This window comes from Pleurodeles waltl, chromosome 6 (genome assembly GCF_031143425.1).
Source record: "Pleurodeles waltl isolate 20211129_DDA chromosome 6, aPleWal1.hap1.20221129, whole genome shotgun sequence".
NCBI classification, from domain to species: domain Eukaryota; kingdom Metazoa; phylum Chordata; class Amphibia; order Caudata; family Salamandridae; genus Pleurodeles; species Pleurodeles waltl.
The window spans coordinates 1,614,136,456-1,614,280,634 of NC_090445.1; the positions used below are offsets into that span (position 1 = coordinate 1,614,136,456).

General features: G+C 44.7%; 1 protein-coding gene across 2 annotated transcripts; it reads left to right on the forward strand.

Annotated features, from left to right (window-relative positions):
* The first annotated feature begins 49,174 nt into the window (after positions 1-49,174).
* TMEM268 (transmembrane protein 268) lies at positions 49,175-111,476 on the forward strand. Of its 2 annotated transcripts, XM_069241511.1 has the most exons (9): positions 49,175-49,537; positions 51,600-51,738; positions 69,291-69,391; positions 78,645-78,752; positions 85,043-85,192; positions 99,261-99,371; positions 100,999-101,079; positions 107,022-107,234; positions 108,331-111,476. In XM_069241511.1, exons 2-9 carry the CDS (start codon positions 51,639-51,641, stop codon positions 108,508-108,510), a joined length of 1,044 nt encoding a protein of 347 aa, XP_069097612.1. In that variant the 5' UTR covers positions 49,175-49,537; positions 51,600-51,638; the 3' UTR covers positions 108,511-111,476. The 2 variants fall into 2 exon arrangements, with proteins under 2 accessions (XP_069097612.1, XP_069097613.1); XM_069241512.1 differs by lacking the exons at positions 99,261-99,371; positions 100,999-101,079 and having other exon boundaries at positions 49,179-51,738.
* Positions 111,477-144,179: the final 32,703 nt, after the last annotated feature.

Genomic DNA, 144,179 nt, shown 5'->3' on the forward strand with positions numbered 1-144,179 from the left:
TGACAGCATTAGAATTCCTATAAGAACAAGATGGCATAAATAAAGAATATACCACCTAAAATGGCGGTCAAAGTGAAATGTGTGAGGGAAACTCCTCATGGAGTCCGTGCTACAAAGAAGAAAACCATTGAAGAGCAAATTTCTACCAAACCACAGCATACTAATTTAGTTCAATAAATAATTGAACACAAGGCATTGTGTTTTGGTTTTGGAAAAGGGAAAATAACATAGTCATGCTGTGACTGATTTGCTCAATGGATAATTACGGCATCTGAGGTCCACTACTGCTTCCCTGCTTGACCAAATTGTGTGATACTATGCAAATGACTTTACTTCAGGGTTTCTTGTATTGAGAGTCAAATCTGAGAGTATTCAAGTTCAGGAAGTCTGCTATATTAAAATCTCACTTATATAGGGTTTAATAGACAGTATTATGGGGGTCAATATGACCCTAGCTGTCTTTTGACTGCCAACTGTCACTGTCACTGCCAACCCGCCACCTCTCTACCCACACTGCCATGTTGGTATCAACCGCCAAGCTGGAGATGTTCATCTCCGAGCCGGCGGTCCACAGAGGACCGCCGGCAGTATTATGAGCCGTCCCACCACAATGGTTTCCGTGGCGGTAGCACTGCCACTAAAACCATGGCGGTAGGGCTACCGGTGACAGGGAATTCGTTCCCTGTCTCCGGTAGACTGCTCCCCTCCTAGCAAGCACCTGATCCCCCACAGCCCCTACATTCACAGCACCCCCTATAGTCAAAGCACCCCCACCCCACTCCCCGCATACATGCACATAGATACCCACATGCTACCAAGTATACACCCACTCACCTACACTTCGAGACACGCATCCACTCACACTCAACCATTCACACATTCACTCACATGCATCCATCCATGCATTCTCTTACTCATACTCACACGCGTTCAGGCACACATACCCACAAACATCCAAACATGCATCCTCACACGCACATACACTGACATGCAGACACCTACTCACTTCAACATTCATACATGCATTTACTCACATGCATACAACCATGCATACACCACAACACACACAGTCGCATTCATACATGCACACACACATGCATACACACACGCAGTACACTCAGACAAGCACACACAACACCCCCCACCCTCCCACTCCTGTCCCCTGTCGAACGAACGACGTACCTTGTCCGGCGAGGAGGTCGTCCGGCAGGGAGCGGGAAGGGGCGCTGCTACCGCTGGCAATGCCCAGCCAAAGGGACACCGCCAGGCTGTATTAATAGTCTTAGAATGGCTTGCGGCATCCTTCTGGTGGGGCAGTGCAGGTGGTAGCAATGCCAGTGCGCCACAGCCCGCCAGCATGGCTACTGCCGGATATCAGCCCAAACTGTGACAGAAATCCAGCAGTACCCATTAAAAGGCGGGTGTAAGACAGCCAGCACTGGCGGTCTTCTGGTGCCCGTGGCTTTGGCGGACTCGCTCAGAAACCACCAAAGTCATAATGAGGGACTATGAGGGTCATTCTGACCCTGGCGGCCGGTGGCCGCCAGGGCCACCGACCACGGGAGCACCGCCGACAGGCTGGCGGTGCTCCAATGAGCATTCTGACCGCGGCGGTTCAGCCGCGGTCAGAAGCGGAAAGTCAGCGGTCTCCCGCTGACTTTCCGCTGCTCATTGGAATCCTCCATGGCTGCGGAGCGCGCTCCGCAGCCATGAGGATTCTGACCCCCCCTACCGCCATCCAGTTCATGGCGGGAAAGCCGCCATGAACAGGATGGCGGTAGGGGGGGTCGCGGGGCCCCTGGGGGCCCCTGCCGTGCCCATGCCGATGGCATGGGCACGGCAGGAGCCCCCGTAAGAGGGCCCCAAAATGTATTTCACTGTCTGCCTTGCAGACAGTGAAATACGCGACGGGTGCAGTAGCACCCGTCGCACCTTCCCACTCCGCCGGCTCGATTACGAGCCGGCATCCTCGTGGGAAGGTCGTTTTCCCCTGGGCTGGCGGGCGGTTTAACTGGAACCGCCCGCCAGCCCAGGGGAAAACTCGTAATACCCGCCGCGGTCTTTTGACCGCGGCGCGGTAATTTGGAGGGCGGGATCCTGGCGGGCGGCCTCCACCGCCCGCCAGGGTCATAATGAGGCCCTATGTCTTCACATGTAATAACAGTATTGGCAATATATTTGTAGTGCACCTGATAAACTCAATTTACTACTGTCACTTATGCCAGAGAGATCCAGCCATTGTATTTATGGAACTGTTAAATGTTTCTAAGTTCATGTTTAAAACTTTGTTTCAATATAGCTTTCAATGTAATGATTTATTATAGAAGTCAATGTGCTAATGCATTATAATGAATTACAAGAATTAATGTAATAATGTTTTTATATGAAGGTGATATTATTTTTGTACATAAGATTTTAAAATTTAAGTTTCACCTTTGTAATTTGCATGATTTGGGTAATATTGTACGAAGCTTGTTACAAACAATTTGCAAAATTATGCCATTATTGATTGTGGAGTAGCGCAGTTTAGGCTTCCATCCTTTGCACGTCTTCATTGCGCAGATGAATAGTAAAACTCATTAATGTAATGTAATCACTGAAAGGTTGACGCTTTATAAACTTGCATAGTAATGTTCTTATAAAGTGCTTATATATATCCATTATTCATGTTTTGCATTTATTCTTTAAGATACATTTATTGAAGTAACATGTATTTCTTTTCTTCACGTTTATGCTTATTTGAAAGTTAAAGTGTGCATTTATAACTGTGTATTTGAAATGCTCATTAAATATTTAGTTAAAGTCAGGTTAACTTAACTGACTGAAGGCCATAATTCTAAATTGTGTTTTGCCTGGATATTGTGTTCTTTTTCTTTGCAGCTGCGTTTCTATCATTAGTAGCTAGTGAAAAGTAGTATTGTTTTAGGTGTTAGTTTTGCTGATAGTAAGGTCTGAGAGAATAGATCTTGGTAAGAGATGTGAAGATTTAATGAACAGCTGAAGCCTCCCATTCATCGTGTACCAGGAACGTGTGATGCCCAATGTTGTTTCAACTGTTCGGAATCTGTGGGATGAGAAAGTCAAGTGGTGTTGCAAATGTAGACGATGGATCCGAAGCTAATTGGTCCTTGGAGGGGAGGAAACTGATAACATTCAAGATGAAGATTTTGTTTGTTATAATTAATGCATATGGTGTTAGAAATCAAGACAGAATTCCCTTAGACTTTGATGGGTACAGACCTCTCTGCTTGTTTCTTTTCTTTTTGCAAGCGTGAAGCTTATGCTGAACACTTATCCCTTTTTCTTTGAAGGACTTCTGTTGAAGCCTTCGCTATGCTGACACCTTCTCACATTTCCAAATTCCTTTAAGATTTCACCCCAAATATCCTCATTCCGTACTTTGAACTCTGACTGATTGATTTTACAATCATTCCATGTTTAGTAAAGAGAGCAGGGACTTCTTTATGGGACACCTATTTGTGATTCTCAGTTTCTGTATTGCTGTGGTTGTTATTGCCTTGTATCTATATTTGATGAGACTGAACTGATTGCGATATTTAGACTTCCCAGCTCTAATTATGAACCTTTTCAATATTTCATGATTTGCATATACATTGGATTAATTAATGAATGGAAATAAACCACTTAACCTTAACTTCAGATTTTTTATCCTTATTGTGCGGCCAAATGGGCTTCAGAGAGATCTAAGTTGTTTAATATTGTTGATTCCCTCATTGTCTCTGTCAATGTAAAAATATCCTACCATTGAGAGATTAAAAACACACTTCATGTGCACTCCAAGTGTTGCATAACTATATGCCATTCGTAGCAGCATTTAACTACAAGTGTGCAGTGATAATGTGAATGGACAGAGCATGAGCAGCTGTTGCTAATTTTTTACAATGTGAATTGAGTCCTTGGGTCAAAAATGGATGTTAGGATATATTTTGTGCTAAAATATAGTATGAAATAATGGATTTATATATCACATAATCATGCATAATTGTGCATAATTATTGCAAAATTGTGTTCAATAATCAAAAGCAAATTACGTGAATTTCACACTTCCCCACTTTTTTGTTTTTTTTTTATGCCAAATCTTTGGATGGCTCAGCATGTGCATTGGCTCTTAGAGACAAGTCAGACTCTGTGCCACCTCTGGCTTGACTCCCTCTTTGAACTGGCTTGCTGGAAAAAATGGAACATAGCTGGATCTGGATGTGCAGTTGCGTGTGGCCATTGCTCAGTTGATTAGAAGGTTTGGTTGGAGTTCTGTGATGGATGTGATACTACGAGGAGTTGTTGTGATGTGATGCCAAGATGGAAACAAATTTGGACAACGCTGTGCATTTAGATAAAAAAATCTTTTTGTCCTTCTAACTTATTTATGGAATCTTTGACTTATTTGATTATTTGTTTGAGGCAATATAGGATTTTGATTGTGGGGTTATTCTTTTATCAATGGAATGTTCTCTTATTACTTAATGCCAGAGATACTGAATGGTTGGTAATCATGTTTGAATATTTTGATCTATCTTTGAAAGTGCGTAAATTCTTATTTCTGATGTACATAATTTCTTGCATTTTTTTATCAGTTTCTAATATTTCTCTTTGCTTTAGTTTTTTTTATAGATCCCTTCTTTATCTATTATGAATAAAGATTTTAGATTCTTTTTATCATTTATATAAATTGAACTGTTTTGATGAAGGTGGAACATGAATCAATACAGACCCACCAAAACGTGTCTTGACATTTTTAATTGCCCACTGTTGTCTGCCTTGGAGGAGGAATTTAGAACTATACTGCTGTTTTCCCCACTACTGGGACTTCTAGCTTGCAAAGAGGAGCTTGTTTTTAACACATGAAGGACTAAATTTGTTAATTTGGACAAGTATTTCTTTGGACTTCTTGGGTTAAAACATTTCTGTCTAATGTGATTTCAGTATTTTGCACTATGATTAGTCAGTAGGTCCATTTGTACCCAAATAATGAAATATTTTAACATGAAATAGTTTAATGAATCTGGTTAGAACAAAATTGATGATTATAAATTATGTTACTTATTGAATTTTGTTTTGGGGTGTACAAGAGTTGTGGTTGTGTTTTGCATTTTGAGTAGGCACTCTTGCACCCTATCTCCCTACACTTTCCCCTTGATGTTGACCTGGTGTTGTATCGAAAGAGAACTGTTGATTTGATGCAGGTGTTATCTTACGGGAGAAAACATAAAGAGAGCCAATGTGGAATATTGTGTTGGAGTAAAATATAAGAAGACTGAATGCAAACTCCACAGATACGCATAGCCCAAAACAGTGACTTGGCTATGCACAAGACATAAACTAATATCAAACAGGAATATAACTTAATCAAACAGGAATATAACTTAATATGGGTTTCCCTCACTTGATTGCCTTACGTTCAAGGTACCGAGACCCACAATGAAAGACCTACTCACTGAGAAGGACCTCTTCCCTCTTTGAAGTGCAGATGATCTGTAGCTCTATATCTTTCCCACCAGGAAACAATCAGAAATTTGATCCTGTGAAGGGCTGTAGTAAATCCTTTTATAGGGTGGTAAGGGAATTAGATGACGCCAATCTTTGTGGGGGTGAAGAAGAAGAAGAAGTTTAATCATAGGGAAAATATTCATCCAGAGGAAAAAAAGAAGAAATACAATTGTGGTATTGCTCAAAGGTGCTGCCATTTGACAATGTACAATCATAGTCTGTGTAAATAGCACTGTATATGTAAATAACAAATTTACAAAATATTCCAGGAGGATGTTTGGGAAATTGTGTCTGCCTCAGCTTTCCAGACATGGCGTTCCAAGTCATAAAACTCGTAAAAGTGTGTTCAAGTGATAGAAGAAATCTCCAAATGTGCTTTTTCAATTTTTTTGTGAATCGAGCCAAATACAATTTTTTATTTATGCTTCATACACGTACAATGACTATAAGAAAGGTGAATAAGGACAATACAATCCGGAAGTCAACAAATGAACGACCAAATAAATAAGTGACTTCACGGTTGAATGGATGAAAGAATTGATTAATGGATGACTTAAGAAACTAGGATTTGCCTTTATAGTCGAATGGATGAATAAATGAATAAAAGAATGAATGAACAGCTAATTGAATGAATTCATGACACTGGAAGGCAAGACAATATGCCCTCACCTAGACAGTTACACCAGACAGTTACACCTTGCAACGGCTCCACAATCAAAGTGCCATTTCTTCTTTCCACCAAACAACACACTAGTCACAAATACTGGCAAAGGTCCAAAAAACAGCCTCCAACCCCATCTCACCTGGATGTGTAGATACGTTCCCAGCCTTCCTTCCAACTCCTAAAGCAACCAGTGCTACTCGCTGAGAGAATCACCCATCCACATTACCTCTTGTCTCTAACACTTACCAGTAGACCAAATAGATGCCAAGAACTATGATTCCTTCCCAACCAACTTCAGCTCTTATGGATGTGGAGCAATTTGTGGCCATTCCACTGACACCGCCTCGCTTACTGTCCACAAGATCAGATCCTTCATCAAGACTCTCCCTAACTTCCCTTTGAGAAGATCTCCCGTAACCAAAGACACATCCTTCTTTTAGTCTAATCCTGTGCATTAGGTGCAGATAGCTCCACCAGAAAGGATATGTGAGATTGCACTTCAATTCATAGGCTACAAACCTCTTTAGCATCTCCCATTGAACTATCTCAGAGAGACCACCATGGTGACTACTACCTGTGCCCCCACCATTTTCCTCTGAAGTTTTGAAATTGTCAAAAAGATTGCCACAAAAGTGAAAGCAATTTCCAAGAGGCCCATCTGAGTGAATAGCAGTGGCACACTAGAGGGGAATGAGATCCAGGTAATGAAGGGAGAAAACAAAAGCCTATCAGTCTCCTACCACGATTCACCAATTGAAATTTAAGTGGCAGACTCACAGGGTACAGTTTCCAAACATTAATTGCTCGTGGCTTATGTATGTTCTCAAGTTTCAACCCAACTGCAAAAGCAGCTGACTCCAATCAACTGTGCTGCAGCAATGAACTGTGCAATGAATTTTTTAGGTCATTCTTCGACTATTGTATTGTATAGTATTGTTTGGTAATTGCCGATATAGAAAACACTACCCTTGACGAGACGTTGAATTGATGAATGGTGAGTAGAATATTACTCTGGGACCTAAGGATAGGGGTTAATCCATTGGTATTTGTTTGTTGTTGGTTATAGGGATTAGGGCCATTCAACTATGAAACAGAGGCAAATAGATCTGGAACATAAGGTGGATAAGTGTGAGAGAGTGTACAGGTAATGGAGACTCGAGAAAACAACACCAGGCCAGACTTTGATGCCTAGAGTTTGGCGCGCACACTCCCTAATTAAATTCTACAGAGAAAAACTAAGGATAGTTGCTGCTCTCATACCTTAGGTAAAACATTTCTAATTCCAGAAGCACAGTTGTCTTTCTATTTACATATACTTGTATATATATATATATATATATATATATATATATATATATATATATATATATATATATATATATATATATATTAAACTATATACATAAATATGTCTGTATCTATATCAATACATATATATATATCACGGTCACTGATCCTCACATGTGTGACCCTCCAATAGTGGTTCGCTCTCAGGCAAGTAACCCATTCAAAAACCAACTCCACTCTCCTTGCAGCAAGGATGCCGCACACTTTGGTACAGACCAGAAGTAGTCAGGCCCAGTTGAAAACGTTTATTGATGCTCACACCCAAATAGGAAGCATTGATTGTCCTACTTACTCATTGATTTAAATATGTTGTTTGTGTGTAGATTCATATTCATGTGCAGGGGTCTCCTTCATGTTCACATCGGTCATCTTTGGGGATCCATTAATGGAAGTTTAGCCCTACTATGCAGCACATTAGAATACTCCTCAGTTACTGTTTACAGTGTAGGGTGTATTTTATTTTATTTTGACCTAGAGATGCCTAGTTTAGGATTTTTTAATGTAAGAGGTGCGGCTAGAAGTGACCTCACTGCATAAACCCTGGGGTTGATGACGAGATGTATAGTTGTGTCTGATATATTAGGGTTTAGTAGTTGATTTTGTTTTGTGGAGTGTGGTTTGGGGTGTCAAGATGGCGGTATCTCATCCACCGCCATCCACCTCAATGCCCTGCCTTCTGTGAGCCAGTGAATGTCCTGTGGTGGCCCCTGCACCTTTTCTGACCCTGCGGGTGGCGAGTGTTGGATCCTTGACATGGCAGCGGCCAAAAGGGCTGAATCTCTGGTGGCAATTTAAGATAGTGGGCACATGTTGCGACCGGGCATCAGAACTCGGTCGATTAGAGGCACACTGCTCTTGGCGCCCTTGGCTGTCCCCCCCACCGGAACTCCATTGGTGCCTCCTGGTGTGCGGCCTGGTGGCTCTCTGGGTGAGCCTTCAATTGGAGGGGAGGAACACAGCAGAGGATGGGATGAGAGCCGTGATGGGGATGGAGTGGCACAAGGCATATGTGCCAGAGACTTTGCAACCCTCGCCTCACCTGATTCCAGTACTGGAGATCCCCTGGTATAGGTCTCCTTGCACTGTCCTGCTGCAGATTTGTCACCAGACGCTTTGATCCCCGTCCAGCATCTCCGCACTCTACACCCGCAAGCAGCGACTTACCTGGCTGCTTGTGCTTGTGCAGGTCATGGTAAGCGGGCCGGGCTCCAGATCCAGCTACCTATACAGTCAGTGCCAAGTATGGGGAAGGATAAGGCCACGAAACCCCACACCTCCCAGTCACAAATCAACCAGTTTAGCACCTCGGCTGAGGTGACAGTAGACAACACTTCGGATAAAAGTGTACTTCAGAAGGAGACCTTGACAAAATTCTGCAGGCCATTCATGCCTCACAGACCACGCTTGAGACAAAAATTGGGAAGTGTGAGTGGACATGGCGCTTCTCCGTCAAGACCTAAGGAATGCAACAGCTGTATAGCAGAAGTGGAGGGGCGTCTCTCTATGGTAGAATATGAGGTATTTGACCTCAAGACCAATGTCGCTCGCCTCCTCACTTGTATGAACAAGCTTCACCACTGAGTGGAAGATGCAAAGAACCGTTTGAGCCGCAATAACCTGCACTCCATAAGTTTCCCAAAGGAGGCTGGATCTAGCCTGCAGAATTCTTAGAAGATTGGCTTAAATCTTGTGTGCCGGCTGATAGACTGTCCCCCTGGTTTGCTGTGTAATGAGCTCACAGACCTCCTTCAGGCGCATCACCTCGGCCTATGATAGCACAGTTCTTTAATCAAAGACAAAGACTGTATATTGCGAGAAGCTTGGGCACATCCAGACCTCCGATACCAGAACTCAAAAATTAAAAAAATTCTTGATTACATTTGAGAGGTCCAGGTCTGATGCTGATCCTATGTGTCCGTCAAAAAGAAACTCCAGGACCTTCAGCTGTCATAAATGCTCCTGTTCCCAGCATGCCTCAAGGTGATCCATGCAAGTAAGACTCACTTCTTCGAAACTCCTGAGTCGGCATGGGAATGGTTAACAGAAGTGAAACAGCTGCAACGGCTGGCCCGCTGTTCTTCTCCTCCCCCTCCATTGACTGGCAAATCATCCAGGATCACCACAACAACAGGCGGGCACCCAAAACAAGCCTGTGCTCAATCTCGCTGTGGGAGGTGCAAGGCAGGGGCCACATTGCTCTCACCAAGCTCTGGCTCCTTGGTACCGCTGCCACTGCAACAACTAGCTCGATCTGCAAAGACCGGCAGGAACCTTGGTGCTTCACCTCAAGTGGATGAATGATTGACTCAGACACCCTCTCCCATTTAGAGATAGAATGTAGAGCTTTCTGGGTCCCGGCCTTGGCCTTAACATGGCAGTCAACTTAAAAGTCAGATCACGATTGCCTGCGTGGTGGCAGGCATCAAACTATATTAATCATACATCCTGGAGGGGTCCACCACTTTACACCTATTTAGAACAATTTGGTTCTCAGTTGGGACAAGTTTTAGAGCGACAGATGTTTCTCAGGGGGAAGAAAGGGGAGGGAGGGGAGTTGGGGGTGAGTATTTTGCCATACTTTTATTATGGATTTGTTTTGTTGCATGTCTCTTAATTGTTTTCCTTTTCAGGCTGTCACTATGTCCCATGGATACTTGGTGAGCCATGGCTTCTAGATATCCAGTCACGCACCTATCACGCTCTGTGCCCGTCCCCTCTCATGCAGTTGGTGCACCCCTAGACTTCATGCGACTCATGTCTCCAACACTCCCATGGACACTTACGCTGTGATGTCATGGAATGTAAATGGTCTCTTGGACTGGAACAAGTGTTCTGCAGTGTTGTGTTATGTGTTACGCCCAGTGCTTCCTCTCTTCCATCTTAATGCTGCAGGAGACCTTTCTGATGGGTACGTGCAGTCTATCCTAGCTCGGCAGAGATTTGTTTGATTGTATCACGCTGGGTTTGTGCGGGGGTCCTGCAGGGTGTTTACCACTTCCGTGATCTCTGGACCAGTGCTGTTTCAGAAGGTCAAACAAACCTTCCTGTGAGGAGATGTAGTGCTGAAATATGGACCCTATAACTGCTGTTCAGTGGAGTCTGACTAACCTTACTGACATAGCCCAACAAGGTAGGAATGCATCTGAGGTCACTTGTTATCACCCGTGAAGTAATCTTGGTACTGGAACAGAAAATCTAGAGAAATTATAAATGTTGCTCCAATGAAGGCAAGTAGTTTAAAATGTTGGCTCAAGTACTTTCAGAGCATCTTAATGTTTTTAAACTACAACATTTCCCTTACTGTCTGTCGCTATAGTGCAGAGATTATTATTCGGCAATGGTCAGCTTAAAAAGTAGTTCTTCATCTGTGTTTGCTCAAGGATCTTCCTTGGTAAGCTCCTTCTGAAGTACTGGCTAATGAGGATCCACACATCTGGCAGCTGAACCCACACTCCCCTAATTTTACCTTTGAATATTTTAGAGTTAAATAAAAAATATGATGTAGGGACTCTGAGTCTTATTTAGGCACTTTTGAGCTGCATTCTTCCACAAGGGCAGCAGTGGAATGTAGTCTACTGCCCTAATGGACTTAAACCTTCCATATTCAAAGATCTAGCTCTACCAAAGAGTGGTCACATGGTGGCTCTGCTGAAGGGGTACAGTAGCTTTGTTGTCTGATCCCCATGTTCAATGCACCTGAACAGCAGTGATTTTGGTCTTACAAATTCAAGTTTCCAAAGTGGGAGTTTGTTTTTGTGGAAAAGAAACCAATGTCCCTGACATGCTAGGAGCGTTCTCCAAGTGGGAGGATGCCAGTTCTTTTTTACCAACCAGGCATTTTTCTCATGGTCCCTACAGGAAATACATACATCAGACAAAAAGAGGATGGCCTGAGATACTTAGACCATCTGACCAATATCCATGTGGTGATTGAACCAAGCGTTCAACCGACAAAGTCAGAGAGGTTCTGCCAGTGGATACATGATGTTTCACCTGACTCTACATAAATTGGACGAACCAGGAAGTTGGCAGGCAGAGTACTCCATCATGTTCATGGCAGAGTATCCTGTCCACCAAATTCTAAATACGACCCTTTGTTTCTATGTATAACCTGGCCTAGTTAGGTTCATGGTAAAGAGTTTTATGCAGTACATAAGAGTTATGGTTGAGACTAGCCAACAACACACATACTGTCCCTTCTCAATCGGAAGATAAAGCTCATCACCACAAGAGCAATTTCACAGATGATGTTGTCAGAAAAACCCACATGCACACACACTATATTATTTCAGACTCATCCCTGAAACGTACTACATTCTTGATTAAAAGACATTTTCCAACAACATATTTAATACTTGATACCCACTTCCTATGAAGAGAGATAAGGGGTGTCATGAGTGTTGTGATAGATGTGTACCCCTGCCTGGATTGACCCAACTACATATGAAACTAGTATCCTGACTTTTTGTTGGACATGCTAATCTGATGTGTGCATTATTATCTAAACTTATCTATGATAATACCAATCTCCTGAACCTGTTCCGTGACAATTTGGGTACAACGCCATCAACGTACAGTCCATCTCATGGGCTGATCACAAAAGGTGATGGTGGCAGCGTGGCAAGTTTTGTTAATGATTCGACCTGACCTGCCTTTTATCCCGTGTCAGAGAGGAATGTCATCTACTCACCCCACTCGCGTAAAGTTCAATTGTAGTGTGACTACCCAGGCCCTTTCACTGACATTCCATGTGAGTGCAGAGTGTTTGTATGTAGGATGGATGTTTAGCACTTGCATGGGAACCAGTTACCGAATATATGGTGAGAGTTTGAGTGCTGGGACCATTTCAGACGGTCTCTTAGCATGGCACAAGATGAGGGGTGGATATAGCTTCCCCAGGCAGAGAAAGTGTATTGATTGTATTCCTGTGGCTGAAGGGTGAAGACTCAGGGCCTCATTAATAGGCTGGCGGGCAAACCGTCAGCCCACTGTCCTCGTGGAGAGGAGACCACTGCGAAGCTGTCAGTCTCCCTCCCAGGCCTATTATGAGGTTTCCACTGGGCTGACAGGCAGAAACCTCAGAAATCTGAGGTTTCTGCCTGTCACCCCAGTGGAAACATTGCGGCGGCATTGGCATCGGCTCCTCATGACGCCAAGGCCAATGTAGTCGCACACAGGGTGCCCTCAAGCACTGTTTCCCCAATCTTTTCATGGCAGGTCCCCGGTATGAAAAGGCTGGGGGATACTGGACTCAAGATCAGCGCCGCAGCGCTGAACTCAATGCTGCTGTGGCTGACCACAACTCCGACAGTCGTCAGCACATCGGGAACCATGTTCCGGGCCAGCACGGTGGTCCAACCACCAGGGTCATAATGTGACAGTCCCTCCACCTGGAGTGCAGCTGTCCGACCGCCACAGCGGTCCTGGGACAGCCAATGTCGTAATTAGGCCCTCAGTCACTGAAGAGAAGGAGCATAGAGGCAAGGCTCACTTAGACAGTGATGTCCTTTGAGCAGTGAGAAGGTGAGTTTGTTTTCTAGCTCTGACATTTGGTGGATGGCAGGGCTGAGGGTTGGGTCAGCAGTTTTCTGTTGTTAAAGGTGAGGATGTTTCTATGCAGGGGCTGCCCTCTGAAGTGCGCGTCCAAGGAGAGCTGCACAGACTGCATCCCCTTGTGCAGCTATAGAGGCATACTCATGAACAACTGAAACAGTGAATTGATTGAGTAGAGGTAAACCTGTTGTGAGAACACTAACTGTTGCTGGTGCGATGGCTTTTAGGAAGAACTGCTTGAACTGATCTACAATTTTCACATGGAGTAATCACTAGTAAAATGCCTAACCTATGCCTATGCCTGTACTTCAGTTTAATTAACTGTCGATACGGGGGGTGTTCCTAGTACAGAGAAAAGGGTACCTTAGTAAGTGTAATGTGCTAAATATAACTTACCTGACATCAAAACCCCTTAACTGAGCTCCTATTGAACTGAAAAGTCTTATGTTTTGCTGTGTAAAGGTCTTTCCTTTTTCCTAAAATAAGCACAAAGCTGGACAGTACATTATTGTGCCTATTGTATCCAGGGGTGTAGCTCCTGTGGGGTGGTGTTTGGGGTGTTACACCCCCCTAAAAATGTATTCTGTAGTAAATAGTTGGGGTCAAGTGCTTTCAGTTGGGTATTGTGAAGTTTCTGTTGGATTTCACCTGTGATTTTTACATGCCCGCAGTGACAAACACACACACATTCTCTATTGTCTCTGTTTTGAATGCCTTAAAAAATGTTGATTAGTTTGAAAAATATTTTGTTTTAAGTAACCCTAACAATCCACACTCCTCTCTTTCACTGCCCCCTAGGCCTCCCTCTGCTTCTCATATAATGTGTTTTAATAAGATGTCCCAACATGATTGTTTGGAGATCTTAAGCTCACCCCCTCATCAGCCCCCCCCCACCCAGTCATACTGACCAGTCTCCGCCTCAGTTGTCCACACCTGATTGTTTCAGTGTTGAGGTCTGAACTCTTGCCCTCCACATTACCTCCCTGAGAAGCCTTCGTCTACCTTCCCTCCCTGCCCTGAAAGCCAAAAGAAGACAGGGTTTGCTTGACCCAGTTTCCATGACAATTGCAGGATGGGCCCCTTGGGTTTTCTTCTAACTAAATAAAGAATCACTTTGACACCTTGTGGCATCCATCTTTACAAAGATGGTGAGAAGTAGGTCAAGGAAGCAGACATAGAAAGAATAGATGCCACAGAGACGGGGCTATTAGGGGCAAAGGGCTAGGGCACGAGCTGAGGTGGGTGGTAATACAAAAGCAGATGGTGATGAAGGAACGGAGATGGCAATTACAGAGCACCAGGGTGGTAAGTAGGACGAAGCCAAAAAGAAGTCAGGAATGGCACAGACATTTGGATTGTCCAGTGTGGGCATTGCCACTCCTTAGGAATGCCTGAAAGAGAAGATTCAGACCAATGATTAATGAGAATGTGATTATGTTTGCGTTGCTACATAGAGATATGTGAAGTAATGAAGGAACCAGAGCGACTAACATTGGAATTTTATGCTTCTTGGAGATAGTCCTACTTAAAACTTTAACAAAAAATATATCTTTGGTTCCTCCTGTTACATTTTTGTCATTTTGGTGTCATTTTGGGGTGGGCATAACTCGCCTAGTTCCATGTAATGTAATCATGTGATATTACCCAAAAGTTCTGCGAAATTACACAGAGTTACATGAGAAGAGTAATACTGCATTTAGCACTATTACCCCCTCCTATCCAAAATGTATGCAAGGGTGCATTTTGTGGTTAAATAGCACCAACATCCGCAGAACATGGATAGTGATCGAGAGCATCTGCTTGCGCTCACTAAATGTGCACTTGGGGTAAAGTTTGCCTCCAACTTACTCCTAGCATTTAGCTCGATTTTCTTGGCGCAAAATGCACTGTTCCATTCAAAATGAACTTGAGAATGTATTTTGTTCTAAGAAATAGCATTAAATGAAACATACCAAAAATAGCATGCACAAGCCACTCACTAAATGTGGTCTTGTAGTAGGATTTATCCCCCCAAATTACAGGGGTCATTATTGGTAATTCCATGTCAAAGATTAATGTGTGTGTAAGTACCAAAATGATATAACTGCATAATTGAAATTCCGCCCAGGCCTACTGTTTTGGTACTGAATAAACACCTTACACAGTTAAGCCTATATGCCGTGAGCCATAGCTACCAGATCGAGCTCACATTACTTTAGTGACTTTGATGGTTCACCCTGACAAGGCTTTTGATTATTCCTTGTGGTGGGCTGTCAACTCCCCTCACCAAATAATACAACTTCTTACATAATGGAAAATATTTTGATAGTACACCACCAGTATTAATATATCAAGAAAGTCCAGACATCATGTAAAGTCACTTTTGTTCACTTTGTTGTCTTCATTTTATTCAACTTCACTTTGGAATAGATCATAAAAATAACAGCCAACGCGTTTCGTCCTCAACATAGGACTTCTTCAGGGCTGCAATGCAATAAGAATAATATCCTAAATATAATCCATTATATATTAAATAATAGAAAAAATATTCTCTTTCTAAAATTGTAAAGAAGAAAACAACCCTAACCGTGTGAAGCAACTAACACATAATCACTAACAGTAATAAAAATACAAAAAATGAGAAAAGAAAAGGAAAAGACAGCAAGGGACAATTGCATTCAATATTCAACAAAGAAACACACATATATACAAAATAAATCTATAGTGAGGAAGACAAAATTTGAACCTTCCCCACATATCTAATTATAAATATGTACATGAATGTGTATTAAAAAAAGAACAAGAATATATAAAAAAAAAGCAGACAAACATTCTATACATACACTAGCCATAGCAGAACCATACAAGTTATATACATGCATATGACATCAACATATATAATAGCATTAAACACTGACTCCATACCTACCCATAAAAAATGCATTAGCAAAGTTATCAATTATCAGATGTGCCATAAAGTCCCAATATTCATTTCATACCTAATTTAACCCACATATTGATCCTAGTTGCATTGTATAAATTAATCAAAAAAATAATACCAACCTCACTAATATTATAAAACATCATACCTTGTATATGTGTAGTATTCATGCTTGTCATCTCTAGTAAATATCAAGATAGATGTGTAGTATACATGCTTGTCATCTCTAGTAAATATCAAGATAGATGTAATAGGTAAGGTGTAGATCAAAAATGGGCCAACCTGTCAAAAAAGTAATTGGAAAAATGAGAACTAGTGTCAAGAAGAAAAACCAAAATGGAACTTTTGTGCCATCACCGCACTCTGCTAGTGTATGCGGTTAGTATATGTCAGACGTGCTCGGAGTAACAATTGCGCATAACCATTCCCTACACAAGCGCGAACCACTAGTAAATGTAGTTAGTGTACCTGCACAAGAAGTGCAATAAAGATGCCTAATGGCCGCCCCTTTGCAATGGGTGACTATCACTCACCTATACTCCTCCGCGTCTGAAAGGAAGCACGGCGAGTTCCACGTGCCGAAATGGCAAGTGAAACCGAGCCTGCCTCCGCGACCTAATTAAACACAAGTCTTGGCGCCCTGATTGGCTCACAGAATAAGTGTATTCCCTAGAAACCAAAATGCCTCTACACACAGGAATAAAACCACAACAAATGTGGCGGCCATTTTGTAATGTCGAGTGACAACAAAAAGAGCGCCCCTCTGATGTGCATTTAAATGCAACAGAGGCGTTTGTCATTCGCACATGAGAAAAAAACAACACTAACTTATGTTGTATAAAAAACGGCTCAAAAGTATAAGGACTACCCACCACGAACTAGTTTAGACACATATCCTCGCTCCCTGATTGGTTTAAAGTGTACATATATTGTCATGGAAACCAAAATGCTTCCAAATACAGGATTAAAACCGCAACAAATGTGGGGTCCATTTTGTAATGTCAAGTGACAACAAAAAGTGCGCCCGTCTTATGTATATTTAACTACAAAAGTGGCGTTGGTCATCCGCAGATGAGGAAAAAGCGACACTAACTTTTGTTGTATAAAAAACTGCTCAAAAATATAAGGACGACCCACCACGACCTGGTTAGAGACAAATCCTCACTCCCTGATTGGTTCAAAGTGTAAGTGAGTTGTCATGGAAACCAAAATGCTTCCAAATACAGAAATAAAACCGCAACAAATGTGGCAGCCATTTGGTAATGTCAAATTACGACAAAAAAGGGGGGGTGCCTGTCTGGTGTGCACATTAAATACAAAAAAAGAGTTTGTCATTCACACATAAGGAAAATGCAACAATAGCTTTTGTTCTATGACAAACAGCTCAAAGATATAAGAGCCAGCCAACAGAAAAAGACCGCATGCATTAATGTCAAATGACGGAGAAAAAAAAGGGGGGGTGTCCGTCTGATGCACACATTAAATACAAAAATAGCGTTTGACATTCGCACATAAGGAAAAAGTGACAATAGCTTTTATTATATGACAGCCACTTATTTCACCAATGACTATAGGAAGTAGTGAAATTCATCATCAGTATTATGACCCACATCCACTCATGTAGACTGGAGTGCTTTGATTGCTGTGCCCAAGGCTCTTTACTCATGTGAACTGAAGCGCTTTGATTGATGTGCCAAGGGCGCTTTACTCATGTGGACTGAATCGCTTTGATTGTTGTGCCAAGGGGCGCGTTACTCATGTGGACTGAAGCGCTTTGATTGTTGTGCCAAGGGCGCTTTACTCATGTGGACTGAAGCGCTTTAATTACCGTGCCAAGACCGCTTTCCTCATGTGGACTGAAGCGATTTAATTACGTGCCAAGGCTGCTTTCCTCATGTTGACTGAAGCGCTTTAATTAACTTGCCAAGGACGCTTTGCTCATGTGGACTGAAGCGCTGTAATTACTGTGCCAAGGATGCTTTCCTCATATGGACTGAAGTGCTTTAATTACTGTTTCAGGGACGCTTTACTCATGTGGACTGAAGCGCTTTAATCGTTCTACTAAGAGGCGCTTTACTTCTGTGCTCTGAAGCGCTTTAATCGTTACGCTAAGGCGGCTTTACTCTGAAAACTGAAAACGCTTTGCTCGTTGTGCTAAGGGGCGCTTTACCTTTTTGAAGTACAACTCCCTTCAAGATTTGGCTCATCTAAACCTTACCGCTACGAGTACGGCCTACTTGTATCTGAATTCACCATGGAAACAAAGGTACTCCGATTTGCCGCCCATCTGCCATGCAGAAAATATGCTCTTCTTCAGAGGAACCCCCACGAGGTCTGACTGCATCGAAGTCTTCAAAATAGTGAGCAACGTGCCTGAGTGTGGCTGGGCTTTATAGGCCTGCCACACCCCAAGATGGCTGCTGCCTCTAAAAACATGGGAATTGTAGTCCCTTCATGGAATAGCACTGATAAGTGCATCTTGTCCACCAATGTCCTGAACCTGCAGTTCTATGAGCTTTGCCACAGGGCAGACGACGCTGATGGCCACCTTTGGAACAAGAGGGGATGACAAGTGGTGCGCATAAAGCGCCGCAGAGCCACGCAGTGGAGTTTCAGGCGGGACCTGGACCGCGCATGGCCTTATTCCTGACACTGTTTTATTCCTGTGTGTAGAAGCATTTTGGTTTCTAGGGCAATACACTTATTCTGTGAGCCAATAAGGGAACAAGGACTTGTGTTTGATTAGGTCGCGGAGGTAGGCTCGGTTTCACCTGCCGTTTAGGCGCATGGAACTCGGCGTGCTTCCTTTCAGACACGGAGGAGTATAGGTGAGTGATAGTCACCCGTTGCAAAGGGGCGGCCATTAGGCATCTTTATTGCACTTCTTGTGCAGGTACACAAACTACATTTACTAGCGGTTCGAGCTTGTGTAGGGAATGGTTATGCGCAATTGTTGCTCTGAGCACGTCTGACATATATTAATCGCATACACTAGCGGAGTGCGGTGATGGCACGTATAGTTTGGGGAATTCCATTTTGGTTTTTCTTCTTGACACTAGTTCTCATTTTTCCAATTACCTTTTTTGACAGGTTGGCCCATTTTTGATCTATACCTCACCTATTACATCTATCTTGATATTTACTAGAGATGACAAGCATGAATAATACACATATACGAGGTATGATGTTTTTATAATATTGGTGAGGTTGGTATTATTTTTTGGATTAACTTATACTATGCAACTAGGATCAATATGCGGGTTAAATTAGGTATGAAATGAATATTGGGCCTTTATGGCACATGTGATTATTGATAATTTTGCTAATTCATTTTTTATGGGTAGGTATGGAGTCAGTGTTTAATGCTATTATATATGTTGATGTCATAAGCATGTATATAAATTGTATGGTTGTGCTATGGCTAGTGTATGTATAGAATGTTTGTCTGCTTTTTTTTTTTTATATATTCTTGTTCTTTTTTAATACACATTCTTGTACATATTTATAATTAGATATGTGGGGAAGGTTCAAATTTTGTCTTCCTCACTATAGATTTATTTTGTATATATGTGTGTTTCTTTGTTGAATATTGAATACAATTGTCCCTTGCTGTCTTTTATTTTTCTTTTCTCATTGTTTATATTTTTATTACTGTTAGTGATTATGTCTTAGTTGCTTCACACGGTTAGGGTTGTTTTATTCTTTACAATTTTAGAAAGAGAATATTTTTTCTATTATTTAATATGTAATGGATTGTATTTAGGATATTATTCTTATTGCATTGCAGCCCTGAAGAAGTCCTATGTTGAGGGCGAAATGCGTTGGCTGTTGTTTTTATGATATATTCCAAATTTAAGTTGAATAAAATGATGACAACAAAGTGAACAAAAGTGATGTTACATGATGTCTGGACTTTTTTTTATATATTAATACTGGTGGTGCACTATCAAAATATTTTACATTTGTAATCCCTTGTGGGCTGGCACCTTGGCAGCAGGTGCTGTGATAAGTGCACACATGGAATGATAAAAACATATATTTATATTCTTTTTGAAAAATTATGATTTTACTTCTAGGATCATAGGTGATAGGGGTAGGTGCATTGTTCATTGAAGATCCGCTGCCAATAGTTCATCAGTTTTGAACTTCTTACATAATGTTAAATTGTGTGTGTCTTTTATGTTTTTCCTGGCTTCCTTCCAGTTACAACATTCAGTTAGATAGATATTCTCTTCTGGTAGCCTCGGCGAATACTGTGCAAGAAGCAGCTTCATGGTTACTGAGCTGCAATAGTTCTGTGGAAGGTTGTTGTAGGACATATCCTGTCCATATGCTATTTTTAATATGCACAACAAAAGCAAGCACAATGTGCTTTACTCTCGCGGGTATGTTATGTGTACGCAAGCCTGCATACATTGATTCCACATGTGTGACCACGACAGCGAGATTAACAATTTAAATAAAACAGGTAACTCAGCTGATAGCATTCCTATTTTGGTTCCGACTGGAGAGTTTAGGTGCTACTTAAAACAATCTATATTACTTACAAGAGTAGTTGCTACGTCATGCTGAGCCTGGGCACTGAAAGCAGCAGCTGTTGCTGCTAACTTTGAGGATCCTGTGCATCCTTCATCCAAGCTCCTTGCAGCTTCACCACTGAAAAAACACACCACAATGCTCAGGCTGGACTTGCCTATGGCTTGGAAACTATTACTACCATATTGACAGTGGCACAAGTTCACTTGCTGCGCAGAGGAAATATATTTTTCCCTTTACCAACATGAACAGCCCGAAGTGTACTTAACTTTTGCAACATTAGTCTTCCAGGATAAGGAGAGGGGGGGCTGGGCAACAGTAAACTCCGCCACGTTGTGGTTTTTGGAGTGTTTGCTGAACTCCACGCTACCACTCATCCCTTGCACCAGCCCTCTGGTCTCTCTCCTACCCCATCCTCTCCGAGCTCTATCTTATCCCATTGCATTCTGACACCAGAATTGTTGGTGTTCCAGCATGCACCCTCCAGGACTTGTGTGGTTGTTCCCCCAACCCTCCCAAGGTGGGACTCCCATGAAAAGGCATATACAGTAATGGTAAACAACTCGCTATAAGAGATGATGGCAGCAGACGGGCCAGATCATGAACTGTAACCATAAATCATTATCATGCTCACCCCAAGGTTTGGCAGGTAGTACCCTCTTCCTGGACCTAAACATCCCTTATCGTATTTTAGCCAGGCCAGACCCCTGAAGTTTATACTGGCTGTTCTAATAACATCCATATACTTCCACAGCATCACGCTACACTTCAGGTATTTCTCACATATGATACTAGTGTACTTTGTAAATACTGCTTTCCTTTTTATTTTATTTTTATTTTTTATTTTTTATTAGTACCCATAACAACCATACATACACTTATGTATAGTTACCAAAGAAAAACAAAGTCACAACAATAAATCAGCAAATCTTCTAACCACATATAGCATATCTTATATAATCATCACTTGCTGGCAAGCCATTCACCCAACACCCCCCATATTTCTTGACCTTTTTGCCTCCCCCTTCTCCCTTTTCGCTCATACAGGGCTTTTTCCAACTGGTATACTGCGAGGAGACGATCTAACCAATTCTGATAAGTAGGAGGTGTTTGATCCAGCCATATCGAAGAAATACAGAGTCGATATACTGACATAATCATAAAGAGAAATTTTCTGACAGTGAGCTTCCTTTGTTCGGTAACTCCTAATATAACCACCCCCGGTGATAGCTCAATTTCTAATCCTACAACATCTTTAACAAATTGTTTCAATTTCTCTTGAAGATTCGCTAATTTTATACAAGTCCCAAACATATGGATTATATCCACCCCGTATTGCTGACATCTTGGACAGTGTACCCCTTGGTCCCGCCCCGTTGTACTAATTTCCCAGGGGTAATATACAAATCAAATATTGTTTTATAATGTTGTGCCTGGAGAGATGCTGACAACAGGGAGGTATATCCTAATTCTAGAGACTCGTAGAAGGCTTCCTCTTCCACAATTAGCATAAAACTCCATTTTTGACTATGCTTCACCAGATCATCAGGAAGATTATCTGTCAATTCCCCATATGATAGTCTTATCGTATTCTCATCACGTGAAATCATCTTTTCTAGTAAAGAGTTCCTAACAAACCCTACTGGTCCGCCAGTCTTCCGTAAGATAAAATCTCTTACTTGTCGGTATTTGAAAAAGCTTGTTTGGGCTAGTTCAAATTTTTCCCGTAAGCTTCCAAAGGTCCTGATTGTAGAATCCTCGATAAAATCCCCAAGCCTTTGTATACCCTGTTGATTCCACTGCTCCATAATACTATCATGAAAAATCCCAGGGAGGAACATGTTCTCTTTGATCAAAGTGTAGTAATTATATCTTCCCATCCCAATTTTCTTTCGCCATAAACCCCAAATTTTAAAGGCTGCCTGAAGAACTTTGAACCGAGTTTTCTTAAAATAACTTGGTTCCAGAAACTTAACCATTGACCATTTTGCCTCCGGGCCAATTAATACCTCATAAATACTAGGGACATATTCCCTATCATTTACTAGGATTCCTCTTATAAACAATGATTGCATATACTGCATCGCAGCTGCTGCCTGATACATTTTGAAGTTGGGAAGAGACCATCCACCCTTCCCCCTTGAAAGTGTCATATATTTACTTGCCCTGCGTATCTTACCATATGACCAAACAAACCGCATGATTAAGTGATCTAATTTCCTAAACCAAGCTTTCTCAATTTCCAATGGGATTGCACGAAACAAATATAGTATTTTCGGCAAAAACGTCATCTTGATCAGATTGCACTGCCCCATGATCGTCATATGCAAATTATTCCATCTGCTAAAGTTATATCTGGCCTTTTCTATAATGGGCAAAAGGTTATACCGGACAATCTCCTGAGGTCGAATATCAATCCCTAAATACACTGCGTGTTCCACTTTCCGTGTATCTACAGTCGATCTACAACACTCGTTCATAACTATTTGCGTCTTATCTCTATTAAGAAGATAGCCAGAAGCTGCCCCAAACTTTCCTGCTGCGTCCTCAATTTCTATCAGGGCCAAATCAGGGTTTGCAGTTATAACTGCCACTTCATCTGAATAAGCCAGAATTTTTGTTGGCCACCCATAGCGAATAACCGGCTGAATATTCATATTCTTTTCCAAAAATCGTAGAAAGGGATCTAAATACAGTGCAAATAATAATGGTGAGCATGGGCATCTTTGCCTTGTACCCCGTCTGATCCTAAAAGGATGGGAGCATTCCCCCCCAATTCGTATGCTAGCGCTCGGTTCCTTATATAGCCCTTTAACGGCTGTAGTAAATCTCTCTCCTAAACCATGTACCCTTAATATGTCCCATAGATACTCCCAGTTAACTCTATCAAATGCCTTCTCTGCGTCTAATAAAATCATGGCCATAGGCTCTGCTGCCACATATGTAGCATCAAATAATGCTATAACCCTCCTTATGTGATCAGTTGTGTCCCTATCGGGAAGAAAACCATGTTGATTACTGCTAACCAGCTTTCGGATGCAGCCTGACAGTCGAGTTGCTAATATTTTGGAGTAAATTTTTGCATCACTATTCATCAGGGTAATAGGGCGGTATGAGCTTAAACTATCTGGGTTTCTCCCTTTTTTTAAAAATACCACAATATTAGCTGATCCCCAGGACGGAGGGGGATTACCTCCCATCTGCACATGAATCATCAATTCCAGCAAGACTGATGAGAGTGTCTTCTTGAAATACTTATATAACTCTAAGGGGATACCATCTGGCCCCACAGCTTTTCCACTTGGGAGTGCCTCAAGTGCATCCAACACTTCCTCAACTGTCACCTCCTGTTCCAGTTCTTTTTGCTCGTCTGCTGTAATCTGACTATATCTAGTCGGCGTCAGCCAGTAACTATCAGTGTGCGCTTGACCCATATTAACCGTGTCATATAGTTCTCTATAGTATTCACAAAAGGCTTCCCTAATAGAATCAGGTCTCGTTACTGTCAGCCCTGCCTTATTTTGTACTTGCATAATTATACCTGAGGTTGCCCTCTGACGGGTCCGCATGGCTAATATATGCCCTACTCTTTCACTACATTCATAACACTCGCTTCGTTTCATTGCTAAAAACGAGGGTATAACTTAATCTCTAATTCATCAAAAAATATTGGAGACACTAAAAAGTAGTCCAATCTGGCAAATTTCCTATGTGGTGCAGAAAAATAAGTATATCCCGGTTTAGGACCTTCCAGAGCTAGCCATGCATCTATTAATCCACCTCCCTTTGCATATTCTTAAGAGCCTGAAACACTCTAGGCTTCCACCCTGGATATTTATTCCTCCTAACATCTGTTAAGTTCTGTGCCCCATCCCATGACCCATTGAAGTTCAAATCCCCACAAATAATGTATGGTGCCGGCCATAGTGTAAGTTCTGCAGATATAAAATCAAATAATGAAGGGTCATCTTCCTCTGATCCGTATAATGAACATAACATAAATCTCACATTACCTACTACACACTCCATTATTACCCACCTATCAATTGTATCTACTTTCTGTCGATTAACAATGTAGCTAGTACTAGCCGCCATGATCGCAACACCCTTTGTTTTAGTCATCTGTTCGGTACACCCTAATAACCGCAGGCCCAAGCTTTCTAACATCTTCCTATCTGCCTTTTCAACATGTGTCTCTTGCAGGCAGTAAATATCTGCTTTTAACATTCTCAAGTCATCTGCGGTTTTTTTCCTCTTCCGGGGGGTATTTAACATACATATATTAATGGTTGCTATCCTTATAGTTGACATATGCACAATCTCGATTGGAGATTCTTAACTAGCTTGCGTGGTTTAACCTTACAGCTAACCAGTAACCATCTTACATTGGTAAATCCATACATAACATTACACATCTTTTTGGGTACAAGTTTTTCCCCCTTTTCCTCCCTGGACCCAGTCCCAGGCTGAGCTTGCCCCCACCCCCTTCCCCCATCTCACCCAAACCCCCCCTGACACCCCCATCACCCCTCCCCCACAGAAGCCCCCCACTTCCTCTCCCTCCCCCACCCCCCCTTGAGAAAGTCAGACCTCCGTTGGCCTGAATGTTGGTGTCGCCTAGTTGCCTCCTGATGCCACCACCCCCACCCCTTGGGTAACCGGCCTCTCATGCTCCCCTCAAAAATGCCAAGAACTACATGAATTCCTTACATCATATGAAATTACAACCCAAGCCAATACTCTTTAGCCTGAACTTCAGAATTAAATACTCTAGTTTTCCCGTTAACCACAGTTTTAAGACAAGCGGGAGCGAGAAAATACGCTTCTCCCCCCTTGTCTTGAAAGGGTTTAATCAGCTGCCGCAGTCTCCACCTTCGCTCCACTGTAGCATGACAGTAATCAGGTCGAGTAAAAAAAGTTGCTTCGCCACCGCTACGCAGAGCATCAGGATGTGCTTTTTCATATATAGATTGTCTCAAAAGATAGTTCCTGAAATAGACCAGAATGGCTCTGGGATGTTTAGCCTCCCCTCTGCGGCTTTCCCGGCGTATTAGTGGGTACCTATGTACCCTCTGGACTTCTGCTTCCCAATCCCATTTAGAGAGCTCTGGAAATGCTTCCTGCAGTACTTTGATCATATAGGCCCTAATATTACTGCCTTCTGCATCCTCTTTAATACCAAGAAAGTGCAGATTATTCCTCCTTTGCCTATTTTCCTGATCCTCTAGCTTCCACATTATATCAGTTAATTGCCCATCATGCATTGTAGTTTGCACTCTGAGAGTCTCAATCTCTCCTTCAACAACCGATGTCCTCTCTTCAATTGAGCTTAGTTTCCCCTCAATTTCTGTGCAGGACTTAACCACCTTACGCACTGTTCCTTGTAACTGTTTCGTAGCCAACCGTGCCCTACGGCTTTCTGCTCTTGTCTCAGTCTGCAACTCCTTTATTGAATTATATATAGACTGTAGCATTTCAGAATCTGTATGTCGATTATCCATTACATGGATTGGGCCGCATGCTGATTCATCAATCATCTTGGTTGTGTTCTGAGAGGAATGGGTCTCTACTGTGCTCATAAGATCTGTACCGGAACAGTCCCACTCAAGAGCTATCTGGGTCTGGGCTGATGATTCTGCATTATCTTTACTACTGGGGACCAACCCCTTGGTTCTCCGCCGCCGCTGTCGTACAGTGGATTCTGCAAGGGACAAAAAGCTAGCAGATTCAGAAGAGATGCTATCTCTACTCTCACTTGTCCCTAGATTGCTGTTAGAAGAGTTGGAGTCCTCTGTCAAAGAGTAGAATTTATCTCCTCCATCTTTGGATACTGCCGGCACCTTTACAACCTCCTTTGTCGTACAAATACCTTCTTGAGTAACTTGAGGTAGGACACGATTTCCCTGTTCTCTGGGTCCTAATTGAAAGCTCCCTTCCTGGGCCATATATGTCTCTGCGTCCTTTGGCATTACAGCCACCTCTCCCCCCTTGAGTGCTGCACAGTCAATGGCTTTCAAAGACATAGAAGTTTGCTCCCAGTCCAAAGGGAGGTCTTTTTCTTGACTTCCTCCCTCAGGAGGCGTTTTTACTTCATTATTCTCCCCCTGTTTCATGCCTACTGTCGATTGTGTTCCTGTTTGAAGGGGGGGGGGAGTGCGCAAGATTACCCTCTTGTATGCCTCCTTTCCAAAAGCCCGTAATTATAGGCTGTGTTTTTTTCCCCCCAAGGGGGGACATCAGAGGGGCATTTTTTACTTCTTTAACCTGTTTCCCATTCATTTTTCCGAGCGAAAAAGTTGGTCTTTTATTACCAGTGGCTATTTCCCCACTAGATTTTTTTGCCCGGGCAGCTCGTGTCCCTTCTCCTTTCTCCCAAAGGACTCAACTGGTTTTGGGTGCCATGATGATCATAAAATTGTAAATAATTAAATCACAAGTTCTCTCCAACTATACCAATCCAGTTTGTGCATTCAACAACAGTACGCCAATAGTTTTAAAGGAACAAAAATCCAAAAATTTCAAATAGGCTTGGCTGTACATATCCTAGTGTCCAATCCAGTTTAATTTCTGAGCACAATTTCTTTCCCCCTCAATCTAGGTATTTCAAAAATATATAGCTCCTATAGGTTTTAATCTGCAGTCAGTTACTTCTTTTTAGTGCTGTCCCATAGAGCCATTCATATGATATCCATATCTCATATAATGCACAAGAACCAGCGCTGAGGGCTGATCCCCCAAAGGGAAAAACCCCATATAGCGTAGTGCAGCCTCAGGAAGAAACAAAAAAGCAAGAACAATGCCACAGACCCAATACCTGGTGATTTTGTGTTGTTTCCAGCCGCTTCTGAATCCCTTCATGAAGGTTTCTTCCTTACATTCTTGCCTCCTGTTACTTCTTCTTGTATTCCAGGCATGAAGAGGCCCGCAAGAGGAAGGTTTGAGGGCCCCAACCAGTGGCCATAGTTCCAATAAAGCAGAGGAGGCCGCTTTGGGAGAGAAGAGGGGAAAAAAAGACCTCCAGTCAAAGCACACTGACCGTAAAGCGCGCCAAATGCTAAGCGCTCTGTCTCAGGAATTCCAAATACGAGCAGAGCGGCGAGGCGGCTGCATCCCTGTAGCCGCCCTAGCTTGCTCCGAGAAAAAGCCCAAGCCGCCTGACTTCGGTACGGCCTGGATGGAAAAAGGCAGCGTTTTCGCTCAGGGCTGAGGAGCGTCCTCGACCCGCTCCCCACCTTCGCTACGGGCCGGCACTGGAAGTGGGCGTGGCACAGCGTGACGAGTCTACGCTAACGCCATCTGCCTCAAATACTGCTTTCCATGTGTCAACGTTGGTCAGCATGTTAAGGCATTTGGCTGGTTCCAAGTCTTCTGCCTTGAACTCCACCTTGACTTTAATCTCCCTGTGCAGTTGTTTAAAAGTGTCCACATATTTATGTGCCCATATTTGTTTCCTTGTTTCATAAAATCTCCTTGCTTCAATAGAAATGGGGTAAGTCTCCATTTGGTCCCTCAAGGATAATGACAAATTGGCCACAACCGCACTCCGTGACCTTCCAAAGTGTGTTGCCTTCTTCATCTCTGGCTTACTCCCCATAAATAACGTAGCACCTCCCACAGCCTTCCTGATAGGCCCCCAGCACCAGGGTGTGTGCTCTCAAATGATACCTCACCTGCATTTCTTCGTTTTCGCCTGACCAGTGCTCTGTACTCCTCCATCATTTCATTGTCCACTTGGTTGAAGAATCCCTGTGGATAGCGCCTCTGGTATTGGTCCTTTCACTGTTGCACCCTTTCAAGGCCTTGCTGTCATCTATTTTGTCCCTTGATCCCCCCTATGAGGCTTCATGAGTATGCTGCCAACAGCCTTTGCTGTTCCCGGATGCAGCTCCTCAAAGGAAAGCGCTGTGTTGCTGCTCCCTCTCCTGGGGGGGATAACACTGATTACAGCCAACAGGGACATTGGCAGACTCTGGCTGCTTCAATGGTTTATACCCCTGCATCTGCAGGGGTTCCCAACACTGATGGCGGAGTGTAGCCAGAACTTCATGGCTTTGTCCACGTCCTTGTAGAAGGGCCGCTCAGGGGAATCCATTTCTACTGCTTTGGCTGTGCAGGGAAAAGGCTTGTGTGAACACCGTTGTGATGTGTTATAACTAGTGCGTTATTCTGCCACTCCATTCTACCTCACATATCTCTCAGGAGCAGAGGGTGTTTCTCAAACCTGCCTGATGCCCACATTGTAACTGTCGTGATCAGAAGAAAATTGCCATCTTTGTTTAAACACTATGGTGGTCATTCTGACCTCGGCAGTAAAAGGCGCTTACCGCCGGTCAGAAATCCTCCATAATTCCGCTGCGGTCGCGGTAATCCGCCACGGTCATTCTGACCCGCAGCAGCCAAACCTCCGAAAATCCGACAGCCACAACAGACCGCCAGACCAGCGGTCGGCGGAAAAGTGGAGGTGACCAAACCTCCACCGTCACGCCAACAGAAATACGCCCATGCCATTCTGACCCACGAATCCACGCGGCGGTCTTTCAAACGCGGTTTCCCATTGGCGGTACACACCGCCGCGGTCAGAATACACACAAACGAACAAAACTCAGCCACATTGGACGATTTGAATTCCACACACCTGATACACATACACACACCACTCCCACACACACAATACAATATAAAACACACACCCACATCACCCACAAACCCCTTCGACCAAAATCCAAAAAGAAGCACTGAGAGACACAGCAGCGATCACAGAACACCATCACACAGAGGCACACTACACCATCACCCACACAATATCCACACACAAAACAACACACACCACCACACTCAACACACTTAACTACACATACTCCACCCCACACATCATACACACCACTCCATGGCACCCCAAAGACACCCCCACTTCTCAGACGAAGAACTCAGGGTCATGGTGGAGGAAATCGTTCGGGTAGAGCCCCAGCTCTTCGGCACACAGGTCCAATACACCAGCATTGCCCGGAGGACGGAGCTATGGCAGAGGATTGTCGACAGGGTCAACGCTGTGGGACAGCACCCCAGAAATCGGGAAGACATCAGGAAGCGATGGAACGACCTACGGGGGAAGGTGCGTTCCATGGTATCCAGGCACAACATCGCCGTGCAGAAGACTGGCGGAGGACCCCCACCTCAACCCCCACAATTTACAACATGGGAGGAGGAAGTCTTGAACATCCTGCATCCTGACGGCCTCGCAGGAGTCGGCGGAGGAATGGATTCTGGTAAGTTGAAGCTTCAATACTGCTTCCCCCCCACCTGCATGCCAAATCATACCCCAACCCTCACCCCCATCCTCGAACCCCACCCTCACCCCACCCCCATCCTCACCCCCACCCTCACCCCCACCACCATCCTCACCCCCACCACCATCCTCACCCCCACCCCCAGCACACCTATTCCCTGCCAATGTCTCACCATCACAACCCACACATCCCAAAACCTAGGCCTGCATGCGTCCACTAAGCATGGACACCCATCACCAAAGCATGCCCAATGCATATACACATCCCCCCCACAAGCCACCCTCACCAAAGCCCCCACACACGAATGCCAGCACTTGGGGACACGGGAACCCACAGATACACCCATATGGCACACATTGAAACTATAACCATACCTCTATACCCCTGCAGGACCCGACCGCCAACACACCGCCACGGAGGGCCCAGAATTCTCCACACCCCCCACCCAAGAGGCCGTCAGCGATGACAGCAGCTCTGTCGACCTGGACACTGATAACCAGCCCGGACCATCGGGGACCTCTGGACAGTCGGTTCCCCTCAGACAGCCACAGGCCACTACAGACCCAAACCCCTCTGGGAACACCAGCACAGCTCCCACCCAGCGGGCCCATGCCTCTGTCTCCAGGGCGCGTCAATCAGCGGTGTGTCTACCACTACAGGGCACCCAGGATAACCCACCACCCCAACAACAACAGGGACCTGGGGGCAGTGGTAGTGGGCACACCGGCCAGGGGGCAGAGGCCCAGGGAAACAGGGGAACTGGGAGGGCAGCTGTGCGACAGGGGGGGGACGGGCCCAGGGAACCCACTCTCCACGAGGCCCTCACCACCATCATGGGAGCATACAACCGCTCCCAGGAGACGATGGCGACGGTACTGGCCAGGTTCCAGGAGATCCAGGTACTGCAGGAGGAACACTATCGGGGGTACAGGGAGGACATCAGAGCCCTCACCTCCACCCTGGTTACCATGGTAGGGCTGCTGCAGGAACTCATCAACACCAGGACGGACACTCAACAACAACAAAGGGCCCCTGCCACTAGCCTGGACCAAGAACAGCCAACCACCTCCGCCGGCGCTAGTGGACAGGAGGCCTCCGCACAACAACAGCCCACCAGACCCCCACCTCCTGCAGGAGAAGAACCACCCCGCAAGAGGGCCCTGAGATCTCGCAAGAAGACAGAGTAGGATGTCAAGACCCCCGCCAGCAAAGGATACCACCTGATGTCATCCCACTGTCCCACATTGTCACCCTGTCCATCCTTGAACTGCCCATGCTCCATCTCTCCACAGGCCTATGGACAATGCACCTGTGTGACTGTTACTCTGGACCCTGCCATGGACATTCCTTCACCATAGCCCCCACCCACTTGAAACCACCCATCCCATTTTGAGCACTGAAATAAACACCTATTTTGCACAAAACTATCTGGAGTCTGGCTGTGATTTCAAAATATTGTAATTGACATGACAGTGCAAATATGTCCTTGTACATAGTGAAGTCAACAAACCGCTGCCACAAAGCTGTAGTCCATGGGGAAACGAAGCACAGGACTCGTAGTGGGGAGCCCAGATCTGAAATAGGGAGGGAAAAGCCACAACTCAGTCATCATACACTGGGGCAAATAGACAGGCAGCAGAGATGCAGGAGAGTAGTTTACATTTACTAAATTATGTTTGAATTGTTACCTGTGTCCTATTGGAAGTACTGTGCAATGATTCTGTCCCTGTTGTCTGTTTCAGCCCCGTCGTCTTCCTCCTCGTCACTCGCCACAGGTTCCACAGCTGCCACAACACCACCGTCTCGACCATCCTCCTGCAGGAAAGGCACCTGGCGGCGCAAAGCCAGGTTGTGAAGCATGCAGCAGGCCACGATGATGTGACACACCTTCTTAGGTGAGTACATTAGGGATCCACCTGTCATATGCAGGCACCGAAACCTGGCCTTTAGGAGGCCGAAGGTGCGTTCGATCACCCTCCTAGTACGCCCATGGGCCTCATTGTACCGTTCCTCTGCCCTGGTCCGGGGATTCCTTACTGGGGTCAGTAGCCACGACAGGTTGGGGTACCCAGAGTCCCCCAATAGCCATACACGGTGTCTCTCTAGCTCTTCCATCACGTAAGGGATGCTGCTATTCCTTAGGATGTAGGCGTCATGCACTGACCCAGGGAATTTGGCATTGACATGGGAGATGTACTGGTCAGCCAAACACACCACCTGGATGTTCATAGAATGGTAACTTTTCCTGTTCCTGTACACCTGCTCACTTCCTTGGGGGGGAACCAAAGCCACATGGGTCCCATCAATGGCACCAATGACGTTGGGAATATGTCCAAGGGCATAGAAATCACCCTTCACTGTAGCCAATTCGCCCACCTCAGGGAAAAGGATGTAGCTCCTCATGTATTTCATCAGGGCAGACAACACTCTGGATAACACCTTCGAAAACATGGGCTGAGACATCCCAGAAGCAATTCCCACTGTTGTCTGAAATGACCCACTTGCCAAGAAATGGAGTACTGACAGAACCTGCACCAGAGGGGGAATCCCTGTGGGTTGGCGGATGGGGGACATCAGGTCGGGCTCCAGCTGGGCACACAGTTTATGTATAGTGGCACGGTCAAGCCGGTAGGTCAGGATAATGTGGCGTGCTTCCATTGTCGACAGGTCCAACAGCGGTCTGTACATGGGAGGATTCCTCCTTCTCCTCGCCAAACCCAGCAGACGGTGCCTAGGAAGGACAACATGGAGCACACAGTCAAGCAACCCACAGGTACGTACTCACAGCTTGCACAGTAAACGATTCTCTATGCAGTGAATGGCGTGTATGAGTGGCTATGCAAGGCCTAGGCCTGTGTGACGCAGTTGAAATTGAGCCATGTGGACCCTCGAAATGGCGGCTGCCTGACCTGTGAAGTGTGACAATGGGATGTGAGGTCAATGTGCTGGCGTGGCACACCGTGGCGGTAGGCGGTCGAAGACCGCGGCGCGAAGCCGCATTGGATAACATTGAAGCCTATGGGTATCAGGAGCCAATGGCGAAGTGCGCCGGCGGTGGCGGTACGCCCCGCCGCGGTACGCACCGCCGCGGGCGTGACCGCCATTTTCTATCTACTTATTCACTCGCGACTTGAACTTTCACAGGAGAGGACCTATACTGCAAGTGTTGCTGTGACCTCGGTCTGGAAGGGACAATGGCTGCTGCGACTGGGGAAAGGGCCCCTGCCTTCACTGGAGAAGAGTTGGAGAAACTTGTGGATGGGGTCCTCCCCCAGTATGCGCTACTCTACGGTCCTCCAGACCAACAAGTGAGTTTAATTCAATATGGATTTGGGGCCACTGGCTGGCCTGGGGGCCTGGCGGGGGGCATGTTGGGCCTGGCGGGGGCATGGCGGGGATGGGGGGCATGTTGGGCCTGGCGGGGGGCATGGCGGGGGGCCTGGCGGGGATGGGGGGCATGTTGGGCATGGCGGGGGGCATGGCGGGGATGGGGGGCATGTTGGGCCTGGCGGGGGGCATGGCGGGGGACCTGGCGGGGATGGGGGGCATGTTGGGCCTGGCGGGGGGCATGGTGGGGATGGGGGGCATGTTGGGCCTGGCGGGGGGGCATGGCGGGGGGCCTGGCGGGGATGGGGGGCATGTTGGGCCTGGCGGGGGGCATGGTGGGGATGGGGGGCATGTTGGGCCTGGCGGGGGGCATGGCGGGGGGCCTGGCGGGGATGGGGGGCATGTTGGGCCTGGTGGGGGGCCTGGCGGGGGGCCTGGCGGGGATGGGGGGCATGTTGGGCCTGGCGGGGGGCCTGGCGGGGGGCCTGGCGGGGATGGGGGGCATGTTGGGCCTGGCGGGGGCATGGCGGGGGGCCTGGCGGGGATGGGGGGCATTGGGCCACTGGCAACGAAAATGCAGACAAACTTGAACGTGGTATTTCTCCCTCCCTGTACGTGTCACATAGGTCCGCGCCCATGAGAAGATCGGGATTTGGCGTGCCATCGCCAAGGAAGTCCGGACCCTGGGGGTCCACCATCGACGGGGCACCCACTGCCGCAAGAGGAGGGAGGACATCCGCCGCGGGACCAAGAAGACCGCCGAGTCTCTGCTGGGGATGGCCTCCCAACGTAGGCGGGGTGCCTGCCGTCAACTGACCCCCCTGATGTTCCGGATCCTGGCGGTGGCCTACCCTGATTTGGATGGGCGCGTGAGGGCAGCACAGCAGACACAAGGGGGTGAGTACAAGCATAATCTACTCTGTTGTCACGCAGTGGAGGTGTCTGGGTGGGGGAGGAGGGCTGTGGGTCCCCCTAGGCCAGGGCGATATCTGTAGGCTGGGCACCCCCGTAAGCCCCTGTGTCCCCAGCCACCACCCTCAGTAGTGTGCCAGTACAGCCATCCCTGGGCCGTGTCATCCATGGGTGCAGTTGTCAACTCTAGGCGTGTAGGGCATGTTCCACGGAATGCGTAGCGGACCCCAAGTGCGCAACTTAGTGCAGGGGGCATCTGTGTCTGTCATGTCCGCTAACTGTACCGGTGATCCATGTACTCAAAATCTCTTTATTTCTCTCTCCCCCCCCCTTTTTGTTTGTCTTTCTGTGCTTGTGTGCATCAGCATCATCAGGCGGAGGAGAAGTGGCATCGGGGCAGGAGGGAGCTGCATCTCACATGGCCCAGGAGGGCCATGCCACAGAGTCTGACTGGACCAGTGAGACGGAGGGCGAGGGGAGCTCCACAACGGGGACGACTGGACCCTGCAGCGACACGGACACGTCCTCGGAAGGGAGCTCCCTTGCGGGGGTGGCAACATCCGTGCCCCCCGCCATTACAGGTACAGCCGCCACCCAGCGCACCATCTCCGCCCTCCCAGCAGCCCCTCAGCGTTCGCCCCGTGCCCGCTCTGCCAGGAAGCCGGGCATCTCCTTCGCCCCAGGCACCTCAGGCCCTGCCCCTGTTACCCCCGCTGCCCTCAGTGAGGAGGTCATTGACCTCCTCCGAACGCTCATTGTTGGGCAGACTACCCTTTTGAATGCCATCCAGGGGGTGGAGAGGGAGGTTCATCGCAGCAATGCGTACCTGGAGGGCATTCATTCGGGTCAGGCTGCCCATCAACGATCGTTCCAGGCTCTGGCCTCAGCACTGACGGCAGCCATTGTCCCTGTCTCCTGCCTCCCTCTACTAACTCCCTCCTCCCAGTCTCCTGTTCCTCTGCCTGTCCCACCCACACCATCAGACCAGCCTGCACACACCTCAACACCCAAGAGCAGCTCATCCAAACATAAGCACCACAGATCACGCAGACATTCACACAAGCAACATTCCGATGCAGAGATGCCAACAGTCACTACCACCTCTGTGACCCCCACCTCCTCGTCTCCCTCCTCCCTCCCTGTGACGTCTACACTCACACCTTCATTCACCTCACCATCAGCCAGTGTTTCCATCACCAGCACACCCACCAGAACACTCCGCACACGTGCAGTCACCACCCCCACTGCCATTTACACGTCCCCTGTGTCCTCTCCCACTGTGTCTGTCACCCCCTCTTCCACACCACACAAACGCAGCCACCCACCCACCCAACAGCCATCCACCTCACGACAGCCTATCCCTCCTGCACCTGCACCCAAAGACAGCAAAAGTCACTCACCTACAACCACATCCTCTCCCTCCACTCCCATTCCCACTGTACCTATCACTCTCCATTGTCCCAAGAAAATCTATCTCTCTACTGCTAACTTCTTTCCTGACCCTGAGCCCCCCCCTCCTTCTCGTCGGGGTAAAAAGAGCACCTCAGCCACCACCAGCCCTGCAGCCCCCTTGACAAGGGTGCAGGGGTATTGGAGCCCACCAGCCCGCATGTCTGGATCTTCGCCCAGCAGCAAGGGGACAGGCAGCCCACCCCCTGGGAAGAGGAGCAGAAGGCGGAAGGGCCGCCGCAGGAGCCCGGGTTCTATATCCCCCCAGGACACTAGCCAGCCACCGTCAACAGCCACAGCTCCAAAGGGAGGAAAGGGCCACAGACTCCCGACTAAGGAGGGCAAGGGCAGCAAGGCGGAGAAGTCAGGCAGCAGGCCTGCTGCCCATGGAGGACCCGTCACAGCTGCCCAGGAGGAGCCCACAACCCCCATAGCCGCTGCCCAGGGAGGAACCGTCACAGCTGCCCAGGGAGAGCCCACCACCCCCAAAGCCGCTGCCCAGGGAGGAACCGTCACAGCTGCCCAGGAGGAGCCCACAACCCCCATAGCCGCTGCCCAGGGAGGAACCGTCACAGCTGCCCAGGGAGAGCCCACCACCCCCATAGCCGCTGCCCAGGGAGGACCCAGCCCAGCTGGCCAGGAGGGCCCCACCACCCACAGCCCAGGTGGGCATTGAAGGAGCACCATCCCCGCTGCCCAGGAGGGCACCACCAGGCAATGAGCAGTTGGCCATAGAATGGCCGCCGTCTCCAGCACCGCTCCGCTGGGGACCGCCGTCTCAAGAACCGCTGAACTGGGCCCTTCAAGGCAAGAACCGCTGAACTGGGCCCTTCAAGGCAAGAACCGCTGAACTGGGCCCTTCAAGGCAAGAACCGATGAACTGGGCCCCGCCGTCTCCAGCACCGCTCCGCTGGGGACCGCCGTCTCAAGAACCGCTGAACTGGGCCCTTCAAGGCAAGAACCGCTGAACTGGGCCCTTCAAGGCAAGAACCGCTGAACTGGGCCCTTCCAGGCAAGAACCGCTGGCCCTTTGGCAGACGTGGCAGGGCAGGATCTGTCTCGGGCAGGGCTGCAGGATGTCCTCTGGCCAACATGCCTCCTCCAGTGGCAGTGGAGTCTGTTATGGACTGTTTGGACTGTGGCTTTGCACTCCCCAGGATGGCCCAGTGGGCAGGCCACCCACTGTATGGACTGTATGGACTGTGGCTTGGCACTCCCCAGGATGGCCCAGTGGGCAGGCCACCCACTGTATGGACTGTATGGACTGTGGCTTTGCTCTCCCCAGGATGGCCCAGTGGGCAGGCCACCCACTGTATGGACTGTATGGACTGTGGCTTTGCACTCCCCTGGATGGCCCAGTGGGCAGGCCACCCACTGTATGGACTGTATGGACTGTGGCTTTGCTCTCCCCAGGATGGCCCAGTGGGCAGGCCACCCACTGTATGGACTGTATGGACTGTGGCTTTGCCCTCCCCAGGATGGCCCAGTGGGCAGGCCACCCACTGTATGGACTGTATGGACTGTGGCTTTGCTCTCCCCAGGATGGCCCAGTGGGCAGGCCACCCACTGTATGGACTGTATGGACTGTGGCTTTGCACTCCCCAGGATGGCCCAGTGGGCAGGCCACCCACTGTATGGACTGTATGGACTGTGGCTTTGCTCTCCCCAGGATGGGCCAGTGGTCATGGAGTCCCCTCGTGGATCTGGCGTCGTGTACTCAAGTGGCTGAGGTGCCCCCCCTTCCCTTCCCCCTGAGGTGCCTGTCCTTTTTTCTTTCTGATGCCCCTGCAGTGTTCTCTCCGTGGAGTTCTTGTCGTGGGACTGGGCCTTGCCCCTTTGCTCAGGACCCCTGTGGTCCACGGACAGTGGTTGGACTACATATAGTAGATGTATATATTTTGTACATAGTTTATTTATTTATTTGGATTACTGCTGTCCATTTTTCAATATATCTGCCCGTTTAAGATCTCTTCTTTTGGTCTTTGCATTATTTCGGAGGAGGGGGTTTGTGGGTTGTGACAGTGATCTGTGGGAATGCATTGATGTGTGTGTTTTAGTGGGTGTGGGTGGGTGGGTGTGTGCCGGTAATCTTTTCCCTCCCCTGTGTCGTAGGTGCAGTACTCACCGATGTCTTCCGCGCCGCCGGGCGTGCTCCTGGTACAGGAGCAGGTATAGGAGTGCGGGGATGACCTGTAACTCGGGTTCCATACTGCCGGAATCTCGCGTGGAGTATGTGGAGGTGAGCGTTTTCCAGTTCGTAGTCTGTTTCCGCCGTGTTTTTATCGGCGGTGCTCCCGCCCCGGAAAAGGTGGCAGATTGGTGGGTCGTGATAGGGTGGGCGGTACATTGTCTGCCGCCTGGCTGTTGGCGGTGACCGCCGCGCTGTTTGTTTGTTCCGCCGTGGCGGTCGGAGTGTTAATGCGGCGGGCTGTGTTGGCGGTTCCCGCCAGGGTCAGAATTGCATTTTTTGGACCGCCGGCCTGTTGGCGGGTTGGCCGCCGCTTTATCACCGACCGCCAGGGTCAGAATGACCCCCTATATAAGCACATGCGCCTTCACTCACTTGGTACATCACAAGTACTGAAAAATTACGTCATTCATGCATTCACAATTGCATACTCCATTGTTCTGTTTAGATGTATAGAGCAGGCATAAATGTCACCTAAGATCAAGATAATTTGATAGGTCCACAATTATTTAAATAAATGGTGATAGACCCAAGCTCACTTACTTTGCCATTGAACAGATCCCTAACTGAATCTGAATGTGAACACAACATTAATGTTAAGAAGAAAAGAGTCCAACCACATGACCGATCTGGAAAGCAAGGAGTCGAGTCCAGTGCCACCGCACAGGGGGCTCCCTCCCAGACCACTTGGAATGCGCACTGTCTTCTAAGCAGTAGTGCACATTCCACACTGTCGGGGAGGCGAGCCCTTGGTCTGACCACGACAATGTTGTGGACAGTGCAGGGATCCCCTGTCGCCCCCAGCACTTGTTCTCTGTCTGCCTTTTCATAGCAGTTGAACTGGCAGGAAAAGAATGGCAGAGAACATGGTTGGAATTAGCCCGGCGTCACTGACTTCAGCGCCGCTGTGACTGATTACATTCACGACCACCGTCATCCCATCAAAAATCCTGGTGGAGACGGCGGTCCGACCGCCAGAGTCATAATGCAGCAGTCAGACCATCACAGTGTCGGCGGTCCGACCTCCACTGTGAGTCTGGAGGTCTTTGGACCGCCAGACTCGTAATAGGGCCCACAATACCAGTGCATTTTCTGATCTTCAGTGGATAAGGTCGGGGAAGTCACTGCTGGTCATGTGATCAAGGCTGTAGTAGACCGAAATACATCATGATTTTGTGCTGCCAATAATAAACGCCAGCAAATTTTCACTGCAATTGCCATGTCGCAACTTTTGAAGCACTACATATACTATAACATATATCATAACCTGTTACCATTTATATCATCTTTCCACTGTCATTTTGTTTGGCATCACTATAAATACTGTATAATTTATTTCTTTAGATATTTAGTCCTTTTGATTTTTGTAGTCCAGTTGATGTCAATACTGTGAGTTCGCAAATAGCTTATTTCGGTCGAGATATGGTTTATCATGACTGAGGCACAAGTAATGATATGTGCAGCGGACCATAAGCTGGTGAGTAATTCAGGGGCTTTTAGTTTATTTTGTGGAGTTACAATGTCACCAATTGGTTTCGACCGAAAATATCCAATTAGTTTCTGCCAGGAATTTTAAAAAGGCTTCTTATCATGAGTACATTAATTTATTAATGTGGCTTTCTCTCCATTGACTGTGAAGAAATCAGCAGTAGTGACTCATACACAAAGGTTGGGAAGCGAGCGTTACAATGCGAGGCTTTCCTTGGAGTTGTGTGAACGTCCACAAATCTATATGATTGTTGGCATTCACACACAGAAATCTGACACTTTCCCACCCTGGTATTGGTCAAAATGTTACTCCACCCATAGGCTGAGCAACTCACCTTCCAAGATGGGACGGAAATTGATAATTGCCAGATGTGTTGGTCCTGTACGGGAAGGATTTCTCCTTGGCAAAATGTTTTCCTGATGAGAAAAAAAAACATTAAAAACATTTCGTTGATCTTTTCTATCTGGTTATGCATAGGTGGAGTAGGCATTCTTTAAAACGCTAAATGACAGATGGAAAAGTAAGCCTGGAAGCCTGTGCCTGACAAGCTTTCTAAGCAATCAATTAGAGACGTTTGGTGATTTTTAATCAAGTGCAAAGGTACGTTCGGCAGGCATAGGAGTCTGTTTATACCTTTTCACTTTTGCACATGAATTGTCCCCATGTCGTATTTCTAGAAAAAAAAAGTGCACTATTAAGTATAAGGGAAATCGGGAGACTATTTTTAGGTCTCATCTGCTGGTTGTATGGTAGATAAAAGGCTATCGAGGACTACATCAAAAACATGTAGTCCTCAAACAATGGTCTTTGGGCCAACCCATTTCTTACCATTGGTTGCCTTTGTTGTCACACATATTTGCTTGCTTTTTATTCAATTACTCTCCTTGTCCATCTTCTGTTTGTTTCCCCCCTTTCTTCTTTTTGACCCTATTCTGGAGCATAACCGTTTTACTATACTCTTTTATTGAGTGACTTGGATGCTTCCACTGCTTACATTTAGGAAACAGCCAGATGTACCAATATTTGTTCATAAGACACTGGTAGCAAACTGGGACCACTTATTTGTATGACCAGCAAATATATTTGAGACCTGTCCTATGCATTAATAGGTTTGTTTACATAAATCTGAATTGTAGTGGGTCAATCCGATTTACCTTTTCCAGACTGATGAGGTAAATTGGAAATTATGACTCACTACATTTGGAGGCCAATACAGGGATGGTGGGCTGTTGAGATAAGGAAACCACCATGTCTGTAATTACTTTTTATTAAAGCAAACTTTTTTAACACAGTGTTCTGTGTCCCTAATGACAAGGGGCTGCATTTAAAAAGAAACGTTTACTTTGTTTCGTTTGTTTAAAAGAAGGCAGTGGTCCTGTTTTTAAATTCACTAAGGGGAAGAGGGTGCAAGGCAATCCTTTCCCTTTTACAAATGGTTACCATCTCTTTTGAACTGTTGGTACAATATTGATGTGTGCAACCAGATTTCAGTCTCAGGACATTGATACCTTACATACCAATTTGGTAGTTAGAAATAATTCCTGCAATACGCCTCTTCCAGATACCAAATTGGCATCCATTCGGAATCTCATTATAGAAGACAGAAAAACTTTTCTGACTCCCAAAATGTGATTAATAAATAAGATAAAGCATGTTAACAGTCACAAATGCCAAATTGGACAACTTGTGACTGTTAAAATGCTTAGTGCATCTGGCCCAATATTTTTTCTTTCGATTTCAACACTTAATGGAAGTGTGTGTGTTTTTTAGCTCTCTCCCTCATTTCCTACTTCACTTCCAAAAACACCCAAACCTCATGTGCTCCTTTCGACACAGCATTGGCAAACAGCATCGGCAAGACCAGTAGGTCCAAAAGGCGAGACCTTTGGCTTTCTAAATGTACTGCTTTCCCCTGACTTCACAAACTATGATTTCATAAGAGTTTCACCTCTTCAATGGACACAATTAGCTAGATTAAAAAAACAAATAGCATTTAGTCCAGGACTGGCCAAAATGTAAATTACGTCTGTGTGCAGAATTTGGGGTATTTAACATTACGCTTCTTTCACAAAGTTCTCAAAATTAAAACATTATGACACTGTTTGTGGCAAAATTATAATGTGGGAGCCCAGGAACAATGTAAATGACCAGGAGGACAGTTGTTTGTGGCACCTGTGTTTTTTGTGTTTTTGTTAGCACAAAATGTGTCCTTGAGTAGACGAGGACGCATTTCATGCTACAATGTAGTGCTAAATGACAGATTTTCATTTTGTGTAAGTACTCTTAATTTCATGTAATTTTCTTGAAATTTCAGGTAATTATGAAAAATCTAATTAAGTAAATTTGGCACAAAGAAATTAAAAAATTGTGTCCCTTATCATAATATAATTGAAGTCAATGCAGTGAAACACCCAAGGGCAGGGCAAGGTATCATTTTGAGAAATTCTGCTAAGTATGACACCAAAAATTGCACATACTCTTTAAAATGCCCTTGCAATTGTTGTATATTGGTAAAACAGAAAGAAAAATTGAAACACGCATTTCCGAACATAAACGTAACATCAGAAACAATGAGTGGAAATCCAGTGTAGCCAAGCATTGGCGGTGGTATAATCATAACATCAGCCAAATTATTTTTCAAATCTTAGAAGTAATTGAAAAGTCACCAGAAAGGGATAATAATAACAAGTTTCAGAAAAGAGAGTTCAAATGGATAAAACGACTGAACACTTTACAACTGAGTGGAATGAATGACAGGATTGAAATGTCTTTTTTTTGCAATGACGCGGTTTTGATGTTTCTTTTTTATTAATTTTTGGTGTATACAGGATTTTCCATGTATGACCTATTGATTGCATCTTTGCCATGCAAAACAAACCAGCACATCACAAGGAGTTTTCCATGTTGTTTTTGATTAGTTCTGATTGGCTTTTGGTTTGTATAGAGATTAATGTTTAGCATGTGACCATCACAGTTCCACAGTGTTGCTTTAACTTGATTGCCATAGGCAAAACAGCATTTACCTGTGGTTTGATTGGGGCGGTTCATATAGAATTTGTCACAGATTGGTATAATTGTCATGCCTATAGAAATACTGTACTACAGGTGTGTTTTTAGGCTTTTTTTATTCGTTTTTGTTGGTATAGGAACTCATGTTGAGATCATTCTCACATTTGTATAACTGTCATGCACGCGCCCTCTTTTTAAAAAATCTTTCTAATACAGCCACCTCTGTAACATAGCATGTGACCGCAGTGTGACTGGAGATGGGAGTCACATGTTATGGCAGAATTCAACAGCGGGTGTTCGCAATGGTTTAGCTGCAAGAATAGAATGGTTAAATATATTTCACAGGTGAGTATTCATTTGTTCACAAGAGCTTTTAATTCAGCCTGTGTGTGATGATTTAATTAGGGTGTCACTGATTTTATAAAACATAGCACATTATTATGAAGTGGTCACAAAGAGGTGAACACAGGGTAAGCACATGTACATATTCATGCACCATTGAGATATTTTTATTTGTTTCGATAGTTTGGAAAAAATCACAAAGTATTAGGTTTGGGCGGTTGTGATAAATACATTTGTTGTGAGCTGCATGGCATTTGGTACATGGAGGGTAAGAATGTGATGTGGTAAATAGTTCACACCATTGGGACATTGTGCACCATTACAAACCTTCCTAGTTTGCTTGTAGATACGTTGTATTCATGTGTTTTAGGAGTCCCTCTGAAGAAGGACAGGGTAGTCTGAAATGCATTTGGGCTGTAATTGCACTTCTTTATACAATTTGATACAATATGTTCATGCAACGCTGCCTTATATTAATTTTTGCTACAAATTGAATTAAGAAAGCGCAAGATCACAAATAAATTTTGTTTAAATCATGGATGGTTGTGATGGTTGTGGTGGAGTGATAATGAAGGAATTAGAGGTTTGAAGAATTAATAGAAGTCTGAATTAGCCTGTGGTCATCAGTCTTTTAATAAATGTGTGCACCTTGGGACTATTCGACACACGGGTATCAATCAACACCCCTAAATTGGACATTCCACAGAGGTTGCTGTCATTTCATATGTCTTCAACCTTCGACCTGTACCTTGGGACTACTCTACACCTGGGTAGCAATCAGCACCCTAATTTGGACATTCCACATATGTTGCTGTCATTTCACAGTTCTTCAGTCTGCGACCTGCAGCTCTTCTATGGATCCACAGGAAAGTTTAGTTTAAATCAGTTTTCCAAATTGTGCTTTGTGACCCACTGGCGGGTCTTAAGCTCTCTATCTTGTCACATTTGCTGCGCTTCAAAGACAGAGGTCAAATGTCAGGCTACGTCTTCTGGCAAATCTCTGCTTGTGTTTTTAACATGAGGATTGCTGTTTACAAACTCCTCTTATTTTGCATTCAGAAAAAGAAAAGTATAGTGAATTATGTGACAATCTTGTTGGGTTACTGGGAATGTGAAAGGAAAGGCCATAAAATGTCAGATATTGTAATACACAACAAAATGTATATACTTATAACTGAACTGTACACGTTCAGCAGTTAGGAAAACAAAAACAAAGCACATTTTTGTAATTCTGAAGTGTGATGGAAACAAATATTTTAATAGGCTCAAAAAAAATCAAGACACTTTACTTAGTGATGAACAAATGATAAATATTCACTGAAAGTTTGAAATCTCAGACATTATAGTATGTGTGCAATATAGTTTTATCAGTGAAATTGTATGTCTGTGCAAAATTAGTGTCCATTTCACTGAAAAATATGCTGCATGTAAATGAAGGTACACTACCACACAATGCTTTGTTACATGAAAACAAAAAATTTGCCCACCTCATGTCGATTAAAAGTGGGTGGTCGCAGAAGTTTGTCCTTCTGAAAATTAGGTCAGTTTGGGAAACACAGGTTTAGATTTCATGCACTGTCTGTCTTCGGGATCAAAGGGAGTGCTGGGTTCAAATTTATTTTGACGCAAAAGTCCATAGGGGTCAAGGGCTATGCAGACCCATCACTTGGTCCAAACAGGCCCATGCTTTATGTGACTTGCCCAGTTCTATTTTACACATAAGATGCAACTCCTGGAACACAACAATCTTCAAGCCCTATAAGTAGGTAAGCATTTTTCACATCAACAGCAGAGTAATTTATGTTGCTCTGACACATCTATATAATTTTACCAGTCTACATATTAACCATCCTGAAGAATATAATTTGGCTCTATTTATTCTAGTTTGGTACCTCCAAACTACTACCTAGTATGAATAATTGCTTTTACTAGGGCATAAATAAATGCCACTATTGGATGGGAAGTGGGAAAATCAAGGCATGCTTTGCTTTGAGAGTTTGTGAATGCCCACAGAGTAGTGAGTTTGTGAACCTATTAATAACTACTTTCCCATCCTGGAAATGGGTAGAGACTTGTTTGAGCAAGGGCGGCTATAAATCTACCCACAAAGTGGAAAGGCAAATGGAACACACCCAAACTTTGCTAGCTTGTAGGACAGTTCTGGAATGGTGAGGGATCCTAGCGGATTCTGGATCTGATAGGAATTATTGAGCCGAATTTGGACTAGCCCCAGTGTAATAGTCTAACTGTGTCCTGATGCAATTTTCCTACATCTGAACACATTCACCAGTGCCTGCACTTTGTATTCAGATAAGCAACCTGCAGTGGATTCAGGAAGTCTCATATCTTCAATTCCTACTAGGATCAATACACATGCCTCACTTAAAAGGTCCTAAGCACTTCATGCCAGCTGGAGCTTAACATCTTGACAGGTAACAAAGACAATCATGTGTCACTCAAGAAGTGCTTAACAGATAAAGTAAGAACTGGAGGCTGGTTTTGGACTTTTACAAGCTTGACATATAAGAGATATACATGTGCTGTAATTGTGTCATAGGTATCTGTCTGTATGAATAATAAAACTATTAACCACTTATATAGCACTTACTGCTAGTTGTTGGTTACTGCAGAAGCTAAGCCTTTTTAGTACCCTTAGAATCATGAAAGATGAAGAAAAAGAACAATAAGATTCAAATATTATGTATAGGAATTTTCATGCGGCTCCTTGGTACAGATTCAAAACTCGCCAATTTACTAAATTAGGTTACAATGATTGTAACTTGTGACCTGCAGATAACACAATGATATCTGCAACAAAAACACAAACCCTGTGTGCTAACAACATAAAATACAACCTTGAACCTCCATGTTACATATGGCGCTTTGCAGCAGGCACATTAAACCTTTATACTTTTTTATGAAGAGCCAAAACAGTAATTAGACTACACACAGATATCTCCAGCATGTGCATTACAGTACCACTTTCATGCCCTGGACATTGTTAGGGACACACATATCCCTCCAGGCATGGCCTTAACTTTGTAAGATAATGGCCCCTGTTTGTGAACAATTAAGTGTGCCAGAACAGATTTACTTTCACATTTGTCCTTCTTGCCAAATTACATTGAGCAGAGTTTTTACAAAAACAACTGTTTAGTTGAATGTCAAACTCTGTCCTTAAATACCCCACCCTCCTTCCGCTGCCATTCCTTGGCCCTCAATTTATGGAGTGGCAGGGTAATTTTTCTCAATTTCTCTGGCTGATGCAGGGTAAAAAATATATAATTTAGCAGTGCGGTTGTTTTTCCCCAATGTGGAACTACATTGTGTCTATAGCACCACATTTGGGAAATAGCAACATTAAAGACAGTAACATAACATTCTGGGTAGTGCAGCTGGAGACCTGTGATCTGCACAACTTTTAATATATACATAGTCCTGCCAGGGTTTGTGAATTCCAAAAGTAGGAATCTTGTAGGAGTACTTTTACTGGTGAAGATGTCCTACAATTTCTGTGAATTTGGACCATTGGGTATAATTGCTTCAGGCTGTGACCCAACCTGGACATTTGGTTATGTGTTGAGTTACCAGGTTACTCTATGTCAATATGACAGTTTTTTCCAGTCCTGTATTTTTGTTTACAAATTATTGTTTCATGTCTGTTACTACAGATGGTTCAATGTCACTGAGCCGTGACTGCAACTAAGCTCAGGGCAGGAAACTATGTGAATTACTCTGGAGACCCTACATCTGGACTGGATGTAACCTGTTACATTGTACTTCTTTTGTTGTTGCAGCACCAGAGATCAGTGCCTGCAGCATACAGATTTTTAGGTTGAACTGTTTCTTGTCTGCATTCTTAAAGCTTCCCTGGGAATGTATTCAGCCCATTGCTAACTATTGGCTTTGTGGTTTCTAACTCACATTTGCTTGCTTTCTATTTTCTGACTTTGTTTTAGGCTGTCCAACTTGAGTTTGTCCACCTGGTGGAGCATCCTTTGGATGCTGTACCATTCCAGGTGCTCGTTTTCTGTAAACAGACCCCACTCCACTCCAATGTTCCACACTCAAATGTAATCTAGAACACTCCACACCAATCTAATCCAATCCACCCTACCCCAATATGAATTACCCCACCCAATTCCACCGTATGCCAATCTACCCTCACTCCAATGTACCTCAATCTACTCCACTCCTCTGTACTCCGCCACTCTCCAATCTAACCCACTTCACCCCATTCAACCCCAGTCTACCCCACCCCACTCCAATCTACCCCATTCCAATCTATTCTACTTCAATCTACCCTAATCTATCCAACTCCACTTTAATCTACCCCACTCCATTCCAGTAAACCAAACTCCAATCCAGCAAATCTACCCTATGCCACCCCACTCTACCTCACTGCACTCTACTCCGATCTACCCCAACCCAATCCACCAGAATCCACTCCAATCTACCCGACTTCACTCAATTTTAACCCACTCCAGTGTACCCTACTCCACTCCAATCTACCCCAAGTCACCCTGCTCCACTCTACCTCAATCTACCCCACTACATTCCAATCTACCCTACTCCACTCTATCCTCAATCTACCCCAATCCACTCCAGTCTAACCAAATCTACCCACTCCACAACACCCCATCCCACAGGATGTCACTAACTTTTAGCCATGCTGAACAGCAGCCACACTTGTATACATGTCTAAAACACATTGCCAAAGCCAACAGATTTTGCATAGAGGAGACCTATTGGCTTTGCCAATGCTTGCTTTTAAGTGCGCGGGACAAACAACTATTTTGAACTCTGCCCATGGATAGAGAAGTTGGTAGATGTATCGCCATCAAGTGTTTCACAGTCACCGGGCCCTGTTGGCATTATCCCTTAATGAGTTGTGATGCTATTTTAGTGTAATCCCCTTTTCCCCTCTCGCCACACACACACATAAACTGCCTTCCCCACCCCCTCACACATAAACTCACAAACAGCTCATACAATTCAGACAAACCAACCTGAAAGCCACTCTGTATGCCCCTCCTCCCCCCATAAAAAAACACACAAGCGACCCGCGCTGTGCTACGCTTAACACATACGTGAAAAGGCCGTGTGTGTTCTGCTACCTGAGCAGGGAGGAATGAAACTAGAGTGGAAGAGGCAAGGCTCACAGCACGGCCCTAGGCAACAAAACAAAAGCGCTGGTTTATTTTGGGCCAAACAGGCTAGTTTGGGATTTCGAAGACATCAGAAGCAGTTTAAAGAGGAAGAGAAAATATTTGTTTTTATGCCGATGGGAGTGAGTGATGGAAGAGGGCAGGAAGCGAAGTGGAAAGATGTAGTGAGAGAAAAACAAAAGGGGTGAGAGCAAGCACGTGGGTCTTGCTAAGTCTAGTTCATAAAGAGCAGTGGCACCGGGGCCTTGGGGTCTGAGGTGTGAGGGGCCGATTGCATCCCAATCATGGATTGCTTTATGGCTGCGCAAGGGATTTTGAGCCGTTTTCCATCTTTGATTGAGGCTCGCCCTTGCTTCGCTGAAGGGCAGGAGAGAAGACACGAGGGTAGGCGGGTAGAAAAGAAAGTCACATGTGGAACGGATCGGGATAGAAACTGGGGTGGAAGGGGCTACGGGTGGAATCGCTGTACAAGAGAGAAAGTTAACAGTGACCAGGAGAGCAAACGGGCGGCACAGACCGAAAGAGAAAGAAAGGGAGGGGTCGGGGCAAGGGGGAGAGGCCGTGAGTGCATTTGGGGAGCTAACGCGGAGATGGAGGCAAAGCAGGAAAATGAGAGAAATTAACAAGAAAGAGAGGGAAGAGAACTAAAGTGTGGAAGGGAGGCTGGGAGGACAGGCATCCGTATTAGACGATGTGGAAGCAGCGGCGTAACGAAACTCGAGGTGGCTCCTTTACAAAGTACAGGGGGCTCCCTCCCGCCACCCAGTCGGGAGCTCTCAGGCCAAGTGCTCGCCGACCGCGCACAGTGTACTGTGCTGAGGGGGGCCCCAGGAGTTCGCCCCCACTTCACCGAGGGGGCTGCGGGGGCCTTTGTTACGCCAGTGCGTGGAAGTCGGCGTGGGGAAGCGAATATAAAGAATGTGTGAATTTAGAGTGAATGGGTTAAAAGGCATCAGGTGTGAACGAAAATATTCTGACAGGAGATGCCGCACATAGAGGAAGGGTGAGCCAGGCGAAAGTGGACAGTGTGCGTCTTGGGGGCTGGGAGTCAGAGGTGATATTGTGGGCAATGTTGTAAGTGGCTATGCTCAGTATGCATGACTGTACTTATGCCTGCCTGAGTGTACTTTGCGTGCCTCGCGCGTGCACGTGGCGTGTGAGTACCCATGCAGAGTTTTTTTGTGCCTTTCACGTGCCTCAGGGGCAGAGTTCCTTTTGATGTCGCATCCTAAACTATCTCTCCTTGAGATACAAGTTAGTCAAACAAAAGTCTCCCTCTTCGTGCTGCAACGCCAGTTGCGTTTTTTAGGACGAAGACAAGCTTGCACCACCCTTGTTGCGCTGGGGCATGTGATCCTTTTTGCCTTGTGATAGTTTTTTGGCTGAATGAGCAAGGAAATAAAATAAATAATCCAGCATCGTTTTTTGCTATGTTTACAGCTCGTGCGCAGAGCTGAAAGTGTGCCCTCTCACATAGCGCGCTCGGGGAAGCACAGTTCTCATCACAGTGCCATGGGACGAGGGGAGGAGAAGACCCAAAGAGGCTTAGTGAAAGGGTGTGAAGAACGCCCTCTCCTCTGCACTGTGGGACACCCCCTCCCCTCCGGCCAGAGGGCTTCCTCGGGGCATTCCCATTCAAATGCTGCTCCTCCCTCGCCACCAGACACCGGGAGATGTGTCTGTCACGTCCTGACCTGCTGTGGGGACAGCTGGGCTGCGGGGCGTCGGGCTTCCCTGTGACTGCATTGTGTGCTGCTGGCAGTGCGCGCGCGGAGACCACGGCCTGTGTGCTGCTCGAGCTCTGGAGGGGTATTGTGGGCCAGATACCGCTGAGATGAGTACTACAGTGTGTTGTTTTGTTATACCGCTGGCTTATAACGCGAATGTATGTGGGGGTTTATGACAGTGTGAGGACAAGGGTGACCCAGGCATAGGCGTCTGAGTTGCATTGCTAGTGGGTCACCATGACGCTCAGTATCTAATTGTGTGTGTTGTGATAGTGAGATGGTGTGATTTGTATGTATCCATTTTTTGGGTTAGGTGTTTTGTAGAGCGCTTTCGGGTATTTTAGAGGTCTTATTCCACAGTTTTAGTGACGCAGGGAAATTATACGAGTCTTTTGTTAGTTCCTCACACGTGACGTATTAGTGTTGCACACTGACGGAGGGTGAGATACACATCATTCTTTGTTAGTGTGTTATGGTGATGCAATGCTACGTACCCACAGTTTGTATTTGGTGCTTATAAAAAGCGAGATGCGTATCACATTTTCTTTTTGTGTAGCTAGTAGCAACAGTTGAAAAATATATATTTTTTTGTCAATAGATCTGCGGCAAAGGTTAAACTGCCTGTTGATTCTTCTGTGTGATAATGCGTCATGTTACAGAGTAAGATGTCTGCATGATTGTGTGGTGTGATAGTGTGCCAAGTTACACAGGACGAGGTGCCAGTGTGAGACTCGTCTTACAGTGACACCAAACCAAACTGTGTGATCAGTACACGTCGCAGTGTCCCAGACATGTTTTGGTGGCGATGATTCAAGACTGTTCTTTTGCAATTACACGCTTTGGTGTGTGACAACAGATAAGAAAGATGAGTGAGTCTCAGATAGTTTGGTATGTCACAGTAGCGGTGTTTTAGATATCTCTAATTCTGGTATTTGTGGTGAGTCACAGTGACAGCAAGTGAGGTAAGTTTACAACTCTAGTGTATGCTAGTGTGACACAGTGTCAGCCGGTGACATGGTGAGCCTTGTATGTGCTAGTGTGTCACTGTGACATTAAATGAAACCGCTTTGTATGTCTGGTATATTTGGACAACAAGTGCGATTAGTGTACACATCTCCTGTGTGCTAATGTTTCTTGGTGGAGTTCAGTGTATACATCTCATTATGTGCTAATGTTTCTTAGTGGAAGTCAGTGTACACATCTTCTGTGTGCTAGTGTTTCTTAGTGGAAGTCAGTGTACACATCTTCTGTGTGCTAGTGTTTCTTGGTGGGAGATCAGTGTACACATCTCCTGTGTGCTAGTGTTTCTTAGTGGAAGTCAGTGTACACATCTTCTGTGTGCTAGTGTTTCTTTGTGGGAGATCAGTGTACACATCTCCTGTGTGCTAGTGTTTCTTAGTGGAAGTCAGTGTACACATCTTCTGTGTGCTAGTGTTTCTTGGTGGGAGATCAGTGTACACATCTCCTGTGTGCTAGTGTTTCTTAGTGGAAGTCAGTGTACACATCTCCTGTGTGCTAGTGTTTCTTGGTGGGAGATCAGTGTATACATCTCCTGTGTGTTAGTGTTTCTTGGTGGGGAGATCAGTCTACACGTCTCCGGTGTGCTAGTGTTTCTTGGTGGGGAGATCAGTCTACACGTCTCCAGTGTGCTAGTGTTTCTTGGTGGGAGGTCAGTGTACACGTCTCCTGTGTTATAGTGTTTCTTGGTGGGAGATCAGTGTACACGTCTCCTGTGTGCTAGTGTTTCTTGGTGGGAGATCAGTGTATACATCTCCTGTGTGTTAGTGTTTCTTGGTGGGGAGATCAGTCTACACGTCTCCGGTGTGCTAGTGTTTCTTGGTGGGGAGATCAGTCTACACGTCTCCAGTGTGCTAGTGTTTCTTGGTGGGAGGTCAGTGTACACGTCTCCTGTGTTATAGTGTTTCTTGGTGGGAGATCAGTGTACACGTCTCCTGTGTGCTAGTGTTTCTTTGTGGCTGTGGGTGAGATATCTCTTTGTTTGGTATATGTTGTCAAATGACAGGGAAGACACCTGAGATTGTTCAGAGTCTAGTTTATGGCAGTGAGCTCTTGGGAAGGCGGATGAGATAGCTGTGTCAGTCCGGTATACGTCGTCGGTGTACCCACGGTGAAAGCAGGGGACATATCTGTGTAATTTTGTCCTGTGTCAAAGATCCGCAAGCAAGACACACGAGTCTGCTGAGCCTGGAGGATGGCCAGTAATCCTGAAGTCTGCATGGAAGACTTGTTCTCCTGTTCCATCTCCTTCAGCAGTGGTCCCGACCATAAAGACTCCATCCGCTGGGTGAAAGGTGAGTGTCTACAAGGTATGGTGAGAGTCCCCTTAGACTCAACCTGAATGGTCCTCTCAGGACGATGTCTTCACTGCTCCATTCAAAGAAGTAAATATCACCTGTGCTCCTAGAATAATGTCACCTGGCCCAAACAGGCCTATCCAAGAATCATGTCTATAAATAACTGAATATTCAGAAAAAGCCACCCCAACTTGTTCTTTGAGAAAAGCATGGCCACTCTACTGTAAAGTCCTATGCATCGTTTACAAGATTTGTTGGGTAACGGTTGCACCAGCTTCAGAATCAGATGTCCAGCACTGTGCAATAAGGAACTTAAGACAACCCTTTATCCTGATCCAGCAAAAGGATGTGAGTTTGAAGAGGCACATAGGAGACTATAGAGATGCAAGTCAAGCAGCCTTGGAAAATCCTGTACTAGCCTTGCGACAAACTAAACCATCAAGCTAAAGAAAAAAGCTGAAGCCATTGTTTTAAAACCAATCTTCAGTCAGGGTCCTGGGGAGTGGGACCTGCTCTTCATGCCAGGCACGTCACAGCATCATCAGCAGGCATAAAAAACAGCAGCCAGCGCTCACGGTGCTGGACTGCTCCAGCAATGCCAACTATCCTTAATGGGCAGACCCGGCCTCTCTCAGGCTTGTTAATCTAGGTCTTAGACTTTCAGAGCAGGCAACCTAGTACAATTGTATTTATTTATCAATTTGTAAAGATTTATAAAACCACAAATAATGAACCATAGGGTATCAGCATGCCTCTTTTTTATATCGTTAATCACACAAGAGTTGCAGAAAAAAAACCGATCACACGTTGTAAAAAACAGGAGTGAAATCTGGCTACAGAGTGTGGAATACATTGCCGTTCCACTGTAAAAATAAAAGATGAACACAAGATATAAACAATTACATTCCATCTTTCTAAAATCACTTCCTTAGTTTCGATGTATTTGCTAAGAGAAGCAAAGGTAAAACAAGTTAGATCGCGGTGGGAAATCAAGTTTTGAGGGACTTCTCAAGCAAGTGACTCTGGGTGCTCTGAAGTTACCTTAGCAGAAAACAATACCTTAAAAAATATACAAAAACAAGTGTCACAAATGAATGATCGTATAGCAGTCTACCACAGGTGTACCCATGACATGAGCTCAGACCATGTTACTTATCGTTCTTACTTTTAGTTGTACTGTTTTGTTTATTTTTTTTTTAATTTAATGGAATTTACATTTACTAAGCCTAAACAGCTGAATCTTGCCTGAAATATATTTATCCACCCAGGAGTGTTGTGGAGCACTATCATTATGAGTTTCACCACGAAAGACACAGAAAAGGACAAGGGTAGGAAGGTTACAACCAATTACAAACAGAGGCACCTCTATTTAGCGGGAAACACTACAATGAACAATGAGTCCTAAACCACAAAGTCTTGGAAAACGAAAGTGAAACATCGCTTTTGTTTTCCGCGACTTCCTGGTTTTAGGGCCTTAACCACGCATGTGCGAACCCATGCGTGGTTAAGACAAAGAAGAAGGGAGTCGACACGGTCAAGGAGGAGGTAAGTTGGGCTGTGACTGGGGCTTTTTTTGGGGGGTGGGGGGCTCGGGGTGATTAGGGGTTTAGGGGCGGGTGGTCAGGGTTTAGGTTTTAGGGGTGGGTTAGGGGGCTTTAGGTTTTAGGAGAGAGGGTGGGGACTCGGGGTATTTTTAGTTTTTGGGGGTGGGGGCTCGGGGTGATTAGGGTTTAGGGGCAGGGAAGGGGGGTCAGGGTTTCGGTTTTAGAGGTGGGTTAGGGGTTGGGGTGCTTTAGGTTTTAGGGGAGGGGTTTGGGGTTGTGGTAATTTTGGGGGCGGGGATTGGGATAGTTGTGGGGGTGGGGGGGTCGCGGTAATTTTTAGGGGTGAAGGGCCAGGGCGGACGCATGCTGGAACCGTGCATGCTGATCACTAATGCCTTTACCAGTAATGCCTTTACAATGAAAAATCGTTGTTAAGGCATTCGTGGTAAAGGCATTGGTGATAACAACAAGGTCGTTGTTCTGACCTCGTTGTTGAGGCATGGGTGGTTGAAGTACTTGTTGTTTCAACATATAACCCTATTTAGCCCTTCTTTGTCAGTGCTGTTGTCGGTGTATGTTTAGGGGATCTGCTGTCTAAAAAGTGCTGTCTTCAGGAGTTTCCTGATCCAGAGGTGGTAATATGTGCTCTTGTGCAGGCATTCTTGATGTCCCATGGCCCTGGGTCTTGTTCACTCAGAGTGCTGTCATTTGAAGGACTGTGGATGGCTCAGATGCAGGTTGGCCGATACAGGGGTTGCTGACTGGGGTGTACTGTGGGGGTCCAATTTTGGAATAATTCAGCTCCTTTTTCCAGTTCATTATGGATGGTGCAAAATATATTGAATTTGATTTTGAATCCACAAGAAGCCAATGAAGAGCTTTCATGGATAATTTCCTTGGTGGCTTTCTTATGGTCTTAAACATTTTCTGTAATAAGAGCTACTTATGTTCAATGACAATCATCAGAGCCACTAATATTATTACAGATGTAAAAGTACTTACATTAGACAAGATTGCATAATGGCCACCATATGCAGGATTACTAGCAGAGATCACATCCATGCTTCAGGCACAGTTGCTGCGGTTAATGCATCCACATGGGTAATACATAAAAGCCATAGCTACAGTGCTCTGGCAACAGGGTAATACAATTATGAATAGTCTGCCCAACAGTGTCTGATTTTTTATCTCTCAAATATCAGCCTTAAGTATATTTTGGAAATTCAGCTGTTTTTCTACAAACATCAGCTTATGAATTCTGAAAACACATGTTTTCGTTTCAAGCACACACTTATCAAATGTGGTATACATCCATACAAATAAGCAAAATCTTTATATGTATTTCATATGCCTGCACACAGGATAGCTACTTTCAGGTAGATGGGGAGCTACCAGTAGTTCACAAGCAATTCCTGAAGCCTGGTTTACACGTTTCTGCGCTAGACTTTTGTAATTTCTGCAATCAGCCTGTAAGGTTTTTTGAGAGCCTTGTAGGGACTCTGTTGAGTCATTCAGGTATCCTTTTAAGAGAGCCCTTGTTAGTTTCACTTAACATTTGCTTTGTATACTAAATGGAGAAACTTCCGGCTATTATACATATAATGTAAGCAATTAAATTCCGTCCATTTACAACATATTCACAGCTAATTTTCCTAAGTTAAAAAATGTTGTCATAAAAAAATATTTACAGAAATAAACGCCTAAATTCAACTGTATTAATTTGTTTTGCTCAGACTTCTAACAATTAGTTGTTGGGAATGGTTTTACAGTACTTCTAAAAATTATATTTTTAGAACGGTCCTTAAATTGCCTTAATCAAACTATTTGCTATAGAAGTGAGTATTAGAAAAGTGAGACTGGGTACAGAGAATGGGACACAAAGTGTGCATTCAATCAGAGAGCATTTACAAAGCGTTCAGAAGATATATGCACATCCTGATGGATACCAAAAACACTAAACGGCGTGTTGGGACATTACAACACCATGGCTAGATTTGCTGTATTGCCTGTGAACCCCTGGGTTTAGACATCTTAAGAAACAACTCTGCTGTGGAAATCCTGAACTTAAATGGTTTATGTTAGCTTAAAAAACAAAAGCCACATTACATACTTCGATGCAGACACATATGCAGTTATATGTTTACCTTACTCCATCGGACCCTAGAGTGTGAGCTTACAATTTGTTTGAATATTATTAGCCTTGAAAAGCTCTTTTCTTATGGAGCAAACCCTTTGACTGTTCTGTTCATCATAAATTCTTGAATACAAAAGTTAAATGAAAGTCTATTTATATACAGCTTGTTGGAAATTGCCCTTTTTGCAGGGTTATTCCCAAACCTTTTGCCTTCTTCGTCCTATTATATGTGGTCTGTTTTTTCTGGTATATTGTTTCTGTGCACTTTACCACTGCTAACCAGTGCTAACATGCAAGTGCTCCCTATAGAAATTGTACTGTTGATTGGTTTATACATGATTGGTATATATGATTTACTGGTAATTCCCTAGTAAAGTGCACTAGAGTTGCCCAGGGCCTGTAAATCAAATGCTACTAGTGGGCCTGCAGCACTGGTTGTGCCACATTAGTATCCCTGTAACCATGGCTCAGACCTGCCACTGCAGTGTCTGTGTGTAGAGTTTTAAACTGCCAATACCCACTTGCCAGGCCTAACCCTTCCCTTTTACTACATGTCAGGCACCCCTATGGTAGGCCCTAGGTAGCCCCAGGGGCAGGGTGCAGTGTATGTTTAAGGTAGGACATATACTAGTGTGTTGTATATGTCCTAGCATTGAAATACTGCCAAATTTGATTTTCACTGTGCAAGGCCTATCTCTCTTATAGGTTAACATGGGGGCTGCCTTTAAATATCCTTAAAGTACAGATTCCCCTTGAGAGCAGATACAAAGTTGGAGTTTAGGGTCTCTGAACTCACAATGTAAAAATATATCTTTTATTGAAGTTGTTTTTTAAATTATCTGTTTGAAAATGCCACATTAGAAAGTAGGCATTTTCTTGCTTAAACCATTCTGTGACTCTGACTGTTTGTGAATTCCCTGTCTGGGTCAATTTGACATTTGGGCTGTTCACACCTCTTCTCTAGACAGTGACACAAAAGGGGGCGAGGTTGTAGCCTGCATATCCTGATGAGCCATCTGAGCTAGAGTGGAGGGAGGAGTGGCCGTTCACACCTGAAAGGACTGTGCCTGCCCTCACACAATGCAGTCTCCGACCCCCTGGTGTGGTTCTGGGGCCTGGCCTAGACAAGGAAGGATCTTGCAAACACTTGAGACGTTGCTTTGAAGTTTGCCATCTTCAAAGGCAGAACAGGGTATAAGAAGAAGAAGACCCAAAACCTCAGACTTTTAGAATCTTTCTGGAATCAAGAGGAACCTCTGCCAAGGAGAAGAGCTGAAGAGCTAGAGGAGGAGTACTGTCCCTTTGCTGTGTTGCTTTGCTGGACTGGCCTGCAGTTGCTGCTTCTGCCTTAAAAGAGTTCAAAGGGTGAACTTAGCTGTGTGCCCTGCTTGAGAAAGTTCTCCAAGGTCTTGCCTCCTGTTGGAAGTCTCAGGGACACCAAATACTTCATTTTCCTTGACCTGCAGCACTGGGAACTGTGTGTTCTGTGCTGTACAAGAAGAAAAACCACCAAGATGCCACCAACAGAGCTGCTGGCCTGCACCGTGACCTGCTGATGCCACACAGAGTCGCAATGCCCTGCTTCGCACCCCAACCCTGGTCTCACCAATGCCATCATCAGACGACTTCACAGAGCCTCTGCTTGCACCGCGACTTGGGGCGCCCTGCACTCCAGCATTGCCTGTTCACACCGCAGCCTGGGCCTCCCCGACGCCGCTGCTCCTGCTGACACCGCTGCCTGCACCCTGGCCTGTGGAGACCGCTCGTGAGGAGCACAAAGCATTGTACCGTCCTGCACCGCAGCCCCGGTCCACCGATGCCAGCACCATCGACTCCAGTGTTGTCATCAGGCACCGTAGCCTGTGGACACCGCTTGTGAGGGTCACGAAGCACAGTCCCGCCCGCACCACTTGCTCTGACCTACCGACGACAGTGCTTCCGTAACAACGATCCCGCTGCCTGCACCGTGACCTGTGGACACTGCACGTTGAACCGCCCCACTTCACACCGCAGCCCTGGTCTCACCGACGCCACTGGACACCGCCGCCGAGCCGCTGCCTGCACTGTGACCTTTGGGCACCACAAGTCGCATCGTCCTGCTTCGCACCGCAGCCTTGATGCCTCCAGCACCGGCGCACCTGACTTCATCAGCCCGGAGTTCGATCCGCAAGACGTGTGACTTCAAGGGCCCGACGACTCCTGCACCGACTCTGGAGCCGACACCGCAGCGTCAGTGGCGCCGTTCTCCGAAGCTCACTGCTAGGATCACAAAGCCCTGTTTGCGGGTCTTCCCAACACCGTAGCAAGCCCGCGACGCCGCGACCGGCCTAAACTGTTGGTTTTGTTGATCACAATGCCGTAATAGCCACAGGTGGAGCTATTGACTTCAAGGAATTTTTTTTGGAGTAAATCTTACAGAATTCTTATTTTTATTACTGTATGTTGGATTTTAATCGTATTTGGTCTTGTTTTAAATAGATAAATATTGGCTATTTTTTCTAAAACTGGTGTGGTGTCCTTTTGTAGTGTTTTCACTGTGTTACTGTGTGTTATGGGCAAATGCTTTACACATTGCTTCTGAGGTAAGCCTGACTGCTTGTGCCAAGCTACCAAGGGGGTAAGCAGGGGTTATCTGAGCAGGTATTTCCCTTATCCTGACTAGAGTGAGGGTCCCTACTTCGACAGGGTGCAAACCGACTGCCAGATAGATACCCCATTTCTAACAGAGCTGGTACTGGAAGAGCATTCCAATGTGATCCATTGTACAATGACTCTTTGCTGTTATTGGAAATAGAAGACATTCTATGTTTGTACCTCTTTCATGTGATTGTTTATTAATAGTTGGGCTGAGGACAACAATACTGGATACGCTCTTTTGGAAACTGCAGGAACAGAGGCCTTAATTAGTCCAATTATGGATTGAGATTTTACGTTAGTTTATAAGGAAATCATGGGCTTAAGGCTTTAAGGATTGTGTAATTGGGGAAAATATCTTCTGGCTCAATACTGAAGACAGAATAGCTGTGTAACTTGAGAGGTAATTCTACTAAACACTGTCACAAAACTTTAGTACCAAATATCTCAAAAGAGTCTTATTATTTTCGGGTTCTGAGACCTTAAGCAGCTTAAAATAATGAAAAAGACAAATTTATAGTCTGCATGACAGGCCTCCAAAGTATTCTCACCACTAGAAGAAAATGTTCTCAAAGAGTGGCTTCTACATTAAGTCACCTAGTAACGTCACAAATACATGCAAGGCATTCTTTGGTATTGACTCCTTTTTAGGTCGAGCCTAGGCAGTGTGCATGCATTGTTTTTCTACATGTTGTAATCTACTTCTGTGGGCTTTCATCACGCCTATTTCACACCCATCACTTTCATTCATTCCTTGGCCTGTCTTTCAAAATTCCCTTGATTTCATAGGTAAATGCTTTATGTGTGCCCCGCCTTGAGGCTGATTTGTTACTGTCTAGGAGACCGACCCTGTTACATGTATTATTGCACAATCGCCCATACGCCCATATACCTTAGTGTGGCACACTACTTTTTTCTTTTTAGGTCAAGTGCACAAGCGCTCTGGCCTGTTGTAAACTATCTGTGGGCTTTTAACCACATCCACCGCACGCCTATCATTATCACTATTTCATGGGGTTGCCTTTCAAAAACCCTTTGTTATCATTGGTAAATGCTTTACTTTTGTCCCTCCTAGGGGGAGTTTTGTTACCTCCTTGGCCATCAGCCTTGTTACATGGATAATTGCATGTTTGCTGCTATGTTTGACTGCGATCAAACTTTTTTTCCCTTTTGAGTCTCTCCTGCACACTGAGGCTCTTGACGTCTGTGGCGCTTTGAATTGGATTGCTTATGTCAACTGTTTTACTTTTGATTTTCAATTTATGTGGAAAGAAAAGTCCAATTAGGATTTTACAACGCTAATATCTCTAACTCTACCAAACGGGAGACCCATTGCATTGGAAATGCTTGTTTCTTTTGCCCCTCCGTGTCCATATGTTGTTTCTTCCTCTTCCTTGTTTTTAGGCATGCAGCTGTTTCTTTGTGGTGTCTGCGTCCAAAGGCTGCAAGCCGGGAGGGGATTCTTTTTTATTTATTTATTTTGGGAAGTTTCATATAGCACGAACTCGATTGGAGGAGCGCTTTACATGTGTACCACTTACGTACACAAATATATGGTGCGAACTCGATCAGAGGATTTCTTTACATGAGTACCACTTATGTACAAGTGTAGCAGTTGAAAAGCATACAATCTGGCGCATTTTAAACAGAAGAAACAGGGAAATCCTCAACGCGGCTCTCCTGGCACAGCGGGAGAGCCAATACTACAATATTTTCTGCATGTGGGAACCTTTTGGCCATTAGCTCAGCATGTGGTTGTCCTACTTCAATGAGACCACCACCAAACTGTTCAACACAACATGTTCTTTCTGTCTAGGTCATCTCTGGGTGCCCACACTAGGTTGGGGGCACCTCAAAATAATAACCCCTTCCATTATGCAGTGTCTATTTAAGCCCTCTTATAGCTGGAACTTTGGTTTTACATTTGGGAGTAGTTGGTGTTTTAAGGGCTTTGTTTGTAGTATTATTCTATTAGGCCTGAAAATGTGTAATGCACTACGTCCCCTAGGTACTACATATATGGTTATCTCTGGGTCCCACACTAGGCTGGGGGAGAACCCCAAAATAACAACCACTCTCATGATGCAGTGTCTTTTTAAGTGCCCCCGTTGTTTTTTTTTTTTTTTTACAACTCAGAGTAGTTTGTGTTTTGAGGGCCTTGTTTGTAATATTTTTGTTGTAGGTCTGCTATGCCTGAAAATGATTACATTCTGCCATTCTCTTTTCATGTGATCATGCTCTCTAGGGGTGGAATATATGGTTATTTGACCATGTTTCTTACAAATGCTATTTTTATTGTGGTGTCCTCTAGGGGCTATTATGAGCATTAGAGTCAAGATACTACAATATTCTCTGCACTTGGAAACGCGCCCATAATGTTTTGCGGGCATTGCTTCCAAAAATGATTTTGCCCAGTGTGGTGGTCCTAGGCCAATGGGACCAGCATCAAAAAGGTCAGCACGACATGTTCTTTCTGTCTAGGTCATCTCTGGGTCCCCACAGGTTGGGGGCACCTCAAAATAATAACACCTTCCACTGTGCAGTGTCTTTTTAAGCCCTCTTATGGCTGGAACTTTGGTTTTACAGTTGGGAGTAGTTTGTGTTTTAAGGGCTTTTTTGTAGTAATATGCTAGTAGGCCTGAAAATGTGTAATGCACTACGCCATCTAGGTACTAAATATATGGTTATGATGCATTACATTCTGCCATTCTCTTTTTAGGTGGTAATGCTGTCTAGGGGCTGACTATATTGTTACATGACCATGTTTCTTACAAATGCCTTTTTTTATTGTGGTGCCCTCAACGGGTTATTCTGAGCATTACAGTCAAAATACTACAATATTCGCAACACTCAAAATCTTTTCCATAATGCTTTGCGGGACATTCCTTTTATAAAACATTGTTGCCAAAAACTCGCAGTGTGGTGGTCCTAGGACAATGAGACCTTCACCAAAATGCTCAGCACAACACACTCTTTCTGTCTAAGTCATCTCTGGGTCCCACACTAGGTTAGGGGAGAACCCCAAAATAATAACCCCCTCACGATTTAGTGTCTTTTTAAATTCCCCCATGTTTTCTTTTTTTTTTTTTTTTACTACAACTCAGAGTAGATTGTGTTTTGAGGGCCTTGTTTGTAATATTTTTGTAGTAGGCCTGCTATGCCTGCAAATGTGTAATGCACTATGCCCTCCAGGAGCTAAATATATGATTACACTGCATTGCATTCTGCCATTCTCTTTTCATGTGGTCATGCTCTCTAGGGGTGTAATATATGGTTACATGACCATGTTTCTTAAAAATGCAATTTTTATTGTGGTGCCCTCTAGGGGCTGTTATGAGCATTAGAGTCAAGACACTACAATATTCTCTGCACTCTCTAAAACGCACCCATAATGCTTTGCGGGCATTGCTTGTACAAAAGATTTTGCCCAGTATGGTGGTCCTCGGCCAATGGGACCAGCATCAAAACGGTCAGCACAACATGCTTTTTCTGTCTAGGTCATATCTGGGTCTCCACACTAGATTGGGGGGGGGTTCAAAATAATGATGTAAAAAGGTATAATGAATAATGGCAATATTTTAATTTTTTGCTTCAGATAGAAGAAGAAGGTAAATGGACGTGCTTTAGTTATATACAGGGCCACTGGAATTATGTGGCAGAGAGGACCAAATAAAGCGGCAAGGTTGACCAATTTGTTGGCATGAAAAGTCCAGTTATGCATTTCTAACGCCTATAGCTCCAACTCAAGCAAATGCGAGATCTATTGCATTGCAAATGCTTGTTTAACAATCAAGTCAGTTGAAAAGATGTCACCTGAGACCCATCTCTGCCGGTTAGAGCCAATACTTTCCACTTATGGTATCCTAAGTAACATCTGTTTAAGAACCATGACGTGTGAATGAGCGCTTCAGTGAGCAAGGCATTTCAGTTGATAAATGGATTTACTCAGAAACATATATTACAATATTGTAATACCATGCTAATTCAGTCACTGGAAAATACGGAAAAGGTCCAGTCAATATTATTTGATCATGGATGATTGTGCCCATGAATTAAAAATAAATTATGAAAAATATGCATGCCTGTGCAAAATGTAATGTGACATTACACAAAAATTGCAACACATTTTTGCAATCTTACATTTTACACCATCTCACGTTAAAATTTAATTCACATTGAAAAAAAACCACGGCATAACACCAAGGGTCTACCTTGAGTTAAGCATGAATCCCATATGATATTTTTTGCTTTTGCAAGATATTTTCTACTCAAATTAATCTCCCCCCCCGAACAAAACTGTGTAACATTTTGCAGCCGTGAAACTTGCTGACCACATTTTGCAGAGGTGCACGTATGATCACCAACCTCCTCAGCAGTCGGTTCTGTGGGCAGCAGTATTATTTTCATCGTTGTTGTTCAGAATTGATGTAGCTATTTATAAAACATATTACACCTCAAATTGAATGAATAATTCTAAAATAAATTCCACCTTTGATTCTAAATATAATGAAATCACTAACATTGCAATTTCAACTAGTCCTACACTGCAGCTTTGTTGGCATAAAATAATTTACGGCATTTGTGTAATTACAAAACTAATACAAAACAAAAAAATACATTTCGAGTTAATCATTCAGGGCACTTTAATATGTTTGTATTAATCGTCTACATCTCTACCAAAAATAGGTCGATAATATACAGTGATTATAAACAATAAATAATGAAAAAATGAACTTCTTTCTGGCATTCCTCTCTGGCTCGTCTTGTACAAACAAATTCCTCTTGGATACTGAGTTTTATGCTAGAAATATAAACTATATAGTGTATTCTATATTGTATTAACAACCATTTATTGACTATTGATCACCTGCATGGTCACCTCCGAATCAGTGGGCATAACATCAGTAACAGTCCTGTTGCTGTTACATTGGCGCTAAGCACGACTTGGTTCTCTTTCTTCATCGTGTGCAAGTTTCCCATTCTATTCCCCCAGCTAAAAACCCTGAAGGGATTCTGCTTGTGTAGAAAAGCAAATGCACCACAACATCATTATTCAAGAACAACAAATAATTCTCAAAATCAGTTTTCAGTTTCGCTACTTACTTGTTTTCCAGACTATTATAGTTCTAAACACAGTTCAATATTCATTTTGTAGCTGAAATATCCTTTACAAAAATGTCTTTCTGTTTTGCGTAGATGTTCTGTTAGTAACTCTATTGGCAGAAATGTTTGGTTAATGATAATTAAAACACCATATTTATGCCATACCATGGTCTTACTACAATTTTCAGGCACCAAACTCTGTACTCTAACGTAGCTACAACATGTGCCCACACCATGCACAGTTTTCTCATCAATAATTGAAATGCAAATATTGCAGTTATATTATGAATGGTGTCAAAGAAGAGGTAATTACTGATGGAATGTGTGGGGTAAGTATTAGTGCATGGTGAGGGCGCAAATTATAGTTACATTAGGGCACGAGTTATAGTTTCTTGAGATAGGTATGACTATAACTGTTGAATTTCCATGCTTTTGTGCATGTAAAATCTGAACCTAACTCAAACACCGCTGTAACCTTTGATTTTTAGTGAATTTCTAAGGTTTTATTAATTCTATTTACTAACTATAACATCCCTGCAACCTTTGGTTTCGGGTTTGTGAGTGGGTGCACAAATGTCTGAGTGGGTCTGTGAGTGGGTACCCTAGAGCCTGAGTCGGCCTGTGAGTGGGTGCCCGAGTGTCTGGGTGGGTCTTTGAGTGGGTGCGTGAGTGTATAAGTGGGTCTGTGAGAGGGTGCGTGTGTGTCTGATTGGGTCTGTGAGTGTATGCGTGAAGGTCTGAGAGGGGCTGTGAGTTGCTGTATGAGGGTTTGAGTGGGTCTGTGAGTGGGTGCATCAGTGTCTAAGTGGGTCTGTGGGTGGGTGCGTAAGTGGGTCTGCGTATGGGTGTGAGTGCTACTATGAGTGAATGAATTAGTGTATGAATGACTGTGAAAGTGTTTTGTTGTCGCCGATATTTGCAAATTCTTCTCTACATTACACGTATTTGTGAATATCATGCGGCATGAAAAAAATATTTTTAAGGACATAATTTCACCTTCAAAGACCCCTATATCACAGCTCTGGGGTCAGAGTACCTCCACCCTGACCCCCTTATGTCCCTTTTCATTTTATTATTCAGCCCCAGGGAGCATGTCCGGTTACCTAAAATGGCAGCCAAAACTTTCTGGTCAGGTTGTGGCTAGCCAATCACAGCATTCCTGTTGGCACGCACATTTGTGAATACACCACGATTACAGTGAAAACGTTGCAATGCACAGAAATGCACCTTATCTTCTGCCCTTTCCTTGTAGCACATGGTAGCGCAGCAAGATCTCTTGCTGCGCTGCGCCACAGTGCTTGTAATTATGCCCCACAATGTGGTAAGAATGTAAAATGCCTCGAACTTCCTGATCCCTTTCACCCACAGGAGTCTAAACTTGAACAAGGGAGACAACAGCATAGTCTTATCTTTAGAAACCGGGGTTTAATGGTACATGGGACATGTGTATCAAGAGGGTTTAGGTGTGATTGATGCAAGCTGATGCTAGAGTCAACAATGAGGTAAGTGGAAGCAGAGAGAGGGTCATAACTACACTGGGGATAGGGAGTGAAGGACAGAGAAGGTCTAGGCAGAAGGGAAAAAGCATAAAGGATCAGTGTGAAAGATCCAGGCATCAAGATAGAATAGCAACAAAGGGCAGTGCAAAGTAAACCACGCTTTGGAAACTGACCAGATGCTCAGGCCTGACAAATCTTTCAGGGCAGTGTCAGAGTAGTTTACACGTGGTGTTTTCTCCTTCAGCACTAGCACTAATGAGATAAACAAGTATGCAATGTTTTTTTTTCTGGAGGAACTGATGCAATGCCAATTAATTTCAGGGAAGGGTTTGTAATCACAAATGTTGATAAGTGCAGTCAGATGGAGTGGGTATGTTCAGATAAATGTCTTGCTCTTGCTGTGCTTGCAGACACAAATTATGTACCACTATAAATGGCCAAAAAGCGAAGATCTGTATGGGTTGCTTAAATTTAACTTCTTGATGAGCTAAGAAGCTTAAGCTCATGCAAATATAAGTAAGAAATGTTTTTCACTCACAAACCAAAGCATATGACATTGAATTTCTTTCTCCCTCGTTCCTTGGACTTTGGAAAGATCACTTAATAAAAGCACCCGGCATTGCTTATTTCTGGACAACATTTTATATGTTACAAGGGAGCAATGCCATGAATATTCATCCTCGGTTTTAGTCCAACATTCTATACCGTCCTTCACCATACAAGGTCCCATGATATCACCAACCATAATTATGCCATTGGATGGGCGTTAATTGCAGCAAAAAATAACACTATTTTGTATTTTGTTATGGGGCTCCTTTCTCTAGAATAAGAGAAGCTGCTTATGAAAAGATGTACTTTTTCTGTTAAGGAGAGATTCATACACAAGTGAAGCGTACTTGGCTTCACCTCTATAGAACCCATTCAACCATGGGAGACCGGTTTTGGTCAATAATTGGAAATGGTAGACATTTCTGTGATCACTTGTTAACACTGACAAATGATAATCCCACAAAAAGGGATGTGTGAGAGGAGGGTGCGGAAAGAGTGGACACCGAGGAGCGTACTATTTGCTGAAGGACACATATATTGCATACATAAGGAGTCTTGACTACTCAAGTTCATTTCTACTATACCTGCTAACCTGGGTGAGTGAGGAGGTACAGTATTGCTAGAAAGTGCCTCGGGACCCAGGAACATTATCAATCCTAGGACCTCACATAGGATTACTGGGTAGAAAATGCTTGTTTTTGTGAACTCCAGTCTTTGGCTATTTTATGGTTATAAGTGGTCATTAAATAGAAAAGGTGGGATATGTAGATGAGTGTAAAAGTTCCAGTTGCAAGGTTCTTTAAAGGGGGAGGATTTCCTGATAGCGAATCTGGGGGTACAGCATGGTTGACAAGCCTTCTGACTTGGTTAAACAAAATAGAAATGTGAACCTTACAGGACACATGACTGAGTGGGCCCTTAAATCCCTGGCCCTAAAGTGAATGACTTGTGGCTGGGAATTAAAAACGGATTGTAAGCACTAAGTAGGGACTTGTGGCACTCAGCTCTCAAAGATTCAAAATTATGGTGAGTTCAGTGTGTATTTGTTCTCTCCATACTAGCTGGGCATTGAACAGTATCCTCCCATATGTTAAGGGTTCAGTCGGAGCCAGGTGATAGTCATTCTTCATGGGATCTTGTACAGAAGGTTCTCTTTAATCATTTCCCTTGAACGTCAAGGTTCCCAAAAGTTATGCAAGTACCAGAGTGTGCCACTTTCCAGTTGCATGCACCCTATTTAGAAGTGTAAGCAGTAACTGGTGTGTCATTCTTCTGTTCGTCCTCTCAAATCCTCTGGTTGTCGGAGGCTACTCCCAAATCTTTCTCCCAGACTGGACATTTCCATCTTGGATGGCAGAATGGAATACTTTTCGAACCTTAGGTTGGAATGTGAAACAGAAATGAGTATACCACAAGTCGAAGCAGATAGATGGAGCGAGCCAGAGAGTCAGAAAAAGGGAGAGAGAACGAAAAAGAAAGCAGGAGTCTGATAATAAGGGAAAAGAACGGAGAAGGCGAACAAAAGGGGGGAAGAGATACAGAGAGACAGAGATAAAACACAGTTGTTTGCGTGAGAGATTAAACAGCTAAGCAAGAGACAGCTAGACAGAAAAAGAGGCAGATAAAGAAAGAGAGAGAGTAGAAGTGGAGATGGTTAAGGAAAAAGAGCTGCTTCTTAACCTCTTAAGATATGAGAGGCAACCTTATTTTATCATACACATTCACTGTCTGTTCAGGAAACGTCCCTCTAACTTCGCAATGATAAGTGAACCGTTTCCATTGGGGAGAAATGTGTAATTTTTTCAAGTGTGGGAAGAAAGCGTTTCTTTCTTACATTCCATTTTTAGGTCACAGCCTTCCACCCAGCATAACTGTCTGGTTTGCTAAAGACATCTTGGGGACTTTCAGAATGTTGATCTAGGAATGTATTCAGCTCTTTCATTAACAGTGGTTTTGTGATTTGTAACACACTTTATGGCTTTCCATTTGCTGGCTTTATTTGCTCTAGGCTCTTTAGGATCAGTTCGTCCCTCCTGTTGCCTACACTGTGCTTTCTGTATTCTGCCACAAACTCACTTTCTGTTAACGGACACATTTGCTGTGCATTCAAACACTGATCTCAAATGTCAGGTGATGTCTTCCAAATGCTCTTGTTTATTTTTCTTTCTCTGACTTCAAAGTGAGAGGATTTATGTGACAATCTTGATGGATACTGGGGTAGGAAAGAGGTTTTTTTTTCTAGCACACAGCAACATTTAAATGAACCGTGTAAATATTTCAGCATATATCAGAATTATTATAAACGCACAAAAGAAGAAATTGTTTTGTTATTTCTGAAATGTGTTGGAAACAGATACTTTTCTATGATCAGAACAAATCATTAAAGTAGGTGATGCAATTTCCACCCATTTTCATCTGTGCACTGTATAGTTTTATTAGTAAAATTGCATGTCTGTGGAAATGTAATTATCATTTCATTTGAAAATGTGTTGTCTGTAATGGCAGTGTACTACCACACCATGAATATTCCACTCTATGGTACTCCCCTCTACTGTTCACCACTCCACACCAATGCACTCTACTCTGCACCATTCCACATTACAGCACTCCATGCCACTACATTCTGCACCATTCCACTCTACGCTATTGTACTATACACACTTCACGCTATGCCTCTCTACTCTACCCTGTACCACTCTATTCTATGCCAATGCACTCTTTGCCACTGTACTCTACACTACTATGCTCTTTGTCACTGCACTCTACACCAGTCAGGTCCAGGCCACACTAATCTACTCTGCACAGCTCCACTCTGTACTCTATGCCATTCTGCAACACTGCACTCTTTACCACTGCACTCTATGAAAATATGCTCTACCCCAATGCACTTTACTCTGTAACACTGAACTCTATGCCCCTGCATTCTACGCCAATCCACTGTACGCCACCCTATTCTACTCCGCAGCACTGTACTCTATGTCACTGAACTCTACACCATGGAAGTCCTAACCCCTGCACTCAATGCCAATACCCTCTACACAACTGCACTCTGTCACTGCACTCTATGCCACCACTCTCTACTCTGCATCACTGTACTCTATGCCACTGTTCTCTATGCCATTCCACTTCACTCTACACCACTGCAGTTTGACACTCTACTCTGCAACACTGCACTCTCCACCACTGAACTCTACATTACTCTACTCTGCACTACTCCACTCTGTTCCACTATACTTTATGGCACTATACTCTACTCTGCATCACGATATGCCACTGCACTCTATGCCACTTAGCAGTACTCTACGCCACAGCACTGTATGCCACTCGACTACTCTGTGCCACTGCTCTCTGCATCACTCAGCTCTATGCCACTCCACTCTGCTCCACTCTACACCACTGTACTCTATGCCACTGCACTCTACACCACTCTACTCTACACTCCTCTACTCAGTGTCACTCTACTTTGTGCCACTCTTCTTGGCACAACTGTACTCTGTGCCACTCCACTCTGCACCACTCCACTGTGCACCACTCTAACCTATTCCACTGCATTCTACAATGTTGCATTGTACACCACAGAATTCAATGCCACTGCACTCATTGCCACTGTATTCTACACCACTATACTCTGCAACACTTCACACCAATGCACTTGACACCAGTCCACTCTACGTGACTCCATACTATGCAACTCCACTCAACTCCACTCTCTACCACTATATTTTAAAACACTCTACTCCACTCTTTGCTAGTCCAATGTACGACACTCCACCCCACCCCACTCTCCTCTAGGCCACTAACTTTTAGCAATCCTGTACAGTAGCCACACTGGTAAACAACATGGCTAAAACAAATTGGCAAAGCCAATACCTGTTGCATAGACGAAACCTATTGGTCTAGCTAATGCTTGTTAACAATGACCATGGGAGAGGGACTGTGTATCTCACAAATATGTTAGCTGGTGGTTAATAAATCAGTGCAGCTAATGTGGATTATGTAACCACTATGTCAGACCAAGGTATTTGCTATACATGTAATGTGACTGTGGAATCTCTGTCAACATGCCTGCTGTTTTATCATTTGCAGAACGCTACAATGGACTTGTACTGTCTGTACTCACCTGCTCCTCCGGCAGTCCTTCTGAGATGGAGACCTGTGTCAAGAAACTGCAGACATTTGGTGTTCAGGTAACATGAAGGCTATCCCAGTGGGCTAGTGTATGTCAGACTCTGTCTTTGCCTTAATGGCCCACTGACTTTTGACAAAATAATATATTTTTTATACAACTCTGATGTTATCCTTTGTGAATAGTCTGCTTTTCCAGGAAAATTGACCTTTAGCTGCTCTGGATTTTTATCACCTTGGACCCTGATTGTGAATGGAGTGGCCTTCTGATAGCATCAGGTTAGATTGCAGGCGCTTTGTGTGTGTGAACAAGAGGCTGAGTTGTGTTGTTCTAGAATGGTGTGCAAAATACAGTGCTTCATACATATCAAAGAAAAAAATATCAGGAATCAGCATATCGCCCAAGTAGGAAAAATTTAGATAACCTTAATTTCACATCTATCTATCTATCTATCTATCTATCTATCTATCTATCTATCTATCTATCTATCTATCTATCTATCTATCTATTTATCTATTTTTTCACTAAAGTACCAAAGGGTACAGGGCCATTATGGTTAGGTTCAGATTTTACATGCACAAAAACATAGAAATTCTTCTTTTTTAGTTAGAGTTATTTCAAGTAACTATAACCCATACGCTAAGGTGACGATAACTTGTGCCCTCGCCAGGCACAGTTTTCTCATCTGGAATTTTACTGCAAATATGACTGGGTTATTATCAGTGATGTCATAGAAGATATCATGAGTGATGTAATATCTGCAATACCGCAAGTAATAGTTACCTTAGGGCAAGAGTTATAGTTACATGAAATAACTCTAACTGTAAAGGCTGAATCTGTATGATTCCTAATCTCAATGTGGGGGGTGTTCAAATCGTCCAGTGGCTGTAATTGTCCAGAGAGCGCCGAAAATTCAGGGGCTCGGGTGATTTATGAACACGGGCTGCTGCCGAAGCAGTCAGCGTGCAGGCTTGAATCTAGCCTGTGAAACAGGAAGCCCGGGTTGGAGGAACTGCTGGGTGCGCCCGAGATGTATCATGGACGATTTGACAATTTGACGATTTGAACACTCCCCACATTGAGATTATTCATCTATCTAAATCACCTGAGCCCCAGATACTAGCTATCACTGGCGCTCTTTGAAACTCGGACCGCAGACAAGCGTAGATTTTTAGACCTTGGGACTTTGCCATGTCTTGAAGATGTCCCTGATCACCAGATTGGTTCTTTACACTGGAATTTAGGTGCTACCAATTGGATTATTCTTGTCCTGATGATGACCCTTTCTTGACTCACCTTATTATGGGGTCGAAACGTTGACATATCTCCAAAGAGTGGTTGAGACAAATACAAATACATTTTGTGAAACTTCAGGGCTTCCTGGACTGAAGGAGCCACTCAAATTTCATAATTTTCTTAAAAACACACTCTGCACTGACTGTATATATCACCTTCGCTTACCTGCACTTCAGCACTTTCACAGTTTTTTAGGAGCACCTATTGAGACGAATGTGAAAATATAATATATATTCTCTCATGAACAAAATTACATGTTCAATCAATATTCACATGTAATACCGTTTTGGATTAATATGATCAAAGTAATATATGAAGTAATAAATTTCTTTTGATATCCCATTTATGGTACACAGAGAATTTCTTAAGTCTTTTGTATCCCGCGGAAGTCTAGGTTATTTTCCCCCTTGCACTGACCTCTAATGCAAACACATTTATTACCCTGGTCATAAGGGTTAGAAGGTATTGGCCTCATTGGTTTACCTATTACCCACCCAGCATGGTCAGATGGCTGCTGCCTGTTCCTGTCGTGTCCACCCTGTCTGTCTGACTTCCATGCTCCTATCCCCTCCCTCCTGTCATCCATGGTTCATTTTGCTTCCACTCCCTTCTACCCTCCATGCTTTGTTATGCTGCAACTGCTCCTCCTGCCTGCCCTGCGTGGTCTGTTGTGAAGCTCCTACCCCTGTCGTCTGTTGTCTGTGTCCAGACCCTGCCTATCTTTTCTGTCCTAAGTGGTCCATTGTGCATGCCCCACTCCCTCTTGCCCACCATGGCCATTGTGCTGCTGCTAACCCTCCCACTTGCAATGCTTTGTCTTCTTTGCTTCCACAGCCCCTCCCACCTGTACTTTGTGGCCAGCTTGCTGCCCCTGACCCCTCTCACCTTCCCTCCATTGTTTGTGTGTATGCTAATATTTGTCTCACTGTTGCACTCTATGGTGTGCTTCCAGTGCCCATCCTGCATGCCCTCCATGATTAGCTTGATGCTCCCACCCTCTGCCTCCCTGCCCTCCTTTTTCCATGTACAGGCCCCTATCTCCTCCCTCCTGCCTTGTCTGGTCAGCTGTTGTACCACTGCCTCCTCCGTACTGCCCTACATAGTCTATTATGCTGCAACTGTCCCTCCTGTTTTTCCGGTATGGTTAGCTTGCTGCTCTTGCCTCTTTCCCCTCTGCTCTCTGTTGTCCATGTGCATTGCCCTGTCCCCTCCCTTTTGCTTTCCATGGACTGTTGTGCTGCGCTGCCGTCCTGCTTGCCCTGTGTGGTGTATTGTGCTGCTGCAACCCTTGACGCCTGCCCTTTAAGGTCAGTTTTGTGAACCTGCCCATCTCCCTCTTGCCCTTTGTTATCTGACTCCATGCCGCTACATCATTCCTCCTGCCCGCCGTGATCCAATGTATCATACATGCCAACATTTTGAGCTTGGTAAGAGTGAGATTTTTATAAAAACAGGGGAATTTATTTTCCCCATTGACTTACATTGACAAAAAGGAGATTTTAGATAGGAGTAAAATAAAATAAAGCCCCTTTGGGCTTTAAAATATCAGGAGTCTCCTGCCTGAATCAGGTCTGTTATGTTGCCACAGCCTCTCATGTCTGTCCTGCATGGTTGGTTTGTTGCCCCTGCCCCACTTTCCCCTGCAATCCAGGGTCTGTTGTTCTACCACTGTCCCTCCCGCCTGCCCAGCTGTTCAACTTGTTCACTCTGAACCCTCCTCCCTGCCTTCAATTGTCCGATTCTGTGCCCCTGACACCTGCCTCCTATATTTATTACAAAAGTGTGGCACACCTAGCGTCATCGTGATGTGATCAAAACTGTAATACTTACAGCATTTACTTTAAAAATTATATAAGCGAGAAGGTCTTCTTTGTATAGAAATTATGGTTAGTGCTCTAAAAAGCTAAAATTAGACATATTTTCTGAGTTCTCAAACAGCGACAAAGCACTTTTAACTTATTTGCTATCTTTATGTTTTTTTATCCAGTTGATCACTTGATTATATGTTTCACTTAGGTGAGAGGATGTGGTATTACGATATGACCTGCATACTTTGCAACTGAGGAACTAGGCCTGAGGATCGGTGTCAGCTTGACATCCTGTGATTCTGAGCAAATCACTTAAGCTCCCCATGCCGAAAACCAAAACTAATATGTCATTCTGTAAAGCACTCTAATACCTTCAAGTTGTGTCAACAAAAAACAAACAAAAAAAGTGTTTTGCACATTTCTGTCTTTGGGCTATACTTGGGCTACATTTGGATGACCTTTTTGCTACATTTAGGCTCTTTCGTCTGTGGTAGTCATCTTGAGAGACTTATTTGTTATGAAGCTCATTAATTTCCTTATTTACTGCAGTATCCTCAGTAGAAAAGCTTTCAGTTATCCACTTAGATTCCATCAAGATGGCGGACTGATGTGTCACACTTTTGGCATAAATTCAGAATGTTAACACTCCAGTTGCTCGTTAGACCACTGAAGTAAAGCTGCTGCACCAGGGAGTTAACTGGCAGTAAAAATAATTCTAGCATCCGCGTTAAGAATTTTTCAATTCTATTAAGGACACGGAGGCGATGATTATGCTTCTCTTTCCTTGAACAGGGTGATAAGGTTTGACTAATGAAATGAGTAACTGACCCCCCATATCCGAACAAAACTCTTCTGTACTCACCTGATAAGCTCTGAGACAATGCACCACACACAATTTGGGATTAGCCACAAAACTAGGATAAAATACCGATTTCAGATTACATTTACTTCTTCTTGAAATGGAAAAAGTCACTTCCTCTGGAGAAAAAACTCTGCCCGCCAAGTCTAGGGCTCTAACATCTGAAACTCTCTTACAAGAAATTAAACATAACAACATTTTGAGTTTGGCTGAAAGTTGCATTCTGGAAAGAAATCTATTGGACGGCCATGATTCCAAAAAACGTAGAACAATGTCTACATCCCATAAAGTGGAATAACGAGGACGAGGTGGATTAGCTAATCTAATACCTCTCAGCAGTTTACACACCATGGGAAGCTCTCCAATGGGTTTGCCTTTGATAGGTAAATGACCCGCCGATATAGCAGATCAATAATTATTAATTGATCAATAGGCTAAGCATGACACAGCTAAACAAGATAAAAAATTTAGGACCAGACTGCAATCCGCTGAAGAAGGATTTGCACCCCGAGCACTACACCAAGTACTCCATCGTCTCCAAGCAGAAGCGTATCTTTTGTGTGTACTAGATGACCGGGAACCCGCAATAAAGTCGGCAGATTCTTGCGAAAGTCCTCGGAGACTCCATCTTTCCCTGAAAGACACCACGCCATCAGGGATTACTGACCCGACAGAACCAATGGATGAGGGAGGCACAGAGGGTCCTGGAGAAGGTTCTTCCTGAAAGGAAGTATTACTGGATGATCGCAACTCAACTCCATAGCTATCGGAAACCAGGCCTGAGACCTCCATAGAGGTGTCACCAGGAGCAGATCTGCTTGCTGACGCCTGATCTGCGCTAACACTCTGGGGATCATCAAGAAGGGAGGAAAAGCGTATCCGCACTCCTGAGACCAATTTTGAGGAAAAGCATCCGTGGCTGATGCTTCCGGATCTGGCCTCCAACTGACAAAACATTTATATAGCCAGATCAAAAACTCTTTTCCAATGAAACTAGGTCCTAACTAATATTACCTACTACTATATACATAATATATATATATATATATATATTTTTTTTTTTTTCCCACTAGAAAGCCAAAGAGTACAGGGATGTTATAGTTAGGCTCAGATGTTATACACACTAAGGGGGGGGGGGGGTGAATGGGGTGATCCCCAGAACCAGAGCTAATGGGTCAGGGTGTCCCTACCCTGGCCATTTATTTTTTTTTTTTTATCTTTTCTTTCTGGGAGGGGTTCCAAAATGCAAAAAAATTCCCAAGCATTTTCCAAAGACTTTTTTAGGCAGCAGTACCACACAAACTGCTGAACTGCATTACACCAAATTTAGCAGGAAGCATGATCTTGGTCCAGAAAGTGTCCTTTTAGTAACTTGGGCCCTAATTACAACCTTGATGGATGGGATGCTCTGTCACAAACGCGACAGATATCCCGTCCACGGTATTACAAGTTCCAATATATCATTTGGAACTTGTAAAATGACGGGCGGGATACCCGTCATGTTTGTGGTGGAGTATCCCATCCTCCAAGGTTGTATTCAGGCCCTTGGTGTAAATCCATTTAGCAGTTTTTGAGATATCATGGCCGAAAAACATTTGTAAATCTGGAGCAAGCACTCTGACTGGCTGTCTGCATCATTAGCAAAATGTGGCAGGCTAGTCCCCTGCCCTACAAATATTTTTTTTTAAAAGATATAAAGGGGCTCTGATTGATAGGCCGCAACCTGAACAAAAATGTTGCTGCCACATTACAGGAATAGAGACTTGGTCCCCTTGTCACCCTGAGTTAGTGCTACTGGGAGTAATGCAACACAAAGCGGTGGAGGACAATGGCCAGCTGACCATCCCATTTCTTCTATGGCTCTCAGCTACCTTTCTTATAGCTGGCCAAACCATTGTGCTTAGTTGCCTTATAGAATGATCCAGGCTCTCTTACACAGTATGTTTCATGCCTATCTCCTTATTTATCCCCACACACACCATGTACGGAAGGTAAAATAGGACATTTCTGCTCACCCAGCCAGATGATGTCTGTGTAGTAGCTCAGGGCACAACAACTTCATATGTGCCTGAACTGTTGCCATCTGGCACTTGGATCTTCTCTTAAAATGTCCCCTGATGGCACACAGCTAGTTACAATGTGAAGATGGCAAAAAAATGAAGTTCCAATATACAACTTTAGCAATTTCTGCTCAGCCAACACAAGACAATAATAGAGCACTTTGGCCCATATTTATACTTTTTTGGCGCCACATTTGCGTTGTTTTTTTGTTTTTACGCAAAATCTGCGCATACTTATAAAATACAGGCCCATATTTATACTTTTTGACGCAAACCATCGCTGGTTTGCGTCAAAAAATTTACCGCCGGCTAACGCCATTCCTACGCTCCATGCGGGCGCCTTATTTAAGGATTGACGTTAGTCTGGAAGAATGGGGGTTGTGCGTCAAAAAATGGTGCAAGTCAGGTTTGAGTAAAAAATCATGGCTCAAACCGGAATTGCGCCAATTTTTGACGCACAACCCCCATTGAAATGACTCCTGTCCTAGCAAAGACAGGAGTCATGCCCACTTACCCAATGGGCATGCCCAGGGGACCTCTGTCCCCTGGGCATGGTCATTGGGCAGAGTGGCATGTAGGGGGGCCCAAATTAGGCCCCCCTATGCCACTTTAAAAAATAAAAAAATTATACTTACCTCAACTTACCTGTACTTACCTGGGATGGGTCCCCCCATCCTTGGGTGTCCTCCAGGGGTGGGTGGGGGTGGCAGGGGGTGTCCCTGGGGGCAGGGAAGGGCACCTCTGGACTGCTTCCATTAGTCAGAGACCATGTAAGTGAGCCCACAGGTCCCTTAACTCCTGCCCTCATCCAGGCATTAAAAAACGGGGCACATCAGGCTGGGCGCCATTTTTTTAAGGCCCGCCCCCTCCTGTGCGTCAAAATGACACAGGAGTATAAATAAGGTGCACAGGCCTTAAAGTCATTTTTTGGACGTGAACGCCTACCTTGCATGTCATTAACGCAAGGCATAAATATGGTGCAGGGTTTGTGCTGAATGTGCGTCAAAATGTTTGATGCACATTTGGCGCAAACATAGTATAAATATGCCGTACAATTGTATTTTGGGTTTGCGCTGCTTTTGCGTAAAAAAATGGTGCAAATGCGGCGCTAAAAAAGTATAAATCTGGGCCTTTATTGTTCAAAAAGGTCTAGAGCTGTATACTTTTACTGTAGCATTTTTGTCCCTTGCTGAAAATCACATCTTTTCTGGCATTTTCAGTAGTTGGGAATGGCGCATACTGTTATTAGGCAGGAATTAAGGCCCATATTTATACTTTTTGACGCACAACTGCGCCAACGCAGTTGTGCGTCAAAAATTTTACAGCCGGCTAACGCCATTTCAACGCGTCATGCGGGCGCCTTATTAATGGAATGACGTTAGCCGGCGCTGCGGACTGGTGTGCGTAAAAAAAAATGACTCACACCAGGCAGCGCCGGCGTATGGAAAAATGGGGGTTGTGCTTCAAAAAATGGTGCAAGTCAGGTCTGAGGCAAAATTCAGGCCTCAAACCGGATTTGCGCCATTTTTTTTTACGCCCAACCTCCATTGACATGACTCCTGTCTTAGCAAAGACAGGAGTCATGCCCCCTTGCCCAATGGCCATGCCCAGGGGACAAATGTCCCCTGGGCATGGTCATTGGGCATAGTGGCATGTAGGGGGGCCCAAATCAGTCCCCACTATGCAACAAAAAAAATTGGAAATAAATACTTACCCGAACTTACCTTAACTTCCCTGGGATGGGTCCCTCCATTCTTGGGTGTCCTCCTGGGGTGGGCAAGGGTGGCAGGGGGTGTCCCTGGGGGCAGGGGAGGGCACCTCTGGGCTCCTTCCGAGCCCACAGGTCCCTTAACGCCTGCCCTGACCCAGGTGTTAAAAAACGGCGCAAATCAGGCTGTGCGACGTTTTTTAAGGCCCACCCCCTCCTTTGCGTCAAAATTACGCCAGAGTATAAATAAGGGGCACAGGCCTTCAAGTCATTTTTTGGAAGGGAACGCCTACCTTGCATATAATTAACGCAAGGCTGGTTTCCCCTTCCAAAAAATGACGCACATGGTGGAATTTTGACGCCCGTGGGGTCGGACGTCAAAGTATAAATATGGGGCAGGGTTTGCGCCGATTGTGCGTCAAAAATTTTGACGCACATTCGGCGCAGTCAGAGTATAAATATGCCCCTAAGTTCGCAGCCTGAGGAAAGACCATTGTTCCGCACCGTGATCCCGGGCATGTTTGCATGAGAGCAGAGACAATAACAGGGTTTGAGGTTTCTGATTACGGTTCAGACTGACAGGTGTGACTCAGCGACTTGAAACAGGCACAAAAGCTCAGTGTTTGACACGGAAAGGCCCTTATTTTACTTTGGATGTGCCCGTTTTCAGACCCATATTAGCCCGAACGTCTATCGGTCACCAGGGACAGTGCCTCCAGATGTACAGTGGGGTTTAGGCGTCGCCTCATGGCACTGTTCTGGATGAATACGGCTCCAGTTGTTACAATGAACGCCCATGTTTTTTGCTGAACCATTCGTTGTGGATTGTAATTGTATTAATATCAGGCGACAATTTATATCTCTCATAAGGGTGCTAATCCTTTACACATTAACCATTGTGTGGTCATGGCATTTCATTTAAATTGTGTATTTATTCATAAAACAGTTTTTTAAAGTGTTTTGTCTCGCCTTTGTGTTACAGGTAATTAACTATTCTGAATGTGTTTACTCGCGACTCCCTGTTCTGTGTTGTGTAGAATGTAAGGCAACACAGAGTAGTTTGTTTTTAAAAATGTTCCAGAACTCAGATTATGGCTGCAGGAGTTCCATTGTTTTGGTCTTTGTATGTGCAGTGATATTCTCTGGTTTTATCCTCCTAAATGATGTCTGGTTGATCCGATAGGGGGACATTGAACGACAGGGCTCTGTTTGGGATATAGTGAGATACTGGCTTCTGTAGGCATACCAGATCTTTGCCACACCATGCTTAATGAATGGTGCACAGCACCTTAACTTTGATCCTGGCTTTGGCAGGGAGCTTATGGGGTTGGTTTAAGGGCAGGTGTGATGTGCTTCTGTTTTCAAATGTTGATTCAAAATCTGTCTGCCTGATTTTGTAGGTTTCCGAAGCTATTTTTGGTAGGTTTTAGTTGATGTTGTTAAAGTAATGAAGATTGGTTGTCCTGCTGGGAGCATAGTTTGGCACCATGCAGTGGTGACTGATCACACTCTCTGTGGTGGTGTATAGCTATTAACATATAGTGCAGGCATCCATTATCTGTCGCTCCCTTCTCTCTCTACAGGTCTCGCTAGAGCAGTGCCGGACCTTAATCCAGAGCACCGTCCTCCAGCCCGACATCAAGAGGTACCTGTTCTTCAACTCCAGAGGCTTTGGCCTAGCTCTGGCCGTGGTGAGAATCACTCCTTGTGTTTAAGTGATGTTTAATCGTGCAAGAGGAAGGGGTCCGGGAGGGAGAGGGGGCAATGGATTGCTAAAGAAGTGGGCACCATAATACATGAGTTATAGGCACTTTTCTGTTAGTTTTACTGTGCAAACGTATTAAACTATTAATTACTGTGTGTGTTTTTCACAGCGGTAAACGCTGGAAATTAATAATCGCGTTTTGCTTTAGATCTGTACCTTCTGCAAGCTCCAATAATCAGAGAAACATGTACCCATCTAACTTTTTGTTAGTTCCTTTTTAATTTTGTTTGTTTTATTTAAATATGTTTGTGAGATGTTCTGAAAGTTCCGTTGATAGGATGACAGTTTAGAGTGTTTTCCAGTGAGTGGAAAATGTATCTTAGTATGATGTAATGGATGTTTTTTTTTAAAATCCCTTAATCTTTGACTTTGTAAACAGATAGCTAGACTAAACGTCGGTATTTAGGAGAATGAATGGATGTTATGAATGTAATGGTAGCATAATGATGAGCATAAGAATCTGCTTCTTTAATTGGCAATGACTGGCGATTCACAGAGTTAATATTTGGTGAAAGGCTACTGGCTTGATAAAAACCTAATGCGTTGGTTTGTGCTTTGTGGGGGTTGGTTTGATTAGCTCTCTGTCTGTTAGTTCAGTGATGGGTTTACATCTGTTGGCTTGAGGTAGACAATGACAGTGCACTTTAGCCAATGTCTTTCATGGGCATTATCAATGTAATTATTGATGTTTGGTTTTCCTTTCTTTTCCAGTTAGCTCGTTTGTGTAGCTGATTGATACATTTCTGTAACGGAGTGTTAATGTTTATGAGTTTAGGTTGTCACGGGGTTAACATCTATTAATCTAGTCATTTCTTGGCAGTTCGTGAATTTGTTTTCTTCCATTTATTTTCTTACCTATTGTCCCGCAGACTTGTCACTTCTACCCTTTGCTTGCTTTACTGGGCTTAGAATCTTTTTAAACCGAAAAACAAAATCAAATGAAGATGTTAGAGTAACTGCTACCTTCAAAGAAGTACATCTTTTGGGAAGTGCCAGCACGACCCCGACCCAAACAAAACACAGCGAGTCAACTGAGAATTGCTGGTACTTAGAATAAGTATTGCTCATCTGTTGAGAAAAGTCCTACTGCTCCATTACAGATAGAATGTCTCTTCATAGATACTGGTACTGTGCCGTTCACAGAAAGGCAGGTCTGAAAATAAATTGGCCAATACAGTAGCTTTAAAAGTGAATCAGGCCCAAAAAGGACCAGTACCATGGTTTTCCGATCTGCTGAGGCATACTTGCACTTTCTCATTAAAAGAACAACAGGTCTGCGAATAAATTCTGATATAGGTCCATTACATTTATGACAAGTCTGCAAAGATATACCACAGGCCTCTCAAGAATTTCTGGGACTGTCAAACTCAGAAATCGCACTCTAGACTGATCCCTTTCGCTATTGTGTGCACAGCACGGCACCAAATAATAAAGTTGACATAGGACTGCCAAATCAACTGTCATGGACCACACCAACATGCATCCAGTAAAATCACTGAGAGAAACTGGTTTATATGTTCACATTCTCACAAGCAAATCACCACAACATGAAATACTTAACCGGATAATGAATGTATAGAGACCACTGTGGTGTTGCTGAACAGCTGACAACTGAGTGCCCAATTCTGAGTAAAACGTGGAAAGCTTGCTCAGCACATCCATTTGTACACACAAGACACCACACCAACCTTTCCGAGACCGCACGTATCTTTTTTTTTACACTAACTTACACAGACCTTTTCCAAAACTAACAGAGAACAAACTCTGCTACCCAAACAAAAACACCAACAAACAGCATTCACTAGCAGGGAAATTGTAAGTATTTTGGGGCCCCTGGGCCAAACGTATTTTGTGGACTTTGAATTTATGACCCAGTTTCAGCTCTTTCATGCTCTCTTTGGCCAGGTCGCTGACGGTGCACAGGAACACTTGTCCAAATTCTAAATGTGTTTACATTTAATATTCAGAGACAGTTATATGTATTTTCAATAGTTAAATACAGCAGCAGCTCACTAATATAACTGCAAATAATCTCTGTTACATCTTCCCATTTCTCCTATGTGAGGTCCGGGTTTGATCAAGAAGAAACTTTTTTTATGGATGTTGGATGAAAAATTAAAACAACGGTTCTTTGCAAAATGTCTGTAATAGACTCTCACACATCACCCACATTAAAAATAAATTAAAGAAAACAATATTTAAAACAATCTGTTTAAGAATTATTCAAATATGTCACGGCAAGGCATTCTGAAGAATAGAGCAAGCTCTATCAGGGCCCCCCCTGGAAGGCTGGGGCCCTGGGCCAGATCCCACTTTGCCTATGCTTTAAAACATCTCTGATCACTAGCAAAAGAAGGCTTTTTGAGTTACGTACAGAACAGCACACAAAATAAAATCACCTTTTATTTTTTATTTAAACATTTGTAATAAAAAAAAGAAGAGGGAAACAAGTTTAGCTGGACTCAACCCTCAGTGCTCAGTGTGAAAATCCTTGACTTTCACGCTGAGCTATCTTTTTTTAAAATTTGTAAACCCTGTTTTTCTCTCCCTTTAAGGGCTATCTCGGACATTGGGGGAGCCATCAAGCGCTCCCCTGCAACCCCTATATGTATTTTTTTTAATTTAAAACAAGCCCTTTACCGGCTATCTGGGACCAGGGGAAGCCTCAAGGCCTCCACCGCGTTCCCATGAGCAACCAAGGAGCTGTTTTAAGCAGCAGCTCCATGGTTGCTGAAGCATTTCATCTCTGTTCCCTGCAAGCGTGCAGGGGACAGAGATGAAAGCTTCAGATTTTGACAGCGGGACCTACTTTACAGGTCCTGCTGTCAACACCTGTGGCTTGCTGCAGCTACAGAGCTGCAGCCAAGCCACAGCAAACAGCTATGTCTTGGGGTGGGCACCACAGGACATAGCAGGAGCCAGCCCTGGGGGTGGCAGTCCACAGGGCCATCAGAGGCTCCACAAGGGAGGCCGAGTGGCCCCCCCTGACTGTGCACACAGCCCTGGGGAGGTGGTGGTCCCCGGGGATCCCAAAGAGACACCCTTTTCTTTTTTTGAATATTTGCCCTGGGGAGGTGGTGGTCCCCTGGGGCAGTGGGAGGGGGCTGGTGGCTCCCTGAATATCATAACACAGCCCTGGGGAGGTGGCGGTCCCCAGGGCAGTGGGGGACTGGTGCCCCGCCCCCCTATATACATTATAAGCCATTGGGAGTTGCTGGTCATCGGGGCCGGGGGAGGTGGCCACGAGGCCACCCCCTGCTTTTAAAAACAAACGCCCGGGACTTGGCTCACCTGGGGTCTTTATGATAATGAAGCATGGAAGCCGTTTTTGTTATTAGGTGTAAATCCGTTCAGAAGTTTTTGAGAAATGTAAGAAAATCAAAATTTCTACATACAGGGATGTGAAGGATTTGTGACCACTCCCGATCTCGTGCTAATATGTGATTGGCTGATAGCACTTCAACAACTGAGTTGTCAGCCATATTGGGACTCTGCTTCAGCTTACTATCTGTGACTAGGTACTGAAGGGCCATGGGTATGGGTAGCTTGCTACTCTTGGGGAGCATGGTTTTAGTGATTTAGTCAAGCCTAAGAGTTGTAATTAGTCATGCTGTCTAATTTCATTGTCCTGCATTTACAGTGTTCTTCTCAAGCAGGTTTTATGCAAACATTGTATAACTTCCATATGTGAATGCTAATTCTGATGTTGTCAAGTGCTTGTTAGATATCACAACAGCTTCTCAGATTTGTCCGTATAATATGGACATACACCCAGTGTTGGACTTTTTCCCTTATGCAGGGTCATCCCCAATGTTTTTGCCTCCTGCCTCCTATTTTGTCTGATCTGTTGTTGGCTTTTGAACTCTGAGCACTTTACCACTGCTAACCAGTGCTAAAGTGCATATGCTCTCTGTGTAAATTGTAAGGTTGAGTGGTTTATCCATGATTGGCATATTTGATTTACTGGTAAGTCCCTAGTACAGTGCTCTAGAGGTGCCCAGGGCCTGTAAATCAAGTGCTACAAGTGGGCCTGCAGCACTAGTAGTGCCACCCATATTAGTAGCTCTGTAAACATAGCTCAGACCTGCCACTGCAGTGTCTGTGTGTGCAGATTTTAACTGCCAATTCGACTTGGCAAGTGTACCCACTTGCCAGGCCTAAACCTTCCCTTTTCTTACATGTTAGACACCCCTAAGGTAGGCCCTAGGTAGCCCCATGGGCAGGGTGCAGTGTATGTTTAAGGTAGGACATATACTAATGTGTTTTATATGTCCTGACAGTGAAATACTGCCAAATTCTGTTTTCACTGTTGCAAGGCCTATCTCTCTCATAGGTTAACATGAGGGCTGCCTTAAAAAATTATTAAAGCATAGATTCCCTTTGGGAGCAGATTGACATGTGGAGTTTGGGGTCTCTGAGCTCACAATTTTAAAATACATCTTTTAGTAAAGTTGGTTTTAAGATTGTGTGTTTGAAAATGTCACTTTTAAAAAGTGGGCATTTTCTTGCTTAATCTATTCTGTGACTCTGCCTGTTTGTGGATTCCCTGTCTGGGTCAGTTTGACAGTTGGGCTGTTTGCACCTCTCTCTAGACAGTGACACAAAGGGAGATGGGGTGTAGCCTGCATATCCCGATGAGCCATCTGGGCTAGGAGGGGTGGGGAGGAGTGGTCACTTACACCTGAAAGGGCTGTGCCTGCCCTCACACAATGCAGTCTCCAACCCCCTGGTGTGTGTCTGGGGCCTGGCCTGGGCAAGGCGGGATTTCACAAACAAGAGAGACTTTTCTTTGAAGTAAGCCTACTTCAAAGGGTAAAATGGGTATAAGAAGGGCACCCCAAACCACAGACTTTAGATCACTTCTGGACATCAAGAGGAACCTCTGCCTGGAGAAGAGCTGAAGAGCTGAGGAGAAGTACTGCCCTATCTGAGACTGTGCTTTTAGGAGCTATCCTGCAGTTGCTGCTTCTGCCTGTGTAAGAGGACAAAGACTGGACTTTGTGTACCTTCCTGCTTGTGAGGAAATCTCCAACGGCTTGTCCTGAGCTTGCCTCCTGTTGATGAAGTCTCAGGGTCATCAACGACTTCTCCTGCCAGCACCTGAACTCTCTGCTGAGACTCCTGCCCTGCCAAGTGGTGCCTTATCAAGTTCCTGGGGCCTTGGAAGGTGAAGCTGGCAGACCAAGACTGAAAATACATGTACAGACCGCTGTACAGGGAAAGATTTGACGCACCTTCCGAGACACAGCTGAATAACGCCGCGCCGCTGGCTTCATGGCAGAAATCAACGCTTCACCGGCATCGTGGCTGGAAAATCAACGCATGGAGCTGGAAGAACGACATGCACACCCGCTGATGGAGGCTGTTCACATTGCAACCCACATTGCGCAGTGTTGCTGATACTGTGCGGCAGGATTTTTGAAGCAAACCTTGCTGGGCATGGAGAAACGACGCAACGCCTGCCTGGACCCAATTGCTGCCCGGATCGACGCATAGCTCCCCTGTGGGGAGGGAAAACGATGCATGCTGACCCGACCGGAGAAAGAGAAAAGACGCACGGCCTTGCTTGAGGGTGAGAAATCGACGCACCGCTTACCTTTTTCGACGCACGCTCGCCTGTGCGTGTTATTTTGACGCTACCCAGGTACTTTTCTACTCTAACAGTGTTTTACCTGTTTTCTCAAGGATTTAAGACTCTTTTTGCTTTTTAATCAGTAACTTGACTTGCGTATGTTGGATTTTTTATGTTTTAGTCTTGCAGTGTTTAGATAAATATTTTCTATTTTTCTAAACCTGTGTTGTGTCATTTTGTAGTGTTTTCATTATGCTACTGTGTGTGTTGATACAAATGCTTTACACCTAGCACTCTGAAGATAAGCCTGCCTGCTCGTTCAAAGCTACCAAAGGGGTGAGGAGGGGTTAGCTGATGGTGATTCTCTTTTACTCTGACTAGAGTGAGGGTCCTTGCTTGGACAGGGGGTAATCTGACTGCCAACCAAAGACCCCATTTCTAACACCCAGTTAATCTCTTGATCTCTTCTATGAGTGATCTTTGCCAGCCTCTATAGAAAAGACATTCTGGACATTCATATTTCATGGCCAGCGATGCAATGTGTGATACAACAGATGTGGTAAGGAGAATTCTTCCTTTAGTAGGTACCTGTTAGATTTAACTGATGTATTTAATGACTTCTGGTTGTTACTGTCTCCTTTCAGATCTTCTACATGTGCATATGGGCAAATATTTACTCCATAGTGAGGATGTTCGCCATCGGACAGCAATGGTGGAGTATCATCCTTGTGAGCCTTATTGCTGCTGCTATCACAACTATCACGATCCTGATTATTGACCACCGTCAGAGGGAGGTGAGTTCTTTCCAGCATGAAAGGCAATGAACAGGGTGGAGGGATAATGGAGAGTAAAAGTAAGAGATGCAATATTGCCCTATATGGATGAGAGATATCATTACATATTTAATTACTATGGGGGGTCATTACAACATTGGCGGGCGGCTAATGCCGCCCGCCAAGCTGTAACCGCCGTGCGGCCGCACTCCCGCAGTCCCCATTACGACATCCCCGCTGGGCCAGCAGGCGCAAACCTAGTTTACGCCCGCCGGCCCAGCGGGGATGCGGCCGCAACATAGGAGCCGGCGGTGTTGCGGCCTTGTGACGGGTGCAGTAGCACCCATCGCGCTTTTCACTGTCTGCTATGCAGACAGTGAAAAGCTGCACGGGGCCCTGTAAGGGGGACCCTGCTCTGACCATGCCAGTGGCATGGGCAGTGCAGGGGCCCCAGGACTCCCCTTACCGCCAGCCTCTTCCTGGCGGTGCAAACCACCAGAAACAGGCTGGCGGTAGGGGAGTCATAATCCCCAGGGCAGCGCTGCTTGCAGCGCTGCCCTGGCGGATTATCACTGCCGGGGCTAAAATGTCGGGAAACCGCCGGCCCCGGCGGTGCGACCGCGGCGTCATAATTTGGGTCCCCATACCGCCAGCCTGTTGGCGGTACGGGCGCCACTTTAGCCCAATGACCCCCTATGTGCCCTAACCATAAGAAAACTTTGAGGTTTCAGTTTCAAGAGTCCTGTGGGTGAACATTTACAGACCTGGGGTAAGCATATGCTCAGTTTTCCACAAGCGGTTGTACAGGTCCCTCAGACAGCACACTCAAGTGTAGAAATTATCCTCTTCTTTGCTATATGTTGGCTCCATAATGTGGGTGATCAGCATTCTTGTTTCTATTGATTGCTCACATAGATGACCATCAATGTACATTTAACAATAGTAAAATGTAATTTTATTTAGAATGAAAGGAAAGCAAATTTACTTGATGGTGCTAGAAACATACTACGAAGTGGAGCACTTGTTGAGTACCAGCATCCAAAAATGTCCCTGATGTACTTGGATTTACGGGGTGGTCTTGCATGGAGATGAAATATGGTATAAAGTACCCCATGATGAACATTATAAGGATAATGCAAGTCATCAAGGAGTTCCATAACCATATTGAGGAATAAGGCCTGAGGCTGAGTTCCTTTTTAAAGTTATGTTAACTCGGAGGTGACTTGTAGTATCCTCATCATGTATGTGAGGGGGTACTTTACCCCATATAATACATTGTCCACCATCATCTTTACGACAAACCACTTAAAACCTTGGTGCATAGCTTTTTCATATGAACGAGTGAGCATGGTTGCAAAAGTGAAGAATAAAAATAAAATCTCTAATGCAAAATGTAGCACATCAAAACCTATTTGTTATTTGTTGCAAACATAGGTTATAAACATTTCAATACATGTCATTAAAAAAAAAAGCTGCAGTAGCTTGGCATGTCTAGTATCATGCAGAAAGATTCCAGCTTTTGTCTATATAAGGAGTGAAAAAAAATATTCACTCTGTCAGTGTAAACGATTACAATAGAGCAGAAGCAGCTGCTTCAATTATACTCCCTGACCTGCCATTCACCTCGTTTGATGGCTCTGGTGGCTGGCATTGTGACATCAGAACTCAACTGTAATAACTTTCGATAGTGGTGTTCTGACATCTTTTCTTTATTATCGTCAACTGAGTTCATCACAAGTCACTGATTATAAAGAAATTAGAGAGTATCTTTCATACAGGGATTACAGAATCCCATGTATTATACAGCTAGCTCTAAATGGTGCTGGATTGACATGCCATTAAAGATAAGACATTTGCCCGGCATTCCTGAAGGTGTGGTGTTGTCTCTAACATCCCTTTCCCCCTCTAAAAGGGGTGGCAGTATGTAGAGGTGGGTGGATGGGGCATCTGTGGTTTCAAGCAGATGTCCTGTTACCATACATCTCAGAATTAGCACCGTACATATTTTATTCTTCATACCTTGTCCCCTTATCTCTCAGAAAAAACATTTACATGATTTCCTCTCTTTTAACATGAATGACTGTAACTGAGAAGCCAGCTCTACGGCAAACAGGTTAGAGCTTTTCAGCCACAATATTTCCTCTTTCCACATGCTTAAGAAGTGCATCCGTGTAGGTACAATTATTTACATTCTGCAGTTAGTTATACTTTGTAAATATTCAAATGACACCAGTAAATACGATGCATAAATATAGTATGAATGTAAATTTTGATCTGCAGTTGTACGTTTGATAGTCCACATATGCATTTGTAGGTCCAAACATACATTCAATTTTCTAAGAATCCACTTGCACTGATGAGTGGACATTGACTTCCGTGAATGTGTATTTGTTCACCCAAAAGCACATTTCTTGGTAGGTCATAGGGTGACTCAGACTCTTGTCTGTTATAGTAATTGTGGGAAGTAAGTGATAGCCACCCCTTGATTGCTACTATACGCAAGTTGAGCTGTGGTTGAGACATTTAGTACATAGGGAATTATGGTCCATATGTACGAACACATTTTCCCATAGACACACAATGGGTGAAACCCTTTGATACATCTCGCCCTATATCTTTTGTATTCTTTAATATCTTTTGACCTCTTTTACATTTTTTAGTGGGAATCACTTTTGAATGGATACATACAAAAACCTGATGTTATTTTTGATCTCTGATAAAGCACAGATTTACACTTAACCTACGAGGTTCAATGAAAAACAGTCTTTTGGGTTTGCTGTACATCAATTTAGTAGTGCCTCGGTTATTAAATAAATAACACATGCTGAGTCAGCAAAATTAAGTTTTTCCGTACAGTTAAGTCCACAAACCGGCTTGAATACGGTGGCTCAGAAAAATAATTTTAAATTATCGCCTGTTATGTCTTTCTGTTTTTGAATTTGCGGGTTATTTCATAAACTATCAGTCCACTGAAAGGATGAGTGGGAATTCTCTCGGTTTGCCATTTGCAAGCAGTCCTGCTGCTCAGGATTCCCACATTGCAAAATCCTTTTGACTGGCCCACATCGAAGCAAGCTGGCCACAGCTGTATTCCTGGGATGAGGTCATTTTAAAGTACTCTTTCCAGATCTATGGAAATGTGTTTATTGAGTTTGACTAACCATCGCACAGCAGTGTCCCATTCCTCACATATTGTGGACATTTGTGGTAACGTTATCATGGTCCTTGGCATATTAGTTGCACATCCTTGACATAGTGTTGCCCAGTGCTTTTTTTGTAAAATTCTAAGTGCTGTTGCTCAAAGTGCTGCTCAGACACTGAAGGTTGGCACTATAAAATGTCAGAGCGCGAATAGCAAGGGTGAGCTGTCCTGAATCCTCTTCAGGCCGCTTCAGTTCGCCTCGAGGCACTCCCTGCTCTGTTATCTCAATCTTACAGGTTTCTGCTTTAACTACTAGGGAGGCATTTTCAACATTTATTTTACGCCATTATTTCGTTTTGTTTGTTTTTCCCTGCGTTGGTCTCAGGGAATGTCTAATGTTGAGAAATAAGTACCGGCCCTCAAAAATAAGTGCTTGTGCCCCCACCGGCAACCGCCGGCTCACATTGAGCACTGGTGTTGTCATTGTTGGCAGCATTCTTCCTTTCCATGGCATAATTCCGGCCCACTGCTGACATGGTTTGGGCATTCTTAGCAACTTTTTGGCTATCACTAACATAATAGTGGACACCTTTGGCCTGTTGTGGGTGTTCTTGACAACATTTTGGTTTTCCCTGGATTAATTGTAGTTCATCCCTGGAATGTGCTGTAACTCTTGATGGCATTTTGGTTACTTAGCTTTACGGTGAAACATTCATGACATATTGTGGCTATTCTTTCCAGCATTCTTGCTGTCCCTGGAACCGTGCTACCTATGCTTGACATATCAGGGCATTCTTGCTAATACATTGGCTTTACACCATTTGGGGTTGGCCCATGCACAACAGGGCTCATACTTGAATTGTTGTGGTAATTTGTGACACAATTCCGTTTGAGTTTGGATAATAGTGGTGAACTACATGATTAATATCTCTGGTATTTAATGATGCCAGAATATGGTTGAAAAACAGATCCTGCTCATACATGACAGTGGTACCTTCGGATTATTGGTGAAAATTACAAGCTAATGTTTGGTGACCAAACATAAATTTACTAAAAATTAAAATCTTTTTTTTTTGTACAATTCACTCTTTATTGTTCATGCACTTGTCACTCTTCTAATTAGGGGCCATGAGCTTTAGTGTCCCAATTTTTTTTTGTATTTCAAGGTGACATTTGTGTGATAACCCATGAAGAATTTGTGAGGCTTTCTACTGATTATAGTTCCTTGGTAATGGAGGACACTCACTGCTTTCGCTCTTATTCCTTGACTTATTTCGGGGCATGTCACTACTTTTCAGGTTAAAGATTTTTACGATATTATTACTATTTTACTAAGGCCTTATGAAGTAAGGTTGATGTTACTGGTATGCTTTCTTCTTTCTGAACCTGTAGACTGTTTGGAGTTGAGCAGTAAAATTGCTATATAAACGTGTAGGATTTATCTCGCTCCACTGTCTGAGGCCCTGCAATCTGCAGTCTTACAACTTCGCACTGTCCTTCACAATCAAAAAGTATCCAAATGCATCGTCTTTCTCTTTGTGTGCAACCACGTTATTGAACAAATGACTGGATAGATCTACTACACAGTAGGGAGGAGCAGATACATTTAGCTGTGCCTTTGCAGTTTAGCATATTTGAGAACATGGAGTCACTTTGGCAATCTTAAGCTTCTCTGTTGCAGCTGCCCTTGCCTATCATGTACTTAACATTCCCAGGCAGTCTCTTTTTCAGACGTCCAGGTGCACGATGCCTCCTGAAGGGTACAGATTCCTCCAGAAAATCCTTAGTGAAGTGACTGCAAGACCTCTCCATGCAGATAAGAGGTGCAGGAATCAGGGAAGGGAACAGTAGGGTTTTGATAGCGAGGGACCTATGCCTCCAGCAGGAGGATACAGGCAGCGCACGCTCTGTTGGTGGCTGAGGGGCGGAAGGAGCAGCAGGGTCGAGTATTGTGGCTGATACTGAGTCCATACAGGGCTCGGAGTGGGATCCCTTATGCAGCTTTGGGAACAATTTACTGCTGCTGTAAAAGGCAGAAAAAACAGCCCAGCTTTTCTTTAGGAAAATAAAAATCCCCATAAAAAAGTCTTCACATTTGGAAATCTGAGGTCTCAGCAAATTTACAACCCTCTATTCCATAAATAAGTGCCCATCATTACTAAAGTCACTCAAACTCTGACTCCTACAAAGGAAACCATTCTCTCCACCTTGATAGACAAACTTTCAGTGATCAGACTCCATATTTATTTTTAAGCATCAGCAGCCAGTAGACATAGGAATAATTCAGCATTTGATGGAACAACTTATCACTGGAGCAAACACCCTTTTTTAGTTATTGCTTTCAAATGCCTTTATCCCTGATGCTTTTGCAAACAATCCCTTAACTTCCAAATGCACAGTCCCATCCTGAATCTAAAAGGTCACAAATACAACTAAAAACCCCACTCAGTGCCAGATGTATGACATTTTGTTTTGGGACTCGCAATTTGTGATCCATTTGGGAATCACACTGTTTGCGATTCCCAATGGGGTTGCAAAGACCTACCTCATCAATATTCATGAGGTAAGTCTCAATTGCAGTCCCATTGGGAATGGCTGCACTCACAGGGATGGTAGCCTGCTGGGGGCGGCAGACCACCATGTCGGTGACTGCTTTTTCAATGAAGCAGGTTTTCTTTTCCTAATGGAGCCCGTTTTCCTTAAAGGAAACCGAGATGCATTACAAAACAAAATGAAAAGTATTCTTTTAATTTTTTCAGAGTAGGCAGTGGTCCCTGGGACCACTGCCTGCTCTAAAAAAAGTTTTGCACCCCCAATCATCAAGGAGAAAGGGTCCCTTGGGGACCCTCTCCTGTTTGCAAATGGTTACCACCATCTTCAAGTTGGTGGTAACTGCAAATGTTCTGAGACCTCATTCAAAGTCACAAAAAACATTCATATATGTCACTGCTATTCAGTTTTAGGAAAGGATGCCCTAAACATGCCCCCCGCTAATACCGAATCCCAAAATCAGAACCCGTTTCGGTAACAAGTTGGCGAATCGTATTTTGCCTTTTGTGCATGGCAATATGCATTTTACTGGCCGCAAACGGCCCGATGGGCAGTTTGCGACCAGTAAAATGGTTCGTACATCTGGCCCTTAGCAGCATTGCACTCTTACCAACACTCCTATGAACCTAATTGCACTCTGTGCCCCCCTCCTGCAACTCTATCCATCTGACAAGAGCTTGCTGTACATCCCCATATGTATTCGCACATGCAACAGCACATTCATCATATCCTGCATGATCAGTCATGAGCTCATCAACCCATGACTCCTCCTTCAGGCTGGTTTTTCAGCCTCCTAGATCACACAAAATTGGAGACTTTGTAAACTAAGCTGCGTGCACATATATGCACTTCAACAGCCCTTAATCGGTAAGCAGCCAAACTAGTGATAGATTCGCTGCACAATTAACAGTAGGACGAGATATTAATGTATTTATTTAATTTAATTTAATTTTGTTTTATTTTATTTTATTTCCTTTTATTTCTGGACTTATTTATGGTGTTTCCAAAGAGGGTACAAGGTCCCAGACAGAGACTTTTATATAGAAGCATTATATTGTACAGATAAAGCTCAAATGAAAACATTGACAGGTTAAGCAGACAGAGAGGGAATGAACCGTGATTTTATGAATATATAGATGAGTAGTTTAAAAATAGACAACTGGAGTTTTGAGGAGAGCATACATAGGGATATGTACAGCATTTAGAAGGAAGCGAAGGCACAAATAGCTACATGATGTCCTGTTTTAATGCCTAAGTGTCAGAGAGAGAAAAGAAGTCTGGATCCTACCCCCCTTTCATAAGGGCATGCACTTGGGAATGCCCGAAGCCAAGGTAATAGTTCTGCAATTTTCTTTAACTGAACCCTAAGAAAACCAGGGGGCTGAGAAGTTAGCCCAGCAAGCCTAGAAATGGCTTTGAACATCCAAATGCGAGCTGGATAGCGCAGAGGGCGAGCAGTGCAGGTTTAGAGTAAAGGGCATTGTGTGCTGTGCTAAGGTGGGCATGACCGCTCACAGGGGAGCAGGGCAAGCTAATGACACTTCGGCTGCAAAGGGCCCCTCTAGGCCTATAACATGAGAGCCCCGAGGCGTTGCAAGCACACCACATCTAAGGTCTGTCTCAGGTTCACAGAAGCGTTTGTCACACTAATAAAGCTGTCAATTATCCATAGTTTGATTAAGTACCATCTCCTGCTTTGTGTCGGGCTCCATTAAATGATGGATATTATAAATTGTGTCTCTCTTAGAACCTTATAAATCACTGCTCTGCAGCTGTTGAGCATAGGCGAAGCTCTTTCATTAAAAGAGGTCTCCATCAGGGCTTTCTGTGGGATGAAAAAGGGGGGGGGGGCTCTCTAAACGGAGCAGGTCTACATAATTAGGGTGTGGCATAAATATGTAAATTATATTTTGTGATTCCTATATGCTACCCGACCAGTATTTTGGTTCCTCGCTGAGCTTTCTATTAGTATGTTCGGATACATAACACAACACCTGATATACATCTACCTAAACCAGCCAAGTCTATTGGCTTTGGCAATGTTTCTTAGCTGTTAAAGAGAAATGAGTAACAACTATGATTTTATTTAATAATGAATATTGGAAATGTTTTAATTATTAAAATATGGGACTGTATAATATACATTACTGAGGCCCTTGGAAAGGGTAGTGGTCTTCAGAATGTCTCAATCACTCTAGTTAAGTTCACTCTATGGCAGACATGCACACAACCTTTCCCTCCACATTTCCTCCAGCTCCATATCTTACACTCATCTGCTTCCTCTTGAGCACTCTCTTTTCATGCTCTCTACAGCATTTTGTCGTATCTCCTTCACTGGCACACAATCACACATTACACCCACTTACTTGTAAGGATGAAAGAAAGGACACCTAAACAAATAATTTAAAGATGGGAGGGGCGAGTTTTGGAAAATAGTTTTTTAAGTGGTCAGGAACAAAACTTTGGCATAAAAATATGAATACTGTTTTTTGTGAATATTTCTTCTTGACCCTGTATTGTGAGACAGAATGATTCACAAGGCAATAAAAAAAAAACAAAGTAAATTCAAAACTGAAATTGCAATGCTTAGTGCAAAATTAGTAAAAGATCCTGCGGGCCTGATTCCCAAAGGTAATAAACTAAGTTTCTTTTTTTTAGGACTTAACAAGGTACGTCTTCATAATAAGTTTAAGACTGCACAGACTCTTCAGTCGGGGTGGAAAACTCTACACAAGATCGGACAGGCCTATGTTTTGTGTGCAGAGTTCTATGCCTGGACTGCGGAGCCTCTGCAGTCATACTCTTACTATTAACTCATAGTTATTAAATAAAAAAAAGCATAAACTTACACAAAAGTGTATGTTTACCTTTGTGAAGAAGGCCCTTTGTTTCCAACTAAACGCTTTTTGGTAGGAATTTCTCCACACCTGAACAAGAGTTGTATTTCTCGCACAAAAACTGACTTTCTTGGCTCTTCTCCCATCTTTTATTTTAAGTTTTAAAGGCTTTTTCATAAAGTTGATTAACATAGATGAAGTCTCACAATTCACCTACCACTGTTCATTGCATACTACAGCAAAGATTCAAAATACATTGATAAAGCCAATAGTCCTGTATGTATTTTGAGTCCCAGCTATAACATGAAATGAAAGAATGGTGGACCAGAAAGAAAAAAATTGTTGTTTTTTGTGTACAGTGCATCTTAGAGATAATAAATTTAATGAATTGGTAACAATTAAATACAATATACCCTGGATAAACCATTTTACAAGACCTGCTGTTTGCTAACTGGAGGAGATTACTTGCCTCATTTGACACTAGCCTCCTTTTTGGATAAGTTGGTTAAGTAACGTTTAGCTATATGTTTTCTGAGACATGGAACTTTTTCAATCTGGGTTTTAACTCGTCAGTAGTAACATATCTGCTCCTGTCTGCAAATAAAAAAAGACCATTTTGTATGAGGCTTGCAAGAGCTGCTTCTCCTGCAATGCATTGCCTCCGAACTGGTCCGTTCACTTAATCTACGGTCCCTAAACTACATGAGTAGGCACACATGTTAGTACTAACACTCAGTAGATTAAAGTCCAAAAAAGTGACATACATTCTTTGTTGTGCTTCAGTCATTTTTCCTTTAATTTTCCTCCATTTTTAATTGGACATTCTCTTCACAAGGCAGGTTTTATTGTTATGGCTATTTATGCATTGTTTGTCTAAAGATACTCCCCTCTCCATTTTTAGTTAAAGAGTTTATCAGTAGTCTTAATACCCTCGAGGCTGAACAAATTACACAGCTGATTTTGGGAAACTCCAGGTTATAATGACTCTGTTCAAGGTCAAGTGCATTTAATTTAGATAGTTCAGAACTTCGTTAATTAAAGTTGGCGGGGATGACTAGTACACCTTATGGTACATTTAATATTTCACATACCAAGACCACAATCACAGCAGAATGTTAGGACAAGAACTAAACACAAACATGAAGCTTTACCATTCATTAAAGAGAAACATCTTGAAATCATTCTTGGGTGTGTTGAGGCCTTCTAGAGGTGAGAGGTTAAGCCAATCTGCAACTATAGCTCCTGAATATCTCGTCGACCTGCTTCTGAAGTTGGTCTTCCTGATGGAGGTAGCACCTACCTCTTCAAGTAGAACCAATTTTCCAAAAGCTAATAGAACTTTCAGTGTGATTCTGATTTTGATGGGTAGGCAGTGTGGATGACGTAATATGGATCCAATGTGATCCTGAATGAGTCTGACAGCAGGATTCTGTACTAAATATAATTTTGTAGACATTTCTTGACAAGTTTCTAAGAGCGGGAATTTCAATAATCTACTCTATCTGTGGTGATGACCCTGATTTCTGTGCTCTTGTGAATGCACAGAAGGCGGTGAACTGATTTGTTTGTCTTGGTGATTTGGTGAGCTATTCCTGACATATATGCCCTCTCCACAGTTGTTATTACATTTCTACATATGTCTTCCAACTAACTGTGCAATACTGGTGAAATCAGATCCATCTGGACCTTTCCCTTACCCTGTCTCCATCAGAATGCTGCATATTTCTATCACATTTGAACAATCCGTGTACATTTTCCCTCCTAACACACATATTTCACACCTCTGTTTATCTTCTTTTTAAACCCTCTCTTTACTGTTAAGTTTTCTCTAACCATCCCATGTTTCTACCTTCCCTAGATACCTTAATTTTTTTTTCTGTTTAAATTCACATGTGTTCTTGCCCTCATACCTTTCTGAAATATTTGCTTAAGCTGGACGCCCTTCTCAGGGCTACTGTTTCAAAACACCCCAGATGGGCTATTCCACCACCCACCAACATTAATTTTGCATATTTGTCCTTAATATGCTCCAGTCTTTTCTGAAACCTACATGGATACAATGTTCTCCTTGCTGCTGTGCAAGCTCACCTGTGCGCGATCTGTGCTCCTGTGAAAGCTCAGCTCCCGTACGAGTCAGTGTCACTTTCAGATGACTTTCGTCCTTGACATCAACCTACTGAAAATCAACGTCTTTGTTTCATTACAAATCCCTGTCTCTTTACAACTCAGCTCTTTGGAAAAATCACAGTTAAAATAACATGGAATCGAAATAATTAGGCCTGTAGAGCGACTGGGGAATTAGGCGCAAAGGATTGTAAGAATTAAAAAGCATGAAATTGAAAAGAAAACAAATAAATATAAAACCTGCCAGTTTTAACCGTCACTACAAATAAACTGTGCCACACTCAAATAAACAGATAAATACAACGGAGAATTATTTGTAAAATATTTTTCATGTACTTGAGACTGCAATAACTTGTGGCATTTCTATGTCTATTTTACGAAACAATTGAATGTTGTTAAATGTCAAGCACTTCTAGCTAGATTATACCCTATGGCGGACACAAGAGGAATGCTTTGTTTGTTCTTTTTTATTTTTTACCACATAGAAGGTACCATTTTGCCTACTGGGGGTCCTCTGGTGTTCAATGTGTTTGTTTACGAGTCCCGCATCTATAACTGCAACCACTGCTCGACCGGGTCTCTTTCCTTGCCCTTATTTTGGCTGATCACACATTGTTCCTCATTCATAAACACTGTTCCCAGAGGGAACCATAAATAGTCTGTTGTAGAAACTGGAGTTCTAGTTGGTTGCAATCAAGATGAAGGCGGTGGTTTGTAATATCAATAGCAAACTGTTCATTGTGTCATGGATAATCTTGGAGAAAAAAATCGGATAGAGAGCCTGGTGGTAATTTTGTACTCAAATACCATATTGTAGTTACTGAAAGAATTTGAGTTTTACTGCTGAGGCTCTCCCCTACCTTGATAGAGAACCTCCTGGCTGCTATTCCACTTATCCCCACTGCCCAGGCTCCATCACAGCACAGAATATAAAGAAGCACATATTATTTGATCCTGGAACCTAGTATGATGCAAAAATAATACATTTTTGGATACATATGTCAGAATATCAGCTGATGCCCAAATACATATGATTACTTTAAAATGTTTATATGGTTTGGGGAACAGCCTTTATTACTTCTGATCTCCAAAGCTTGGAAAGGTATGTATCTGGGGAAGAGTATTTGTACATAGCTCGATTTACATCTTCCACATGCTGCTACTGCAATTCTAAACTAAAGAAAAAGTTGTGTGACGTTATAAGTGACGAAACATTAAATATATTTGGCAATTAGCCATTTGGTGCCTTAGGTTCGATCATAGTTCAAAAGTAACTTTTCATTAGGGTCTAAAGAGGAACCAAGTGACCCTAAAACTATGGAATTAATCGTTTGCAAACATGAGACTTGAAGGAAAGTGGCTCCCTCTTCCGAACTAAACAGCAATGGACAGTTATTTAAGTCAAGAACAAACAAAAACAAGCAATGGAAAATCCAATAGGTCTGGCACTGGCTGCCAGCCTTTTGCCTTTTTCTGTGCTTGTTTTGTCATGGTGTGTGCAAAACCTTATTGTTGAGGGGTCGGATAAACAATGCCACTACAGGCATTCCCTTACCCAGTGATGTGGGACTACACAAAGAGAAAATGCTTTCTGCAAAGCTTTTTCCATTACATTGAGAAATGAAGAAGGTGCCATGATTGACTGCAGGGAATAAGCAGAATTTGTTGAGATGGCAAAAATGATTTGCTGAATACTAAAATAATAAAAAAAACAACGATGACATAGAAGGATAGTGAAACCAATTGCCAGATATGAACACAACAGGGAACTTCCATCAGCTTTCTCAGTAATCTTGAGAAGCATAAATTTTTCTATCTCCAGAAACAGAAAAGCTCTAAAAATTTGCGACTTACTGCATCAGCTGCAGACAGCACCACTGGAAAATGGGGAGACAGTGCGTTTCCTACAGAGTCATAGATTGGTTAGAGTTGATGTTGGACTTTTCAGCATAAATGGGTACATGAACCCTTCTGCCTTTGAACATAGACACTATAGGTATTCATAGTCTTGCTCCTGCAACCATATTCTGAACATGCTCTGCACCTGCCCACTGATACAGAGAGGAGCTGATAGCAATACATGCCAACAATCCCAATTCAGGTGAGAGAATTTTCATTTTTTTTAAAGACCAAGGGCGCTCTTACTAAAAGACCACCGAAGCCACAGGCGCCAGCCACTATACCACCAGTGCTGGCGGTACATGTGGCTCCCTATTATGACTTTTCTGCTGGCCCAGTGGAAAAGTCACATCAAGATTGCAGCCGGCTCATAATAGAGTTGGTGACAATGTTGATGTGCAGCGGGTGCAGCAGCACCCGTCGCGCATTTCACTGCCCGAAATTCGGGCAGTGAAATGCACTATGGGGCTGTGCCTGGGGGCCCCTGCACTGCCTATGCCAAGTGCATGGGCAGTGCAGGGGCCCCCAGGGGAACCCAAAGTCATCCTTACCGCCAGCCTTTCCATGGCGGTGTTTACCGCCATGGACAGGGTGGCGGTTGGGGACTCCTAATCCCCTGGGCAGAGGTGCTTGTACCAGGCAGTCAGTTGGAGGAGCCGGCGGTATGCCTGTGGCTAATGCGCCACAGTCATAATTCACTGCCGGTATACCGCCAGCCTGTTGGCGGTGTTACCGCCAGTGTACTGCCGGCTGCCAGGGTCGTATTGAGGCCCCAAATTGCTTTATGTTAGCTGTCTCGTGCCTGCATTTGCCTCTGCTTTAGTATTTGTCAGTGGAGAAGATACACTCCCTGATTTTGTTTTCAAATTTTCCGACATTCCAGTTGCAAAATGTTGGCATGTATGCTGGGTGTGTGTCAATTTTCTCTGAAATTGTGTGATCTACAGCACATGTACTTTTAAGGTAACACTGTGATGTAGAACATGAGCCTCAGATTTCACAACTGAAGAAACAACCAGAGCTCGGTCTTTCTGAGCTCTGCCTTCACCACCTCCTCTTCCAACCTGAGTGTCACGGAATTAGTACATGCACAGTAAGCAGCACAGTTTTGGGACACAATGGCACACATCTCCATGCTGTGCCAGTGTGCAGGCTTAGAACATGTTCATGATATGGCACCTTGCTTCTGACATAAGTAGTACCACGGTACAGGCTTTAGCAAGAATGTAGACAGAGAGTGCTCTGGCAACCAGCACAAAGGGGAGAGACAGAAAAGCTAGGGGTCTCTCATTATAAAAACAAACATAATTAGTCAGAATTTCAAGTCTTTGAAAAAAAAATCGACCTGGTTCATTTGACTCATTCTTCATTATGGCATAGATCTGAGTCACGTGGCCTCCAGAATGACAGCTGTCAGACACTAATGAGGGGGGCATCCCAGGCAGTTTGCATGTGGTTGCATTTGTTGTCCTGAATATGCCCATATTTGCTGTTTATGATGTATATGCTTCTAACAGCTCTCTTGTTTTGTTAATAGATAAATGTAAACACAGACGTGAGGCTGGCTGCCGCCAACGACAGCTTCCTGAAACACCATGTGCTCATTGGGGTCACCAACGACATGCGTAGCTATAGAAACACCCTGAAAGTATCCTTTTGTCCAGTTCAGTCTGGGGAAGTCTCTAGGAGGCACTGAAATCCAATATTTGAGAAGGTAGACACTGGTCATCCAGCCATCCATAAACAGAAGGTGAGAGCAATATGACCAACAAAGTGGTAAATAGCCCGAATCAGGTGGAGCTACCAATGCATAGGAGATCACATTAGTTACCCTAGTGAACATAGGATAACACTGCAAAATGTGGACTTCAGGGCCCTAAAGCAATGTAGGAACTTACTGTTTGGCTCTTCCTCTATGAGGGTTCAGAGTTTATGGTGCAGCCTGCCAATAGCTTTATTAGTTGTGTAAGAAGTTATAGCATATCGAAAGATCTGACATTATCCTGTGCCAAATGTGAGTAGCTCATCCAGTCCTTATTTTGTCCATACATTATGTCACATATGGTCTTACATGCAGAATGGTGAAAGAAAAATTACAATTATTAGAATGCAAATAGATATTCAGGCGTAGACAAAGTCCACACACACAACATTGAGAAAGGCAGACCTCTGCAAGTCATGAAATTAAGTGGTGCACACTGGTACCCCATTGTGGTATTGTGAAACAAACCAAACACTTGCTAATGCCACAAGACAACAATCACATGTTTCATCATATCTCATGACACGGCGTAGTGAATATCCCCATGGACTTTATATTGCCAGATGAAAACACGCACATATTCCTTACAGCTCCTGCACCAAAAACATTGATCTCAACAGTACACACAACACAGAACAATGGAACCATCCACTAATTTTCTTTCATGTCTAATCCCCCTCCAATTTAGTAAAATTGCCTAGTTTCTTCCTACCTTTAGGACATCTGCATTGGCTTTCCCTGCCTGTAATTCAGTTGACTAATCTATTTCAAAATTACTCCCATGATGCTATTCCTGCATGTTGTATCTAACAGCAAGGTCAATTATTTCCCCAGAGTCAACTTTGGAACTCTGCACTCCATTAACTCATCATTAAATGCTCCCACACAACATCCCGCTAGATAGGCAGTAACGGTCTTGCCATCTGTTAACCACAGAACCAAGTCGATGGTCAGCAAGGCCAGTGCAACAATCAGTAAAGTCTCTGCTCTCAATATTGCCTCAGTTATCAGTTATGAACCCACCTCCTTTTCCCAAGTGCTACAATCTCTGCCTCAAAATCTCATGAAGGTAAATGTATAAAAATGTGTATAGATTTACAATTCTTAACTCCACATCTATGCACCTTCAAGACATATAACATCCAGGTACATATATGTAGTTAGTATAGTAAATATACTTACCTATTTATATGTACCTAAACAATAATTTTGTACTTGATATTTAGACCGCAATATTTTTGTATCAGGATGTTTACGAGTTGGTCTACTAGTAGTATACCCACCCCCTTCCGTGCCCTCCAGCCCATCCACCGCCCCAAGTTTTGTGTGTAAATTTGTTCAAGGGATTCTCCTGCAACACTGTGTGATCATCAATAACCCATCTAGCCATTGACTGCAATGTTTATACAATCTCATTGCTTCACGAGAGCCTTCAGCATTTCCACCACGTTGGAGATGTGACGGGTGGAAGGCACTTTCACACTTTATGATCCTTTACCACTTTTCCTCGCAGCTGTGGTTTGTTCACTTCGATCCCAGGAGATGTCTCCAGACCTTATCTCAGCGCCTCGCTGACATGAAGCGAGAGCGAACGGTAAGCCTGGCTCTGGGGAGCCTTCGCAGACGTGCCCCTAGGGATTTCTGGGTGCGCAGAACATGACACGACCCCAATTTCAACTAATTAAAAAATAAGAAGGGTCAATGAGGTGTGACTCATCTGCTTCGCTGTTAGATTTCTGCAGTGCGGAGCGCGTGCTCATTTCCAGGGGGAGACTGTGTTGAGAGGAGATGAAAGCCATGCTTCCTGGTGGGAGTACTTGTACATCCAACGCGGCACCTGCTGTGGCTGTGAGGCAGCTTGTGTTCTGGGAAGCGAGTCAATGTGTGATGCCTCATAACAGCTGCTAATTAGGTGGTAGCTGAACAAACAGCAGGCCACAGGTCAGTGCACCTCACACTGCCAAACTGATGAAAACATGAATGCCTTGCTTAGCGTGCCAAGTTCAGTCAAGGGAAGGCTGTGGTACACAGCACTGCAGTTCCCGTAAGAAGCTCTGAATTGAGTTGTTTTTGTCTCAAGTTGTGGAATACTGGATCAATAATTCTTCCTTCTGTGTCATCTTGCTTTGCGTGGTTTTCAACACCCTTACATCCCTGTATTTCCCTGTTCCATCTGGTGGTACCCGGCCACCTTGTGCTGTGGGCGAAAACTGATTGTCAAAAAGCCAAATAAGAGCATTGTGCTGTCGCAACAGTGCTCGAGTGTGTCATCTCCTCTCTTCCTTCCCATTGTAGGCACCTTTCTCAATGGATTCTTTTTGGCTGTGTGTCTTCACTTTAGCCTCCTTCGATCATGCTCAGGACATCCATGGCGAACTGTGATTCCTTTTTGTTGGATTTCTTGCTGTTTTTCTCTTTTCTATTCTATTCTATAGCTGTAGCTCTATTCAATAGCTCTATTGGCAAGGTCTCATGTGGAGATCACCCTCACTGAGCCAACACAGTGCATGGTGGTGGGATGGTGAAACCATTGGGTCACACAGTCTCCCATTAAAAAAGAAAGGGCAGATTTCAAACTATAATATTTATATCAGTTGCTTCCACAACTAATAGGTTCACGGTATGCTCCACAGTATCCAATAATCTGTCCATGCCAGACCGGGATGTAGAGCAATGGGAAAAGGATGTTCTGCTCAATTAGCCAAAGATCATTTGAGAACCAAAACACACTGTGTTCTGGAGATACTTCTGCACCACGGGGTTCAGCCCAACGCTCCACCTATAGACAATGTTCTTAGTTTACTGTTACACAGTGGGGTCAAGCTTACACTTCCGTGATGGCTGAGTGGGACTTACATATTACATCAAACGTTCCTACACTTCTGTTCTCTGGTAACATTTTGCTAGGTTGGGAGGGTCATGATTTTTGTCAGTTCCCAAGGGCGACATTGAAAATGGATTCCATCCTCCTTCTGTTTGTGTCGAGTCCCTATCTCAAAAAGCTATATTTAGCTTCTAAATTCTCTCTGGTTGCCATGTCCTAGTCCTGGTCAGTACAGCGTGTTCTCCATAAAGAGGAGACCACCAGGCTTGTTTGTAAAGGGCCACGTTTAAAAAAATAACACAATAGTCTAATTTCTTAAAAGTATCCAGCACTGGCGTTTAATTTAGTGGTTCACATGTGACACATGAAGATGGACAGGCAATGTGGTGTTTTCGAACCCATAATGCCACCTCTGTAGAACCATGCCCATTGACCCATTGGCTCATCTGAGCTATTAAACCTGTTTTTAAACTGCTTCCACGGAGAGAAATGACTTAACTCCGGTTTCGTCAAACTCAACTCTCTGCAGGCCCTTCAGGCACCACTTTCACACCTGAATTGTCTAACCTGGTTACTGCAGTTATATTGAGGTCAGGAATGTCTTCCTGGCTGCCATTGTGGCCACTCAGCATGGATTCTGCAAACATTGTGCTCTCTGTGTTTCACAGGAAGGCAATGTGAAGTTTGGCCAAGATATCTTAACTTGTTTGCCTAAAACATTGGTGGCTAATGGGATCTCCTTTTGTCTTCCTTGCATTGCCTTTCAATGTTATCGATTCAGAGGAAACTAAATGCTAGGGTAGTGTAGGTGTTACGCAGGGCGCAACTCACCTCCCCATTTACAAGGCACATTGACATATATTCCCATAAGGTCGTAGCCTAACCTTTATGCACAGCATACAGACTGAAAGATAAAGGGTGGTGGCTGATTATGTACATAGCATTCCTCAAATATGCTCCCTGCTGTCAAGCCTGAAGGTCTCTCAGTTCAGTTTCCTCTAAAAGAAATCCACATAACCTTTTAGGCAAACATCTAAAGTACATTCCAGTTAATACAAATTGTTTTATACTGAAAACCCATGGAATTGTATCTAAAAAACTCTGCCACATGGATCACATATCCTGTCCCAGTATGATTTTCTTTTGAAAAAAATACGCTTTAAGAACCTAATTATTTGACTTGTATTAAGCATCATTTCCTCTCTCTTTTAAAGGTTTAGCTTCCCCCCTAAATCAATGGCTGTGATGTTGGTAATATATCTTCCAAAGATAATTACAATACATTAACGCAATGCTGTTGCAGTACAAGTCAATACCTAAAGAACAATGTAAAGTGCCACATACTGTGTTGTTTGTTGAAAGCTAGGGCTGGCTGAAGGTGTGAATGAAGACATGAGGCCACTTAGTATCTATTCAGATAGGAATTTTCTATCAGCTTAATATGCTTTCAAATCCAGTAAAATGGGCAGGACTTGGAAGTACAAGCTGTCACATCTCCTCAGTCTCCCAGCTTCCTTCTAGCCAGTCTGTCCGAGTAGATACACCTTGTAGAAGAAGCAAGTAACATCCTTATATTCTCTTCCCTAGTGCATACATTTTTTCTAGGGAAATCAGTTATGTGTTATATATTTTTGGGTATATAGATATACATAGATCGTCACATATCCACAAAAAAAGAAAGGGAACTTGTGTTAGTTGCTGTAAAAAGACAATTGCCACCAGTAACACTTTCTAAGATGCACCTGGAATAAGCTGGAATTGTGTAACTGTAATTGGTCAGTAATAATTTCCATCAGTGCATCTAGTTTGAAGACTCTTTCGTGGAGTGGGGCGTTGGAAAAAATGGTATCCCATTATTTGTATTTTTATCAGTGGGCATTGGTGGCCTACCTCCATGGTAACTGTGGACATTTTACAAGAGTCGGCTACCTCCGGAGGGCTGAGCAGGAGTGAGCTTAATTATCTGGTTGGTGTCTCTGATAGGCCAGTGGCACTCTCGAAGAGTCAGTCACTTGTCATGTACATGTCTATGAAAGACTGTTATGGCAGAGTTGGTCCTGTGTCAGGCTGATCCCTATGATAGGTCAGCAGGGTGGGCCTGTCATTCCAGGCGAGGCATGATGGGGCATATTTCCTCATCAAGTGCAGCGCTCAATTAAATAGAGTGAAAACTCTTCTTCCATCTAGCCAGCAGGTGGCACATTACTCATAGGCTGAGAATAACTCATCTTCCCTCGAACAGCGAACTGTTGTCATAGTAAATCGAATTTGGCGAACCAACTTTTGGGGAATTATACTTTTAAAATATTGTTAATTTGTTAAAGCGTTCTTATCCAAAAATGGTCTTGTCTTTTTGCAATTGGTCTGTTACATTAAGAAATCACCATTTTACCCATACACCTCAGAATGTGCTCATGTTCAGATGTTTGATTACATGTTTGTATTCTCTTGGTGTATGTTATGTGACAAGCCTTGGTTCCGCGATGCAGTGTCCTTATTCGACACAATTTGATTTTAAAAGAGAATATTGTTTTAATCCGTGTAATTAAAATGATTTGATACAATCAGTATAGCTGGCAAGAGCCGAGAAAATACCAGACCTTGAGAATAAATGGAGTTTTTATTTTTTACAAAATTCTTTTCTGATTTCTTGGCGTCTTTCTAACATTAGTTGGGTGACTATATTTTGAGGAGCAAAAACCGAGACAGGTCAGACATAAAAGAAGGACAAAATAATGTACTCCCATTTTTATATGTGGCCTGTCCCGTTTTTTGCGCAGCTTTGTGAATGTGTGCCTCTACATGTGTGTTGATAAATATATAAATATATATATGTTCACACGCACATTTACCAGTCTACATATATAAAATTAGTTATGTCTTCACCTGCAGCCCCAACCCGCCCCCACCCACCTCTCTCTGTTCCCCACTCGTCTCTCTACTGGCAGCAGACAGGGGACTGTGTTGCCTGACCGTAACAGATAAATTACTTTCATAATTTCATACTTTGTAGGCCTCTCTTAAAGGAGAGCATACCTTTAACATATGCTTCCCTAGATGATCTGACCTTTGTCCCAAAAACCGGGACATTTATTTAAGGATCTGACATTTGTCCCAAAAACCGGGACATTTACTTAAAATTAAGAGTACAGTCGGGACACCCGGACAGTCCTCTAAAAACCGGGACTGTCCGTGGAAATCCGGGACGTCTGGTCACCCTAAACATTGGGCGTCGTGAGCGGCTCTTGCTAGACCATTTCAAGTTTGTCATTGGTCTCTTTCAGGATGTGTCACATTCTGGACTGACAGGAGGGCACAAGTCCGTGGTGGACGCGAGTAGACAGAGTCCCTCCACTATGTTTTGAGAGGGGACCGCATTCCCCATGCTGGAGGCCAAGTAGACTTAGTCATTCACTCTGTACTCCAGCACAGCATCTGCTTTCATTTGCAGACACTGTGGGGGTCATTCCGCCGGGGCCGGGGATGCGGGAGCACCGCCAACAGGCTGGCGGTGCCCCGCAGGGCATTCTGACCGCAGCGGTTTGGCCGCGGTCAGAAGAGGAAAACCGGCGGTCTCCCGCCAGTTTTTCGCTGCCCTGGGAATCCCCAAGCTGCGCCGCCATAAGGGATTCCGACCCCCTCACCGCCATCCTGTTCCTGGCGGCTCCGGCCGCCAGGAACAGGATGGCGGTGAGGGGTGTCATGGGGCCCCTGGGGGCCCCTGCAGTGCCCATGCCAATGGCATGGGCACTGCAGGGGCCCCCGTAAGAGGGCCCCACTTTGTATTTCAGTGTCTGCTTTGCAGACACTGAAATACGCGACGGGTGCCACTGCACCTGTCGCACATACCCACTCCGCCGGCTCCATTCGGAGCCGGCTTCCTCGTGGGGTGGGGTTTCCCGCTGGGCTGGCGGGCGGCCTTCTGGCGGTCGCCCGCCAGCCCAGCGGGAAAGCCAGAATGGCCTCCGCGGTCTTTCGACCGCGGAGCGGCCATATGGCGGCTCCCTCCAGGCAGGCGGCGACCGCCACCCGCGGGGGTCAGAATGACCCCCAAAGTGTTATCAGGCCTCGTGGTGCTTTTACAGCACGTCCTACTGAAGCTAGACTATTTAATGAGTACACTTTGCACATTTTGTGTAGTCTCTAAATATAGTTTAAGGTATTATCCCAAATTCTGCACATTTTCATCAAAATAGTGTCCCCTTCAGCCATATCTTAGCGCGATTACAAGTTGCTATGTGGAATACATACATGTGATTTATAAAAAGTAAATCAAAGCAAAAAGATATTATTTTCACATGTTGCATGCTTATTTGGACTTGATGTTTTTGTAGAGTAGGCGTCTTCCATTGTAAGTGACGAATTACATTACTTGTTTGACATCACTTTCTGTGAATATACTCCCCCCGCACGATTTCTCTTAGGACTTACGCCCTGGCCTTAGCATTAAGCCACCACTAAAGAATGTTTACGTGTTTCAAGTACCTTAGAAACTCCCAAAGGAAACTAAAACCACATGCCTAAAGAATCTCCATGCTTGAATATCTCTTGTTGGCATACTGAGAGTGGCCACTTTCGAAAGCTGAGCTGCACAACCCAGCCTCATCATTGACCTTGCATCAACCATGCAAATGGATTTTAAAGGGAGATGTGTAAATCTTTATGAAATGATAGGAACAGAACAAAAATGTGTGTGTGCTGCTCTGTTTCAGCCAGCTCTACGCAGGTGCCTGGACCATCTTTGTATTGCCATGGAAACAGCCATAGATCCAGGCCCAGGAACGGATGGGAGCAACGGAGAAGCAGAAGGGGCTGCCAGAGGCCATTCTGAAGAATCGCCTCTTCTATCTGTTGGGCGGGCGTCCCAGAAAAAGCCCTTGCTGTGCAGTGAGATGGTCCCTCTTATCCAGGAGGGAGAACCTGATGTAAGTTAAAAAAAAATATATATATATATATCTGTGTATTATTGATCGAAGACAGTCAAGAAAAGGGCCCGGGGAAAGAAAAGATTAATGAGGTTCAGGTGTAGTATTTCAAGGAACTTAAACTAAATGTGTCCAATCCCATCTTGAGTCCCCTAACAGCTTCAATGACTACCTGTCTCCCTGGAGTTCCCCAAACAGTCACTTTTGCCAGGTGCCCGAATCAGAGACTTTTCACTGATTGAACCACTGACACCTCCTTAGAGACTGGTCTTATGAATGCCCTTAGGACATGAATCACTGATGGCTGCTTCACTACCTGAATCACAGTAACACTATCTCAACACCTCACATCCTGAGCCATTAGTCTTTATTCCTATAAAACCTGTTCTTTAAAGAAGCCCCTTGCAGCCTGAATCACTGACAGATCAGACATCCTGACAATTGAGCAACCATCAGATCTTTAACCGCTGATGACCCCAAACTGCCTGGTTGATTGGGCCCTCCCCATTAATTGATTTATTAAGGGGTTCTCACAAAACCTACACTAAACATGGACTCTACTGACCTCTTCGACAAAGGTCTCCTCACAATCTAAAGCACGATGGGCGGCTCACATCCTCAACTACTCATAGACCCACCATAGCCAGGACCAAAGCCTTCCTTCATAGTCACCACAGACGGTGCATTTAGAAGTTAAATCACAGAGGGTCCCATCATAGGCTGAACCACAAAAATCTGCTGCATAAAGCTTCAATCATGGAGGCTCAGCCCATTAACCCTGAATCACTGAGGCTGAATTCCACTCAGAAAGGACCTCACATTGGCAGAAGCAATGACTGCCATCCCACACCCAGCCGCGACATTGATGGACCCCACACAGCGTAAACTGCTAATGAAACCATTGAGACCACCCCACACATAAATGTTTAAACAGATGTTCCACCCACTGCTTGAATAGGGATTTCCTATAGATTGTATATATTAGGCTCCATGGGACTGTATTCACAGATGTGTGTAGTGTGTTTGAATAGCTGCATATGAGTGAGTGGGGGTTTCACGTAGGTAATGTATACCTGTCTTCCACTCCTCTCTACAGGTTATGGCTCATCAGCTGCTGATTATCTTCAGTGCATGCTATGTAAGGTTGCTTATCACTGGTCAGCTGACAGAAGTATCTGTGGTACGTCACGCTGAGAAGATAAATGCACCCTGCCTGTGCCAGTTCATAGAAGCAAGTGCCCTGGAGGGTGAACAGTGCTGGAGCAATCCCAGGTGAACTGAGACACTCCCTCGATCAAACAGGACTTGTGGGGCTACACAGATGGCCTAGAGGAAAGCAGGAAGGCCCTGAAGTATAGAAAGACGTAAAGAAATCCCAGATGCAGAAGAAGGAACAAGTCGTCAGTTGTAGAAGGAGAATCTCTTATTTAAGTTTTCACTTCAGATTGCTTGAATCTACACCCATGAATTGACTTAAGACCGAGATTAGTGGGCAGTGTGCCACCATAAATGGGTTCTGTTTTGTTTACTGGAAAGCATCTAGTCCTGCAACAGGATACACAATGCATTCAACAAACACAGAGCGGCTCCAGGGCAGAAAGGGAAGGTTATGCTGGAAGACCAATTGAAAATTTTAGTCTACCTGTCTACTCTGCAACCACACTATATGCCACTATTAAATTGCTTTTTAATATACTAGTGTATCTCCAAAACAGGGTGTCTACAAGTACAGATGTGCAATGCTATTTTGTGCTCTGACTTCCAGATCTCATGCAGGGTGGACAGAAAGTCACATTTTCGCACTCGTAGTAGCACCCTTCCTTCTTACTCCAAAATACACCTAGTAAGAACCTACTTTTGCCACCTTATTTGAAGCGGATATTGGGTGAAAGAGTCAAACATCTGGAACTCCCTTTGAAATGGGCCAAGGCAGAAAGCATTTCAGACTTTGTGCATTGAAACATGGAGACCAAAACTGACAGTGATACCCACAATGTTACAGAAAGTTTCAGAAGGACTTGTTAGACAACTGCATCTGGATACCTCAGCTAACTACAGAGCGGGAGTCCTTGAGCAATATCACACTATCTTCCATCATAATTGTCTGGTATGTGTAATTTGGTGTTTTTCCAACATGGCATGTATGCCATGCCAAAAGCGAGGGGGCATCTGAACTGGTCTCTATACCACCTAAAGCCACATATCCTCCATATGAAAGGATCTATACTCGAAATCAGAGACAATATCAGGTGGTGCAGAAGAAACAAAGATACTGCTTGAAATTTCTCATTGAAATGAAACATTGGCTGCCCACTGAATCACTGGCCATGGTTTATTAAAATGTGAGTCTGTATGTATACTGCAGACAAAAAGTCATATAGTTAAAGAAGTATTCACTAGTTCAGCAAAGAGCATGACATTGTGGCTAAAGTGCTATGAGCTGGTTGGTCTTCGAAACTGAGTAGCAGGAGTTGTAAAGTTCAGAACCTCACACATAGTAATGCATGCCTGTGTTCACAGCATTCTCTAGAGGAAAGTGAACTATATTCTTGAAGGTGATCGTCTAAGAAATATACCCATCTAGATATGTTGCACCATTCCCCCATGGCTAACAATAAGGATTACAAAATCGCTATTTAACAGTGTCTGGGTGGGTTTTGAGACTTACGTTGACTGCATTTTGTAGCTGACCACTTTAAAAGAAACTTTCAGACTTTATTGTAACATTTTCATGCTGCCTCAGTGCACACACTCACGCAAAAGTTTTGTTTGCTAGAGCAGAATTCTCACTAGTCATTGCGTGTCACTTTGGTCAAACAGTTACATAGCTGCATTCCGCCAATCACTACACTGACCCAAAAATACGTAGAAGAGACAGCACAGGTCCTCTGGATCAATACAGCAATATAGGTTCATTTTATGCATCATGGTGGACTTAAAAAACAAATATTGTGTCATGTTATGTGATTAAGGTCAAATTATGTGTTTCATTCTATGATATAATTGTTTAGCTGTTTCTACATTTTATTACACTTTCATACTAAATAAACCCCCGTGTAATAGATAATAGACAAGTCTCAGAAAAATGCACCTGTACTCATTTAGCAGGCCCTGTTTAACACGTAATTCACCATCAACAAATATTTATGTCATCTACAGAAAAAAGTGACATCATTTCATTATCAGTGACTTTCTGTACTGTCCAGAATAAAATAATTTGTTTAACACATACATATAGGCCCCCATTACGAGTTTGGCGGGCAGCCTGTGCAGCCAGAACACCGCCGGCCCTAGTACAAGTTTCCCACTAGGCCGGTGTTTTCGCCCACCAGCCCAGCGGGAAACAGGGCCTAACATTGACGCTGGCTCTTAATCGAGCCTGCGGCAATGTGGTGGTGCGGCGGTTGCACCAACACCCGTCGCGCTTTCCACTGTCCGTAATTCAGGCAGTGGAAATCGTGACAGGGTTGTCCATGTGGGCCCCTGTACTGCTTATGTTAAGTGCATGGGCAATGCAGGGGCCCCCAGGAGACCCCCAACATCCCCGTTCCACCAGCCTTTCCATGGCAGTCCAACCGCCATGAAAAGGCTGGAGGATTGGGAAGTCAGAATCCCCAGAATCACAAACTGCCGAGACCGCCAGGCTGTCGGCAGTCCGACTGTGGCGGTTCCACCAAGGTTGCAATGTGGAGGCCGGACCGCTGCTTTGGCAGCGGTCCGACCTCCACCATGGCCCTGGCGGTCTCATGACCAATGGGGTCGTAATGAGGCCCATAACGTTCCATTCTCCAGACAAATCTAGGCCACCAAAGATATTGTAATAAAAGGGTACCTTTTATAGTCTGCACATTCTAGTTATGGTTTAAATGCTTTTGTGGGTTTATTCTGTGGATGCTCATTAGAGCCTGAGGAAGCTCTACTTTGGAATGGGAAACAGGCATGCAGTACAGTACTTCAAACTGTGAATTTGTTGTTTAAGAGACTCACAAGATGACAATTTGCATTTGAAATAAGTAGACCACAATTATAGATGCCCAATAATTGAGAATTTTCTAATCTTTGAATATCTGCTTGCAATAACTATTATTTCCATAGTTCCATGTCTTTTACGTTATTTGCACTAAATGTTGAACCATGAATTCTTTAAAATTTAAGGTGCTGTTTTTCTTTTTGGAAACAAGATTGTATTTTTTATGTAACAAATTCAAATTATATGTAAATAAACTATTTTTCATTGCAGTATATGGTCTCAATGGCTTTTCAAGATATTCAGGGTGACATGCCATCTGTTTAGCACAGATTAATCGTCCTACATAATATTTATGAATGTTTAAAACGGTATTTATAAAGTGTAAAGCTAGCTAGAGAGCAAAAGAGTGGTGAAAAACGACAGTAGTCCCAAGTAAAAATTCTGGATAGTTCTAATGAAGCAAATTATTTGTGGTTGGTAAATCCCATGACGTTGAGATGTAGTGTTCTTTGAAGAGGTGGGTCTTCAGCTGGGGAATAAATTGGTCAGTACAATTGGGTTGGTTGAGTGTTAGATTTTCCGACACTCACACTGGCATGTAATCCTAATATACATTATACGACAAGCAGGGTGCATGAGAGAGGCTTAAGGGGCAGTGAAGGGGGAGAGGAATGCAAACTGGTAAGAGTACTGAGTGAGAAAAACACAATATTTTGTAAAATAATCAACATTTTTAGGGCTTTCAAAACAGAGATGAGAGAGAGTGTGTGTGTGTGTTTTGTCAGTGTGAGTGACAAAATCCCAGATGGACTCTGACAGACACATCACCATACCCAAATGAAAGCACCTGTACCCACCCACCTATACATCAGAAAATATATTTGTTAGGGAGGTGTAACACCCTATGCACTCCCCCACTCCTTGAAGCTACGCCCCTGGTCTTCAGTTTTTTTTTTTAATGCAGAGGGGTTGTAGCAGTTCAGATGTTGACTAGATTGTTGTTATAGATTATGGGCGCAACCATTTGTTTTCTTTTTATTTATTTCTTTCAACAGTATGTTGTTAACAGTCTGGAGACATCCTGGTTTCTGATGTGGCGCTACTCATCTAAGATAATTAATTAGCTGTCAGGTAATGAGGTCCAGTTCTTGTGGCTTTGTATGTGATGCACAAACTTATCTTGAATATGAAGCAGGAATGGCGGAGTAGCCAGTAACCTCCCACCAGGGTGGGAGTGATACACTTGAGACCTTCGTTGGGATGTGTCTCTGCAAGTGGGATGCCTTACAGGGCAGCCAGTGTTGTGCCACTACAGTGTGATGAGTCCACAGAGAAGGGAGAATGCTTCTTCTATGCATGAGAGGACTAAACCTAGATCTGTTGTTCTCATGGTGGTACCCAGGAGATAGCGGATTCAGGAGACGTGGCACAAGCTCTTTTTTATTTTACACTTTGTTCTTCGAAATAGAGCTCTGTTTCAAGGCAGAAAACAAGAGATTTTCCATTCAATGCCATTTTGCAGAATCATGTTTGAGGTCGTGGCCATTTGTTACAGTTGGGTAACAGGAGGAATTCTGTCTTGGACGTACATCTTGTATTCTTCTTCTTTTGCTTTTAGCTGGTAGCTTTTCAACATTTTCGAAATCCACATATCTACTTACAGGATGTGGATCCCCTCTGCCGGCAGGTAGCTTTTAGTTTTTTTAACAGCACTATGCCTAAGGAAGCCAAGTTTGTCATTTTATGCCTTGTTCATGTCTTAGGAGACTTTGTAGTCTTGCTTGACACCCCCTTCAGTTGTACCTCTGATTGCACAAGCTCTCTTTAGGACCTCAGTGTCGGTAAAGTGTTTTGCCTCCTTAGGGCATTTACAATGGAAATATTGGGATTCCACAGAGTATGGATTTTCAAGGTCTTTGCCTTATTTTCCATATGCTCCTTGTTGGTTTATAGAGTTGTAATTGTTGTGTAAACAGTTTTCCGGTCTTGACCTCTATGGAGGCTACGCATGTCATCCTATTATTTAGAAGTTCCACATTCACATCACTTTTATCCACCCGTCCTATGCCATTCATAAAGGGCACTTATTTCAAAGGGCTAGGTAGTACCGTGCAGCTCTCATAGCATTTTGATTATTAGTGTATTTCCCTGCCCAGGTCAGAGGGGTCCCTGTGACCTACTCCATCCCTGCCTCATCAGCTGAAACATTCCTGGCTGGGGAAGGCGTTCAATAGAAAACAAGTTTCTCCATCCCTGGACAGTTTATGTTGTTCTTGAAAGACATTGCCACAGTAAGTCAGCTCTTTATACTCAGTGAATAATTTTGCAGATCAAAGTTCCAGGGATCTCTGTGCTCTCGGTACCCCAATTACTGCCCTGAATCTGTATATGCCATCAAGCTTCCATTAACTGTGTGGGAAGATATCGGGGCATGAAGAAACAATTCTGGCTGCCGTCTTCCAGTGAGTTAATAGAGATTACTTGCTATTTGTAGGAAAATGGCTCCCTGTTGCAGTTACCCCCCACTTTTTGCCTGATACTGATGCTGACTTGACTGAGAAGTGTGCTGGGACCCTGCTAACCAGGCCCCAGCACCAATGTTCTTTCACAAAAAATGTACCATTGTTTCCACAATTGGCACACCCCTGGCACACAGATAAGTCCCTTGTAAAAGGTACCAGTGGTACCAAGGGCCCTGTGACCAGGGAAGGTCTTTAATGGCTGCAGCATGTGTTGTGCCACCCTTAGGGACCCCTCACCTAAAACATTCACACTGCCATAGCAGATTGTGTGTGTGTTGGTGGGGAGAAAAAGGCAAAGTCGACATGGCATCCCCCTTAGGATGCCATGCACACAAAATACTGCCTGTGGCATAGGTAAGTCACCCCTCTAGCAGGCCTTACAGCCCTAAGGCAGGGTGCACTATACCACAGGTGAGGGCATAGCTGCATGAGCAATATGCTCCTACAGTGTCTAAGTCTATTCTTAGACATTGTTAGTACAGTTTGGCCATATTGACTATATGGTCTGGGAGTTTGTCAAAAACTAACTCCACAGCTCCATAATGGATACACTGAATACTGGGAAGTTTGGTATCAAACTTCTCAGAATAATAAATCGACACTGATACCAGTGTTGGATTTATTAAAGAATGCACACAGAGGGCATCTTAGAGATGCCCCCTGTATTTTACCCAATCCTTCAGTGCAGGACTGACTGGTCTGTGCCAGCCTGCTGCTGAGCGACAAGTTTCTGCCCCCTGGGGTGAGAGCCTTTGTGCTGTCTGAGGCCAGAAACAAAGCCTTGCACTGGGTGGAGATGCTTAACTCCTCCCTCCTGCAGAAACTGTAACACCTAGCAGTGAGCCTCAAAGGCTCAAGCTTCGTGTTACAATGCCCCAGGGCACTCCAGCTAGTGGAGATGCCCGCCCCCTGGACACAGCCCCCCCTTTTGGCAGCAAGCCCAGGGGAGATAATGAGAAAAACAAGGAGGAGTCACCCACCAGTCAGGACTGTCCCTAAGGTGTCCTGAGCTGAGGTGACCCCTGCCTTGAGAAATCCTCCATCTTGAGTTTGGAGGATTCACTCAATAGGATTAGGGATGTGCCCTCCTCCCCACAGGGAGGAGGCACAAAGAGGGTGTAGCCACGCTCACGGACAGTAGCCACTGGCTACTGCCCTCCCAGACCTAAACACCCCCCTAAATTCAGTATTTAGGGGCTCCCCTGATCCCAGGAAATCAGATTCCTGCAACCTGAAGAAAGAAAGAGGACTGTTGACCTACAAGCCTGCAGAGAAGGAGGAAGACGACAACTGATTTGGCCCCACTCCTACCGGCCTGTCTCCAACTTCGAAAACCTGCTCCAGCACCGCATCCGACAGGGACCAGCGACCTCTGAATCCTCAGAGGACTGCCCTGGACTACAGGACCAAGAAACTCCCGTGAACAGCGGCCCTGTTCAAAACCAGTTACTTCTTTACAACAAAGAAGCAACTTCCAAAGACTTCACGTTTCCCGCCAGAAGCGTGAGACTCTACACTCTGCCCCCGACGCCACCGGCTCTACCTGCAGGAAACCAACACCTCAGGGAGGACTCCCTGGCGACTGCGAGCCCGTGAGTAACCAGAGACGACCCCCCTGAGCCCCCACAGCGACGCCTGCAGAGAGAATCCAGAGGCTCCCCCTGACCGCAACTGCCTGTAACAAGGGAACTGGAACCGACACTGCACCCGCAGACCCCAGGACCTGAAGGAACCGAACTTCGACGCAGGGGTGATCCCCAGGTGACCCTCTGCCTTGCCCAGGTGGTGGCTGTCCCAAGAAGCCCCCCCTGTGCCTGCCTGCACCGCTAGAGTGACCCCCGGATCCCTCCATTGAAACCTATACAAAACCCGACACATTCTTTGCACACTGCACCCGGCCACCCGTGTACTGCTGAGGGTGTGTTTTGTGTGCCTACTCGTGTGTCCCCCAGTGCTCTACAAAACCCCCCTGGTCTGCCCCCCGAGAACGCAGATACTTACCTGCTGGCAGACTGGAACCGGAGCACCCCTGTTCCTCATAGGCGCCTATGTGTTTTGGGCACCTCTTTGACCTCTGCACCTGACTGGCCCTGAGCTGCTGGTGTGGTAATATTGGGGTTGCCTTGAACCACCAACAGTGGGCTGCCTTTGCCCCAGAACTGAGCCTTGTCAGTGTTTTACTTACCTCCTAATCTAACCTTTACTTCCCTCCCCCAGGAACTGTTGATCTTTGCACTGTGTCCGCTTTGAAAATAGCTTATTGCCATTTTTACAAAGACTGTACATGATATTGTTTCCATTCAAAGTTCCAAAAGTATCTAAGTGAAGTACCTTACATTTAAAGTGTTTGATGTAAATCTTGAACCTGTGATTCTTAAAATAAACTAAGAAAATATATTTTTCAATATAAAAACCTATTGCCTTGGAGTAAGTCGTGGAGTGTGTGTTCCTCATTTATTGCCTGTTTGTGTACAACAAATGCTTAACACTACCCTCTGATAAGCTTCTGCTCGACCACACTACCCCAAAATAGAGCATTAGAATTATCTACTTTTTCCACTATCTTACCTCTAAGGCAGAGGTCTTCATACTGGGGGGGGGGGCTCAAGTGGTCCCAGGGGGGCGCTAGACTCTCACCAAAAGCAGCATTATACAGATTGCAGGCCTTTGCTCTAAGCAGAAGCATGTTATTGCATTTTTAAAAAGGTAACAGTACTTAACTGCAATGTTTAAATAGGTCTAGACATATTTAAACATTACCATCTTTATAAAATAATTGCGAAAAATTCTGTGGGGGGGCAATGATTTGTATTTTTCAACTGGGGGGGCGCGAAATTAAAAAGTTTGGAGACCACTGCTCTAAGGGGAACCCTTTGACTCTGTGCACACTATTTCTTACTTTGAAATAGTATATACAGAGCCAACTTCCTACACTATTGCCTCCTGGATGGGGAATAACACCCAGACCCAGGAATACTGGGCATGTCTTGTCTGCATGTCTTTCCCCTTCTCGAGAGAAATAAGTCAAAATCTATTTGGAGCAGATGATAAACATTAGGAAGTCATTGGGGTCAAGCCTGCGGGAGCATGAGCTGGTGCATTCGTATCACTTGTGAGACACTATTGCTAACAACAGGCATTGTCAAAGCCAGTGGGTCTCACCTATGGACAAGCAATTGGCTTTGGCAATCAGGTGAGCGGGGGACCGAGTGGGGTGCATAACAGGACTGGTGAAAACAGCTTTATGAATCGACCAGCACTGGCTGCTTCATCACGCTTTTTTCTTTACCTTTTGTCTGTTGGCGAAGGGAAGAGGTAGAAGAAAAAGGGACATGGCTGGGAGGGAGAGAAGAAAGCCGATGACAGAGCCAGCTACAGAAATTCAGCCTGTAGAGTGGTTCAATCTCAGCTCCGGCTCAAGACCATGTGACTCTGGGCAAATAACTTCATCTTCCCATGCCTACATAAAATGAATGTGTAATTGTAATTGTCATTTATATTTATATTTATGTAACGCTTACTGCCCCTGAGGAGGCGTTAAAGCTCTTTATATTCAAATGAACAATACAAACCCTTTAACCGCGGTTAAATGTAAAATCGCACTTTGTAGTTCAAATACAAAAACAATGTTTTATTATGAAAATACATGCCCACTGCCCCCGATCCAATCATCTTGTGTCTCTGAAATTCGAAGAATTACCGAACTAATGGGCACTCTAGCTTTAGAACCCCGCCCCCTGTGCTATTAAGGTCTTCATAACACACACTCTTTGGAATGTGAGTTTGAAACTAGGATTTCTTATAACTTGATTACTGTGAGTACAGTAACCAAGGTAATATACTTTCTAATTCACGAGTCGTGTCCACCAACATAAAGCGAGCTACTAGCAGAGCTTGATATATGATACCATAGGTACATCTCCTGCTGGACAAGAATGCCTTCAACCACATGCACCTTGGCTGCCCCCACGCACACAGATCTCAGAGCACAGAAATGGGTTCTCCTGCAGATCATTGTAATCTGTGTATTCCAAGATGGGGCTGTGAGGATAGTGAGGTTTGGACAATTTTTAAAGTGAGAATTGTGAATGCACGATTGTTATCTGCAATCGAAAACCGTCAAACACTGCTGCTAGCGCTCCGAGGCAGGGGCTCAGTAAAATGGATAACACACTGTCAACACATCTCTTTTGTTATTCATATCCTCCTGACTGTAAGCCTGCACCGCATGTTTTGCAGATAGCGCCCACTTTTAACTACATCACCTCTAGACGCTTACAAAAGTAACTGGATCCCTAACGGACCAGAATGGCTAAAAGCAGGATGGATACAAAGGTACCTCAGCTGAAGTGGTAAATATCCATTGAGAATGTGTCCTTGCGTAATGTAACTGGTGCTCATGTAAAGAACTCCAATACCTTTGGCTCGAGTTTGTGCTATATAATAACTGCAATAAAAGAGTCAGTTAATCCTCCCGTGCCTACATAAATTGAATGTGCACTTGGGTAATGTAACATGCAGACAATAGGAGGAAGCAGACGAAAGAGCCAGCTACAAAAATGTATTCTGTGGAGTGGCTCAACAAAAAGAAAAAAATAGTCCCCAAAAGTCCAACCAATGTAAGGACACCAGAACTTGGGCCATGCTCTAGAGAACGGTCACATGCAAGAAGAGGGAAGTGGCACCGCAGAGCTGACCAGCAGGAAGCAAGCAATTAGGAGTGACTTTGAAGCCCACCAACGGTGAATAATGGACGGCCTCCAGGCCCACTAACTATAAACAACATGTATCTTCAAGACAGCGCATGCTTATCATTTGTTGACTGGAGTGTCCCTCTTCTTTGCAGCCTCCTTAGTTGGCCAGTAATAGTCAAACATCACTTCCAATCCTTTCAGTGGTGCAGGGCCCATACACAGATTAATCAAATTTAGGGCCTGATTGAGATTTTGGAAGATGAGTTACTCCATCACAACGGTGACAGATATCCCGTCCACTGAAATATAAATCCCATTATATCCTATGGGATTTATACTTCAGCGGACGGGATATCCGTGACTGTTGTGCCGAAGTGATTCATCTGCCATGATCTCAATCAGGCCCTCAATCAGTGCCAGTCAGCTGCTTCCGACACGTTCAGGATCTATTTTTTCCCACTCACGCTGGCTGCGGCTCCTTCCATAGCACTGTTTTAAATTTAAGCTTGCAGTCTGTCTCTCTCCTCTCTCATACACAGTGACCTTCGATTATGAGTGCCTGATTTTGCCATGCAGTACATAGATATCTGCACTTCTCATCTTCCCCAGGGCCCTCATTTTATCTCAAGGTGATAGGTTGTCACAGGAATGAATCTTGTGACCTTTCCTCCTGTGGATATCTTTCCATCTCAGCTTTTCTCAGATTTAATTTACTCAAACCAATATCCTGTTTTCTTTTCCTCGTTAAGTGATTTTGACGGTCATTTTGTTTAAAAAGGCCAGTATATGCTGACACCAAGACTCTTCTAAATACAATATTTCTTTATTTCTCATGGAAGGGCTTGTACGCACTCTTCAAAGAGCAGCATTTGGACCGAAAACACTTTTTTAAGCAGATATCAGGAGTTTAATTGTGTGCAGAGCTCACACACATCCCTCACTTGCACAAGTAGTGACCGGGGCTGCTGTCTGCTGATTTGCATTGTGTGTCATTGCACATGGGCCGGCTGAGGTGTTTGGGCGACATACAGGAGACATATGCCTTGTAGCAGGCTTATACTGATCTCACAAGCAGTGCATTTGGTTTACATCCTATGGAAGCTATAAGGCATGACTTCTGGAGAGGTTCTGGTGCATGTCAGCACTCTGCACCCTGGACTCTCCGGTGGAGGCGCATGTTTAACAACGCATATTCAGGAGACTTTATCTGGCCAGTCATTGAGTTAAATAGCACACTCGGCACCATCACCCACAGTGGATCACATCATATTGCGAAAACTGATATTATCTGCTTTTATTGTGACAACAGATGTTATCTGATTCCAAATATATTAATACATGGGCATGGGCACAACTGCTTTCTTTATGTGGTAGGATTTTTTGCCAAGTGTAATTTTGTACTTGTTCGTGCATGGGGAGATTAATTGATTTTCTCAGAATCACAGACGTGATGTGCCAAAACCTAAGAAGCATTGGCAAAACCAAATAGATCTTGCCTTTAAATCTATTGTTTCTGCCATTGCCTTTTGTTCATGCAGTACAGAATGCTTTGTAACCATGCTGAATAGCAGTGTGGCTGCTGTGCAGGGCAGCTAAAAATAATAATAAAAAAGGACCATGATTCATCCAGTGCTAATACACTTAAAAAAAAAAGAAAAGGGCATTCTAATGACTGCCAGACTTGTAATGAGGCCCTTAGTTTGCCACAATTTCATTCTCCTTCTTTGAAATGTAATTGAATGTGTTTTGTCATTTTACAACAAAGGAGATGAAAATCCAGACATGCTTTACACATTTGTATTACTCCTGGGCTATCAAACTCTGCTTTTCCTTTGCGTTGTATTGGATATTAGCCATTGAATACATTCCAAATCACAAGAGTTTGCAGTTCCTATTGTAGAGTGGTTTAAGAGTATTGAACCAGAAAAGTGCCTTGGGCAGTGATGAACAGGTCAAGAAAAAGACAAGCATCAGGAACCGAAAAGTCGTCTTGCTCAGAGCAAGAGCCCTCACATACCCATTTGGGTGTGATGCTTCATCCTCGGGCATAGCTTCTCATTGGGCCGGCGTTGCAATGCCCAATAGGCCACTTTGCCAGAGATCTTTTTAGATGAACTGAGTATGAAGTGGATGCAAGAGTTGCTCAGGTAGTAGATTGGCGAAGGAAGGTAAGAAATGAAACTAAAATAACTAAGGAATAACCTAAAACTAGGTTTTAATACAGAGGCTCCCTTGTTATGGTTAAAAACAAAATAGAACTGTAGAGGTATCAATGGCCAGTAGTGGTATCAATGTGGTTTCAAAGTCATGGTCAGCATGGTTCTTGCCTCTATTGTCAATGGATCAGGGCAATATGTCAGGACCAGTAAACCTAATCTATGTGTAAGTGTCATAAATCACTCAGTACTGATGGACTAACAGATACCAGTCATTGTCTTTTGTAGTCAATCTTAAAAACCAACCCCAATAAGGTCAATAGAGTACCACCTAGGTAATCACGGAGTGGTGCTAATGTGCTGCTCAAAAAGGATACCAGCTGCACTTCTTGGTACAACCTAGCCCTCTCTGTGATGCCAGAAGACCCCTACATACAATGGGCCCTTTGCAATCACTCAATCACTTTTTGTAATGGGACATGAGGAATGCAGGATCCTCGTCACTTTGAAATGAATATGTTTTTACTACAGTCCCAAAGTATTTGGTAGGAATGAATGCTGCAAGTGGTGTTCTTTAAGGCAAATGCAAAACCTATGTTGTGTGCTTTAATGAATATTGTAAAATGTGTTCAGTGGCGCACAGTCTACAAAGCCATGTATGTTTTTGCTTTTCGTATATCTTGTATGGATAGTAGCAGCCTGCATTGTTTCATAATTCTTAGTTTTTAGAAATCACCTACAGACAGGTTTTAGATGTCTGTTGCAAAGACATTTTAAGACATGGGCAATAAGTGAGTAGCTGCCCAGGGGCCCCAACTTCAAAAGGGTCACTTGAGAAGGTTAACTTTGATTTGACCTTGGTCTCTTCTAGTTTTCTGTCACTACCTCGCTTCCCCTCTCTACCTGCTTTTACCTCTGATCTCTCTCTTTCACTGTCATCTTAAAGATTTGTGGAGCCCAGGACAGGACAGCTTACAATTTGTTTTGTGTGATCCTGTTTCTAAAATTTCAAGATATGTTGAGCATTGCTTGGCATCATGCCGGTGTAAAACAGCAGGAAATGGGTATTAGCAATGATTTTCAACTACATCAGATTTGTAAAATCTCTGTAAAGCAGTCTAGTAAAATAGCTCCTTCTTTTTTTGATAGCTTCTATAGTCAGCAATTAGAAGATTAAAGGTATGCAATTCTTATTCAAAAATGTTTACAAATCGTCAGGATTTATTCTTGCAGAATCCAAGGCTGTTCTAGGCTGTACTAACGGTTTTCTGATTAATGTAAAAATACTTTTCGCAGAGGAAAGCAGCCCTTTTCCATCTAACATTGCCTTGTCAGGTTTATAAATGTGGAATACACATTTATAAATCTGTCTTCACGAATACCAGAAGACCTGTTGAGGTCCATCAGCATCACATGGAAGAAGTTCTCTGGAGATAAACTTCCTACAGCCTCCTCTGGGCTTCGTGGTTTCCTTACCCACTTTGGGCCTGATTTACAAGGCCCTAGCACCACCACAGCGTCACTTCCAGGGAGGCTCCAGTGGCGCTTTTGACTGCACCATTTTTACCAGGAGGCATTATGTGGCTTAACGCCTCCTTGTAAATATGACTCCCCCGATGCAGTTTGCTGCGTTAGAGGGGTGTGCACTAGGTGTTGCTGTATGGGTTCCACTGCAAAACCCATTCTTTTGATGCTGTTCCAAATTTACAAGAAGGTGTAAATCTGAGGCAGCGCCAAAAAACTTACGTCACCCCAGGGGTATCCTTAGCATGGCGCAACGAGGAGGAATACTTTTATTCCTCCTTGTTTTTTGCTCTTTCTATATGTGCTGCACTCTACAGCATATATAGAAGGAGCAAAATGCCATGAATGATTGTTTATTTGCAGGAATGTGTCCCTTCCTGCACATAAACAATCATTCCAAAATGAAGCTGTGATACTTATACATGTGCTGCATTTTACAGCATACATAGAAGTGCCAAATCGCCATTGAAGATTGTTTATGTGCAGGAAGTGACACCTTCCTGCACATAAGTAATCTATCCCCTCAACGCAGACACCCTTGCACTATAGTGCAATGGTGCCTGAGTTTGCACAGGCAGCTTAATTCCTCCCTGGTGCAGAGGGAAACACAGGGGTGCCCCATATTCCTGTAAATATGGCACATACTTGCATTTCAAAAGTGGTGCAGTGCGGCACTGCTATTTTTGGTGTATCACAGAGGTGCACAGCTTTGTCATAAATCTGGCCGTATGTTTTTGCAAAAAAGTATTTTTTAAACTGATAGTGTTCTCATCATGAGATCTGGGCAAGAAGAAATGTTCCCATCTTTAATGATCCTTCTTTGGAAAACAAGATTTTGCTTGTTAGTTTCCTCTGGTTTACTGTACTCAAAGGATCAAAACAAAATACCCATTGTAGAATTAACTTTCTTAATTTAAGGCACTGGTGTTTACGCTTGGACGAATTTCAGATCCACTAGTGTTTGGCCACTGTGCCACTTCAGAAAGGGAGAAACAATATACAAATCAGTGTTGCCCCTGCCCCAGTGGGAACAGTCGATTCTGAATTGCCAGTCCACACCCTATTCAACTGGAGCCCAAACAACTCCTGACCATTTTCAGCCTTTTTGGGACTCATCAGAAAGGTGCAGCTTGATTTCTATGGCATGGTCAACTTCAGGACTTATTATAAATTACTCCAGAATGCATTCCAGTTTACGTTTTGCTCCCTTAGTACTATTCCAGATAGTGAGCAAACATATACCTTTTTCAGCCATTGGTATTCCCACTACGCGGAATTGTATGCACAGTACAATCGCACATTAGTAAAAACCAGCACCACCTACAATAGCAATTTTGTTCTTATTTTCTCCACAGGGAAAATATTTTACCCCATGAGAGACTCCTTCTACTGAAATTGAATGAACTTTGGGAGTGTTTCCTTTCACCTAGCGCCCTGGAAACATATTTAGTCCGGCTGTCTTGCAGGAACAAGTCTTAAACCATGTCCAGGGTGGGCAAGGGTCTGAAGGCTGTTTGCCAATGTTCCCAAACAGAAGTATTTTTCGCACTTACAAACTTACATGGCTAATCACACTTGATTACACCCACCTCTGATTTTTTGCTTTGGAGTTACAAGGTAATTGTACGCAGTTGTGGGGTACAATTACTGACACCTGTTAGATACACTTTAGTGCATACCGATCACCTGTAAATGTATGTTTACGGCTGAAAATCCCTTTTTTGTTTGGGTCCACAGTCGTCAAGCACTTCACTTTTATCTCTGAAATTCACATGGATGAGTCTCCAAGAAACTGAAGCTTAAGTCTCCATAATGGCAATTTGTCACTCTCTCATCTAAATAAAATTGCAAGCTGTCAATTGATTGGACTGATTCATTTAGCAACTTACATTAAATCTAAACTATTATCCTGGCAAATTCCATGGCTTCATCCTAGATTCAAAACTTGGTACAGACACTCAAATTAAGTCCATGGAGAAAAGTGGCAACTATCAACTCACAGTCAGATGAAAGATCAAACATTTTCCCCACTTATTTAAACTGAAGAACTTCGTTCAAGCAATAAACTTCTCAAGAATTGAATATGGTAACACATTACTTACTGAGCATTCCAAGATCCCATTTTCGCCAATCAAAGCAGTTCTGCACTTTGCTGCCAGGCTCATCTCCAGAATGAAGAAATGTGATCACATTAAAATTGTCCTGATATCATAGAATTGGCTGCACTTTGAGGTATGTGACATGAGGCTTTGTGGCATGAGACACTTGCAAGACCACCTGCAATTCTTCTCAACAGTGAATTATACCCACCACACTGTTGGAAGCAGAGCTCTAATAGGCAAATGTTCATTATAGCCCGCAGTAAGAGTTTCTTGAAATTCCCAATTCAGAAAGTAACAGAAGTTACCAGCCATACTGGACTTGTGAGAGTTGTAGTATTTCAACATGCACTATTACGGTTCCCTCAGAGCTTCTCAAAGGCATTTTCATAATGTAAACCCGGTGAAATATGTCCCAAAAATAATATAGAAAGTTTGCACTCTGTGCAGAAACACAACATTCTATGATAATTCCCCATTCCACAAGGAGCACTCAGAAAGGATCCTTTGAAATAGGAAATTCTGGCTACGGTGTCACTGTGTCCTTAGTGCAGCGGTACTCTAAACGAGTGCAAATTCTCTAGTATATAAAAAGCTCTACCAAGAAAAGCTCGTTTTTGCCGTACAATATACAACTCATCGCTACAAAGAAAGAGACCTAGTCAAGGCTAAAGAACTATTCGCTAACTATCTGTTAATTCAGGATCCATGTTATATACATGACCTGTCTAGTGTGTATTAAATTAAAAGATTGACTGATATTGTCAATCACTTATAATTCCTGCTATATTCTGGGTAGGGGAAGTAAGGTGATTTTAGGGTTATGGGGTTGCTAGAGGTAAAGGGAGGTAAGAGTGTGGCATGCACATGAGTAACGTGAATTTTCCTCAAATTAATTTATGGGAGTCTATATCTATTGTGCTGAAGTGTGTGGGATCAGAGATAGAAATGAAGGAGAAGATGCACTCTCATTTTGTCTAGTTCGCTGTAGCTCATCCAGTCCATACCTTTTCTCTATATTTTGGTATTTGGCACTTTAATTTTTAATGGTATAAACGTTGGTAAAAAAAAAACCTGAATGGAAAGAATACACCTGGAATTGACGGTCTACTCACATACAGAAGGGGGAATCTTCTGAGCTCTGAGGTACAGGGTAGTTCTTGGCAGTGATCACATATTTGAAGCTGTAGCAAAGAAACGGCATGGGGGTTGAGTCCAAGCCCACATGTTCGATTTCACCCGGGTGAAAGGGTCTAGACAAGAAAATAGGGTTTGGGAAAACAGGGCCAGTTGTGATCAGGCAGAGCAGTATCATCTCTGGAGATACTCCCTCATTTTACATCTTAATCTGGCACGTCTTAAAATGGAATGAAAAACGTGGAGGGGGGGGGGGTCTATAAATGGGGTGTGGCCGATGCAATTAAAGTCTGGGCATAGACACAAACTACATTTCTGTGATTTCCACAGTGTGCCACCAACCATCAGCTGCTACTCAACCTGTTAACTATCCCGTGGGCACCTCGGGATTCTGACTGTACTACGCCGAGTGTTTTATTTTATCTATTTTGCTGTTTTGCTTATTCCTTATTGCATTTTTCCCTGTATGTTTAACTTGTATAATATTTTGTGCACCTCTCTGATACCTGTATGGGTCATGGTCGCACAATAGAAGAATAATAACTGCCCAAAAATACAGAAACACTGCATCCTGGAACTAGTTGGGAATGCAAGATTAGGTAAAAAGTGAAATATGAAGAGGAACTAAGGGCCAGATGTAGAAAAATCAGTTTTTGCGACTTGCAAATTGCGAGTCTGAGCAACTCGCAATTTGCAAGTCGCAAAAACGGATGCAGAATGGTGTCTCAGACACCTTCTGCGACTCGCTATGGGGTCGCAAAGACCCACCTCATCAATATTCATGAGGTGGGTCGCATTTTGCGACCCCATAGCGAGTCCCTGCACTCACAGGGATGGTGGCCTGCTGTAGTCAGCAGACCTCCATGTCTGTGACTGCTTTATAAATACAGCAGTTTTTTTTTTCATTTTGCAGCCCATTTTCCTTAAAGGAAAATGAGTTGCAAAATGAAAAATAAACCGAAACCATTTGGTTCTGTTTTTTGCAGAGTAGGCATGCTCTGAAAAAATATTTTTATCGACACTCACAAAGGGGAAGGGGTCCCATGGGGACCCCTTCCCTTTTGCGAATGACTGGTGGTAACTGCGAGTTGGTTTGCGACCGCCTTCGCGGTCACAAAGCAACTCTGAATTGCGATGCGAGTCGCACATAGGAAGGGAACACCCCTTCCTATTTGCGAGTCGCATTCCCAAATTGCGAGTCGGTACCGACTCGCAATTTGGGAATGAGCATCGCGTGAGGCCGTTTGCATGGCGCAAACTGCGTTTTTCGCAGTTTGTGCCATGCAAACGGCATGCTACATTTGGCCCTAAACCTCTGCCATCTACTTTTTTACATTTATTGATCATAAATCGATGAGTGTTTTTTCCAGTATAGTTAAGAACAAAAATAAAGATAGGGACTCTTTTCAATGTCCGTTTTTAATTACTATTCAGGTCTGAGACTCGGGAGGTGGGGGCGGGGGACCTGGGCCACTTGAAGCCCTGAACATGCCACAAAATCCACACAAACATACTCGTGGAAAAAATTGTATGTGAGATAGGATTATTCAAGAAGATGCTGCCACCTAGTGGACACTACTCGCAATTAACCCAATTGTAAAAAGGTCCCTGTTTTCAGCGGACACAGTTTTCTGTCCGTGACATTTAAGATGCGCCAAGTGTTCATATGTTGTTTTGGCTGTTCTGTTGCCCATGATGTGCCAAGTAAAGCACATGCATATTACTGACAAGCTCAACCATTAACATTATTTTCATATGACATTCATTAAGCAGGTCGATAATGCCGTCCTTCCATCCAATGCTCATTTGGACTCCCCCAACACACTCCTCTTTCTTTCACGTCCCTCAATCATGCTAGTAAAGTGATCAGTTTGCTTATGTGTGACAGTTTCTCATTTGATCGGTGTGTATGCATGACACGTCAATGTCTTGCAAATGACAGTTTGCGTGCCACTTTAACTTGAGACAGATATGTTCCTGTAAAGAAATGGCCCCATTTTCTGAAATGTATTGGCCTAGAAAAGGCCTGAAATAGCTGCAGCGTTCCTAAAGTGCTGATGTAAGATATAAAACTGTCAATGCTCAGACAGAGCCCAGCATCATTAGTGCAGCATATAGTATAGCTAGCCAGGGACATTAAACACAGGAGATGAGCACATTAGCATATTACAGCCTCACAGTGCAACGCCTTTGGCTGTGTATGCAGACAGGAAGCATATACTTAAGATTAAACTGGGAGTTTGTCACCATAGGTCCACCTCTCTTTTTCTCTTTCTTTATCTATCTCAATCTGGCTTTAAAATATGACATTCAAGAGAAAAGCACACTGGCAGCTTAGGACATCCAGGATCCAGGCACATGTACAGTCAAAGAATAAGATGTGAGTCTGCCATAACTGTGGCTGTATCTGTACTCTTTACTGCTGTGCCCCAGACCGATGTTTAGAGACAGACGAGATGCACAGGGGCGTCTTCAGTGCTCATCAAGTCCCTTACGTCACATCTGTGCCACCTTCTGTACCAAGGTCCCTCAGTTACCCAGTGAGAATTAATGAAAAAAACACCCCCTTACCACTGCTCTGGCCTGAGGTCACATGTTGCCATATGTATCCAGTCCTGGTGTTTACTTTTTTTTAGTACTTGCAGACCAACATTTATAACAGGGAAAACAAAACTACGAATATTAGAATGAAAATGTTTTAAAAAAGTAGGACGAGGTATGGTATTCATACCCAGCATGCAGGCACTTAACAGCTTGGTGCGCCCCACGGAGTTAAAGAAATACTTTAATATGCTCCACCATAAGCAGCTTGGCATTGCTTCTGTTTACTGAAGAGAGTTTCTGGAGTGCTTCAATGAAAGAAACACAATAGCGAAAACACTAACACCCCAAAATTCCACTGTTGGACAAACATCCTTGCTTTGTTGCTTCTCTGACTTTGTGTGTCATGGAGGAAGCAACCCAGCTCCCAATGCAGACACTGCTGAGCTGCAGTAAGCAAGGAGAAGGTAGAGAGATGCAAGTATAATGTATGTATGTACAAGAAATATGTATACACAGGTACCTTTACAGCACAAACCAAGCTGGAAAGCAATGGATGGCACACTGAACAGATGGTTGAGAACACAAGGAATTTTTCGAACTTTAAGAAAAAGACAGAGGGAAGGTAGGTACTTTGCTGGTGAAGTTATAAAGTTCAGGAAATAGATATGCCTTCAGATGTTCTTTAAATTGTAGGAGAATGGCAACAGTTATGATGTTTTTTGGGGATGTTATTCCACATCCCTCGTGCATAGACTCTGGCATTTCCCCTCATATTTCATAGTTTTCAGTTTGACATCGTCTTGGTTCCTATTCAATCAATCAATCAATCATTAAATTTATAAAGCGTGCTATGTACCCGTTAGGGTTTCAAGGCGCTGGGGGGTTGGGGGGGGGCAGCTGCTATCGGTCAAAGAGCCAGGTCTTGAGGAGTCTCCTGAAGGTGAGGAGGTCCTGGGTATGGCGCAGGGGGGTCGGGAGGGAGTTCCAGGTCTTGGCGGCGAGGTAGGAGAAGGATCTATTGTTGCAATGTCCTGCTGCCACACTTAGTTTGCCAACGAATTACAACAGGAATTTTTTTCTGAAGGCCTTGTAAGTGATGGAACTGTCCTTCAAGATGAGATGGGCTTGGAGGGTGAACCAGTGAAGATCCTTCTTGTTGGGATGATGTGGTACAATTTCTTTAGGGCAGTGACTAGGATGGCTTCCAGGTTGCCAGTATGGAGTCAGGGAGGCAATTCTGTAGAGTGTTGCTCTGAGCCAAGAGGGAGAGAGGAGGACACGTGCTTGCATTGTTAATCTGAAGTTGGATGTAGCTAGGAAGGTTTCATTTTTGTCGGGAAGGAGAACCAATTGTGGTGTATTCCTTTTCTTAGATATATTGAAGGTGATTCCTAGAGATCTCCAGTTGTCAGCTGGGATGCGAGAGCTGTTGAGTTGCATATGTGCTACCCAGGCTTGAGTCAGTTATTATTTTCCAATGTTGTAGAACAGGAGGAACTCTGTCTTGGTGGTGTCAAGTCTTAGGTTTGTGCTTGACTGTCAATCCTGAATAAGATCACAGGAGGTTTTATGTTCCTAATCATAGTTCGCTGATGGGGTTTTGAGGTAGAGCTGTGTGCTGTCGGCATGGGTATTTTTGTATTTGTATTCTATGTAGATATTGAACGTGATGGAGGCGAGTATAAAAATGTGGGACACTTAGAACGAAAAATGGGGAGACTTTGTATCCCCAGGGACTCTGAGGGAGACGATCATGTTTTTAACTCCTATTGATAATTGCAATGGTGAGCCAACCATGCTGGCTCCAGTCTGTGATTAACAACAAAAGCACAGTGGTTTACATCATGCAAGTAACCTACACCATCCTGAATACCTGGCCCGTCGTTTGCCACCATGCCTGTCCATGCCTGTCCATGAGGTTAGGTGGACTTATATATCTTGCAAGTGTCACACTTTAGCCAATGACGGAGCAAGGAAGGGAATATGTTTGACTTCATTGTTTGCTGTATTTTGTGTGAGGCCATGCAAGGCGCACTGAGGATGCATCTTCAATAGGTAAATGTACCCCAGTTTCTAAGAGGGATAGTACACTCAAAACACATTAGCACACATAATAGTCCCTCTGTCTTGACTCGCTCCCTGGTTTAATTAGCTTGTAGAGTGTGGATGCACTTAAGTGAACCAGTGCTCCATAATGTGCCTAAGTAGAAGACAGCTTGTTGCTGCAGCTGACCCTCTGACCCACAGTGGTCTATTACCAGCCAGAAATTCCTGGGGGATCAACTGTGGAGGACCCAAACGCAGATGGTATTCCACAGTACCATGTAGGACCCAGATGACACTGACAGACACCACAACTAACTTATAGATCTAATGACATGTACACACATTACCTGGCTCAAACATGCAAAGTCTGAAGACCGGATACCCTATGGAGACATTCCTAGATATAGGGCCTCATTCTGACCCTGGCGGACGGCGGAGGCCGTCCGCCAGGGTACCGCCGCTGAATGACCGCACCGCGGTCAAAAGACCGCGGCGGCCATTCAGACATTTCCTCTGGGCCGGCGGGCGCTCTCCAAAAGAGCGCCCGCCGGCCCAGAGGAAATGCCCCTGCAACGAGGACGCCGGCTCAGAATTGAGCCGGCGTAGTTGCAGGGGTGCGACGGGTGCAGTTGCACCCGTCGCGTATTTCAGTGTCTGCTTAGCAGACACTGAAATACTTTTCGGGGCCCTCTTACGGGGGCCCCTGCCGTGCCCATGCCATTGGCATGGGCACGGCAGGGGCCCCCAGGGGCCCCGCGGCACCCCCTACCACCATCCTGTTCCTGGCGGGCGAACCGCCAGGAACAGGATGGCGGTAGGGGGTGTCAGAATCCCCCATGGCGGCGCAGCAAGCTGCGCCGCCATGGGGGATTCTAAGGGCAGCGGTAAACCGGCGGGAGACCGCCGGTTTGCCTCTTCTGACCGCGGCCGAACCGCCGCGGTCAGAATGCCCTGCGGGGCACCGCCGGCCTGTCGGCGGTGCTCCCGCCGACCCTGGCCCCGGCGGTCTTAGACCGCCGGGGTCAGAATGACCCCCATAATCTCCAACCTACCAGTAAGAATCAGAGGTCATAGAAGCCACACAGAAATGGGAGCAAGTTCTTGTGGTCTCAATCTGAAGAAACAAAATACAAATTTTTTTTTGCTAAGGAGGTGTTAAGGAGGCCCCCGCTGTGCGCCTTATTCACAAAGTAGCTCAATGCATGCATTGCATCACTTTGAAAACCCTTGTGCTACATTATACCTGCACCAGGAATAATGTATGCAAGGGGGGGTTCCCACACAGGGAGCACCAAAAAAAGGATGCAGTGAAATTTTCAAGATTTCACTGCACAATTTTTTCCATCATTTTTAGCGCCTGCTCAGGACAAGCGTTAAACTAACGCTACCATAATAACCTATGGACCTCCCTGTGCTTTGCTCGACTAGCGCCAACATTTATGACGCTAATCCAGCAAAGCGCCACAATTGCATCATAAATTACATAGCTGTAAAGTAAATATAATGCTACCATGGTGGAGTTAGGGGGGCCCAGAGCAACGCAAGACAAGTGGCGCATCAGAGCTGATGCGCCACTTTCTTGTAAATATGCCACTTACAAGGTTAACATGGCTAAATAATTCCAAGGTTAAATAGCACTGAGTCTCAGGGAAAGAATACATGGACAGGGACTGTAGTCAAAGGCTGCGAGACTGAACACCAGATGACATGATACAACTAGTGGCAGATGAAATCCCTCACATACAAGCCTCCATTGTAAGGAAACAGTGGGGAGATGCTGAGAACCAAGGAATAGGACTTAGCAATTTATGTTCATGGTTGCCCAATTTCTTTTATGCACCTGTTCGTAGAAAGAAAATGTATAACAACTGGGGATGGAAGTGTGTTAACACATGAGCAGGAGTATTTCGCAAGGGTTTAGCTGAACACCTGAATGCTACAACAGTTCCTACCCACTTTACCTCCAGCTGCACTTGAACGGTAAAAAAACTCTGCCTTCTTTACCCTCACCCACTTTACAACCCTAAAAAATCCTTGAACCCTAAAACACCATTTACCCTCTTTACCTCTGCCTGCCCCCAACCTTAAAGAAACCTTACACTACTTTATCTCTACTCAACCCTGTACCAGAAAAAATACTTACCTCCCTCTACCTCTACCCAGACCGAATTCTCCAAAAATGTTAGCTGCCTTTACCTCTACCCACCCTGAACTCTAACAAAACATTAGCCCACCTAACCACTATGCACCCCGAACTGTGATAAAAAAAACCTAACCCCTTTACCTCTACACACCACTGAACCCTAAAGAACCCTTGCCCCATTTACCTCTACCCACCCGAACCATAAACAAGTTTCGTCACGCCGCTGCCTTGAGGTCTATGCTTAAGTAACATCGAGAATTAAAATATCACCCGCTGCAATCAAACCAATGTTCATTTGCTTAGTTTGCATTTTACTTTGTCATAATATTGCAGTGGCACGGATTTTGTTTACTATGGTAAATAACGAAGCTGCTCAAAATAAATCTCATGTGCTTAGCATTCACTTAGGGAATAAACCAGCTACACATTAAACACAAAAGCACTCATTCTGATTCGATAGTTTATAGCGATTTGGACGCAAACTCATGTTTGCACCAGTAAAAAAAAAACTGTGGATTTTGCCCTCATGACTAGCACTTGCCGCAACTATTTGCACCAGGTAAAAACGCCCCAAATCGTAAAGTAAAATAGCCCACATGTTGGAATGTGGACTTACAAGCACTATTAGCAGGGGCATAACTACAAGGATGTGTGGAGTGGAACCCTCCACACAATATTTGGTTAATCTGGTCTGAAGGAAGCATCATCGTACGTTGTAGGTTTGACAAGTTGGGGGGGGGGAGGAGGGGGAGGGGGTTGGCTGACTGGGGTAAGACTCATAGTCGTGCAGACCCCAGCAGAACTAGAATGGAATACTCTGTGCAGTGGCATTTACTGGGGCACAGATGCTCTGTCTTTCTCTGCCCACAGACTCCAAGTCAGTTCTCCCTAAGCAGCCCCTGCCAGGATGCTGTCCAGTCTGTTCAGAGCCATTGGCAAGGAGTAAGCTACATAAAACTTGTAGAAACAGGGTGCCAGCTTCCGCACTGCTATGCCTTTTATCCCTGGATAGTGTTACGCAGAACAGTGGGGAGTGCTAAATGTAGAGAAATCCTGTGCAGGACTGTACCCATTACTGCTACAGCTTCCTTTGACCTCTAGAAAAGAGCAATGAATGGAGGGGAACTGGACGGTAGTGACATAAAGTTCTGATTTGGACACAGGGACTCTCTGCCCTGCTAAGATAGGTCTTTACAACTCGTGAGTATGTATATCTGACCATATTCTGCTCTTCCTCCTGCAATGATGCCTCTGGTAGTATTGCTGGTGTTATGCCAAGCCACGTGGTCCCCCCCACCCCCCAAATGAGTGAGATCCCCCTTGGATTTATCAGGCCGACCAAACTGTCTGGTTGCAACCACGCTCAGGAGTGCTACTTTAAAAAAAAATCTCTTTATTATGTGAGACACAACAACTTATACAATCGACAACCAAAGTCGCTACTTTCTGTCCATAATAATCGGATCAACTTCCAATAACGAAAAAGATAAAGGGAGAGGTCTCTGGCAGAAGTGGGGGGGAGATAAGGGTTTTCATATCTCAGTATATTTATTAACATGGGATGTAGACCTTCCATTAGCACAGTCAAGTTTCAATAGGAGGCAGGCAATCCAATGTATCACCTCAGCACGTGTTACAGCTGAACTCACTCTATGTTTAAGTGTTCCAGGCACCAGTCGCATCTGTGGGTGCCTAATATTCGCCCAATCGGCTTTGTATGGCAGTGGTAGTGTGTGTGGGTGACGATTACAATTTGTCCCTAGAAGCCCTTTACTTCAGGCCTCCTGCCAGGGTTTTGAGTAGAGACTGTGTTTTCCTGTTAATGCCGGGATGCATAGTTGTGAGGGTTCCCGATGTGCAGTGCACTGTATCTCGGTCTGGTATCCACTCGCGCATCCTGTATCTAGTTGCCATTTAGATGATGTCTGTTAGACCTGACAGCCTTAGGGTAGTCACCCCTAACTTTTTGCCTGCCTCCCTCCATTTTTTGGACACTGTTTTTGCTGGTTTATAGACTCTGCGCACTTTACCACTGCTAACCAGTGCTAAAGTGCATATGCTCTCTCCCTTAAAACATGGTAACCTGGAATCATACCTGATTGGACTATTAATTTACTTATAAGTCCCTAGTAAGGTGCACTTTATGTGCATAGGGCTGGTAAATTAAATGCTACTAGTGGGCCTGCAGCACGGGTTGTGCCACCCACTTAAGTAGCCCCTTTTTCCTTGTCTCAGGCCTGCCATTGCAAGGCCTGTGTGTGCAGTTTCACTGCCACCTCGACTTGGCATTGAAAAGTACTTGCCAAGCCTAGAACTCCCCTTTTTCTACATATAAGTCACCCTTAAGGTGTGCCCTAGGTAACCCCTAGGGCAGGGTGCTGTGTAGGTAAAAGGCAGGACATGTACCTGTGTAGTTATATGTCCTGGTAGTGTAAAACTCCTAAATTCGTTTTCACACTACTGAGAGGCCTGCTCCCTTCATAGGCTAACGTTAGGGCTGCCCTCATACACTGTTGAAGTGGCAGCTGCTGATCTGAAAGGAGCAGGGAGGTCATATTTAGTATGGCCAGAATGGTAATACAAAGTCCTACTGACTGGTGAAGTCGGATTTAATATTACTATTCTAGAAATGCCACTTTTAGAAAGTGAGCATTTCTTTGCACTTAAATCCTTCTGTGCCTTACAATCCACGTCTGGCTGGGCTTGGTTGACAGCTCCTTGTGCATTCACTCAGACACACCCCAAACACAGGGTACTCAGCCTCACTTGCATACATCTGCATTTTGAATGGGTCTTCCTGGGCTGGGAGGGTGAAGGGCCTGCTCTCACACAAAGGACTGCCACACCCCCTACTGGGACCCTGGCAGACAGGAATAAACTGAAAGGGGACCTGGTGCACTTCTTAGCCACTCTTTGAAGTCTCCCCCACTTCAAAGGCACATTTGGGTATAAAACAGGGCCTCTGCCCTACCTCATCAGACACTTGCTGGAGAAGAACCCTGAACCAGAAACTACATCCTGCCAAGAAGAACTGCCTGGCTGCTCAAAGGACTCACCTGTCTGCTTTCTACAAAGGACTGCTGCCTTGCTGTTGCCCTGCTGCCTTGCTGAACTCTTGTCTGGCTGTGAAAGTGCTCTCCAAGGGCTTGGATAGAGCTTGCCTCCTGTTCCCTGAAGTCTCAGGACCAAAAAGACTTCTCTCTTTTACTTGGACGCTCCGTGCGCCGAAAATTTCGACGCACAGCTTGTTTCGCGGCGAGAAAAACGCCGCACACCGACGCTGATCGACGCGACGCTCTTGGGACGATCGAAGATCCGACGCACGGCCTCGCAAGGACAACGCCGCCCGACCTCTAGAGGAGAAATCGACGCGACGCCTGCCGTGAGTTCGTAAATTCGACGCGCAGCCCCGCAGATCGACGCACAGCCGGAGAACAAGCAGGAGAATCCACGCACAGACCCGGGACATCTGGTAATCCCCGCGATCCACAGAAAGAGACTGTCCACGCGCCGGAAAACGACGCCCGACTTCCCCGCGTGGAAAATAACGACGCAAGTCCGTGTGTGCTGGGGAGAAATCGACGCACACACCCTTTTTCCACGCACCTCTTCTCTTGTGGCCCTCCGAGGAGATTTTTCCACTCCTAACCAGGTACTTGTGCTTGAAAGAGACTTTTGTTACATTCTAAAGACTTAAGACACTTTTATCACTTCCCTGTGATATTTCTACAATTTTCCATTGCAACTTTATTCTTTTTGACCTACAATTATCCTGATAAATATTATATATTTTTCTAAACACTGTGTGGTGTATTTTTGTGGTGCTATATGGTGATATTGTATGATTTATTGCACAAATACTTTACACATTGCCTTCTAAGTTAAGCCTGACTGCTCGTGCCAAGCTACCAGAGGGTGGGCACAGGATAATCTTGGATAGTGTGTGACTTACCCTGACTAGAGTGAGGGCTTTTGCTTGGACAGAGGGTAACCTGACTGCCAACCAAAAACCCCATTTCTAACATTGGTGATCAGCGGTGAGGATAGGACTTGTATTTGTGCAGTGACATACAGTAGCTAAGTATTTCACTACCTACCAACAGTTGAAGGTCAACTTGGTTTTTATCTCTTTTTGAAAATCCGTTTTTTTTCCTGACAATTTTCAAAAACTAAATCCTCACTCAACATGTCTCTGACTGGGTCTCAGACAGGGGACTTTGACCTAGTCCAGTTGGATACATACACGGTCAAACAACTAAGAGGATTCTGCAGGGCATTAAGGGTACCCACCCAAGGGGCCTCCAGAAAGGAGGACTTTCAAGTGGCGCTGAGGGCCTGGGCAGAAGCCCATTTAGAGGATGATGAGGAAGGGGAGCCAGAAAATGGCCCCTCAGAAGGATTTTCAATATCTATGGATGGTGTTACCACTGCAATTGTGCACCCTTCCAGACCAGGGAGCAGTGTCTCCATGCAAAGCCTGACCGCAGAGGAAAGGAGAGAGGAAAGGGAGTTCCAATTGCAAATGGCAAAACTGAAAATTGAGGCGCAACAGGAGGAGAGGAGGGCAGAAAGAGAAGCCAAACAAGCTGAGGCTGAAAGAGCAGCCAAACAGATTGAAGCTGAAAGGACAGCCAAACAGATTCAAGCAGAAGCTGAAAGGGCACCCAAACAAGCAGAAGCTGAAAGAGCAGCCAAACAAGTGGAAGCTGAAAGAGCTTTGGCTGAAAAGAAACTATTGTTGGCTCATGAACTGAGTCTCAAGGAGCTGGAGATCAAGGCAAGACAGTCTGAATCCAGCAATAATGGTGGCAGCATACAGACAGGACCTGCTGGAGAAAAGAAGGTTCGTATACCCAAAAATGTGGTGCCCAGTTTTGTGGTGGGAGATGACATAGATAAATGGTTAGCTGCTTATGAAGTTGCACTAAGGGCTCATGAGGTTCCTGAAGGGCAATGGGGGGTAGCTATGTGGGGTTATGTGCCGCCATTGGGGAGGGACACACTTCTCACATTGGATCCACCGGATCAAAACACATACCCACTCCAGAAAGCCACTTTACTTGCCAAGTTTGGGCTGACCCCTGAGGGATACCGTCAGAGGTTCAGGGACAGCACCAAACAAACCACACAAACATGGGTAGATTTCTTTGATTTCTCTGGTAAGGCACTGAATGGATGGGTGCGGGGCAACAAAGTAGCAGATTATAAAGGTTTATATGACTTGATCCTGAGAGAGCATATGCTTAATGTTACTTATACAGATTTGCGCCAGCACCTAGTGGATAGTAAGCTGACTGATCCCAGGAAGCTTGCTGAGGAGGCGGACCTCTGGTTTAGCACCAGAGTGTCCAGAAAGGTACCTGGGGGGGACTCCCACAAAGGTGGTCAGGGTTCCCAACAGAAGAAAGAGGGGGGAGATAAACTTACAGATAAGGAACTCTCTAAAGGCCCCCAAAAGAATTCCCAGGGAGGGGGTGGCAACCCTTCCTTTTCCAAATTTGGGAAAAAGCCAGGGACATTTGACAAGTCAGGAAAATCTAGCCCCAAATGCATGGAGTGTTACCAATATGGTCACTACAAAGGCGATCCACAGTGCCCCAAGAGGGCACCGTCCACTACCGGACAGGCACCTGGGTTGACTAGTGTAGCACTCGGGGGGGAGATGGACCCAACTAGCTTTGGGGAGCAGGTAGAGATTTCCCTAGTGTCCCTGGGAGAAGGAGAAATGGTGCCCAAGGCCCACATGCCCAGAAATACTTCCAAGTACCGGCAGTGGGTCACCATTGATGGGCAGAGGGTGGAGGCTCTGCGTGACACAGGAGCCAGTATGACTACTATCAAGAGTCAGCTGGTGTCAGCAGAGCAGATAGTACCTAATACATTCCACCAGGTCAGAGTCGCTGACAATCGCGAGAGTCACCTACCGGTGGCTCTGGTTCCCTTTGAGTGGGGGGGGGTCTCTGGTACTCTGAAAGTAGCTGTGAGTCCTGCCATGCCTGTAGATTGTCTGTTAGGCAATGACCTTGAGCACACTGCTTGGAAAGAAGTGGAGCTCAGGTCTCACCTGGAGATGTTAGGGTTACCTGAGTGGGTCTGCATGACCACACGGTCCATGGCTGACCGAGAGGGAAGTGAAGGGCATCTGGAGCCTGGAACGATGGCCCAGAGAGCTGCCAGGAGGAGGGACCAGGGGTGCGGGAAACCGGCCCCAGCTGTTCCCACAGTGGCTGACGGGGCTCCTGAGGAGGAGGCTTCCGAGCCAACTGGGGAAGACATTGCCGCCCTAGGTGACTTACCTGAGCTTGCTGGCTGGCAAGTTGAGGGTGGACCCACCAGGGAGGAATTCTGCAAGGCGCAGAAAGAATGTCCCACTCTAGAAGGTTTGAGGAAACAAGCCTCAAACCAGGCAGCCGGCGACGCCTCTGGCGATCACCACCTATATTGGGAGAATGATCTCCTCTACAGTGAGCCTAAGGTTCCGGGCTTTGGGGCAGCACGTATGCTGGTGGTCCCCCAATGTTACCGAACCTTCCTACTGGGTCTGGCTCACGACATTCCCCTGGCAGGACATTTGGGGCAGGGCAAGACCTTTAACAGGCTTGTCACCCACTTTTATTGGCCCAAAATGAGGACACACTCAGACAAGTTCTGCAGATCCTGTCCTACCTGCCAGGCCAGTGGTAAAGCAGGAAAAAGGGTTAAAACCCCCCTGATTCCACTTCCTGTCGTTGGCACCCCCTTTGAAAGGGTGGGCATCGACATTGTTGGTCCCTTGGACCCCAAAACTGCCTTAGGCAACAGGTTCATCCTGGTTTTGGTGGACCATGCCACCCGTTACCCAGAGGCAATCCCTCTGAGGACAGTAACTGCACCGGTGGTGGCCAGAACCCTGATGGGGATATTTACCCGTGTGGGATTCCCCAAGGAAATAGTGTCTGACAGAGGCACTAACTTCATGTCTGCATACATGAAGTCTCTGTGGGATGCGTGTGGTGTAACTTACAAGTTCACCACACCCTATCACCCCCAGTCGAATGGTCTTGTGGAGAGATTCAACAAGACCCTGAAAGGCATGATTGGTGGCCTCCCTGAGGCCATGAGGCGTAAGTGGGACGTCCTCTTACCATGCCTTTTCTTTGCTTACAGAGAGGTCCCCCAGAGAGGGGTAGGGTTCAGTCCCTTTGAACTTCTCTATGGGTACCCTGTCAGGGGACCCTTAAGCATTGTCCAGGAGGGATTGGAGAAAGCTCCAAAGACACCCCCTCAGGATGTGGTCAGCTATATGTTGGCCCTCCGCAACCAGAAGACCCGCTTCTGGAAAGAAGCCCAAGATAACCTTGAGGCCAGTCAAGAGGTGATGAAACAATGGTATGACCAGAAGGCCACCCTGGTAGAGTTTCAACCTGGAGACAAAGTGTGGGTAATGGAGCCAGTAGAGCCCAGAGCTCTCCAGGATCACTGGTCTGGCCCATTTGAAATAAAGGAGCGGAAAGGGGAGGCCACTTACCTAGTGGACCTCAAAACCCCTAGGAATCCCCTAAGGGTGCTCCATGTGAACCGACTAAAAGCTCATTTTGAGAGGTCGGAGATCAACATGCTTCTGGTCACAGATGAAGGAACGGAAGAGGAGAGTGAACCCCTCCCCGACCTCCTCTCTGCCCAAGAAGGTGATGGGTCAGTAAGCGGGGTCATTCTGTCTGACTCCCTGACTCTAAATCAGAAAGGAGACTGTTATGAGCTGTTGGAGCAGTTCTCCCCCCTGTTCTCCCTTACTCCTGGGCTGACTCACCTCTGTGTTCATGATATTGACACCGGTGACAGTCTCCCTGTGAAAAACAAAATTTACAGGTTGTCGGATAAGGTGAAGGCCAGCATCAAGGAGGAGGTCTCCAAGATGTTGACTCTAGGGGTCATTGAGAAATCCAGTAGTCCCTGGGCCAGCCCAGTGGTATTGGTCCATAAGGCTACTGCCCCAGGTGCGAAGCCAGAACTCCGGTTCTGTGTGGACTACCGGGGTCTCAACTCAGTCACCCGGACTGATGCTCACCCCATCCCCCGAGCTGATGAGCTCGTGGACAGGCTAGGCGCTGCCCAGTTCCTGAGTACGTTTGATCTTACTTCAGGGTACTGGCAGATCGGCCTAACTGAGGGGGCCAAGGAAAGATCCGCATTTTCAACCCCGGATGGCCATTACCAGTTCCGGGTGATGCTGTTTGGGTTGAAAAATGCCCCCGCTACCTTCCAACGGTTGGTTAACGGGGTCCTAGCTGGCAAGGATGCCTTCTGTGCAGCCTATCTGGATGACATAGCTGTCTACAGTTCCAGCTGGGAGGAACACCTGCTTCACCTCAAGGAGGTGCTTCAGGCCCTGCAACAGGCAGGCCTGACCATCAAGGCCAGTAAGTGCCAGATTGGGCAGGGTTCCGTGGTGTACTTAGGACACCTAGTGGGTGGTGGCAAGGTGCAGCCACTCCAGGCCAAGATTGAAACTATCAAGGCCTAGCAACCACCCCGAACACAGACGGAGGTGAGAGCCTTTCTAGGCCTCACAGGATACTACCGCCGATTTGTCAAGGGCTATGGTACCATTGTAACACCCTTGACAGAACTCACTTCCAAGAAGCAACCTAGGTTGGTGAATTGGACAGAGGCTTGTCAGAAAGCCTTTGACGCCCTGAAGGAAGCCATGTGCACGGCCCCCGTACTCATGGCCCCTGACTACTCCCAGGAATTTATTGTGCAGACAGACGCTTCAGAGCATGGCATAGGGGCAGTCCTAGCACAGCTGAATGAGGAGGGCAGAGATCAACCGGTAGTCTTTATTAGCAGAAGGCTATTACCACGGGAACAGAGGTGGAGTGCTATTGAACGAGAAGCTTTTGCTGTGGTCTGGGCACTGAAGAAGCTAAGACCTTACCTGTTTGGGACTCACTTCCGGGTTCAGACAGACCACAGGCCCCTCAGATGGCTCATGCAGATGAGGGGTGAGAATCCAAAACTCTTGAGGTGGTCCATTTCCCTACAGGGGATGGACTTTACGGTGGAACATCGCCCAGGGATTGACCACGCCAATGCTGATGGTCTCTCCAGGTACTTCCGCCTTAGCGATGAGAGCTCCCAGGAGGTCGGGTAGCTCTCCCCACTTTCAGCTGGGGGGACACATGTTAGACCTGACAGCCTTAGGGTAGTCACCCCTAACTTTTTGCCTGCCTCCCTCCATTTTTTGGACACTGTTTTTGCTGGTTTATAGACTCTGCGCACTTTACCACTGCTAACCAGTGCTAAAGTGCATATGCTCTCTCCCTTAAAACATGGTAACCTGGAATCATACCTGATTGGACTATTAATTTACTTATAAGTCCTTAGTAAGGTGCACTTTATGTGCATAGGGCTGGTAAATTAAATGCTACTAGTGGGCCTGCAGCACGGGTTGTGCCACCCACTTAAGTAGCCCCTTTTTCCTTGTCTCAGGCCTGCCATTGCAAGGCCTGTGTGTGCAGTTTCACTGCCACCTCGACTTGGCATTGAAAAGTACTTGCCAAGCCTAGAACTCCCCTTTTTCTACATATAAGTCACCCTTAAGGTGTGCCCTAGGTAACCCCTAGGGCAGGGTGCTGTGTAGGTAAAAGGCAGGACATGTACCTGTGTAGTTATATGTCCTGGTAGTGTAAAACTCCTAAATTCGTTTTCACACTACTGAGAGGCCTGCTCCCTTCATAGGCTAACATTAGGGCTGCCCTCATACACTGTTGAAGTGGCAGCTGCTGATCTGAAAGGAGCAGGGAGGTCATATTTAGTATGGCCAGAATGGTAATACAAAGTCCTACTGACTGGTGAAGTCGGATTTAATATTACTATTCTAGAAATGCCACTTTTAGAAAGTGAGCATTTCTTTGCACTTAAATCCTTCTGTGCCTTACAATCCACGTCTGGCTGGGCTTGGTTGACAGCTCCTTGTGCATTCACTCAGACACACCCCAAACACAGGGTACTCAGCCTCACTTGCATACATCTGCATTTTGAATGGGTCTTCCTGGGCTGGGAGGGTGGAGGGCCTGCTCTCACACAAAGGACTGCCACACCCCCTACTGGGACCCTGGCAGACAGGAATAAACTGAAAGGGGACCTGGTGCACTTCTTAGCCACTCTTTGAAGTCTCCCCCACTTCAAAGGCACATTTGGGTATAAAACAGGGCTTCTGCCCTACCTCATCAGACACTTGCTGGAGAAGAACCCTGAACCAGAAACTACATCCTGCCAAGAAGAACTGCCTGGCTGCTCAAAGGACTCACCTGTCTGCTTTCTACAAAGGACTGCTGCCTTGCTGTTGCCCTGCTGCCTTGCTGAACTCTTGTCTGGCTGTGAAAGTGCTCTCCAAGGGCTTGGATAGAGCTTGCCTCCTGTTCCCTGAAGACTCAGGACCAAAAAGACTTCTCTCTTTTACTTGGACGCTCCGTGCGCCGAAAATTTCGACGCACAGCTTGTTTCGCGGCGAGAAAAACGCCGCACACCGACGCTGATCGACGCGACGCTCTTGGGACGATCGAAGATCCGACGCACGGCCTCGCAAGGACAACGCCGCCCGACCTCTAGAGGAGAAATCGGCGCGACGCCTGCCGTGAGATCGTAATTTCAACGCGCAGCCCCGCAGATCGAAGTCTCGAGGAGAAATCGACGCGACGCCTGCCGTGAGTTCGTAAATTCGACGCGCAGCCCCGCAGATCGACGCACAGCCGGAGAACAAGCAGGAGAATCCACGCACAGACCCGGGACATCTGGTAATCCCCGCGATCCACAGAAAGAGACTGTCCACGCGCCGGAAAACGACGCCCGACTTCCCCGCGTGGAAAATAACGACGCAAGTCCGTGTGTGCTGGGGAGAAATCGACGCACACACCCTTTTTCCACGCACCTCTTCTCTTGTGGCCCTCCGAGGAGATTTTTCCACTCCTAACCAGGTACTTGTGCTTGAAAGAGACTTTTGTTACATTCTAAAGACTTAAGACACTTTTATCACTTCCCTGTGATATTTCTACAATTTTCCATTGCAACTTTATTCTTTTTGACCTACAATTATCCTGATAAATATTATATATTTTTCTAAACACTGTGTGGTGTATTTTTGTGGTGCTATATGGTGGTATTGTATGATTTATTGCACAAATACTTTACACATTGCCTTCTAAGTTAAGCCTGACTGCTCGTGCCAAGCTACCAGAGGGTGGGCACAGGATAATCTTGGATAGTGTGTGACTTACCCTGACTAGAGTGAGGGCTTTTGCTTGGACAGAGGGTAACCTGACTGCCAACCAAAAACCCCATTTCTAACAATGTCTCTAGTGTGTAAGCCCTTCATGCCTGGTGCCGTCCCTTGTGAGTTCAGGGGAGCGGGTGTTATTCTTGGCCTCCATTGAAGTTATTAATTAATACCATATTCCTAATCCTTTTATCGTCACCCCCCTGTTTTGGAGTGAGTGGAGAACCTGTGCTTCCGCCCTTGCCCATTTCAACAGGTCAACCAACCATCGATGCGTCCGGTGTATTCAGTGCTTTCCCTTGCATTTCCAGAAGGCGTTTAAACAGCACGAACGCCATATCTATGCACCAGTGTACCTGTTTCCCCTTTTTGGTCCTCGTGCAGGCCCCAGTAGACAGGATTCGGGCATAGGAGATAATGAGTGTTCTACCAGTTCAGCTGTTAAGGAAGTTATTTCATGCCAGGACCGTAGAACTGGTGGGCAGGCCCACGTCATGTGGTAAAAGGTAGCATCCGGCTCTCCGCACCGTGGGCATTCATGAGTAGTATGGGGGCACATGCGCTGGAGCCGGTGTGGGGATAAATAAGTTTGGTGTAAGTGGTTTAACTGAGTATAGCCAAGTCATGGATTACGCAACACCTCTTTTATCATGCTGAGCGCAATAATCCATGCCGCTTGTGACAACGGTGTTGGGAGAATCCCTTCCTATCTCGTCCTCACTCTGATTTGAGCATCATCAGGGTTCCCAATTGGGATACTGTACAACTGAGACATATTGTAGTGAGATCCAAGGCCCGCTAACAGATTGTGTAATAGGGGTGAGGTTATGGGTTCATTGTCCCCGTAACGCCA

Excerpts from the sequence above, each read along its gene's own strand:
- TMEM268 (XM_069241511.1), top strand. The coding sequence starts at position 51,639 with ATGGCCAGTAATCCTGAAGTCTGCATGGAAGACTTGTTCTCCTGTTCC. Across the intron at positions 69,392-78,644 it reads TGCAGACATTTGGTGTTCAG|GTCTCGCTAGAGCAGTGCCG; the intron begins GTAACATGAAGG and ends CTCTCTCTACAG. Across the intron at positions 101,080-107,021 it reads ACATGAAGCGAGAGCGAACG|CCAGCTCTACGCAGGTGCCT; the intron begins GTAAGCCTGGCT and ends GCTCTGTTTCAG.